Source organism: Phyllobates terribilis, unplaced genomic scaffold, assembly GCF_046119375.1.
Source record: "Phyllobates terribilis strain yellow unplaced genomic scaffold, ASM4611937v1 Scaffold_5__5_contigs__length_657084704, whole genome shotgun sequence".
Classification (NCBI taxonomy): domain Eukaryota; kingdom Metazoa; phylum Chordata; class Amphibia; order Anura; family Dendrobatidae; genus Phyllobates; species Phyllobates terribilis.
The window spans coordinates 251,616,028-251,760,206 of NW_027362765.1; the positions used below are offsets into that span (position 1 = coordinate 251,616,028).

General features: G+C 44.8%; 3 protein-coding genes across 3 annotated transcripts; 2 read left to right on the forward strand and 1 right to left on the reverse strand.

Annotated features, from left to right (window-relative positions):
* The first annotated feature begins 10,013 nt into the window (after window positions 1-10,013).
* LOC141271099 (5-hydroxytryptamine receptor 3A-like) lies at window positions 10,014-67,188 on the forward strand. Its single transcript, XM_073681201.1, has 9 exons — window positions 10,014-10,059; window positions 14,310-14,479; window positions 19,679-19,723; window positions 19,812-19,921; window positions 40,173-40,342; window positions 50,818-50,966; window positions 54,764-54,974; window positions 57,274-57,402; window positions 66,768-67,188. The coding sequence occupies exons 1-9, from the start codon at window positions 10,029-10,031 to the stop codon at window positions 67,028-67,030; spliced, it is 1,278 nt and encodes a 425-aa protein (XP_073537302.1). The 5' UTR covers window positions 10,014-10,028; the 3' UTR covers window positions 67,031-67,188.
* Window positions 67,189-68,894: 1,706 nt separating this feature from the next.
* ATP5PD (ATP synthase peripheral stalk subunit d) lies at window positions 68,895-75,989 on the reverse strand. Its single transcript, XM_073684023.1, has 6 exons — window positions 75,833-75,989; window positions 74,562-74,692; window positions 71,229-71,325; window positions 71,075-71,146; window positions 70,403-70,465; window positions 68,895-69,075 (listed from the first exon to the last, which is right to left on the reverse strand). The coding sequence occupies exons 2-6, from the start codon at window positions 74,681-74,683 to the stop codon at window positions 68,944-68,946; spliced, it is 486 nt and encodes a 161-aa protein (XP_073540124.1). The 5' UTR covers window positions 74,684-74,692; window positions 75,833-75,989; the 3' UTR covers window positions 68,895-68,943.
* A 13,296-nt stretch (window positions 75,990-89,285) lies between these two features.
* On the forward strand, window positions 89,286-106,549 carry KCTD2 (potassium channel tetramerization domain containing 2). The gene is made up of 6 exons (XM_073684024.1): window positions 89,286-89,694; window positions 93,420-93,528; window positions 96,677-96,768; window positions 98,551-98,646; window positions 98,881-99,006; window positions 105,597-106,549. The coding sequence occupies exons 1-6, from the start codon at window positions 89,401-89,403 to the stop codon at window positions 105,624-105,626; spliced, it is 747 nt and encodes a 248-aa protein (XP_073540125.1). The 5' UTR covers window positions 89,286-89,400; the 3' UTR covers window positions 105,627-106,549.
* The last annotated feature ends 37,630 nt before the right edge of the window (window positions 106,550-144,179 follow it).

Here is a 144,179-nt window from a genome sequence, read left to right on the forward strand (position 1 = left end):
CCAAGTCTATGTTTGTGCAAAAAAAATCGGTTGCCGTATGGATATGAGTGAGGGGTCGCTCACTGTTATAAAATTATAACTTCAAGGATAGATAAAATCAGTTGCCATACGAAGCCACAGCATAGTCATTATATCATTATATCATTTTTACAGATATATTGCAATTCTGTGACATAGGAAAATGTAAATTGTCCTGTAAATGATTATTAGCTGCAGATGTAAAAAAAAACGGATTGTATATGGACTACACACAGATGACAAGTCATAACAAAATAGTCCACTTTTCTGGATGAAATTCTAAATGATTTTTATATGCTTGTGTGAACCTACCCTAATATAAAAGGGCAATAAAGGCATGACAACAGAGCATGGCATTAAAGATCGTTTGAATGACAGCATAAAATCTGATCCAGAATCTAGGTAATTCAGGGCATGGCCACCAGATGTAAAGCATATCATCCCCGTCTGGACAGCCTGTGAAGCAAGGAGAGAGGTAGTAAGTTACCCAGTGGGCAATCCAAGGAGAAAAAGCTAATGTGAATTGGGCAGAATAAATTCTTCTTTTTCACGCTTTCACAACCTGTCTCTTCTTTTGATACTTTACTGAACCTTGTGACAGCCTGCTGGCAATTCCAATGCACCTAAGCATGCCATGGCCCCTCTCTTGTCATTTCTCTTGGCAAGAATGCCTTGCAGTAGCTGGATATTTGTGTTCTCTTGCAATCTACTTACACTGGCACAGCATCTCAGTCCTCAAACTCAAGCGTCAGACTCCTAACATCTTGGCCATTGGCAGATGAATTTTTCCCTCATACGCCTTCTTTGATCCTTTGTGTAATGACAAGCTTCACCCTTTTATTATTAATGGTGATACTCTCAAGCAGGAGAGCTGATCTTCTTCACCTAGGACAAACTACCGTGACCAAAGCTTAGGCTGGATCTTTGTACATTCTTCTAAATGGCCCTCAATAATCCCTGTAGTAGTGTGCCCTAAGGGCGGTTTCACATGTCCGGATATTCCCGGTACCGGAAAAACCCGTACCGGAGATATTCATGTGGCAGCCATGTGCTGCATCAGAATCACACATACTGGCGCCTGGGAATCAGCGGTACAGATAGTGCTGTTCCCAAGCACCAGCTGCTGAACACTGCCCTCATCATGGTTCTCTGACAGCCCTGCGATCAGCACCAGCAGGGACAATGATGAGAGTATTAGTGTCTGCTCCCGCAGTGTCTGACTGTAAAAATAAGAATAAAATAAAAAATCCTTATACTCACCTGTCCTAAGTGTCCCCCGCAGTAATCCATGCGACCGCTCAGCAGAGGAGTCGGGGAGAATGACTCCTGCAGCGAGCAGGCCCCGAACTTTCGCTGCACTCAGTGAGTGACAGGACACCACTTGCTGAGAGTAGCTCCGGGGCCTGCTCGCTGCAGCAGCTCATTATCCTCGGCTCATAAGTGAACTATGCAAAAAACAGAGTAGAGATATGCACAAATGGGGATCCCACACAATACTAAGTAAAAATACAGGGTGGTCCAAAAGTAGGTGGACAGAAAGTGTAATAAGGTTATTAAGGGGGAGATTAATCAAACACTAAATTGCAGCCGCCTGTCTGGATCATCCTGCAATAAACTATGAATTAGACGTGGACGATAAGCTTTCCACCCAATAGATTTCAAGATTCGCATAATAGAAGCTTGTGAAATTTCCAATTCCAAAGAGGCTCTTCTGGTGGACTTTTTTGGACTCTGAACAAATGTTTCAGCAACAAGTTGTTTATTATCTTCTGTACAGACTGTTTTGCGTCGACCAGTTTTTGGAGCATTAAGGATTGAGCCAGTGGCATTGAATTTGTCACGAATGCGGTAAATGGTTGGTCTCTTTGGGGCTTGAGTACCAAATGTTTCAACCCAATTTGCTCTAACGGTTTCAGCATTTTGAGATTTCCAATACTCTGTTAAAATCCATTTCCTTTGATCTGTATTTAAATTATTTGCCATTATGTGTTATCTCAATTATCTGAAAGCAGATTTGGGGGAGATCTATCTGTGAAAACTAGATCTGTGAAACTGGCTCAGTTGCCCTTAGCAACCAATCAGATTCCACCTTTCATTTTCCAAAGAGTCTGTGAGGAATGAAAAGTGGAATCTGATTGGTTGCTAAGGGCAACTGAGCCAGTTTCACTTTACACTATGTTTGATAAATCTCCCCTTTCATAACCTTATTCCACTTTCTATCCACCTACTTTTGGACCACCCTGTATATACATCTTTATTGACACTTCATGTAAATAGACAAAGAACCATATAAACACACTTAAAACAGCCTAACTGGCCCAGAAAAACAAGCCCGATCTCTGTGTGTGATCGAGGCAATACCAAAACCCACTGGACTCAGCAACTATAATACATGGTATAAAAGAACAATATATAGAAATAAATGTCAACGGGTCCCATCAAAAGATATTCACATGGATTAAATAAACATGATTTGTATGCAAGCCATCATCTGGTGATACATCCAATTGAGGTAAGTATACTGTACAACTAATGCAAATATGCTGAAAATTGGCACTAAAGGAATACCTAATATAACACAAGAGTCACACATGGGTCTGTAAAACACAAGAATGAAGCAAAGGATATAGAAAATACAGATGAAAAAATATTATTACCATGCGAGCCACCTAGAAGATGTATAAACCCTCTAATAACCAAATGTAAAGTTGCTGGTTAAGAGATCCATAATAAGGACAAGAGTAATACCTGCATGGATTACCAAGGGGGAGCATTAAGGACACCATGCCTATCGCTACAAAGACATGTAGCTTCCTCAGGGGAAAGGGAACTCTGTATATAACCCTCTGCCCACCACTGATTGGCAGCTTTCTGCCTATGCACAGTGTACACAGAAATCTGCCAATAAGTAGTGTGGGTGAGGTTATACAGAGCTCAGCATTCTGAAAACTGCTAAAAACTCTGAAGAAAAGAACTCTGAAGAAGTGTTTGGCGATAATGAGCAATAATGCACCCATTATATGAGCTGTTCATGAGGCAGAGGAGCACCTTCAGCAACCGTCTAATCCTACTAAGGTGTAAGAAGGAAAGATACAGGAAATCATTTGTGCCGACTGCTATGGGAATGTACAACAATTATCATACCGATTCGGCATGAGAAAAAAATTGCAGCAGACTGTGAGTGGCTCCGCAAATTGGATGGAACACACACATACAAATCTAGTGCCAGCTGTGGACCGCTCCTTTATTTAGTGACAGACAGTAGAGCAGTATGGTGACCGTTGTGCTCAGGTGAGTTCTGCAGATTACATGCCCCCCACATTCAGGCTGTGGTTAGAGCTGCTCTGAGTCTGAAACAGTTGTCCTATGGCAGCTCCTGTCTCTTTGATCTGCTGCTCCCCTCTCACTCCTCTTATCACTGTCCTGTGATTGTAGAATCTGCACAAGACAGTAGATTTAACCCTTTTGTTGCCTTCCTTCAGCTGACTTACAGAACTGTGTTTTTAGCTAGATAGTGAAAGGGTTAAATCTTGTGCCTTGTGTAAATGGCTTTTACAAACTGAAGATAGTGATAAGATATGAAGAGGTCAGTGCTGTTCAGTGCTGGGCTAGCCCCTGCTCTACTGAGCATGCTTAAGTTGTCAGTTTCGATATAAGCACAGTAGGATCTTGTCACTGTGCAAGATTCTTCTCAGTGCGCAGTGACAGTGCACAACCTCGCCAGCTCTAATGAGAAGTGATGAGCTGGAAAGAGAGTGCACTGTTAATGCGCATTATAAGGAGAGAACAGGGGAGCAGAGACCAGCAATGTGTGGCGCCCTGCTGCGCATTGGTGCCACAGATCCCAGAGGGGTGTATGGACGGATTCCTGCACAAGAGGCCCTCATAGCATTCACACACCTCCATCTTCCACCTCAGACCACCAGAGGGAGCCCGTTAGGGATATAAAAAGGGAAGGTGGAGCTAGGCAGTCGAGTCTGAAGTCTGAAGCCTGGAGTCGCAGTCTAGAGTCAGTCTGCTGCAGCCAGAGAAGTTGTCAGGTCAGTACAGACTCAGCGAGCTCAGTTAGTGAGCCTAGGGCGTGCCGACGCCAAAAGAGCGGTGAAGAGTAGAGAGGCCTACTGCCCGTGTGAAGCCTAGCGAGGGCCCCGAGCGTGGCCGAAGGCAAGTGGAGTAAGCAAGCTACATAGGGGGCAGAGGAGCTTAGCCAGCTCACCCCAAGACCATTTACCGGACACCGGGTCAGCGTCTGCAGGGATCTCTACATCCAGCAGAAAACAACCGGAACCCCTGGCGAACTATATGTCCCAGGAACACCAAAAGCTGACTGCTATACCAGGCCCAAGAGACCGGGGAGTCTGATCTCCAACAAAAGGCCCTACCACCAGGTCAGAAGGTGCAAGACAGAGACCAAGTTAGGCCTAGCTCCAGGCAGGTCATAAACTTATCAGGAAAAGGCAAGAAACAGGAGGCCCCACACCCGCTCACTGGGGAGAGTCCTGATATGCACCCTTCACCCTGAAGTACCCTGGACCGTGCCAGAAACACCACAAGTAAAGGTACTGAAGTGAACTGTCGTGTGTGTGCCTATTCTTCCTCTGACCCGGCTGGGTCCCCTCTGTCCTGCATCCCTTCTCCTACGCTGCCCTGAGGCCCCGCTCCACCTGTGGGGAGCCGCACCAACTAAGCTGCCTGAACACCGGCCTCAGAGGACTGTCGCAGTGCTGGTGATCCTCACCAGACACCACGGGTGGCGTCACGAACAATTTCCCCTTTCCCATACACCTTTCCCCCATTGCTTGCTTTTAAGAGTGACCCCAGGGTATGGGCCCGGGAGCCGGCCACCGCGACATCCCCCAAAACCAACGGCAAGGCCCGGGCGCCGAGTAGTCATCCCTATCCTCTGGGCGCGTCACATGCACCTGATAGTGAGATCACTTTCGTGCTTGCTGCGTTCCTCCCTTGACTGACAGCCGGCTGTGCATCAGTGCACAGCCGGCTGTCAAAGTGCTGGGGCGTGCTTACCACTGCTGCTCTCACTGCTGTGACCAGTGACTGTAATTGCTCCGGGCACGCCTGCATCACTGAAAGTGGTTCCTGGGAGAAATAAAGTTTATTTTGTCCCAGTTGCTGTACTTTCAGTACAGTGGCTAGGCACCTTTCTAATGCTAATAACCTGCAGATTAACCCTCTATCTGCAGGTAAATAGTTATCTGACCTGACAGGTTCCCTTTAAATTTCAGAGTGTTATTCTGGCTTCACAGCAGTTTGTATCGTGTAAGGCCACATTCACACGTCCAGTATTTGGTCAGTATTTTATAGCGGAATTTGTGAACCAATACCAAGAGTGAGTGATAAATGCAGAAGTGGTGACGTGTTTCTATTATACTTTTCCTCTGATTGTTCCTCTCCTTGTTTTGGCTTACAAATACTGATGTAAAATACTGACCAAATACTGAATGTATGAACGTGGCCTAAATGTAATATATATCTCGAGCAATCCACAAAAATTGCCGAACATATATCACATTCACTTCATAGAAAGTGGACCTGTGTGCTCTGAAATGCCAGGGCTGAATTTCAGTCCCAGCCGGACCCTGCCCCCATTATCTGAATGCAAGGAAGTGTGTGAACTTGTACTAATTGTGCAGTAACACTTTGTCATCTCTGCTCCGTCCTGTTTTCCAGCAAAGGGTTAGAAATGTTCCGACTCCATATCTGGCTTCATGGCTTGATCATAAATGCTGGATCCTGATTCCCAAGAAAATCTCATTAACCCAAGATTGTGAAAGAAACGCACAAAACACTTTTATTGGATGTTAAATTGACCGAATTTTATTACAAATCACATTATTATCATTTCATTCAGTGTCTGAAATTTAGCATCAGCCAATTGCTATGAAAAGGACACTGAAAATGGCAAACCTCCGACTCACGAAGAATCATCCTTCAGCACTCAGGAGAGGAAAACCCCCTGTGGAGGAAACCTCTAGGGAACCATGGCTGGAGGACTGCCCTTCCCTTGGGCTTAGAAGGTTAATACCAATAAGTAACAGCAAATTGTATCATATTTACAGTGAGACATAATATACATCCACTATAGATATAATAGCAGTGACGTCACACAGGTTACACATTACATCAGTAGAAAACAGACAGTAATGGAGAAGGTCAAAGCCGGTGCCTGTGCGAACACCATATGGAGAAGCCTAATGCGACGTCTCCAGGCCGTACACATAAAGGTGAAGGCGGCTCGTACCGGATGAGAGGGAGATTTGACTGCAACATCTGTCACCCCATTGATCGCTAGGGCTAGTTTGATCTGGCTGGCTAGGCGGTATGGCTGATCTGGCTGGCTAGGCGGTATCCCCTTCCTCCCTTATAGATTGTGGAGTGATGAAGCTCCAGGTCTCCAGACACATCAAGTACGGCACCTCATACGGCTGAATGACCTGTGGTTCTGGAATCTTCTTTTACATCTATGCTATATGTGTTTATGACTTCAGCACAGTTGCCGTAGTTACCACAGGTGTTTATTACTGGTACTTCATTGGCTAGAAAGTCCCTCTCAGGGTTCCAAAGAATTAACCCTTGAATGACTGGCATTGTGCCTTTCTCCAGAAGCCTGTAAAATAAACTTGTCACATATTTTAAAGTTGCCCTAAGTATAATTAGTGAGCGCATCTACAGATTTGATGTATAACAAACACAATAATTCCCTTAAGCCAGGAGTGGGTAATTATTTTTCCCAAGGGGCCACATGAGAGACCATGACTGTTGTGGATGCCGAACCAATAGGCTGAAACTAATTCTGCTCAATATTAATATAAATATATTAATTCTAATTATTTTATATTAATTGTATCTCTTAATATTGAGCAGAGTTAAGTATACTGACATCCCCTATATACCATATGAGCCCCCATACAGCCTCACTATATAAAGCCTCCCTATATACAGCATCAGCCACCACACAGCCTCCCCATATACAGCGTCAGCCCCCACACAGCCTCCCCATATACAGCGTGGACCCAGATAGCCTCCCTATATACAGAGTGTGAGCCCCACACAGCCTCACTATATACAGTGTGAACCTTCAATGTAGTCAGATAGAGAAGTCGAAAGCCAAACCAGGATGAGTGTTTACCATGACACAATACAGCATACACAGCAGAGGAATGGCATGGATGGGTGTCATCCACAAAGGAAGCCACTCCTAAAGCCGAGGCACAAAAAAGCCATCTTCCAAGTTGCTAGGGCCCATGCTGAAAAATATGGCTACAGGTCTTTTGACCCAAAATTGACAACCCCATAAGCATATATGAGGCTGTAAAGTTCAGGTCAGGAGAGCTGCGGCCGGTTGGTGAATAACTGTCTGTACTCGGCCTGTGACATATAGATGTGCTGCTGCTTTCTGTCTCTCTTCCTCCGGATATATGTGATACGTCCGGTGAGTTGCGTGAAGCCAGCGCTGATTGGCTACAGGGATCTCATGACGTAACACTGGTACACAATCCGAGTGCTGACACCGCTGGAACAGCGCCGGAAATGGAGTAGAATGTAAAAGTTTTATTATTTTTTTAAAAGGGGAAAACATTTGGATTGAGAAGAGGTTGTCCTAAGAGTGGACAACCCCGTTAAAGTGGTTATCCAACACGTTTAAGCAAGTGGTGTAACAAGTAAAGCAAAATTTGACACGATCTGTCAGTGTTTCACGATTTGGATTGAGGACATTTATTGCATGTGGGCTGGTGAATTTTGTGTGCCAGAGCTGCTTTTTTAGTCCCACTCCGGTCTTGTCTATGGGTGTGTGGAAATCATCAGACTGCACTCGGATGACATCTGAGTGCAGTTCGATTTCTGTGGACTCACAGAATGGAGAAGATGAAGAAATTTTGTGTTCCATCTTGTCCTCACAGTGTTCTTCAGTTCTTTCATCCGAGATCATCGGATCACACTAAACTCGCACTTGGATGAAACTCATAGCAGAGTTTGATCCAAGCGTCACTTACATAATCGATCCAATACTCTCTCATGAGACAATTGACGCTCATATGAGTGAGTCCTAGTGGAAGCGATCTTCAGTTAAAGAAAATTTGCAATAAAAAAATCTGCAGCACATATGCAATGTGTGAACATAACCTAAGGAAAAGTAAAGGGATTGCCCTCTTTTAGAAAAGTTTATGCCATATTATACTTTAGTCATTAAAAAGCAGTACTACTAACCCTCACCATGTCCATCATTGACTCTCCATCGTTGCCCCGATCTCCGTTATTTGGCTGCAGTGATGTAATAATAACACAATACAAGGATGCCTAAAGAGATGTGCTTCTGGAGGTGTTAGATAGAAATATATATATATATATATATATATATATATATATATATATATATATATATAAAATATTGTACCAACCAGAATAAAGGACCAGTATAAGCGAAAAGGACAGTCAGAAAAGCATAACGAGAAATAAGGGGAAAAAGAGGAACCGACCATAAAGTCCAAAATACCAGATGTAGTGAATAATATATTTATTGGTAACAGGTGACAATAATGTATAGCAGATCAAATACAATAATTAAAAACATCTAAAAAACAGGGGCGCGTATCCGGATGGTGTGCAAAATTCATGTGGGAGGATATTAATATACATAAAGTGCACAGTATTGCAGTATATATAAATATAATAAATAGTATATGTAAGTGCTAATGCTTTAAAGGTTCCCCTAAATTATGTGTAACATATATAATATAAAGATGAATTTTTTGCAGTTATTGATTATTGCAGGTTTTTTCTTCCCCCTCTTTAACATACTTATGTGCAATACATATTGTGCCATCGCACATATGCGAGGATACTGATATTGATTTACTTTATATTATATATGTTACACATAATTTAGGGGAACCTTTAAAGCATTAGCAATTACATATACTATTTATTATATTTATATATACTGCAATACTGTGCACTTTATGTATATTAATATCCTCCCACATGAATTTTGCACACCATCCGGATACGCGCCCCTGTTTTTTAGATGTTTTTAATTATTGTATTTGATCTGCTATGCATTATTGTCACCTGTTACCAATAAATATATTATTCACTACATCTGGTATTTTGCAGTGATGTAATCAGATTGACATTTGCTGCAATCACTGAGCTTAGCGACTCAGCTTGTGCTGCTGAACACAGTGATTGGCTGCAATGCTGTCAACACTGCAGCCAAACAACAAAGAAAGGGGCAACAACCGACCCTGAACCCGAGAAGGGTAAGTAGTACTCAGTTTGCTTTTTTTATCACTATCACAGCATGTGGCACAATGTTTTTTAAAAGAGGACAACCCCTTTAATTCTCGTGTTAATCTAATGACATCTGGAGCATTCAATGATGTATCTGCACTGGTTTGAGTAGAGTGAATTTTCAACTTTTCATACTACTTTTAAAAACGCCAGATCAATAAATGACAGCAAAATGGAAAAGAAAGAACTTCAAATGTTTACACCATGTAAAAATTTGACAGTTTCTGTAAATCTATAGGAAAACTAGTCACTTCAATGAAACGATGCTCCCGTTATCAGACATACAGAAAATAACGAAAAAGGAGCAAAACGAGTAAAAAAGGAGCAAAAGCTTGACAAATGTCATCCAATCTAAAAAAAAAAAATTATAGTTTTAGTACATCTGCTCCTATATGTCTAACAGTACACCATTCATAGAATAAATAACTTTATGAGAAAAAAAAAATATTAGTCCAGTGTTATCCGTAATAGTAATTTTTTGAAATCTGAAGTGTCTTAAATTACTCTAAACTGTATTAACATCTTAATAGAACAAAACTTTTGCACTTTAAAATCATCACAATGAGCAAAATCAATGCTAGAGAATGTATAGACAGCACACAAGGGACTGGAAATTGATGCAGACTTATCAGAAGCTTCTCGCTGCTAAGTATAAAGGCTCTTTCCTTCTTTAACTGCAGACTGCTAGAATCGCTGGAACAATGTGGCTGCTGGTCTTGTATCTATTGGCCGGTATGTATATTGCTTTTTATGTTCTGTTTAGTTTTAATAGTTGAAATACTTTCTATTTGATAGCATGGATGAGCAAGTGAATGTAAAATAAGCACCTGACAATTTATTTCATTTTTTCCTTGTTATACTCCATCACCTAAACACATTTTTAATTTTTCAATGTAGTCATGTGAGGACTTATTTTGTTGTAATAATGCTGATTTGGAGTATGTAAAGTTTATCGATTTAACTTTCCTTATTGGAGGGGGTGCAAGAATAACAGCAATTCTGGGAGGGGTTTGTTTTTGGGGGAAATACCAAATTTATGATATGTGTGTGTATATCTATATATCTATATTTATATAGATTGCTAGATAGATATTATGCATGTGCATGTATATTATTTTTGCTTAATAAAAATACTAAAAACCTAAAATAAAAAAAGCAATTCGTTTTTTTGGGTCTCCATCTGACAGCCATAACTTTTTCATTTTTCTGCAGACAGAGCTGTGTGTGGGCTTGTTTTTATAGGTTTCATTTTGGCTACATAGAACTTTTTTAGTCCCTTATTAGTTGTTTTTTTTCTTTGACTCTGTTCATTCTATGGAAATGCTGATATCACTTATGTGTCCATCATTCCCATACAATGAATGGGGTAAAAAGAAAACCCCCGAGGCCTCATTCAGACGTCCATGTTGCACATCTCTTTTTTACACAGATAGAACACGTACCCATTATAATCAATGGAGATTCACATGTCGGTATTTTTTCACAGATCGTGTGTCCATGCAAAACTTATGGAGACATATCCATTTTTTTCCGGTATCGCGAATGAAAAGGGCCAATACAAGTCTAAGGGTCCATGAAAAAACACATACAGCACACGGATGGCATCCCTGTACTGTTCATATTTAACATTGCAAAGTATAGAGAAGCTTTGTCATTTATTTATCCATCTGTGAAAATTACTGATGGTAAAAACGGACACATGGATAACACACTGATGGTAAAAACGGAAACATGGAAGACACACTGATGGTAAAAACAGACATACAGATGACACACTAATGGTAAAAACGGACACACGGATGACACACTAATGGTAAAAACGGACACACGGACGACACACTAATGGTAAAAACAGACACACGGACGACACACTAATGGTAAAAACAGACACACGGATGACACACTAATGGTAAAAACGGACACACGGACGACACACTAATGGTAAAAACAGACACACGGACGACACACTAATGGTAAAAACAGACACACGGACGACACACTAATGGTAAAAACAGACACACGGACGACACACTAATGGTAAAAACAGACACACGGATGACACACTAATGGTAAAAACGGACACACGGATGACACACTAATGGTAAAAACGGACACACGGATGACACACTAATGGTAAAAACAGACATACGGATGACACACTAATGGTAAAAAAGGACACACGGATGACACACTAATGGTAAAAACGGAAACACGGATGACACACTAATGGTAAATTGTTACTAGATTTAAGCTTTGACTGAGCACTCCACCCCCATGCCGCAGGTGGTTTTAATTGCATCAGGATCTTACTTTCCCACACATAAGCAGACAGATGTCCCTTAAAGAGGTATTCAATTTGGTAGGTCCTGACATCGAGAAACGCCTTATCGCGGCTGTCAGGTACACATGAATTGGCCAATTTATGCGCTAAGATTTCTCATTTATTTCTAGATTCTGCAGCAATAATGCTATTCATATTTCATACTTCATATTCACATACTTAGCGTTACAGAGTGCTACTTTGTTTTTCACACTAATGGTAAAAACGGACACACGGATGACACACTAATGGTAAAAACAGACATACGGGTGACACACTAAAGGTAAAAATGGACACACGGATGACACACTAATGGTAAAAACAGACACACGGATGACACACTAATGGTAAAAACAGACACACGGATGACACACTAATGGTAAAAACAGACATACGGGTGACACACTAAAGGTAAAAATGGACACACGGATGACACACTAATGGTAAAAACAAACATAGGGGTGACACACTAATGGTAAAAACGGACACACGGATGACACACTAATGGTAAAAACAGACATACGGGTGACACACTAAAGGTAAAAATGGACACACGGATGACACACTAATGGTAAAAACAGACACACGGATGACACACTAAAGGTAAAAATGGAAACACGGATGACACACTCATGGTAAAAACAGACATAGGGGTGACACACTAATGGTAAAAAAGGACACACGGATGACACACTAATGGTAAAAACAGACATACGGGTGACACACTAATGGTAAAAAAGGACACACGGATGACACACTAATGGTAAAAACAGACATACGGGTGACACGCTGTTGGTAAAAACTGACTCAGAGACCAAACATTGATGATACACTGGGCCAAAACACTGATGCCATTTTTTCACATAAGTGTTTAAACATGGATGTGTGAATGAGATCTTATAAAGAGTGGAATAAAAAGCAATCAAAAACTTGCATGTAACCTAATATGATACCAGTATAAAAGTTAACTTCTACTACAAAAAAACAAGCCCACACAAACCTCTGTCTATACAAAAGTATATGACTCTTGGAGACACCCAAAAAAAATTTTTCTAGGTTTATTTTTTTTATTAAGCAAAAATAATAAAATAAAAATATGTCTTTTTTTCCCAGCGGTTTCACACTTTGAGACTTGAGCATGTTTGAATCTGATCTCTCTACAATGCTTCAAGTATCACTTCAGCTGTTTTTGTTTCCTTTTCACCGGCAGAGTGGTATCGCTAATGCATGTTCCCTGCCACTAGTAAAATTCTTATCAATTGCCATCTTCTTCTTCTTGATACCACTCCAGTCAGTCTTCTGCAGGTTGTAACCTGCTCCGGTGCTTGCTGTGTGGACCAGAAATCACTTTTCAAAGTAGGTCTATGTTAGCCAGAATGAGGCCAGAACGAGGCTCTCATGGACTTACACGGAGAGCTTGTGACCCGTACCTCTGGCTTCGCTCAGTCAGGAGATGCGGTCATGAGATGGTGGATTGAGACCGGAGCGGCACTGTGAAGAGCTGAAGACAGCAGCTGGTATTTTACTAAGGGCAGGAAACAGTTATTAGTCATACCACTCCAGGGGTGAAATAAAGAAATGCCAGAGTGATGCTTTCAGTATTGCAGTGTACTGTACCTGTCGTGTGTGCAGAGCAGGATGTCAGTCAAGGAGCAGGGATACTGATTATAGTGTGCTCAGATGAAAGGAAGCAAGTGGCTGCAGGAAGAATATAATGAATTTTCTCCCTGCAGTTGCACTTCTATTAGAATGCTGCACGCGTTTAAAACGGTAATTACCTGCACTATTGCTGCAGGTAAATACAGGGGTTCTCTACAAAGTCCGACACTAAGCACTAATTGGATAGGGTAATATATTTCTAGGATAAATAACACAGGAAAGGCGCAAATTCTTTTTAACACCTCTATGATTTTCATAGCTGTGGTTAAAGGGGTTGTCCAGTACTTAGATATTTATGACACCTGGCACAGATCAGCTGTTTGCAGCTCCCACATTGGCTGGGTGCTGATAGTGTAGGGACTTAGAACAGCACCTCTGTGTAGACTATAGTGCTGCAGCTCAACTCGCATTGAAGGGAATGAGAATAGCTGATTGTTGGGTTGCCAGGTGTAAGACCCCATCGATTTGGATAGTACTCTTTCTTACAACTGGACAACCCGATCTGGTATTGATGACCTATCCTGAGGATAGGTTATCTATATCTAAGTACTATTATTATTTATTATTATAGCGCCATTTATTCCATGGCGCGTTACATGTGAAAAAGGGGGTATACATAGCGAAAACAATTACAATAATCTTGAACAATACAAGTCAGCGACTGGTACAGGAGGAGCGAGGACCCTGCCCGCGAGGGCTAACAATCTACATGGGAAGGGATGGAGTGAAGCACTAGACAATCCCTTTAATATAAATATAATTTTCAGTTATTGTTCTGACTAAGCTGAGCAGCCTGAGAATAGTAGTATTTGTTGCATACATTAGTACTAATTTGTCTGCTCATAAGCATTGCACATTTTTGTGGTAGTAAAAAATGTGGTCCTCTATGTTTAACCTACAGTATTGTCTAAAATGTATGAAAAGTATGGGACAACACACACAACTGTTATGCACTACATTGCTCATGCAATCCATTCTCTCCCTTTTTCATCTGCCCTTCTAGATCACCTCCCTGGTACATTGCTAAATCAGACATGCAAGCATTATGATGTGGTCGAGTATCTCAATATCACAGAACGTGAACATCTGCTTTTAATGACTATGCCAAAAAATGACTGGACAAAGCCATTGATTGTCACAGTGGATACAGTGTTTGTCTCCATCTTGGCTGTGGTGAGAGCATGTTCTAGGGCAGGGTCCTCAACCTGTAGCTCGGGAGCCACTTGGGTCTTGCTGGCTCATGATGTGCAGCTCGCTGCTGTCTGCCAGCTTGGTGCATGAGCACCAGGTCTAGCAGCAGCTATGAAGAAAAGGTCTCCAGATGGTGATTTCTGTGAGTAACCCAGCACAAAAGAGCAGATCTGAATGCACATTTACTGGCCTTGGGGTTGGGGAGATAAATTAAGGAAAGGGGTAATCTAGACATAGGATGAGACGGCCAGATATTTGGGTTGCTTTAAGCTGGATGCGATAACGTGGAGGGAGTGCTTGATTCAAGAATACCGAATAAGGGTTAGGTGGGAACCACTAGATGCAAGTATACTGCCTCAGTGTGATTTCTATGGGGAAGCTTTGGCTGTCATTATACCCATAATGGGGGCTCTGGGTGTCACAGCTGTGGGGGAGGCAGAAACTGGATGTCTCTACTTGGGGGGCTCTGGATGCAACTCACAACCCTCTCTCAGAGCTGCATGTGGCTGTTGAGGTAACAAAGTTTGGGGATCACTGTTCTAGTGAATAACATGAATAGAGGAGCAATTCCCAAGCAGGCTGCAGAGAAGAAATTGTATGATAGTTGTGGGTTTAACCCAAAATCACTGTATTTATATGTCACCGGATTATTGTTTCCTACCAGAGACAAGCATACAAAGCAACATACCGTATATATATTCCAGAAAGACAGCAGCACTGCCTAAATGGGTGCAAATTTCCCCCAAGAAAACTGGCAAAGCTTCCTATCAAAGATATAAAAATCCCCCAAAAAAGGCAGCACTTCCAAAATAGTTAAAAAGTAATGATCCTTTATACACCAGCACCAGTTATGTTTCATCTCTCTCTATGGAGCCTTTCTTAAGCAGTCTTCATTCTTCTCGGAAAGACGTGTGCCGCAGCATGCGCAGTTAGGTTTTAGGCTCTGTCCGCAGTAGGGCAGAGTAGAGTGAGCCGGCGATGTCCCTGTGCAAGCATGAGATTTCGTTCAGCTATGTGGATGACGCAGGACACATCATCCACATCAATCACAGCGAGAGGACGGCGTTTACCAAGAAAGAGGAGGGACAGGCGCCACTGCAATGGCTCCAATCGGATCGGACTGTCTGAACTTGCACACCTCACTGGAGCACTTCAAGAGGCTTTTTGGGGGGATAGTCAGCACATAATATACAACTTGTTGGAATGCAGGACAGGCGCTGAGGGAGGTGGTGGTAATGTTCATACTTAAAAAAAACTGATGACAGGTACCCTTTAAATTAGGACCAAAAACTCTAGCTGTTAACAGTTTCATTAAAATAAATGATATAGCAAAACAAATGCAGAAAAATAGAATGAGAAAAAGGGAATAGGAATAAAGAATTAAGCACGTACATGAAAAATTAATAACGGTATCATCCGTGTTTGGCATCAGTGTGTCATCAGTGTGTCCGTTTTTACCATCGGTGTCATCAATGTTTTTCACAGATGGATAAAGAAAGAAATGACAAAGCTTCTCCTATACTTTGCAATCTTAAACACAGAATAACCTAAATAAATGGGAAGTCAAACACTCATATATAATTCAAAAAACAAACGTTATTAGAATAAAACAGATAAAACCAATAAAATAAAGGGAGAGTAGACATCAGAAATCCCTTTCACTCCAGAACCTCATTATATACAAAATGTCATGATAATAATATTGCTATGCAAAAAAGCATCTACTCTAGCAAAGAGTATCTATCAAAAGCACAAAGGGCACATAAGAAATGTACAGAATCAGTGCAAGTGCATATAAATCCTAATGATCCAAGTGGACCAGGAATTGACCCAATTTTAATGGAAGTTATGCAGTAGGTGTAATGCCCATAAAGTATTACATATATCATAATCAGATCACTATACATTATAAAGTGCAAGTGCATATAAAGATGGTCAAAGTTGCCCAAAAATAACAGATGCATACCAGAAATAATGAAAATAATAGATATACTGGTGCAAAAAGCTTACTGAGTCCAGTGGATGTTTCTCACAAACCAAAGGCCAATCTGTGCAGGCTCAGATTGACCCCCCACAAGGTTCAAAACAGCTTCAAAGTCCAAAGAATTCCAAGGCACCAAAAGAAATTCTTATTGGGATAAAAAATAACTTTTATTCTATCTTTAAAATTATATGATGATTCTGGGTAGAAAAAAAGATAGGGAAGGGAGAGGGGAGCGCTACCTGAGGGCAGTAAATAAAGTAAAATTAGGAGAGTGAAATCTACAACTTGTAAACGCTCAATTGGGGTGGTTGTACTTTTACAGGTACAACACTAGCAAAAATTCTGGGATCATAGGGACCTCCACCAACGGTCTGCCGTGGTTGCGTGTCTGTCCTAGCCTGACAGTGGCCTCCACATGGATAGTAGTAGGAAGATAAACCGGTGGCGCTCCCATGGTAAAAGAGAGATTCCCCGTTGTGAAACACGATAAAGTTCAGTTTGTTTGTGCACAGATCAAAGAGATCAGCCACAAGATATAACAAACAGATTATTTTACTGTAAAATAAAATCCATTGAGATTGCGATAAAAAAGACGCACAATGCGTTTCTGCTATACAAGCCTTCGTCGGGGGCATAAGAGACCCTAATGCAAAAAAATATAATCTGTTTGTTATATCTTGTGGCTGATCTCTTTGATCTGGGCACAAACAAACTGAACTTTATCGTGTTTCACAACGGGGAATCTGTCCTTTTCCATACGGGAGCGCCTCCGGTTCATCTTCCTACTTAAAATTATATGGCAATGGTTACAAAAAGTCATGTTAGGGCATGGACACGCAGCTGTATAACTCATGCGATGGTCACATCGCACTGAACGGACTGGCCGGCACCTCTCCTGACCTGAGCATGACAGCATGATGGATTTCTATGCAGCTGTCAAGCTCAGGTCAGGAGAGGTGCCGGCCAGTACGTGGTTTATGATGCGATCCTCAGCCGTGAAATTCGGCAGTGTGTCCCTGCCCTATGGTTGACTTTTTGTAAACTTGTAATTTTGGCTTGAAAAAGGCCTATCATGGCCGAAACGTTGCTTGATTCATCTACCTCATTTGTAACCATTGCTATATGCTTTTAAAAATAGAATAAGAGTTATTTTTTATTCTAATGAGAATTTTTTCTGGTGCCTGTTTTATGGACTTTGGAGATATGCTGGTGCAAACACAAGAAATAAGTCAGCCACAAACAATGTGGATTAAATGCCCTCTAATGGTCAATATGTAAAAAAACATGCATTGTAAATATAAGATAATAATTGTGACAAAACAGCTTCTAATCTTAATCAGCCAGACGTCTAGATTTGTTAAGCCAAGAGAAATACACTATTGTTTTTGTCTTGACTTGTGAATGTATGTGTATTTCTGTGGCTGGTCAAGAAGGACATACTATTATTTGTATAAACCTGAACGTTGATTTACAAGAGCCCCCTGGTATACCAACTATGTAAATTAATTAAAGGCTCAAACAATGACACCTGAGCCATGTGGAATAATACCCTCCCTAATCCTTGACCTGTGGATGTGTGCTTGACAGAACAATTGTAACTACTGTATTTAAGGGACATATGCCTCTGTAGCAGAGAGAATTGAAAGAGAGAAGCAGAGATTCAGACAGACTCTTCAGGACATCAGCTTGGAAGCATAGCTCGATCCAGAGAGACACAGATTTGGATTTTACATGATCCCGGCCTAAGGGTATACGACTCTGACTGGAAGGATACAGATCTGCTCCATTGACCATCAGAGAACCCATGGATACATTTGGGGAGACCAGGTTGGGACGATGAGGTCACCTGGCCTTATTGATATGTTGTTTGGAGTTGCCAGGTGGGACCCTCCGGTCACCTGGAACCCATAGAGAAATTCAGAGAAGCCAGATTGGGACCAGCCGGTCATCTGGCCCCATGGAAACTCTCGGAGAAACCAGGGTGGGACCCTCGGGTCTCCTGGCCTTGTACCTCAATGGACTGTCAGCTTCCTATGCTTGACGCAACCTCCTCTCTGTGGAGGCCCGCCCAAAGCGGGGGGCCACTGGTTAAGGTAGTTGGCCCTTGAAGTCCCAAAGTCGCAGCTGATCTGTTCTCGGCGTGCCAGCGGAAGAACTGTGTAATGTTGTACCATCTTGGGTATTTGCTGGGACTGTTCTATCTGTTTATTGTCCATTTGGTGGTTCAATAAAGTATTGCCACACTGTTTTACCCTCACCCTGTGTTGTCTGAGTGGTATTACGCCCACGGAAGACCTTCACAGTAACCTGCAATGTGGTCTGGAGATTGGAGACAGGAAACCCAATGCGCAGCGCATTTCGCGTATGCTTCTTCCTGGGGGTAAAACACATTTGATCCACATTGTTTGTGGCTACCTTATTTCTTGTGTTTGCACCAGGATATCTATTATTACCATTATTTTTGATATTTATCTGTTCATTTTTGGTCTACTTTGACCATCTGTACATGCATTTGCACTTTATAATGTATAGTGATCTGATTATGATATATGTAATACTTTATGGGCATTACACCTACTGCATAACTTCCATTAAAATTGGGTCAATTCCTGTTCCACTTGGATCATCAGGATTTATATGCACTTGCACTTATATTGATTCTATACATTTCTTATGTCTTTTGATAGGTTTACAATGTTAAACATAGACAGCACATGGTTGGAACACGGATGTCACATAGATAGCGATGCCATCTGTGCGCTGTATGTGTTTTTCACGTTCCCATAGACTTATATTGGCCTTTGTCATCTGTGCTGCCGGAAAAAAACAAACATGTCTCCGTGTGTGTTTTGTACGGACACATGATCCATGAAAAACTCGGACATGTGAACAGTACCATAGGTTATAATGGGTATGCACTGTATCTGTGAAAAAAATGGACACCATACGGACGTGCAACACGGACATGTGAATGAGGCCTTAGGCTGAGTTCAGACAGCTGTATTGCATGGTTTGTATGCCTACAGTTTACAGCATATTATGTGCTTATAAGGCTGTAAATTCAGGTTAGGAGACCAGTGGTCAGTTTGGGCATGAAATACAGCTTTGTGAACCTGGCCTAAGCTGAAGAGATTTCTAGCAATAGTAGTAAGCTATCAACTATGTGTTTTCTTGGCACGTCCATCTTATTTTTACAGGTTGAGAAGACACAGACCATAACAACGTATTTTTGGATACATGCGGTAAGAGGACATTTTTTATATTTCTTAGATGTTTGTTAAAAACACATTTGTACTATTGCTCTCTGAAAATAAATATTTCTGTTTGCAGATGTGGAAGAATGATTTCTTATCATGGGATCCTCAACAATTCTGCAATATAAGCCATATAACGATTCCATTTTCCTACTTCTGGGTGCCGGATCTCTATCTGCTCGAACAGTAAGAAAATATTCACTGAATAGTGTATGGGCATGTCGTGTTATATAAGCAGTGCAATTCTGTAAATGTGTGACGCCTCTTACTCGAAAAAGCCCTTTAGTTTACCCTGGGAGATGGGGGACTCGGAGTCTGGTCCTGTGATGGAGAGATGGGGTGCAGCCGTGGCCCGGACCCGACCCGTGCTCAGGGCCGTCACATTAAAAAGGATGGTGTGGGCTTGTCCTGGTTGAGTGGCTGATTTACGACTACGCCACCTGTGGCACCTGATGAAGGCCACCAGCGCCGCTGCAGTCCGCTGAGGCATGGTGTTATGGTGGCTAAAGTTATTACTACTCCCCACAGGCGGAGCAGGGCATCAGGGCAGAGGGACAGGATGGAGGGGGTAGTAGTAGAGGAGAACGGGCGCCGCGTCGTGCGGTGTAGCGCAGAATAAACAGTCCGGAGGCCATAGGGGTGAACTTCCAAGGCTTTACTCACTTTAGCACTTTAGAGATGGCAGAAGGAAGGCGACTCCCTGCTCCCCGCGGAGTTCTGCGGTCACCAGGGACTGGGGTCCGACAACCTCCGAGTAAGTCCAGCATTCAGTCGGGACCCTACACCAGAGTGTTCCTGAACTACAGACCGAATCCTTTCCTGTCCGTGTGTGTGCAAATAGGCCGAGTCTCCCTCTGAGCTCCTCTCAGAACAAGGGCACGGGTGGCAGCTCCGCTCCGCCCGATACCCGGTGGGATCCTCTGGGCCTACCAGGCTTTCCCGACCAGGACATGGAGTAGCAAGGTCGGGTGTGGTACCCCTCTTGCAGCCGGACTCCCTCTGAATATATCAGCATGGCGAGGACAGGTGGCGTACACCGCTCCGTCTGCATCCTGCCTGGGATCCATTTGCTGTGCAGCCACACTCTTAAGCTCCGGGCCTTCTTGGTCGTGGTCCTTGACCGGGTCGAGACATTCCTTGTCTACGACCTACCCCTCGTTCCAAGGTCGGGGCACGAGGGCTGTGTCTCCATCCGATGCGGGCCCACACAGGATCCGCGTTAGGGTGGGAGATCACAGTGCCAGACTTGACTACCACTGTCAGTCAGAGAACGATCAAAGAACCAAGACCCAAGATGGCTTTTTATTAAATATGAAATTTAAAGTGTAACTAACTTGTAAGTCCTCCACTACACTCCATTAGAGAAGTGCAGCATCCCTGTGGCGGTTGAACCCTCAGGGGCGCCACATTCCCCCCTGGTAAAACACAGCACGTCCGCGGGCTGCAAAAGAAGTAACACCCAAGAAATTTTCTTTTTAATATAAACATGAACTATCTTCCCTTTATGGGAGGCACATCTTCTTAAACGTTGCATAACACAATATATTATAAAAATACAAAAATACAAAAGTATAAAATTATAAAAGTGCTAGCATTTTCCAGAGACATTTTGTGCAAACAGATGGGTTAAGGTGCAAAGACGCAGAGTCAGTTCAGAAGTGTGAGGGACCTGTCTCAAACCCTCAACTTGGGCCCTGGGGTGGCTGCAGGGCATGAAGATCCTGAGTTGGACCTCCCAGAGAGCCACCCTGACAGGTTTTCCTTCTGAGGTCTTGAGGTAGAAATATCCACGGTTTTTGTATAAAACCAATATGGAGCACCTAAAGAGATGCAAACTATTTATAAGGGAAAGAGTCTGTCTGCTGCCAGTCCGCAGGGACACATGTCTCTAGAAACCGGGATTATGAAGCAAAATAGAAATGTCAACACACATAACTTGTAAACAAAAGAACTGCAATAGCTGGGGCTGCTTTAAACCTCGGGCTCCCTCCTGGGAAAAGGCTCGTTCCTCCCGACGGAGGCTTATCGGTCCCCTGAGGCCGAGCGCGAGGGGGCGTCGCTCCCGGACACTTTGTGTACATCCAGGGGGTACCACCATCGCACCCCCTGGTGGCGAGAAAAGGTTACTGTATCGCCCGGGAAGAGGTTCCGGCCAGGGTGTCCCTTCTTCAGACGCGGCTCGACGTCCCGCCGGCTGACAAACACAGCGTCCTGGTACTGGGGACTTCTAATGAACCCCCACCCCGCCTCATGGTGGAAGCGGACGACTTGCCCTTCCACTCGGGGACTGGGACGGGTGGCCTCTTCCTGAAGAGCCCGGTATTTGGCAGCTTTGGCCCGTACCTCTAGAAGTTCACAGCGGAGCTCCCGTTGACGTTGCTCCCGAGCGAGCTGGAAGATCTGGTCGCTGCACCACTGGCTCCTCCTCCGCGCTTCAGCCCGGGTTTCCCAGGGGAAGCCCATCAGGTCCCCCCCCTGGTTGTCCCAGGCCCACTCCTCAGCCTCGGGCCAGGTTACTGCTGGTGCGGGTAGCGGGGTCAACACAGGTTGCTGCGGGTCCTCTACAGGCGCGGACCAGTCCGGGTTGGAGCCGGTGGATTCCTCCGCAACTTTAGGCACTTCTGTTTCAGGGTTAGGGCGGCATCGCAGGTCCCCACTCATACAGTAGCTGCCGCTTGCAGCTCCGGAGCCAAAGCCTGCTCCCAGGTGGCCGCGTGGGGTATTAAATACTCCGTCATAAGGTCCAGGATCGTTACAGTAGGCTCTGAAGCCGGGGCAGGGGTAGCACACTCACCCACCGCTGGGCCGCTCGCGACCTCTGTCACCGTGTCTCCTTGTCCTGGGACCTCAACTCCTTGGCGGCGGGCCCGGATACGTAGCATCATCTCTTCCCGCCACGCAGCCGTCGCCGCCTCCTGGGCCTCTCTCTGTCTTTGCAAGAGACCCGGAGCTTCCTGCCGGAGAAATTCAAAATCTCTCGATGTGAGGATACTGCTGCCTCGCTCTCTGCCGGGTGAAGGGCCTGAACCGGGTTCAGAAGGTGCGTTGGTTTGCTCTCCAGAAGCGTCCATGTCTGCCTCTGATGAATGCCAAGCACCAACTGCAATGGCCGCACCTTGTTGCTTTTCTTCTTCCTCCTCTTTCGGGGCGGTTCCTGGGCGGCATGCTGACAGGCCCGCCTTAGTTCAGCCCATCCGGTTTGACGGGCATTACCCCACGGACAGTCTCTGATGGAAGGGGCAGTCCACATTTTTGGTGCCATGCGGGAGCCCAGCCCACGATGGGAGGCGCTCAAAGACAGTCTTTTCACAGCATTATGGCGCCTGTTCTTCTTGAGCGGGCGCCATTTTAAGTGTAAAACAACAGTTCAAGGTGTAAGGCACACGGTACCCGGTAGCAATGGGTACTTCCTTCCTTTGCTGCGGGCACGCGATCCTGCCGACTACGCCAGGTTGTGACGCCTCTTACTCGAAAAAGCCCTTTAGTTTACCCTGGGAGATGGGGGACTCGGAGTCGGGTCCTGTGATGGAGAGATGAGGTGCAGCCGTGGCCCGGACCCGATCCGTGCTCAGGGCCATCACATTAAAAAGGATGGTGTGGGCTTGTCCGGGTTGAGTGGCTGATTTACGGCTACGCCACGTGTGGCACCTGGTGAAGGCCACCAGCGCCGCTGCAGTCCGCTGAGGCATGGTGTTATGGCGGCCAAAGTTATTACTACTCCCCACAGGCGGAGCAAGGCCTCAGGGCAGAGGGACAGGATGGAGGGGGTAGTAGTGGAGGAGAACGGGCGCTGCGTCGTGCGGTGTAGCGCAGAATAAACAGTCCGGAGGCCATAGGGGTGAACTTCCAAGGCTTTACTCACTTTAGCACTTTAGAGATGGCAGAAGGAAGGCGACTCCCTGCTCCCCGCGGAGTCCTGCGGTCACCAGCGACGGGGGGTCCGACAACCTCCGAATAAGTCCAGCATTCAGTCGGGACCCTACACCAGAGTGTTCCTGAACTACAGACCGAATCCTTTCCTGTCCGTGTGTGTGCAAATAGGCCAGGTCTCCCTCTGAGCTCCTCTCAGAACAAGGGCACGGGTGGCAGCTCCGCTCTGTCCGATACCCGGTGGGATCCTCTGGGCCTACCGGGCTTTCCTGATCAGGACATGGAGTAGCAAGGTCGGGTGTCGGGGGCCGGTACCCCTCTTGCAGCTGGACTCCCTCTGAATATATCAGCATGGCGAGGACAGGTGGCGTACACCACTCCGTCTGCATCCTGCCTGGGATTCATTTGCTGTGGAGCCACACTCTTAAGCTCCGGGCCTTCTTGGTCCTGGTCCTTGACCGGGTCGAGACATTCCTTGTCTACAACCTGCCCCTCATCCCAAGGCCGCGGTACGAGGGCTGTGTCTCCATCCGATGCAGGCCCACACAGGATCCGCGTTAGGGTGGGAGATCACAGTCCACTCAGCAATTGACAGCATAGAGACAGTCAAAGAGCGATTGGAGGCAGTCAAAGAACCAAGACCCAAGATGGCTTTTTATTAAATATGAAATTTAAAGTGTAACTAACTTGTAAGTCCTCCACCCTCACCCACTAACTGGTTCCCCTAACTCTTGGTTCCCCAGTCTCCCTGCAACCAGGGGAGCAGCACCTAGTGCATACCAGCTCCCTCTGGTGGAGAAATGTGGTGTTGGATGCAAAGGTTGGGTCACGACTATCACACTGTTCTTACCTCAGAGGAGGAACACTACACTTCATTAGAGAAGTGCAGCATCCCTGTGGCGGTCGAACCCTCAGGGGCGCCACAAATGCTGAGCCTGGCCAGCATTGCAAGGATTTTAGCTCCTTAGTGGATAACTGTACATCTGCACGAAGGCCACAAGCGTGGGGAGGGAGATGAGGCACCCACACTCAGAAGATACCGGCTATGATGTATAGCTTAGCTGCTGGAAACCACTTACATACTGCTGTCAATCTCCAATAGCAGCATTTAAATGGAACGCTAGATGGTACAAGTGCACACCAGCTCCCTTCAGTGGTATCATGGCAGCAGGGGGTTTGCTGTGGCTGCCATTTTGGTCTTCCTGCAATGCCCAGCCACATCCTGAGTTTCATAGTAGACCGCGAATCAACTATATACTGATATACTGTTGTATGGCAGTATATAGTACAAACAATCAGACGATCACAGGTTTAAGCTCCCTAACGGTACCAGAAAATAGATTAAAAAAAGTTCTTAAACATGTAATGAATTATATATACAGTATATATATATATATATATATATATATATATATATATATATATATATATATATATATATATATATATATATATATATATATATATATATATACACACACACACAGTACAGACCAAAAGTTTGGACACACCTTCTCATTTAAAGATTTTTCTGTATTTTCATGACTATGAAAATTGTACATTCACACTGAAGGCATCAAAACTATGAATTAACACATGTGGAATTATATACTTAACAAAAAAGTGTGAAACAACTGAAAATATGTTTTATAATCTAGGTTCTTCAAAGTAGCCACCTCTTGCTTTGATGACTGCTTTGCACACTCTTGGCATTCTCTTGATGAGCTTCAAGAGGTAGTCACCGGAAATGGTCTTCCAACAATCTTGAAGGAGTTCCCAGAGATGCTTAGCACCTGTTGGCTCTTTTGCCTTCACTCTGCGGTCCAGCTCACCCCATGAAAATACAGAAAAATCTTTAAATGAGAAGGTGTGTCCAAACTTTTGGTCTGTACTGTATAATATATATATATATATATATATATATATATATATATATATATATATATATATATATATATATATATATATATATATATATATATTAAAATCACCCCCTTTTCCTCACTTAAAAAATAAAGAAATGAAAAAGAAATTTATTAAATAATTAACCAGTAAGGTAAATGCCAGAGAGAAAAAAATAACATGAAATGCCAGAATTACAGTTTTTTGGTCACCACTCGGCTCTATAAAAATACAAAAAATGGCATCAGAAGGGTTTCAAAATCACACAGGAATAAAGGGGTTAAAGGGAGTCGGTCAGCACAAAATGACTGTTCACATCAAGTACAGTACCTTGTAGCGGACATAGCCCTAATAAAAATTGTACTTTCAGGTTACGTTCCCACAATGAGTATTTATTGAGTGTTTGATGTTGCAGGTTCTCTCCAGGTTCTCTCCAGCATTTCTGCACCTGTTAGGTCAATTAGCTTATTTGCAGGGGCAGACATCATTGGTGCAACCTTTACAGCCACACGGGGGCCCAAGAAGGAAAGGAGCCAATTTCCACCTCCAAAACAGATGGAATTGTATATTATGAGGAACCATAGGACTGCAAAGGGCCCATTTACTGTTCTTGCCCTCTTCTGTCTGTATCTGCCAGTGCTTACTTGCGTTTTCTTCATTGCGTTTTTTTCATTGCGTTTTTTTCGGCGTTTTTTTACATGCTTTTTATCACATTTTTGATGCTGCGGTTTTTGTCTCTTGTTGGCATGTCATGTTTTAAATAAAGCTGCTCTGTTTTTGATACTTCCTGGTATTTGGCCTTGACAAAGCTTTATTGATACAGTCATGTGCGGATTACATGCTTTTTAGTGCAATGGAAACGCACTAAATACTCATGCTGTTTTTACCTGTGGATTTTGAACATATAATGCAATTTTATGGGAAAAATCTGGACATAAAACTCAGCGTACTCGCAAGAGAAATTAACATGTTGCGGATTTCTAACATGCACCACAGGTCAGTTTATGTAGCGCAAAAAAAAGCACAATGAGCATGAGATTTCTATAAATCCTATCCACTTCATTGCATTTTCTTTTTGTACAATGAAAATACACAGCGTCAAAAACTCACTGAATGCTCACTGTAGGAACTTAACCTTCCTTTCCAAGTCCATTGTTACGTTTGCAAAAATCATTTATTATTCAAATATACTCATGATGTGTTCAGTCCACTCTTGGTGTCTGATACAAATACTTACAGACGGGGCCGGTTTTAGACAAAGTGGGGCCCCAAATGCTCACATATTGCACCATCACACAGAAACATTTCGGTTGTATTTACATGCCGTTAAACGCGAGTGATCGACAATATTGAAGTCGGTTGACGCTTGTTTTCCGGCTTAAAGCTGCGTGCCCACTATGCGTTTTTCAAGCGTTTTTACCGCGGAGTTTCCGTAGCGAAAACGCTTAAAAACGCTTGGTAATACATGCCCCATGGTCCCCAATGATGATCCGCACATGCTGAGCACATGCTACGGAAATTTCCGCTGCGGATTATCATTGCGGAAAAATATGCAGCATGTACATTAGTTTTGTGGACACGCAGCGTAATTGCCGCCATTGACTTGCTTTGAATCGCATAATATCCGTATGAGCACATGTGCACAAGCGGATATTATGCGATTCAGTGTGCGGATGGTACCTGGGTCTGGAGAAGAGGAGACTCTCCTCCAGACCCAGGTACCATAGAACCTGTTAAAAAAAGAATTTAAAATAAAAAATAAAGATTATACTTACCTTCCGATGGCCCCCGGTCTCCTCAGCGATGCGTCCGGTCTGTTGTATGGGTCGCGGTGGTGTGAAGGACCTGCCATGACGTCATTTAGTCATGTGACAGGTCACGCGACCGCCGACGTCAGCGGTCGCGTGACCTGTCACATGACTAAATGATGTAATGGCAGGTCCTTTCACACCACCGCGATCCATACAACAGACCGGACGCAGCGGAGAAAACATCGGGAGCCATCAGAAGGTAAGTATAATCTTTATTTTTTATTTTTTTACCATTTTTATTCTTTTTTTTTTAACTAACTTGGTCACACTATATAAAATCCATGCCAGTTGCATAGATTTATATAGTGTGACCAAGTTGTCAAGCACTTTCCAAGTGATGCTAAAATCGCTTGGAAAGCGCTTGACAACCCGCATGCGGAAATGCATGCAAAAATGCTTGACAAACGCTTCTACCTGGCGGGAAAAACGCATGTACAATCCGCATGCGTTTTTTCCTGCCAGGGAGATGTGGAAAAAATCTGAAGCATTTCTGCATCGTGGGCTCTTAGCCTTATACCGGCTGAGGAAGAATGATGGGGACAGACCGATCACTAATAGATCAATCTGTCCCCATACAGTAATATGTTATCAGCAGCATATCTGCAGTTTTCTCCAGGGATGTGCTGCTGAGAACAATTATTTTTGTTCCGGCATAAACAATCCAATCACTCGATGACTAGGCAGCATTTTGCTAGTTTAGTATAATGCACACCATAGTCCTCCATATAGTATCATGCACTCCCCATAGTCCTCCATATGGTATCATGCACTCCCCATAGTCCTCCATATAGTATAATGCACTCCTCATAGTCCTCTATATAGTATAATGCACTTCTCATAGTCCTCCATATAGTACAATGTACTCCCTATAGTATAATGCATCCCATAGTCCTCCATATAGTATAATGCATTCCCCATAGTCCTCCATAAAGTATAATGTACACCGCCGCCACTTGGAGGCACCTGGGGAAGTGGTGGCCCTAGGCAAATGCCTAGTTAGCCCCACCCTAACTCTGGCCTTGCGTACAGATGAACAATATATGGGACATTTGTAGCCCAGTAGCTCATCATAATATACAATTCCACCTGAATTCTGGAAAATGACCCCCCTTACATTTTGGGCCCCTGTGCAGCTGCATCAATGGCATGTCTGCTCCTACTTGGCGTTGCCAAGCACTTTTCTAACTACTTGTTTTCCATCTACCTGTGCCCTCCAGTGGCTCCTGTAAAGTCATATTTGTCAATCAAGGAAGGGTAGGGGCAGAGATAGAAAACAAATAGGTTGAAAGGTGCACTGAACAGTAATCAAGGGTGCACCAAGTACATTATTATCATATTTAAATAAAGAACAATAAATAAAGAACGATTTCAGGCAAATGAAGCAAAAAATTTGGGCAGTACAATTTTATTAGGGCTATGTTCCCTACAAGGTGTGTGCTTGGTTTGAACAGTTATTTTGTGCTGACAGACTCCCTTGAAGGAAGTCTCTCTCCAGAAAGCAAATTGCTCATCCCCTGAAGACCCTATAAGGAGACCCAAAGCGTTCCTACTGCAAAGCGCTGTGAGTAAGCTGCCAGTATATGGCTGTTATGTCTGATCCTTAGTTTCTGTAATGCACAGAGAAGTTCTCAGGACTTCAGCTAATATACAGACAGAATTCAGCTCAGCAACCGTAACTACATTTTAGGACTCTGCGGTCAGATGAATAATATATTATCAGTGAAACTAACTAAGCAGCAGAAATGTGCAGATTGTGTATGGCACCAAGGGCTGCAGTGGTCATCAAGATGGGGGTTGTGTAGGTTCTGTGAAAGATGAAAGAAATGTTTTTAATGTCATATTTACATACATGGGATTTACATGTACATGAAATATGTTGTTTTTTTCTGTAAGAATTGCTATAATACATGGTAAATATTTGGATATTGGGTCTTACAAAATTTTGTAAGGAGGTTTTCTCGTTTAATGGCAATATAGGTTGTGTGTGTGATGTTATTATAGTTTTGGGTGGCTCAATAATCGGGGTAATTAATTTTCAGTGAATGTAGTGTGTGGTGTAATTTTTTTTCTTTAACGGGCCAGAGTGTGTAGCATTGGTATATTCAGGGGGTTCAACTGTGTAGTAGTACTAAATTAATGGGGCACAATGTGTGGCGCCATAAGGATTTTGTTTTACTATAGAGCAGTAGCCCAACCTTATTTACCTTGAGAGCCAGATTCAACTTTGAGAATACTGTGACCACATCCAGCGTCCTCCTCCCCAATCTTAGTGTCACCTATAGCCTACCATTAGGATTACAGCCTTAGCCCAACCACCATATAGATTGCATAATTATATCTAAAGGTTCTCACTTTATCTTCATTCTGTATTGTAGCTTCAAGTACTTTCATCACACTATTGCTTCAAGCTCCCCTCTAATTAAAAGTATCGTATTATCTCCACGTTATGATATTTATCTTCCCCACACCACCGGGTAAGTATGTGCACATCCCTATCCGCTTTTCTGCGCAGAACTACCCATTAGGCCACGGCCCCACTATCAGTATTTGGTCAGTATTTTTTCTCAGGAGTGGGAGCCAAAACCAGGAGTGGGTGATAAATGCAGAATTGGTGCACTTGTTTCTATTATACCTTTTCTCTGATTGTTCCTCATCTGGTTTTTGCTCCCACTCCTGAGAAAAAATACTGACCAAATACTGATAGTGGGGCCATGGCCTTAAAGTCACTATCTGGAGACCTACTCTTCATAGCTGCTTTTCTAGACCTGGTACTAAGGTACCAAGCTGGCAGACAGTCACCAGCAACACTTCTTTGGTTAACGAGCCACATGCGGCTCCCAAGCCACAGTTTGAGGACCCCTTCAATGGATGCTGAGTATGTGTTGCAAAAGCAAGATGCCAAACACATCTGAGTGGCAAACTTAACAAAGACAACTTTTGACTGGGAGAAATCATCATGGTGGTCTGAAACGGATGGGGGAAAAATAAAAAGAGAACATCTACAATCAGAGAACATATCACCCTAGAGTAAATGTGTATTCTGCCTCAGACTGCATCTGCTTAATACTGGATTTATTTATGTTCCTGTACTTATGGTATATCTGTGTCACGCAAGGTGTGGGAAAGACTTAGTGCAACACAAAGGGAAGAGGGAAAGGGAGCCCAGACTCTAGGGATAGGGTGGGAGTGGAGACCTCCTTGACTGATCTAATATCACATTGTCTCCACTAACGTCCCTGTATTGGCTCTTCACCAATGTTCACACGTGAACCTCGCCCTGTCTTTCCCTGGCCTTGGGCCCTGGCTAGGGAAGGGAGGGGGATGAGCGCTAGTCGATTCCCACTGACCACTAAAGACAACAAGGGGGAACAAAAAAGGGAAGATAACTTAGCTTTTAGTCGACTTCAGAGAGATGAACACCCGTCCTCATAGCTCCAGAGAGGATGAAGTAATGCATTTGCTCCGAGCCTTCACAAAGGTTAATGTGAGTATTGCTAGCTCTTCCCTCTAGCAGACAGCAGGTATTTATACACCCAGGCCAGGGTGTTAATTAGCCAGAGGAAGGTAGCCACTAGGTTCTAGAGAGACAGCCTCTAAAAAGGTGTCTGCAATGCCAAACGTAAAGATCTCCTGCAACCAACTGCAGTGCGACTGTCTGTCTCTTCTAACACACTCTCCTCTACGAGTGGCCTCCGGACACTCAGTACTGGGTTTCCCAGGATAAGAGGCGTGGAATGAATGAACCAACCGGGGAGTGTTCACCTCTGATGCTGAAACCCACATCCTCGCCTCTGGACCATAACCCTTCCAGTGCACCAAGTATTGTAGAGAACGACGTTGGAGACGAGAATCTACAATCCTCAAAATCTGGAACTCCAGATTACCATCAACCATTACTGGTGGGCAGTGGTAGAGGTGAGGGCTCAAGAGGTTCTATATACTTCTTGAGTAAGGACCTGTAGAACACGTTGTGGACCTTAAGAGCCTGAGGAAATTCAAGACGAAACGCTGGTGGGTTAATGGCGGCAGTTATTTTATAGGGACCAATAAACCTAGGTCCCAGCTTCCAAGAAGGAACTTTCAATCTTATATTCCTGGTTGACAACCACACAAAGTTATTCACATTCAGGTCCGGACCTTGTAAGCGATTTCTGTCAGCCATACGTTTATACCTGTCTCCCATGATCTTTAAATTACTCAGAACATCCTGCCATACCGAGGAGAGCAACGAAGCAAACCATTCCTCCTCAGGAACTCCTGAAGCTCCTTCCCACTAAAGGTACCAAACTGTGGGTGATAACCGTATGCTCCCAAGAACGGTGACCAGCCAGTGCATTCTTGACAATGATTATTAATGGCAAATTCTGCCAGTGGTAAGTAGGATGCCCAATACTCCTGATTTTCGGAGACTAAACACCTGAGGTAGATCTCCAAATTCTGATTGAACAGACTGAGCATGCCATTTGACTGAGGGTGGAAGGCAGAGGAAAAGGACAGCTGCACCCCCAGTGCAGAATGCCTTCCAGAACTTGGAAAGAAACTGGGTTCCCCCGATTTGACACCACATCGGAAGGAACTCCGTGAAGCCTCACGATCTCAGTTTTGAACACCTGAGCAAGTGTCTTGGCATTTAGAAGTGCAGGTAATGCAATGAAGTGAACCATTTTACTGAAACTATGTACTACCACCAGATTTAATGAGCCATTCGCAGTTTCACTGTACCGTCCGTGTGTACTTACACGTGCATGGCTTAATCTTTGAGACAAGCATATGCTACTGGCAGGATCAAGGTAGCCCTTCAACACGACTGGACCGCGGAAACTGTGGACTGCCTGCAGAAACCTGTAATAAAACCTGTAATAAAATCCATTGACAAGTGTGTCCATGGCCTACTTGGGATAGGTAGCAGAAGAAGAGTACCAGACGGACGGGTATGCGAAACCTTAGAACGCGCGCAAATACTACAAGCAGATACATGTTCAATCACATCCCAATGCAACCCCAGGCACCAAAAACGACGAGAGAGGAGGTCCACGGTTGCCTTACCACCTGGATGCCCAGCAAGCACAGAGTTATGATGTTCCTTAATTACTATGCGGTGCAGATTAGATGGTACAAATAACCTTCCTGAAGGGCAGGAGGCAGGGGCGTCCCCCTGAGCCTCCAACACCTCACTCTACAGTTCAGGATACAGTGCTGAAATGACTAACCCTTTCTGTAATATTGGGGCGGGGTTCTCATGGTCACCACCACCAGGGAAGCTCCGGGACAAAGCATCAGCCTTGACATTTTTGACCTCTGGACGGAAAGTGACAACAAAATTGAACCTAGTAAAAAAACAGGGACTGTCTGGCTTGGGGAAGGGTTGGGAAATATCGGGTTGACTGAGTATAGGTGCAGTGGCAAAATGATTCTTTAAGGAAGAAAAAGCCTGGAGGGAGGCATCCGACCATTTGGAAAAATCAGACCCGTTCTTAGTCATGTCAGTAAGGGGTTTCACAATTACAGAGTAATTTTGGATGAATTTCCGGTAAAAATAAATAAAGCCCAGAAAACATTCTAGAGCCTTCAGGTTCTCGGGACGGTCCCAATCAAGGACTGAACGGATCTTCTCCGGATCCATCCGAAAACCCGAAGATGACAACAAGTACCCCAAAAACTGCACCTCCTGAACAGCGAAAACACATTTTTCCAGTTTGGCATAAAGTTTGTTATGCCCTAATATCGGGAGCACCTGCTTAACATGCCCCTGATGTGTCTCCAAATCAGGTGAGTAAACCAAAATATTGTGCAGATAGGACACCACGAACCTCCCCACCAAATGATGGAAAATATAAACTATGAAATGCTGGATTACCGCAGGTGCATTGGTCAAACCGAAAGGCATAACCATACTCTCGAAATGCCCTTCAGGGGTATTTAACGCTGTTTTCCATTTGTCCCCTTCTCTGATTCTAACCAGATTGTAGGCTCCCCTTAAGTCCAACTTGGAGAATACCTTAGCTCCTACAACCTGGCTGAACAAATCAAGAATCAGAGGAAGAGGGTATGGATCACGAAGGGTAATTTGATTTAATTCCCGGAAATCTAAACAGGGAAGTAGACCGGCATCTTTTTTCTTCACAAAGAAGAAACCTGCCTCCATGGGCGAAGATGAGGGTCTGATATGTCCCTTCTCCAGACTTTCCACAATGAAATCCTTCATGGCTTGTCTCTCAGGGCCAGAAAGATTATACAGTCTGGACTTCTGTAGTTTAGCTCCGGCGGTCAGGTTAGTAGGACAGTCATAAGCATGATGAGGAGGCAAATCCTTACACCCCCTCTTAGAAAAAAACGTCCTCAAAACCAGACAGAAAAGCAGGAAATATTTCCGTAGAGACAGTAGCAAGGGAAGTTTCTAAACAGTTCTCATGGCATAAATCTCCCCGGCTTGCCAATCCACCAACGGATTATGTTTAACAAGCCTAGGAATACCCAAAACAATAGGTATGGGAAGACTGTCAAGGACATAGCAAGGGATTATTTCACAATGAACCGACCCCACCCTCAGTTTTACATTATGTACAATCTGAGTAAATGCTTTCTGTGCAAGTGGTGCCAAGTCGATGGCAAAGATGGAAATAGGTTTAACTAAAGTACCGCAAGCAGGACCATGAGTTTTCACAAACTGAGCATCAACCATGTTTACTCCGGCTCCACTGTCAATAAACACAGAAATTTTCTCCGTTTTGCTCTCTAGCACCACCTCTGCTGTCAGGACAAAGCGGGAACTGCAGGTTGGCAACAAATACACCCCTTGTTTATCCAACTCCAGACTACCAAGAGTTAATCGAGTCTCCTTTTGTTTAGAAATTGAAGCACAGATCCCAATAAAATGTCCCTTTTTCCACACAAAAAAAACATACGCCTTTTTTCTTGCGAATCTCCGGGGATATGTATGATGAAGAGACACCCCCCAACTGCATGGATTCCTCCCCCTCCCCCAGTACTGATTCACTCACAGACCACTCCCCCGGCAGAGATACACAACCCCGACAAGAAGGCCCCGGAAAAGGTGGTCTCACCCGTCTATTCCGAAGGCGTCTATGAAGACGTATGGCCAATGACATGGCAGCCTCCAAGGACTGAGGGGTTTCACATACTGCCAAGGCATCTTTCAGTAAGACCCTCACAAAATTAACTTCTAAGGGCTAGGTCATTCCATTTTGAATCCGTTGCCCATCTACGGAATTCAGAACTGTACGTCTCCACTGACCGATTCCCCTGCTGAAAGCGACGTAGCCTAGACTCAGCCAAGGCGACTCGGTCAAGGTCATTATAGATAGAGGCCAAAGCCCCGAAAAATCCCTCCATAGACTGGAGGCAAACCGAGTCCTGCGGTAAAGAAAACACCCACGACTGAGGATCTCCCTGCAGTAGATAGATCACAATTCCAACCCGTTGCTCCTAATTTCCGAAGGAGTAAGGACAAAGTTTAAAATACAGTTTGCAGGCCTCCTTTAATACAAAAAAACTTGTCCCTACCTCCTGAAAACCTGTCTGAGAGGGCAACCTTGGGTTCAGGCTGGACAGGCCTACCTGCAGAGACCCCCACATTGGCGACCTGTAGCCGCTGATGCTGCTGAACCTCACAGCAGAGGTCATTCACCTCCAGAGACAGACTGCGCAGAAGCTCTGCAACTGAACCTATACCAAGGAGAAAGGAAAAATAAAAAACACGCCCCAAAAAATACACACAAAAAAAAAAGAATCCAAATTGTCAGTTTTTTTTTTTCCTTTTCAAAATGTGCTCGGCCGGCGATAATATCACGCAAGGTGTGGGAAAGATTTAGTGCAACACAGAGGGAAGAGGGAAAGGAAGCCCAGACTCTAGGGAAGGTTGGGGGGGGTGGAGACCTCCTAGGCTGATCTAATATCACCCTGTCTCCACTAACGTTCCTGTATTGGCTCTTCACCAATTTTTTCACGCGAACCTCGCCCTGTATTTTCCTGGCCTTTGGCCCTGGCTAGGGAAGGGAGGGGGATGAGCGGTAGACGATCCCCACTGACCACTAAAGACAATGTGGCGCCCCTGGGGGTTCAGTCGCCACAGAGGTACTGCACCTGACCCAGAGGTGTAGTGTCTCCTTCTCTCAGGTAAGGAGGGAGTGCTGCCCGGGACCCCAACACCCGCATTCAACACTACACTACTCCAGGCCGGCTGGAAGGGCATTATCCACTTCTTCTGCTGCCCTGTCCCTGGCTGGAGTGGGGGGAACCAAAGAGAGGGGGAACCAGTAGTGGGTGTGGGTGGAGGACGTAGAACAGGGGAGCACTTAGAGAATAGGTATATATAGGGAAGCCATCTTAGTTAGTGGAGAGAGTTGAGTTCAGTCAGTGAGTAGTAAGGAGAGGAGGGGAGCAGAGTCTCTTCAGAAGCTCTGCTCCAGAAGTGGGGCCTAGTAGGAGAGGCCCAGGAGGGGAGCAGAGGAGAAAGGCTCCGGTAACATAAGGGATCCCAGGGAGTACGGTGAGTGCTGGACGGCACCCGTACACCCGAATCTGCCAAGTGTCAGAGGGATCAGGCCGCAAGAAGGGAACCGGTCCCTGGACCAGCCGTGTTACTCCAGGTCTCGGCTGGAAAACCGGAGGCTTCTGCACTTCTATGGTGCAGTTGCCACAGCCTCACCCTAGTCACCGTGAAGGGCATCAAGTAGACGCAGTGCAACGCGGGAGGCTGACACCCGTACAGTGTACCTGAGGAACTTAAACAGAACTGTGAGTAAACTTGGATGACTGCACTCCCCTGCCTCTGTCAGTTATTTCCGCTGCGCCATCTCTCTTTTGCACTACAAGCCCCAGCATCACCACCATTTCTACTACACTGCCCTGGGGCCCGCTCCACCTGTGGGGAGCCGTTCCAACCCAGCTGCCCTATCAACCGCCTCAGAGGTCTGAAGCAGCGCTGGTACCTATTACCAGAAACCACAGGTGGCGTCACGAACACTTCCTAAGAACTACAAATCCCATATAAATATTTCTTCCACTTTTTTTGTTGACCACCCTGGGCCACGGACCGGGCCGTTGCCACTGTGACATATCCCTCCCCCGGCATCTATAGGCCCAGCACCGAGTACCCCACTGCCCTGGTGGCGCGTCAACAACAAGGTGGAACAAACAAGGGAAGACAGCTTAGATTTTAGTCGACTTCAGAGAGATGAACACCCGTTCTCATAGCTTCAGAGAGGATGAAGTGATGCACTTGCTCCGAGCCTTCACAAACAGTAATGTGAGTATCGCTGGCCCCTCCCTCTAGCAGACAGCAGGTATTTATACACCCAGGCCAGGGTGTTAATTAGCCAGAGGAAGGTAGTGAGACTGCCTCTAAGAAAGTGTCTGCAATGCCAAACGTAGAGATCTCCAGCAACCAACTGCAGGGCGACTGTCTGTCACTTCTGACACACCCGTGACAATCTGACAGGTTAGACAGGATATGCCTGATGGTCACACTGTAAATTCAGGATCAAATATATGATCTGGGCCAATTAACTTCTTAGGCCAAGGCACACTACAAGGCTTAATACACTGCAATGCAGAAAGATTACAGCTTATTACATGAGCCATTGGGTGAAAGATTCAAGTTCTTAAGTGGGACTTAAAAAAAATTATAATAATATTAAAATGTTTAAAAGAAGAAAAAACACCAACATTTTCCTACACCATTAAAGCTTGCTTTATTAAGTGAAACAAAAAATTATATTTACTCTAAGTTAGGTATCAACATAATCATATTGATCTGCAGAACAGAGATAACAACATGTTATGTATACCACATGGGGAACCCAATAAAAAATAACATATCTTCTGTATTTAGTTCATCCCAATTAAAAAAGAAAATAAAAAGCAATCAAAAAGTTATTTATACCCTAAAATGATCCCACATGTCAATTCATCCCACAAAAAGACAAACCCTCAGGTAAATTTGTTGTAACAAAAAAATAATAAATAAATAAAAAATCTTTCATGGCTTTTATTGCATAAAAGTAGTAAAATAAATGAGAGTTGTGCCGAACGATAAGTCATAAAAACTATTGTATCACTGTAATCATAAAAATCTATGGAAAAAAATGGTGATCAGTAACATATGCTGCATGGTGAATGGAACAAAATTTAAAACACAAAAAGCAACTCTCAATTTATTCCACCCTAGAAACAATTAACAAAAATTAAGTTATATACAGTACAGACCAAAAGTTTGGACACATCTCATTTAAAGATTTTTCTGTATTTTCATGACTATGAAAATTGTACATTCACACTGAAGGCATCAAAACTATGAATTAACACATGTGGAATTATATACTTAACAAAAAAGTGTGAAACAACTGAAAATATGTCTTATATTCTAGGTTCTTCAAAGTAGCCACCTTTTGCTTTGATGACTGCTTTGCACACTCTTGGCATTCTCTTGATGAGCTTCAAGAGGTAGTCACCGGAAATGGTCTTCCAACAATCTTGAAGGAGTTCCCAGAGATGCTTAGCACTTGTTGGTCCTTTTGCCTTCACTCTGCGGTCCAGCTCACCCCAAACCATCTCGATTGGGTTCAGGTCTGGTGACTGTGGAGGCCAGGTCATCTGGCGTAGCACCCCATCACTCTCATTCTTGGTCAAATAGCCCTTACACAGCCTGGAGGTGTGTTTGGGGTCATTGTCCTGTTGAAAAATAAATGATGGTCCAACTAAACGCAAACCGGATGGAATAGCATGCCGCTGCAAGATGCTGTGGTAGCCATGCTGGTTCAGTATGCCTTCAATTTTGAATAAATCCCTAACAGTGTCACCAGCAAAGCACCCCCACACCATCACACCTCCTTCTCCATGCTTCACGGTGGGAACCAGGCATGTAGAGTCCATTCCTTCACCTTTTCTGCGTCCCACAAGGACACGGTAGTTGGAACCAAAGATCTCAAATTTGGATTCATCAGACCAAAGCACAGATTTCCACTGGTCTAATGTCCATTCCTTGTGTTCTTTAGCCCAAACAAGTCTCTTCTGCTTGTTGCCTGTCCTTAGCAGTGGTTTCCTAGCAGCTATTTTACCATGAAGGCCTGCTGCACAAAGTTTCCTATTAACAGTTGTTGAAGAGATGTGTCTGCTGCTAGAACTCTGTGTGGCATTGACCTGGTCTCTAATCTGAGCTGCTGTTAACCTGCTATTTCTGAGGCTGGTGACTCGGATAAACTTATCCTCAGAAGCAGATGTGACTCTTGGTCTTCCTTTCCTGGGGCAGTCCTCATGTGAGCCAGTTTCTTTGTAGCGCTTGATGGTTTTTGCAACTGCACTTGGGGACACTTTCAAAGTTTTCCCAATTTTTTGGACTGACTGACCTTCATTTCTTAAAGTAATGATGGCCACTCGTTTTTCTTTACTTAGCTGCTTTTTTCTTGCCTTAATACAAATTCTAACAGTCTATTCAGTAGGACTATCAGCTGTGTATCCACCAGACTTCTGCACAACATAACTGATGGTCCCAACCCCATTTATAAGGCAAGAAATCCCACTTATTAAACCTGACAGGGCTCACCTGTGAAGTGAAAAACATTTCCGCTGACTACCTCTTGAAGCTCATCAAGAGAATGACAAGAGTGTGCAAAGCAGTCATCAAAGCAAAAGGTGGCTACTTTGAAGAACCAAGAATATAAGACATATTTTCAGTTGTTTCACACTTTTTTGTTAAGTATATAATTCCACATGTGTTAATTCATAGTTTTGATGCCTTCAGTGTGAATGTACAATTTTCATAGTCATGAAAATACAGAAAAATCTTTAAATGAGGAGTGTCCAAACTTTTGGTCTGTACTGTATATCCTATCATCTATTGCTGGACTTGGAGCTAGCTATTGCACAGCCAGCAGCTGCCATGTATGTCATATTAGGAAGGGGTTAACTGTGGATTTAAAACCCCTGTTACCAAATCGATAACTCTGCAGTTGTGCGTTGTGAGGATTCGCCGCTTTCTGAGTCACGACTGGAGGGTATGTACGAGTTATACAGAGTGACTGCAGACCGGACAACCCCTTTAAGATCAGGTAGACTGACAGCAGGTATCCTGACCCAAACTTACAGCCTCATAGACACATATGAGGCTGTAAGTTCAGATCGGGTGAGAGACGGTTAGTCTGGGAATCGTGGTCTGTATATTGATCATATACTATACCCGGGTGAACCAGACGTAAGGATCAGCTGCCACTCATGCACCAGGGCTGCGTGCTTGCCCCTTAGGCCGGCTGCAGATGCGTATCCAGAAAACTCAGACGATTTTCATCTAATTTTCTTCCATGTGCCATCTGTGTGTCTTTTTTTATACGTCTATGTGACATCCGTGTGATGTCTGTGGGCAATCCGTTTTCATACATCTACATTAAAAAATATACATGATCAAATACAGTTTCCCAAGTTAATAACAGAAATGTATCTGTAAAAATAGAATGTCACATTGATGTTCTTTGTGGAATCCGATTTTTTATTTTATGCATCCATAGACTTAAAGGGGTGAGTGTCATCAGATATACGCAAGAAAGTAGTGCATGCTGTGATTTTTTTTCTCGCGGACAGTGAAGAATCGTTCATCTGAACAGCCTTAGTGAATAGCCTGGGTCAGTGTGGCATCAAAGATCTGATATCACACGTCCGATTTATACGGTTGTCCGCATGAGCTCTAAGAATTGCAAACCAGTCCCTGATCGGAACCCGTGTCTGTACCCTTTACAGGACCATCTTACAATACGATCTTCAGACATACAAAAAATGCCATCTGATCATTCCAAGACAGTTTGTGGTTTCAGATATTGTAATTATGATTTTTTTTTTCCCAGAGTTCTTGAGGATACGTCCACTTGGATGACGTATGTCAATTTGACCCACGATGGCATGATTAAAGCTATGAAACCAATCCGTTTGACAAGCACATGCGTTTTGGACTTTCACTACTTTCCATTTGATACTCAGAAGTGTTCTGTTTCCCTTGTCAGTGCTATGCATCTAGGTAAGTTTTCCAGTCGGGGCTTTTATTAGCCATTGAGTAACAAATTTTCAGTTTACTCAATGGGTGCCAATAAATATTATGAACTTTATACTCAGCCCCAATTTTTATTACATAATAGGAATGCAGGTGTCTACTCAGGGCCGGCTCCAGGTTTTTCTGGGCCCCGGGCGAAAGAGTCTCAGTGGGCCCCTTTAACACATACCATGATTCATGATGCAGAGATACAGCGGAGAAATATATATATATATATATATATATATAGTACAATGCAAAGATTTCACTTCTTACATTACATGAGTGATATCTATTGTAACTTCCACAATAGCTCAGAAACCGGTGAATCGCTCCACACAGAATACTGGCCCCCATATAAGGCTCCATACGGAATACTGGCCCCCATATAAGGCTCCATACGGAATACTGGCCCCCATGTAAGGCCCCATACGGAATACTGGCCCCCATGTAAGGCTCCATACGGAATACTGGCCCCCATGTAAGGCTCCATACGGAATACTGGCCCCCATATAAGGCTCCATACGGAATACTGGCCCCCATGTAAGGCCCCATACGGAATACTGGCCCCCATATAAGGCCCCATACGGAATACTGGCCTCCATATAAGGCTCCATACGGAATACTGGCCCCCATATAAGGCTCCATACGGAATACTGGCCCCCATATAAGGCTCCATGCGGAATACTGGCCCCCATATAAGGCTCCATACGGAATACTGGCCCCCATATTATGCCCCATACGGAATACTGGCCTCCATATTATGCCCCATACGGAATACTGGCCCCCATATAAGGCTCCATACGGAATACTGGCCCCCATATTATGCCCCATACGGAATACTGGCCCCCATATTATGCCCCATACGGAATACTGGCCCCCATATAAGGCTCCATACGGAATACTGGCCTCCATATAAGGCTCCATACGGAATACTGGCCCCCATATAAGGCTCCATACGGAATACTGGCCCTCATATAACGCTCCATACAGGATACTGGTCCCCTTATAAAGCTCCATACAGGATACTGGCCCCCATATAACATTCCATACAGGATACTGGTCCCCTTATAAAACTCCATACAGGATACTGGCCCCCATATAACGCTCCATACAGGATACCGGTCCCCTTATAACGCTCCATACAGGATACTGGCCCCCATATAATGCTGCATGCAGGCTGTTACCCCCCACATAATGCCCCATACAGGCTGTCCCCCCCTTATAATGCTCCATGCAGGCTGTTACCCCCCACATAATGCCCCATACAGGCTCCCCCCTTTTAATGCTCCATGCAGGCTGTTACCCCCCACATAATGCCCCATACAGGCTGCCCCCCCTTATAATGCTCCATGCAGGCTGTTCCCCCCCACATAATGCACTATGCAGGCTGCCCCCCCCTTTATAATGCCCCATGCAGGATGCCCCCCCCTCTTTATAATGCCCCATGCAGGATGTCCCCACCCTCTTTATAATGCCCCATGCAGGATGTCACCCCCCCTCTTTATAATGCCCCATGCAGGATGTCACCCCCCCTCTTTATAATGCCCCATGCAGGATGTCACCCCCCCCTCTATATAATGCCCCATGCAGGATGCCCCCCCCCCTCTCTTTATAATGCCCCATGCAGGATGCCCCCCCCTCTTTATAATGCCCCATGCAGGATGTCACCCCCCCCTCTATATAATGCCCCATGCAGGATGTCCCCCCACTCTCTTTATAATGCCCCATGCAGGATGCCCCCCCCCCTTCTCTTTATACTGCCCCATGCAGGATGTCACCCCCCCTTCTCTTTATACTGCCCCATGCCTCCATACATTAAAAAAAAAAATCAAATACTCACCTCCCTTCTCCTCACCTGCTACCTGCTGCCCGCTGCTCGGGTCTGAACGCCAGCGTTGTCGGTGTCTTCCCGCTCAGCGCTCCCTGTGACGGCCAGGGGAGGGCGCGGTGAAAAGACGTCACCGCGCCCTCTGACCTGAGACGTCACAGGGAGCGCGCACCAGGAAGACAGCGGATCTGCGGAGGCGCGGGGAGAGGTAAGTATCCAGCTGCCGGGGCCCTGAGCAAGCGGCGGAGAAGGGCGAGTGCTGACACCGCTCTCCTCCGCTCATAGCCCAGCGCGGTGCGCGACCGCCAGTGGGCCCTCCTGCCTGCTCAGGGCCCCGGCATTTGCCCGGGTGCTGACGCCGGCCCTGTGTCTACTAGATGTTAATTCCTACAACATAATGAAAACATTATTGTAATCCTCTACTTGTATGTTAAAGGGAACCCGACAATTGATTCATGCAGCTGAACCACGGGCAGCATGAATCAGACACTTGCTGCATAATTGTAGCCAGGTGTTTTAGGCTATGTTCACACATTGCGTTTTTCAGCTTTTTTTTTCAGCAGCAAAACCAGATCTCTTGCCAGGAAGGTTTGTTCTGGATTTTGCTTGTTTTTTTCCTTGTTTTTGATGCACTTTTTGGTACGTTTTTGCTGTTTTTCAGGATCCCAAAGTTCAGCTTTGTTTCCACCACAGAACCATGAATACAGGTCACCAATGCAATACGTATGTGAAACCATATTAACCAAAATTTCAAATGTAACAGTGGGGGGAGGTGAATTGTTCAGGAATAGTTTAACTAAAGGCCCCGTCACAGCGAGATCGCTAGAGAGATTGCTGCTGAGTCACAAATTCTGTGACGCAACAGTGACCTCAGTAGCGATCTCGCTACGTGTGACACGTAGCAGCGACCAGGCCCCTGTTGTGAGATCACTGGTCGTGTCGGAATGGCCTGGACCTTTTTTTGACTGGCAGTGCATTGAGTTTGTAGGACACTATTTATTTTCACACTATGGGGGTCTGCCATTGAGTTGCTCAGTGATTGTTCAATTTCACATGTCCATGGAACACAGGTATTGTTCAATCTCAGCCAATGTTTTTAGTGTGTACACATAACTAATTGAATTTAACTGTACTATCCAAACTGCCATCTCAGGTGACCAAGACAAGATGGTAAAAATCACAAAAATAAATGTCTTTCACATACTGCTATACTTGCTTATTTTCACCAAAAACATAGCAAAACCTGATGGCTATGTTCACACTAGGTTCACACTTACTTCCAATGGGTGAAAAATGCTGAAGTGACATGCTCTACTCTTCAAAAAAACATGCAAAGCACAAAATACTGATTGAACACAAATTAAGGTATGTGCATGAGATTTCTGGAACCTCATAAACTTTGCTGGTACTGTAAAACGCAGCAGAATTTTTTCTTTAAAAAAAAAAACGCATTAAAAAACGCTGAAAACACGCAATTTGTGAACATTGCCTGAAAACGTTTGTACTCTGTGATATTTAAAAAGAAAATATTTGTAAAAGCTGGCTAGTCCAAGAGGCCAGTCCTCAGTGGATTCTCTCTGCCCACTCCCCTTGACTGACAGGTCTCTCCCTATACACACACATAGGGAAAGACCTATCGGCCTATAGAAATGAGGCATGCAGAAGCTGCCAGGGAACTGCCTCTTGGACTAGTCATCAGAGACACATAGTCCCAAGCTGGCTTTTACAAGTATGTTCTCTCTGAAACAATGCAGCATTTCATGGTAAAAAAAAAAAATGCATAGCTCCAATACTGTAGCCAGTGTCAGATTCATGCAGCCCGTGGTTCTGTCAACATCCTTTTAAGTCCTATTGCAGGACACCTTAATACATATCCTTATTCTTTAACTTTTCTAGACATATCCCAAATTAATAATCATAGCAACGCTAAACCAAAAGGTCAACTACACCGCGTTCCAAATTATTATGCAAAAGCTATTTTTCTGTGATTTTCCTAAATGGTCGATGCAAATGAGTCAATATAATGTTTAACTCCTCAACCATACAAATCTAATTTTATTGGATCAACCTCCCAATGATAACAGTATTTTTTTGCAAAACTAAAAATACTCAAAATACACTGTTCCAAATTATTATGCACGACGGAGTTTCCAAGCATTTCAGAGGTTGAAAAGAGCTGAAAATGGTTATTTGTTGAATTTTCAGCATTATGAGGTCACATTTACTGAAATCAAAAGCTTTTTCAATCAAAAACATCTTCACAGACCAAGTTCTAAGTTAACATAGGACCCCTTGAACTTGCGAGTTTCTGCTTGAATTTTTTTGCAGGATGTCAGAATAGCCTCCCGGAGCTGCTGTTTTGATGTGAACTGCCTCCCACCCTCCGAGATCTTTTGCTTGAGGATACGCCAAAGGTTCTCAATATGGTTGAGGTTAGGGGAGCATGGTGGCCACACTATGAGTATCTCTCCTTTTATGCCCATGGCAGCCAATGACTCAGAGGTATTCTTTTCAGCATGAGATGGTGCACTGTCATGCATGAAGATGGTTTTGCTACATGTTCTTTTTATACTAAGAAAGATAGTGGTCAGTCAGAACTCTATTTACTTTGCTTAGGTCATTTTCACACCTTCAGGGACCCTAAAGAGGCCTACCAGCTCTCTCCCCATGATTCCGGTCCAAAACATGTCTCCGCCACCTCTTTGCTGACTTACTAGCCTTGTTTGGACATGGTGGCCATCCACCAACCATCCACTACTCCTTCCATCTGAACCATCCAGGGTTGCATAGTGCTCATCAGTAAACAAGACTGTTTTGAAATTAGTCTTCATGTACTGTATGTCTGGGCTCACTGCAACTGTTTCTGCTTGTGACTACTGTTTAGGGGTGACCAAATAGTAGTTTTATGCACAACTGTAATACTCTGAAGGATATACTTCTTGAGGTTCACGAGACTCCAAAAGTACCAGCAGCTTCAGATACCCGTTTGAGCTTTGTAATGGTATTTTAGCAGCTGCTCTCTTAATCCGATGAATTTGTCTGGCAGAAACCTTTCTCATTATGCCTTTATCTGCAAAAACCCATCTGTTCTCTGTATCAGCCACAAATCTCTTGACAGTACGATGATCACGCTTACGTTTTCGTGAAATATCTAATGTTTTCATATCTTGTCTAAGGTATTGCACTATGTGATGCTTTTTGACAGCAGAGAGATCCTTTTTCTTTCCCATATTCCTCGAAACCTGTGGCCTGCTTAAAGTGCACGTGTCAGCAGGATTGTGCTTAATAAACTACATACACTGTCAGGTGGGCGCCATTACACTGAGTAAAATGATACCTTTGATGAAATCCGTCCTGTGGTTCTTCTGTCATCTTTATTTTCATTTCTGCTATAATGATATGCATGTGCTCTGGTGCTCTCACTATGTATTCATGTATTCCTATCTGTGCCTTGTGTATGGCGCATGCGCAGTAGCATCTCTCGGTGTTCAAGAAATGCTACTGCGCAAGCACTGGTGGCGGGGGCCATATTGCTGCACCCAAATTATTTTTCCTGAAGCAAAATGGCGCGTGCGCAGTGGCATCTCTCGGCAACCAAAAGATGCTACTGCGCATGCGCGGGCCGCGGCGACCATATTGTGGGATGTAAATTTTCACTTTTGAACAGAAATTACACAAGCAATATTTAAAACAGTAGGCAGGTCACTGAAAGCACAGTCACCTGTCACAAGGCACAGATAGGAATACATGAATACATATTAAGAGCACCAGAGCACAGGCATACCTGACAGGTGCGCTTTAATAATGTGTAGTTTTCATTTAAATGGGCTCACATGGCAAACTAACTGATTTCTGTGATGTAAAGAGCCAGAGACATAATACCATCCATGAGTTTATTTGAAAAACAAAAAAATTACATCTTTATGACACTTAAATACAATTTGCATAATAATTTGGAATGGGGTGTAGTTCACATACATATTTACTGATATCCACAATACAATAGTGTCATGCTGCTATTACTCCTAATAATGGTGCTCACTATCATTACATAGTATAAATTAGGTTCATGTGAAAAAAAAAATTCATTTGAAAAGTCCTATTGATTAATATGTCTTACAGTTATATGAAAAAGTTTGGGCACCCCTATTAATCTTAAGCTTAATGTTTTATAAAAATTGGTGTTTTTGCAACAGCTATTTCAGTTTGATATATGTAATAACTGTTGGACACAGCAATGTTTCTGCCTTGAAATGAGGTTTATTGTACTAACAGAAAATGTGCAATCTGCATTCAAACTAAATTTGACAGGTGCATAAGTATGGGCACCCTTATCATTTTCTTGTTTTAAATACTCCTACCTACTTTTTACTGACTTACTAAAGCACTTTTTTTGGTTTTGTAACCTCATTGAGCTTTGAACTTCATAGCCAGGTGTATGCAATCATGAGAAAAGCTACTTAAAGTGGCCACTTGCAAGTTGTTCTCCTGTTTGAATCTCCTCTGAAGAGTGGCATCATGGGCTCCTCAAAACAACTGTCAAATGATCTGAAAACAAAGATTATTCAACATAGTTGTTCAGGGGAAGGATACAAAAAGCTGTCTCAGAGATTTAACCTGTCAGTTTCCACTGTGAGGAACATAGTAAGGAAATGGAAGAACACAGGGACAGTTCTTGTTAAGGCCAGAAGTGGCAGGCCAAGAAAAACATCAGAAAGGCAGAAGAAGAAGAATAGTGAGATCAGTCAAGGACAATCCTCAGACCACCTCCAGAGAGCTGCAGCATCAACTTGCTGCAGATGGTGTCACTGTGCATCGGTCAACTATACAACGCACTTTGCACAAGGAGAAGCTGTATGGGAGAGTGATGCGAAAGAAGCCGTTTCTGCAAGCACGCCACAAACAGAGTCGGCTGAGGTATGCAAAACACATTTGGAGAAGCCAATTTCTTTTTGGAAGAAGGTCCTGTGGACTGATGAAACCAAGATTGAGTTGTTTGGTCATACAAAAAGGTGTTATGCATGGCAGCAAAAAAACACAGCATTCCAAGAAAAACACTTGCTACCCACAGTAAAATTTGGTGGAGGTTCCATCATGCTTTGGGGCTGTGTGGCCAATGCCGGCACTGGGAATCTTGTTAAAGTTGAGGGACGCATGGATTCCACTCGGTATCAGCAGATTCTTGACAATAATGTTCAAGAATCAGTGATAAAGTTGAAGTTACGCAGGGGATGGATCTTTCAGCAAGACAATGATCCAAAACACCGCTCCAAATCTACTCAGGTATTCATGTAGAGGAACAATTACAATGTTCTGGAATGGCCATCCCAGTCCCCAGACCTGAATATCATTGAACATCTGTGGGATCATTTGAAGAGGGCTGTCCATGCTCGGCGACCATCAAACTTAACTGAACTGGAATTGTTTTGTAAAGAGGAATGGTCAAAAATACCTTCATCCAGGATCCAGGAACTCATTAAAAGCTACAGGAAGCGACTAGAGGCTGTTATTTTTGCAAAAGGAGGATCTACTAAATATTAATGTCACTTTTCTGGTGAGGTGCCCATACTTATGCACCTGTCAAATTTTGTTTGAATGCAGATTACACATTTTCTGTTAGTACAATAAACCTCATTTCAAGGCAGAAACATTACTGTGTCCAACAGTTATTACATATATCAAACTGAAATAGCTGTTGCAAAAACACCAATTTTTATAAAATAATAAGCTTAAGATTAATAGGGGTGCCCAAACTTTTTCATATAACTGTATGTCTTTTTGTTATGCCTTGAGGGTTTGTAACTCTTTTATCCATCTTTTATTGAGCTCTTTTCAGATGATTTAATATCACAGACCACATCAAAGTTGAATTTGCAGGGAGTCAAAAAGCCTTTAAAAGTTAAATGGTGCCACATTTTTAATGAAACCCAATTGCAAAAAAATGATTTTTAACCTCAAGTGCATGCATTTAAGTTAAAATTAAAAAAATGCCAAATGTCTGTGCTCCAGCATGCAAAGCAAAATAACAAATGCAGTTTGAGCATGAAGCTGAGATAACAAAAAGAGAGAAATGCTCTTAAAAGCGGGCAAACAGTGCCAACAAACAAAACTCAACGAGAACACAGCAATGTGTCATTAACATTTTTTTTAAACAAATGGTCTTCTTATATTTGGTACATTGTTATATCAAGCAGCCTCCATTTTCCAGTTCCCCTGTTTTTCATAATAAATACATAATACATCTATGGGGGGATGGGGGGGATATCATAGCAAAGGTAATTTTTTCTCAATCAGGTCAAAAGGGCCCGATTAATTAATGTGTGCATGAAAAACGTAAAACACATTAATATGTCACATTAGTTTTGCGCAATTCAGAGGTTGTGTAAAAATATTGTGACCTTTGGCGCCTACACCCCAGTCCTGGTGGACGGAGGATGGGAGGTATGGGAAGTGGCTACTCCCGCCTGTCAAATTCATGAAACGTTATACCACTTTAGTGGCATAACTTACTTCAAAAATGTATTCCAGTACCTGGACTGGAGTACATTTCTGATGGTGGCGCACAGTAGTTAACTGATGCGCCTAATTCCTTAAGTGGCATGCTTCTCTTAATGATTTAGCCACATCGTATTCCAGCAAACCTGTTCATTAAGACTAGCATGCATGATTCCAGTCTTAAAGGGGTTGTCCACTACTCAGACAATCCCTTTTCAATCGCTGTGTTTATCCAAAGTAAAATAATAACACCTATACTCACCTGTGTTGCTGGCGCTGTTCCAGTGGTGTCGGCAATGGCTTTCCCAGAGCTCGCATGACATAACAATGTCACCGCTTCACTCTCCCCTTTTTTGGACAAATCAGACATCCAAAAGGAAGTGAGAGAGCAGCTGCAGCTCTCGCTCCCTCTGGATGTTAGTTACGTTCGAAGGAGGAGACTGTAAAGCGACTGCTAATTGGCCACAGGGTTCGCGTGATATAACAATGTCACGCAAACAACGGGATAGCCAGTGCCAACACCGCTGGAATGGCGCCAGCAACGCAGGTTAGTGTAAGGCCACGGCCACACTATCTGTATTTGGTCAGTATTCAGTCAGTATTTTTTCTCAGGAGTGGGAGCCAAAATCAGGTGAGGAACAATCAGAGAAAAGGTATAATAGAAACAAGTCACCAATTCTACATTTATCACCCACTCCTCGTTCTGGCTCCCATTCCTGAGAAAAAATACTGACCGAATACTAACCAAATACTGATAGTGGGGCCGTGGCCTAAGTGTTATTATTTTACTTGGAGAAAACAGAGTGATTGAGAAGGCGCTGTCCGAGTACCAGATAATGCCTTTAATGAAGTGTGGGGAGTAGTGAATATTCATGCTCTTTAATAACGGGTACACATGACCGCCGAGTCGCTGCAGGAGCTGGCAGTGGGTACAGGGTGCGCGCTACTAAGGTGAGTGAATGGTCACTGCTCCCCACGCACACAGTCCTGGCGTGGGGAGCAGTGACTATTCCGGCACAGCATCTCACAGTGTGAGGGCACATGCCATGCGCGGCTCACACAGTGAGATCAGGGTCGGCAGCAGAGCAGGACGCAGCGCAGGAACAGAGAGGAGGTGAGTATAATTGTTTATTTTTTTGTGTGCATCGTGATGGGGATCAGGGAGTGCCATGCATATCAGGATGGAGGGGGTGCCAAGCATACCAGTAAGAGGGATGAAGGGTGCCATGCATACCAGGATGAGGGATAAGGGGTGCCATACATACCAAGAAGAGGGATGATGGGTGCCATGCATACCAGGATGAGGGATGAGGGGGTGCCATACATACCAGGAAGAGGGATGAAGGGTACCATGCATACCAGGATGAGGGATAAGGGGTGCCATACATACCAGGAAGAGGGATGAAGGGTGCCATACATACCAGGATGAGGGATGAAGGGTGCCATGCATACCAGGAAGAGGGATGAGGGGTGCCATACATACTAGGATGAGGGGTGTCATGCATACCAGGATGAGGGGTGTCATGCATACCAGGATGAGGGGTGCCTTGCATACCAGGATGAAGGGTGCCTTGCATACCTGGATGGGGATCAGGGGATGCCATGCATACCAGGATGAGTGATTGGGATGTCATGCATACCAGGATGGGGGATTGGGGTGCTATGTATACCAGGATGGGGGATTGGGGTGCCATGCATACCAGGATGGGGGATTGGGGTGCCATGTATACCAGGATGGGGATGAGGGGTGCCATGCAAACCAGGATAGGGATGAGGGGTGCCATGCATATCAGGATGAGGATGAGGGCCACGTATAACAGGAAGGAGGGAGCCATATATACCAAGATGGGGGATATTAACAGAATTGGGGGACATTACCCCTATAACAGTGACAGCAGCAGAACCCCTTCCCCTTAACAGTGCATCGTGACCATGTTTTTTGCTTAAATTTTTTTTCCCTCTTCTAAAACCTAGATGCGTTTTATGGTCCGGTGTGTCTTATAGTCCGAAAAATACGGTAATCATCTTTTCTTATATCCCCCATAATCAGTACCTAATTTCAGTTCTTTCCAATAGGAATACCAGTATACAGTACAGTCTCAGTTCATATGACTATATTGCACTGTTTTCTTTCTAGAGAACAGCATTGTTTTGAAGTCCCTGAGAAATTCTTCAGAAGTAGACAAGGATCGCTTGAAGTACTTTGTTGACAATGGAGAGTGGCATCCATTGGAGTTAGTCATGGAAGAAAAAACAAAGGATGGCCGCTCAACGATCTTATTCTCGGTATTTAGATTGTTTATTCCCATCTATGTGTTTAACTAGGTTTCCTTGATTCAGTAGTAAAACTACAACTTACTGTTTCCTACAACATAATATGTTTTTGATAAACACCTTTAGTCCACCCTAAAATAAATACATAAGAGTTGCAGAAATGAGCGGTATTTCCCACGATACAGATGTTTGTATTGTGGGAAATATAACCTTCCAGGAACATAACTAGGAGGCCCCATAACTAAATTTGGAATGGTACCTGATTTTACGCAAACCATCTGCAGGAGCAAGTGCAGAATATCAAAGCTAATGACTATCTTGCTCTTAAATTTGTATATATGGCCTTTCTTAAGGAACAAACATAAAGCCATATCTCCCAACCATCCTAGATCCAGCGGGACATTCTCAAATTTGGGGAACTGTCCTGCATCAGTTCACACATTGCATAACTTTCTCAGGCTACCTGACTGGGCAGCAGAGACCAGCTCAGTAACAGAGGAGTAGCGATGTGACAACACACACAAGCAAGTAGTGACTTCAAACAGTGTGTGTGTGGGGAGGGCATCATACTGAGTGGGGGGAGGGACTGTAGGGTCATCATACTATCTGTGGGGGGGTTGTGAGGACATCAGCCTGTGTGTGGGGGTTGTGAGGACATCAGACTGTGTGAGGGGATTGTGAGGACATCATACTGTCTGTGGGGGGTTGTGAGGACATCATACTGTCTGTGGGGGGTTGTGAGGACATCATACTGTTTGTGGGGGGTTGTGAGGACATCATACTGTGTGAGGGGATTGTGAGGACATCATACTGTGTAAGGGGATTGTGAGGACATCAGACTGTGTGAGGGGATTGTGAGGACATCAGACTGTGTGAGGGGATTGTGAGGACATCAGACTGTGTGGGGGGTTGTGAGGACATCAGACTGTGTGAGGGGGTTGTGAGGCCATCAGACTGTGTGAGGGGGTTGTAAGAGCCTCAAACAGAAGGGGTGGGAAGTGAAAGGGCATCATACTGTGTAGGAACACTTATGACCTACAGTAGGAGCAATTCCGTGCAGGCACATGGCGAGCTACTGGAAGTGGCCCTCTTTCCTATCTTTTAATGTTGGAAAGTATGCATAATGCACACAGTGATGTCATAGTGTTCAGTAAAGTTACAGCTAATTATAATCAAAAAAGGTGTCCACACTATACATTGCTGTGCATATGAGTATAAGTGAATCAAAAGGTTTGGTTTATAGAATGATAATAATCTTCTAGTCAAACAACCACAGCAATATTAAAAGTTATAAATTTATAAATGGTAAATTAATACTAAATTAATACTAAAGTAACAAGACAGGACAATAATAAAAAAGAGCCTTACACTGTGAGGGACTCCAGCTGATACTTAATTTACAGGCAATATGTATTTTCTCAGAGAGATTTCAAGGTGAGTTATGCTTAGCAAACTGGTAACACAACCTAGTTGTAAACAGACAAAAGGCAAACACTGAAACTGGCAGCTATGTATGAATTATAGGGAATAGTCATTGTAATGCAGTCAATAAAGAGCTTATTTCCAATACATAGTGAATAGTGTTTAAGCATGTGCTGAAAAGGAAAATAGCAATATCAATATGGAGACATTGCCTTAAATAGAGCTGCCAGAAGGCAAGTGTATGCTGAGCCAGCTGTCCCTCTACCCCAACGCACGTTTCGTGTCCATCTTCCTCAGGGGCTGCCTTAGTTTCTCTGCACATTCAACTTTAATATAGTCTGTGGCCATAAATCAGCTGAGAAGATCTCAGAAAAAGACAGAGAACAAAGAGGTATAAACTCTCCTGTTAGAGTATGTTCACACGTTTTATTTTTGCTGCAGAAAAAACTGCAGAGTGTTGGCAGGAAAAACACTGTGTAAAATACCTGCCTTTTTTACACCTTTTCGTTGTTTTTGATGCATTTTTACTTGCATTTTTTCCCAATCCATTAGAATGGGTGAAAAAGGCTGCAAAACACTGAAAGAATTGACATGCTGCAGATTTAAAAAAAAAAAACAAGTGTGTGCACGAGACTTTTAAAATCTCATTCACTTTGCTGGTACTGTAAAATGCAGCGTTTTTGTGGCAGAAGAAAAACAACAAAACACACTGCAAAAAAACTGATAGCCGACTTTACACTGATAAATTAACCTGCAGATTAGCCCCATATCTGAAGTTAATAGCGTTAACTGACATGACAGATTCCCTTTAAAGTTAACTATGCAGGAAACCAAGAGCCTATAAAAGCAAAATGGTGCAAAATGTTTGGGGAAACCCAATTCCAAAAATAATTATTGGCCCAAAATACATGTATTCACTTAAAAAAATGGTCCAGAAAAGTGGACAACTCCTTTAATATCCTTTTCTTGGTCTCCCAGTGATATATATTCAGTATTTCATGGTCATCCATTGTCATTTCGGCACCTCATCTCTAACTACAGGCCGGCTGGGAAAGGTGAGAAAGACTGAGGGTAAGGCTATGTGCCCACGATGCAGAAATGCTCAGGATTTTTTCCTGAGCGTTTCTGCATCTCCCTGGCAGAAAAAACACATGCGGACTGTGCATGCGGATTGTACATGCGGATTGTACATGCGTTTTTCCTGCCAGGGACAAGCGGAAGTGAAGCGTTCTTCACATGCATTTCCACAAGCGCTTTCCAAGCGATTTTAGCATCACTTGGAAAGTGCTTGACAACTTGGTTACACTATATAAATCCATGCAACCGGCATGGATTTATATAGTGTGACCGTAAAGAATGGTAAAAAATAAATCTATACTTACCTTCTGATGGCCCCCGGAGTCTTTATCCGATGCGCCTTGGCTTGCCGGCAGCTCGCGGTACACTGAAGGACCTGCCATCACATGACTAAATGACGTCAGCACAGGTCCTTCAGTCCACCGCGATCTGCCAGCAAGCGAAGACAAGGAGACCGGGGGCCGTCAGAAGGTAAATATAATATTTATTTTTTATTTTATTCTTTTTTTTACAGGTTCTATGGTACCCGGGTCCGGAGGAGAGTCTCCTCTCCTCTAGACCTGGGTACCATCCGCACATTGAAATGCTTGGATTCCGCATGTACAGATCCAGTGATGCGGATTCCATGCGTTCCAATGCAAGTCAATGGCGACGAAAATGCAGCGCTTCTGCAAAATAATTGATAGTGCTGCGTATTTTTCCGCAATGATAATCCGCAGCGGAAATTTCCACAGCATGTGCACAGCACATGCGGATTATCATTGGGGAACATGGCAGACCTTCTACCAAGTGTTTTTTTAAGCGTTTCTGCAGCAAAATTGCCGCTGCAAAAACACTTAAAAAACGCATCGTGGGCACACAGCCTAATGCCACACCTGTCTAGTATTTTATAGTATTTTCTAGGTTTCATATATATTCAAAAACATTACAAAGTGTAATAATTGAAAAATAAAAGGCTCACCTCTTAATGAATTCGGTACATCTCAATTCTGCACGCCCAAGATTGGCGTACAAAACTTCAGTGTTATGTAATTGGGGCTATATTGTTATTACGTTGTACTAAGCGCAGAAAACCTTCTTTTTTCATTAACAGGCTCCATCAGTCTCTATGGGTCTCAGGTGTTTGCTAAACTACAATAACTTTTGTAGTGGTGTGATGACATGTTATGTGGCAGTGTCTTTAAATTGCCATGGACCATAGTTTTACTCACATTATGCAGCAGCCACTGGATGACATATTCTAAGGACAGTATAGAGATTCGAGCACTGGTTAGTGCGGATTTAGACTTTTTATTTTTGTAATTCCTCAGGTGGTCATAGAGAGGGAATCAAGTCTTTATGTACTTGCCTTAATCTTACCATCATTGTCTCTGATGCTTCTGGACCTGTTAAGTCACTACGTTCCCAAATCATACAATGAAAAAATCAACTTCAAGATCACTTTGCTCTTGGGAATATCTGTCCTCATGCTCCTACTGAATGAATTCTTGCCTGCATCCTCTGATGATCCCCCTATTATTGGTAAGACAAGAACTAATAACACACTTTATGTATTTTTACACAATGTTTTGTATGTTCTCAAGTAAAGCTTTGGAGCTTTTGGATATATAAATCTTGGCCCTGATTCATGATTTGCATTATTTTTTAGTCACTTTCCTTTTCTGTCTTTGTATTGTGGTGTTATTAACCAAACTGAGTAGGCAAACAATGTGAGTCTTTAAATATCAGAAGAAATTCTATATAGAACAGGACTCAAACACAAAGACTTCTTATACTCATTGTAGAGCATTTAGATATGTATTAATTTGCATCCTTGAAGCACGTTTCACATTTGGCTTCCTCACAAGTGGCACCTTCTAAGGAAGTCAAATGCAAAACCACTTCAAGGATGTCTTAATGTCCCTGCATGGTAATAGGATTTGTTCCTTTGTTTGCTCCACAGCCTTGTTTTATATGCCTATCAGATATGTATGCCTTACACTGTTATGCTGTGTTTAGAAGTGCTGGTCTTCACACCACTCTGATATGGTGATTTACTTTGTATTTTCTCTTATATTATGAGACAATACTGTTTATAACCTTGCTGAGGGGTGTGAAACACATTTGCACATTAGCTTGAGGTTTCGTTATTCTCTTAGCATTGACAGAAAACATTTTTTGACCTATTATGCATATATCTGTATTATGGTATTGCAGCACACCTTTCTTCATTCTGTTTCTGTATCATGCAAATTACACCTGGATTTTTTATATGGTAAATGAATAAATATTTCAATTATGATCTACAATGAGTATTCTAAGTCTTTGTGTTTGAGTCTTGTTCTACATAGGATTTATTTTGACTTGTAGTATTAGTTGTCGTTTTTGTTGCCAAATTCTTCTTAATAGTGAATTCATGAATTTGGAGCAGAAGTCAAAAATAGTCTTTTTTTCCTGCCTTGAACTGAATTGCAACTTTTTGTTTTACAAAATGGTGCAAAAAATGTGCCAAAATACTGGCACACTCAAAAATAAACCAGAGGGGGATAGGAGTTGCACCAAATTTTGTGACTCTTTAAAAAGTCACAATAGATGAGGCTTCAGAACACTATCAACCTGCAGATTAACCCCATATCTGCAAGTTATTAGCGTTTTTTTACATGACAGGTTCCCTTTAAATCTGTAGCATGTCCACAAGGTATTTTGGTGTCTTTGCAGATTAGTTACATTTTAGAAGCATATTTATTTAAAAAGAAAACAATAAATTAACATAATATATATTAACAGAAATGAATAATATTTATATCCAATGCAAAAATTATATATATATTTTTTATTGTTATTCATATAGCTATTCTATTAGTTGACAAGAAAATATTAACAAATGTATTTATTTGGCAAACATTCCTTTGTGTGATCACTTCCATCGACACTTCTTTAACCCCTTAACAATGGACCTCTTTATGAGATTAAAAGGAGTTATCTCCTGTTTGTATCTTCAGGAGCGCACCACTCTCCCACCTCTCAACTTCCTGCTTGCCAGGAGGCAATGCGCTCCTGAAGATTGACAGTTTGGGCCGGTGGCAAAGCTGAGCGGACACGTTTGCTTCTGCAGAATGAGCGAAGCACAGGGTCACAGAGTCTGGCAGGATGATGATGTCTGTAGTGCGCTGTGGCACTATATAAATCAGTAAAATAAGTAATTAAAATCTAGCCATCTGGCCAACTTCGGAGCACTGCTTGTAAGCTGTATAGCAAAAAGCTTGGAAGCTCGCTCCATGTGCCTAGGAGACTGGCCACTTCTGAGATGGCTTGTAACCTTGGCAACAACTGTACCCTACATAATTAAAAAAAGGCTTTCCATTCTAGAGGTACATTGCAAATCTGCTTGTTTTTCTGCAGCTTATTAAGCCCTGTTCATGGCAGAGGTAAGGGCATTTTTAGCCCCATACTGCTGTTGGCATCTTATCAGCACATGTTATGGAAGTGCCAGAAGGCTTCCCTTTTGTAAACTAATTAGATGCTGCTTTTGTTATTGACAGCAGCATCCAAAGTGTTAAACAGGCAGGAATGGAGGAACCTTCATCAGTAGACTATGTTCATGTAGCGTTTTAACCTACAGTCAGTGGCTCCATCGGAGCTTACATCAGAAGCCTTGGAAAAGGGTATTAGGACATTCGCACTGACGGGGCCTTTGATTGTAATGAATTGGTTATTGGTGATCTCATAAATCTGCATGAATCTGACTACAGAACTTTTATATGTCTGGGCAGCTTAAATCCCAATGTTATTCTGATATATGTTGACTGCATTTATAGGGTTCCCCTCTGTTTTGTTGCAGTAATATTTTTTATTGGTACAATGACTCTCATGGCTATTGGGATTATAGAAACCATCTTCGTTATGTACATTGGAAGTAAAATTCTAAAGTCAGATAAAACGCCTGGAGGGACATTGCCATTATATCAAGGTAATGTAATCATACTTTATATGGATATGGAAGATGATGTTCCAAGGGTGTCCTGGGGTTAATTTGCATCTTTTTTCAAAGGGGTAGTTTGAGATTTTTAAGAAACATACAATACAAAAAACATGTTAAATTAAAATAATGAAATATAAATGCCTGGTAATAGTCAGATGTCCCCAAGTATTATTATTCCACTTTTTTCTTAATTATGTGTTTAATTTTACAATATTCAAGAAAAAAAAAAACTATGATTAACCTACTGAACCTCTGGCACACCAGAGCTGACGTTCCAGTGATCCCTACAAGTCCAGCAGCAGCAATGGCCTCACATCCATCATTCATGTATCTGCAGACAATCACTGGCCTAAAAAGGACTCTGTCACCTCAGAAAATTCTATGTATCTGCAGCTAAAGGGTTAATCTGCAGGTAAATAGTGTTACAGTGGTGCCTGGCTGCTTTAATGTAAATGCACCTGCCAGGAGAAAATGAAATCTCGGTCCGATTTATATGGTCGTTTGACTGCACTCTAAGGGTATGTTCACACTAGGCGTTTTTTTTATGCAAATTTTCAGTTGCGTTTTACAGTACCAGCAAAGTCTATGAGATTTCAGAAATCTCATGCACACACCTTGGTTTCTGTGTCCTCAGTATTTTGTGCTTTGCATTTTTTTTGCACAATAGAACAATGTCACTTCTTTCAGCGTTTTTCACCCACTAAAATCAATGGGTGGCGAAAAACCCCTAGTGTGAACGTTTTGCTGTGTTTTTAATGAAAAAAAGCAAGCACAGTAGTATGTGAAACCCATTGATTATTAGGATTTTTTCTTCAAATTTACCATCTTGTCTTGGTCACCTGAGATGGCAGTTTGGATTAGCACAGTTTAATTAAATTAGGAAGGAGTACAAAGTAAATATTGGCCAACAAGGGGTGAGATTGAACAATGCCTAAGCAACTCAATGGCAGACCAAAGTGTGAAAGTAAACCGTGTCCTACAAGCTCAATGCTATGCCAGTGTCTTAGGTGAACATTTCACCTCCCCACTGTTAAATTTGTAATTCTGGTTAATATGGTTTCATATATGTCTTGCATTGGTGACCTGTGTTCAGGCTTCTGTGGTGGAAGCAAAGCTGAACTTTGGAATCTAGAAAAACGCAGCAAAAACACTGCAAAAATACGCACCAAAATCTGCATTTTTGACACTGCTTCTTTCCTGCCAAGAGATCAGGTTTTGCTGCAGAAAAAAAAATGCTTATTGTGGACATACCCTAAGTGAGAGAAGACAGTCTAGTCTGTCTTACAAATGTCCAAATATCAAGATAAAATAAAACAAAGGGTTTTGAGCCCTCGCTGCCACTGTGAAGTAATAGTATGCCGAAGTGTGGAAGTAATCTGAGAAACTTCAAGGTTAAGGTGCAGAAAAGGGTTCAAATTTATACCCACAATTCTTTTTTAGGTCCAGAATTATTGACTGATAAATTAAATGTTTTCCTCTCTAAAAAGTCTCTCGGTAATGATGACTTTATAAATTATACAATACCAGTCAAAAGTTTGCACACACCTGTTCATGCAAATGATTTTCCTTGTTCTTATTGAAATGTGCACAGTCTGTCCACGGCGACTTTTCAACTATGTATTTCAGAAATATATTGGTGAAATCATACATCTAGTGTCTGTTAAATGCTGCCAGTGGATCAGGTAGCATGTATCAGCTGTCATGTTCCCTTTAAGCATTTATTTGTGGAATCACATGCCTTCAGAAAGCATTTGCAACCATCTGTGTTTTGAAGAGACAGTGTTGGTACACAGGTCCATACAGTGCTGAGCCCCATCCTATTCCACAACTGTTCTAATAACAATATGTCAAGAGCCACTCAACTAAGTAAAGAAAAATGACAGTCCAGCATTACTTTAAGACAAGGTCAGTCAAAATTGCTAGGACCTTGAAGGTATCAAGTGCAATCTTGGGAACCATCAGGACTGTCCCAGGAAAGGAAGACCAAGACTTACCGTATTTTTCGGACTATAAGATGCACCGGACCATAAGACGCACACAGGTTTTAGAGGTGGAAAATAGGGGAAAAGTTGTAGGCCCTGAGAACTATAACTCCCAGCATGTCCTTCAGCTCTTATGCCATGCTGGAAGTTATAGTTCACCACACATTTGTCATGTGGTTGCTCTGATGAGAACTATAACTCTCAGCATGTCCTTCAGCTCTTATGTCATGCTGGGAGTTATAGTTCAGCACAGGAGAGGTACAGTGTTTAATGACATGTGCTTTTTCACTTTATACTTTACTTCTACCTTATAATGCTTGCCTCTCATTCTGGATAGGCCGGGAGCGGGGTCACATTGGCTGGGGGCTGCGGCTGTGGCTGCGGAGGGGGCTGTGGCAGCAGGGGCGTTACCCAGTGAGTGCAGCCATGAATTCACTATGGCAGCGCTAGACATCAGGAGGTGGGCGGTCTCCCATCCAGATCACGTGCTGCAGTGATGTTACTAAGAGGCAGGGCCGGGGCAACACAGAACAGCACAACACACAGTCATCCCCGACCCTGCCTCTTAGTAACGTCACTGCAGTGCGCGATCTGGACGGGAGACCACCCACCTCCTGATGTCTAGCGCGGCCATAGTGAATTCATGGCGGCGCCCACTGGGTAACACTGCTCCATCGCCGCCACAGCCTCCCCCCACATCACAAAAACAGTACATTTGGACCATAAGACGCACCTCCCTTTTCCCCCAAAATTTTTTGGGAAAAGATCCTAGTTACTTACCGGTAACGGGATTTTACAGAGCCCATGACAGCACCACCTGAGAGAGGGTATCCGCCCACCAAGGACAGGAACCTACTGAATAAAAAGGCGGTACCTCTCCTCCGCATCAGTTTTTTGTTTCAGAGCATGAGAGGGCCTCCGAAGACAGGTTAATACATAACCACCACCTCAACATATGTACTAAACACCTTAAAAAAAGTGCACACCACAGTGATAAAGGGGAGGGAATTAATAGGGTGCTGTCATGGGCTCTGTAAAATCCCGTTACCGGTAAGTAACTAGGATCTTTTCCCCTTCTCCCATGACAGCACCACCTGAGAGATTTATAGAGATTAAATACCAGAGGGAGGGATCACCGCTTGCAACACCCTTCTACCAAAGGACAGATCAGTAGAAGAGGAAAGGTCAAGACGGTAATGTTTGTAAAATGTAGCAGGGGATGACCAAGTTGCCGCCTTACATATAATGTCGATGGGCACATCCGCCTTCTCAGCCCAGGAAGCAGCTACCGCTCTGGTGGAATGGGCCTTCAGGTTCTCAGGAACCGGCAGATTGCTAGAAGAGTAGGCTAAGGTAATAGTATCCCTGACCCATCTAGCTATGGTCCCCCTTGTAACCTTAAGTCCTTTCCTAGCCCCCTGAAAGGATATAAATAAAGCGTCACTCTTTCTCCAGGCTTTTGTCACTTCCAAATACTGGACTAACACCCTCCTAACATCTAAGGTGTGAAGCTTATATTCCTCAGAATCCCTAGGATTAGGATAGAAGGAAGGGAGAGTGATTACTTGCGACCTATGGAACTTGGAGGCTACCTTTGGAAGATAGGCCGGGTCTGGTCTTAAGATTACTCTATCCATACATACTTGAGTGAATGGATGGTTAATGGATAGTGCGTGTAAGTCACTGACTCTACGAGCTGATGTCAGGGCCACCAATAGCGCAGTCTTTAAAGTTAAGATTTTTTCTGAAACCTTCTCTAAGGGCTCGAAGGGAGATTTGGTTAATGCTTCCAGAACTAAATTAAGGTCCCAAGGAGGCATTCTTGGAACAGGAATAGGTCTGGATCTATGACAGGCTTTAATAAATCTAATGATCCATCTATTTGCTGCCAAGTCATAATTATACAGTGCCCCCAGAGCAGATACCTGTACCTTAAGAGTACTGGTGGCTAGTCCCATGTTTAACCCCTTCTGGAGGAATTCTAGTATGGCCTCAATAGGAACCCTCCCTTTGGCAGACTGACCCGAGGTAGACAAGAACTTAGCCCAGGTTCTACCATAGATTCTAGTTGTTATCGGCTTTCTACTTGCTAGAAGGGTAGTAACAAGATCTGGAGAAAACCCCCTTTGCGTCAATAGCGACCTCTCAAAATCCAAGCCGTCAAATGCAGGCCCGCTCTTTGGGGATGACAGACTGGGCCCTGCCTGAGGAGATCCGGGATGTCCGGAAGAACCCATGGATCTGCTTGGGACATTCTCTTCATCCAAGTGAACCATGGTCTCTTGGGCCAGAACGGGGCGATCAATATAACCCTCGCCCGTTCCTCTCGGATCTTCCTCAGGATAGTAGGGATCAGTACTAAAGGGGGAAAGGCATAAGCTAGAGTGAAATCCCACTGAATCTGCAGCGCGTCCACCGCAAACGCCCCCTCTTTTGGATTCAGGGAGCAAAAGGTTTCGGTCTTCCGATTGTGTCTGTTTGCAAACAGATCTATCTGGGGCTGTCCCCACCGATCCACAATCTGCTGAAAAACGGCTGGATTCAACTCCCACTCTCCTTGTTTCAAGATGTGACGACTCAAGAAATCGGCCTTTATGTTCTCTTCCCCTTTTATATGCAGTGCCGAGAGCGTAACCAGCCGACTCTCGGCAAACCTGAAGATCTGATCCGCTATTAACATCAGAGGGAGAGACCTGGTACCCCCCTGATGATTGATGTAGGCGACTGTTGATCTGTTGTCTGACATTATCCTGACGTGAGGACCCTGAAGAACAGAACTGAATTCTTTTAGCGCGTTTCTGGCTGCCAACAGCTCTTTCATGTTGGAAGAGAGGCTTGTCTCGCTGTCCGACCAGACGCCTTGTACAGAACGATCCCTTAGGTGAGCTCCCCAACCTTCCGCACTTGCGTCTGTTGTAATTGTATCCGACACCTGGAAGGTCCAAGGAACCCCCAAAGATAGGTTGACCGGAGATGTCCACCAGTCCAGGGAGTTGATCACAACATCTGGAAGAGATATTTTCCCATTCAGGCGACCTTTGAGCCGCCTGTCCGCTGCCAGAATCTCCTGTTGAAGACATCTGGAATGGTGCTGGGCCCACTGAACCGCCGGAATGCAAGACGTCATTGTACCCAACAGAGACATTGCACTCCTCAGGGTGATGGTCGGATTGCTGACAATCTGAGATGTTAGGGATCTGATCTTCAGTTTCTTTTCCTCTGGCAGCAGACAGGTTTGGTTTTCCGAGTCCAGAATGAGACCCAGGAAAGACTGAACCCTCTTTGGTTCCAGCCTTGACTTCTCCAGATTTAACAGCCAACCTAGGCGTCTTAGACTGGCCATGACGTCCGCCAGGGCTAGAGCACAGAGTTGACTTGATCTGCCCACTACTAAGAAGTCGTCCAGATAAGGGATGACTAAAATATCTCTTTCCCTCAAGTGCGCTGTGACCTCCAGAATGATTTTTGTGAAGACTCTCGGCGCCATGGAAATGCCAAAGGGAAGAGCTGCGAACTGAAAATGCCTTACGTGCCTGCCGAATTGTACAGCTACTCTTAGAAACTGTTGATGATCTGGCAAAATCGGGACGTGGTAGTAGGCGTCCTTCAGATCGAGGACGCACATAAAACAGTCCGGAAATAACATCTTTATGGCTGATTTTATTGTTTCCATCTTGAAAGGCCTGTAGATTAAATGGTCGTTCAGTCTCTTTAAGTTCGCAATGGTCCTGAAGGAGCCGTCCGGCTTCTTTATTAGGAAGAGGGTCGAATAGAATCCTCTTCCTTGCTCAGGTGCAGGTGTTTCCACCAGAACTCCTTTCCTGAGCAGAGAGAGAACTTCCTGCTGTAAGGCTATCTGTTCCACTAAACCTCTGGGGGCTGATATTTTGACAGTGTTCTTGGGCCTGCTCTTGAACTCTAGTGTGAGCCCCCTCCTGATTATCCCTAAGATCCAAGAATTGGATGAAATTTTCTTCCAGGCAGGCAGGAAGTGGGACAATCTTCCTCCCACCTGGGGGGAACTGTCACTTAGGGGCTTTCTTATTCTCGGAGGAGGGACCCCCAAACATGAAGCCTCTGCTATACGGCTTTCGGTCTTTCCAGCTACCTTGGTCTCTGGGAGCTTTACTGCGGCTGTATTTTCTCTTCCGAAAGGAACTGTTAAATCGGGAACCAGACACCGTGGGAAATCCATGTTTTTTGTCTGCGGCTTTATCTAGGATGTCATCTAGACCTTTGCCGAACAAGAAGTCCCCCTCACAAGGGATTGAGCACAGTTTAGACTTTGACTGCACATCTCCTGGCCAGCTCTTGAGCCATAGCGCCCTACGGGCTGCATTAGAGAGGTTTGCAGACCGGGCAGCCAGCCTAACTGAATCTGCCGATGCATCTGCCAGGAATGCAGCCGCTCCCTGCACAAGAGGAAGGTCTGATAGAATTTTCTCCCTGGACACATTCCCCCTGATCTGGTCTTCCAATTGTTGAAGCCAGATCATCATAGATCTAGCAGTGCAGGTCGCTGCTACTGCCGGATTAAGGGCCCCTGCTGACGACTCCCAGGTTTGCTTAAGGAAGGACTCCGCTTTTTTATCCAGCGGGTCTTTTAAGGCTCCTAAATCCTCAAAGGGCAGAGTGGATTTTTTTGAAGATTTTGAAATGGCCACGTCAATCTTAGGGGTTTTGTCCCATTTAGCCGCATCCTCATCCTCAAAGGGGTACCTCCGCTTGGAGGATGACGGCAGCTGACCCTTCCATTCCCTTTCTATCAGAGATTTAATCCTGTCATTGACCGGGAATGAGCGTCTCCTCCTTTGGTCTAAGCCCCCGAACATAACATCCTGGACGGTTCTGGGCACTTTGGTATCGGTAATACCCATAGTCCCTCTGACGGCTTTAACTAGTCTCTCAGTATTATCAACCGAAAAACAAGGTCTGCCCCCCCCATTATCCTCCGAAGACTCCGATGACGATGAGGAGTGATTAGAGGAGGAAGGCAGTTCTCTCGTAAAACGGGACTCCACTGATTCCTCTGATTCTGAAGAAACTAGTTTTCGCTTCTTCTTTTTGAGTGAGGTTAAGCCTCTTAAAGACTCTCTGACCTCTGTCTGGATTAGATCCTTTAATTCTAAAGAAAACCTGGGGGACTCCTCTGCAATGGTTTTCTGAATACAGTCTGAGCATAGGTTTTTGGCATAGGAGGTGGGAAGACCGATTTTGCATAAAGCACACTCCCTGTTTTTATTTTTAGCACTACACTTCTTCGCCTCCTGCCCCAAGAAATAAAAGGAGAAGGAGGAAGAGAGAGAGAGAGAGAGACGTTATTCAAGGTGAGACTTTCACGAAGATCACTCACCACACTGCCGTTCAGACTAGGGTACCGGAGGCGGTGGTTGCCGTTCACATGAGGGCTCCCATCTGGCGGAGGTGGACTGACGAAGTCTTTTCTGACCAGTCTTGCCGGAACTCGTACGCCCCTCACTGCTGTGATTTTGTCGATGGGAAGATTCCCGTTCCATTTGTTTGAGCTGCTTGCGCTGCTTTGATGGCTGTGGCTGCTGCTGTACTTCCTGTGGCGGTGACAGCTGCTGCCCAGGTGACTGCGGTTCCTCATTCATCATGGCGGGGATGCAGACACCGCCATCCTGATTGCTCCCCATCCTTAAAAGCAGTAGGGCTCCACCTCCTTTAGGCTCCTCCCCTTCCGGCAGCGTGCTCATCTCTTTTTCTTTTTTTTTTTTAATTTTAGCCAGCTGGCGCGCTACCCGCAGATCCACCTGCCTCTGCGCGTGCGCAGCCCAGCGGCACCCGGCGCGCTTGCAGCGGGATGACAGCTTCCCACCCGCGCATGCGCAGACCCGGTTTCCGGCGCACTCCGTGATAGGGCGCGTCAGCAGCCCGGACTTCCGGCGCGCTCCGTCAGAGGGTGCGACGCGACCCCCACGTGCGCAGCCCGGAAGACCTGCCGGCGCGCTCAGTTCATCTTTGCGAGGCGCAGACCCGGCCGCAGGCCCCGGCGCACGCGGGGAGGCATCCAAAGGAAAACAGCACCTCCTCCCCACACGCAGACCCGGGCAGCAGCCAGACGGGCTGGGAACAGGGACCATCTGCTGCTTCCACGGCCTCCAGGCCGCACCGTCCATAATCCAGGTACGTGAGGTACCACCTGGTGAGGCTCCCATCAGGGACAGGAATCAAAAACTGATGCGGAGGAGAGGTACCGCCTTTTTATTCAGTAGGTTCCTGTCCTTGGTGGGCGGATACCCTCTCTCAGGTGGTGCTGTCATGGGAGAAGGGGAAAAAAATGTGTCTTATGGTCCGAAAAATACGGTACTCCGCTGCAGGGGATAAGTTCATCAGAGATACCAGCTTCAGAAAATGCAAATTGACAGCGCCTCAGAAAATAACCCTCGTAAATGATATACAGACATCCTGTAGCAAACACAGCTCAACATGAACTGTCCAGAATAGATTGCAAAAAGCTGGTCTCTATGGTTGAACTGCTGCAAAGAAGCTACTGCTGAGAAGACTTATTTGGATCAAGCAACACAAGGACTAGTCATTTGATCAGTGGAAATCTGTACTGTCATTGAGGAGTCCAGCAGCAAAAGGAAAGCGAATGGTTTCTACACATGTGGTGCCCACTGTGAATCATGGAGGGAGAGGGGTGTGGGGTTGCTTTGCTGATGACACTTTTGGCAATTTATTCCATATTCACGGCACAGTTACCCAGATTGGCTAAAACAGCATTCTATAATGACATGCCATTCCATCTGGTTTACACTTAGTGGGAATATCATTTGTGTTGCATCACCACGATGCCCTAAAGAACACCTCCAGGCTATGTAACCATGGGGAGGGATGGAGTACTGATTCAGATGACATGGCTCCACAATCACTCGACCTCAACCGAAATTAGTTGTTTTCAGTACCTCTGATATCTTCAAGACTGTTGGAAGGCCATTTCAAACAATACCTGAAGAAGCTGCTTGAGAACGTGCCAAGGGGGGAATAAAGCGGTCATTGGAATAAAAGGGGGTACATTGAGGATTCTAAGGTGTAACACATATTCTGGTTTGTTTCACGTGTTTCTTTACTCAATTCCATATCTGATGTTTCATGGTTCTGCAGCTCTGGCACTGGAGGACAGTGTAACTTCTGAGAAGCAAGTAATTGGTTACTAACAATTGCTGGAGGAACGACGTTGGAACAGGGCAATAACAGAAGATTTAGGCATTAGGTCACCTGTAATGTTGTATATAATTGTCTCACTTGTAAACCTCCAACAAAAGTTTTGAGGTAATATGACATTATTTATAATAGTGTTACGTGTAAGGCAATTTGTTGCTTTTTTTCCCCCCTTCTCCTCTTAAGGGCTATTACTGGAGTCTTGTTCCAAGGAAGTTCAATTGAAGGAAGAGGAGCCAGTACTGGAAGATGGAGTGGTCTCAATACTAGAAAGGATTTCCAGAGACATGCACTTGGTAAGGGAACAGATCCTGTCTCTGCAAAGCACGGAAAAGATGGAAACCAAACGTGAAAAGCTGCAGGAAAAGATAGAGAAAATGGTGTTCTACTGCCATCTTGTGCTTTGTTCTGCTTTTTATATCATTATTTTTAGCAAATGGAAATGGTGACATACGTGTAAGTTAAGGATGTGGTCTGCCGCATCAGGGTTTTATTGCATGTATATATACACCAATGTCTGCTCCACAACTATAGATCATGTCTAGATTAATTGCACATAAATCTGTGATGCTCACTTGGTGTTTAAAACACTAAATAAAATTCTCCAGTAGCAAGGAATACTGAGCACATTGGATAATTGATGTTATATACTGCAAACCTGGTAGGTCAACATTTTAAGGGTTTTTTCCAAGAGATAAAATTATATATATATATATAATTTTATGTATCCACTGGTAAATATAAAATGTAGTCATACTCACACAACACAGATCAAGTGCTGCCTCTACCCCACTGCCTCTGGTCTTTATTGACTGGCAGCAGCGGTGGCATAATGACTATAGTGGACATGACTGCTGCAGCCAATCACTGAGCATAATGGTGATAGCAATGTGGTTTGCGCAATGCCATTGAGCCCAGTGATGGGTGGCAGCGCTTATTTTATTATAGGTTTTTTTTTCTTCATCTCCCCATTTTGAAAGCCATAACTTCTATTTCTGCATTTTTTATTACCTTTGTGTTGTAGTATTCCAAGACAATGACATTTATCTCTTTTGATTGAGAAAATCTCTTTAAATTTCCACCGTCAAGAACCGTAATATGCTTAAAATAACTGTCTTTATGAAGACTGAACAAAATTTTACATGAAAACCAAAGATTGGACAAACTGAAGTCCAGCCTTTTAGACGTTAGCTTACCCCATGGGAGGACAATTTGATTATCTATTGGAATGTATGGGATCAGCTGGCATTTATGCAAGTTTAATGCAATGCTAGAAGTGTTTTATATCAGAATAATATACAGTGCAAATCAACAGAATTGGCACTGAGCCAGCATGGGTCTATTTTAGTTAAATACTATTACAGAATTCACATTTCAAAAAAAAAAAATGATCAGATAATGGTCTTATGAACCGCGCTCATCTAGGTTCTGCTTAAAACTGCATAAGACGCTTCATAAGGAGCAACAGACACCAGTTGTGCCATATAAGTCAACTGAATCCCAATTATACAGCACAGTAGTACTGTCTAAAAAAGCTTGCAATCATCGGACAAAGAAGCAAAGCGTGTCTACATTAGGTGAGATGATTTTTAAGCAAGTGAAGAAATGGTCTCTTGCCAGCACATAAGTCTATAAAAGTAACACAGAATGATCATATTAACAATCTTTCTGCATGTATGGAACGTTCAGCCAGTCTAAAACAGGCCAATGAATGGCCGCCGGTCACCTTGCATGCTGCTGCTCAGCAGTGGCTTAAAGGGAATCTGTCACCAGGTTTTCGCTACCCCATTTGACAGCAGTATGACTGAGGAGCAGAGAAAACAGATTCCAGCGATGTATCTCTTACTGGGCTGCTTGCTGCAGTTTTGATAAAATCCCTGTTTTCTCTGCTGTAGATCTATCGGTTCCCTGAATGCTGAGCTCTGTATAAGTCTGCACTCACCACTGATTGGCAGCTTTCTGTGCACACTGTGCATAGGCAGAAAGCTGCCAATCAGTTGTAGGGAAGTTATACAGAGCACATAAATATGGAGGACTACATGGCAGCAGGTTACCAAGTCCACTGTTTTATCAGCAGAAGACTGACCACTACAGCAAGCAGCCAAGTGACACATCGTTGGAATCGAGGTCTCTGTTGCTATATTATTCTGCTTTCAGATTAAGTGACAAAAACCTGGTGATAGATTCTCTTTAACGTAACGTGCCCTCGGACAGAAATGTGACAGGTTGCATACAGTAGGTTCTGTTTTCTTCTGGATGATTGATGAACAACGAGCAATAAGTTTAATAATCAATACAAATGGTGAAACGGAGTACATTACAATGTGATTTATTGACTTCTAGTATGGATTAACAGTACAGTTTATAACTCAGAGATGGGCTTGTGTGGCCAGTAGACATATTTCTCTTTATCCAACTTGGTCTCAGGGAAAGCCTCATTTACATCTTCAATGGTCATCTGGTCAAATGGAATCATGCTCCTCAACTTGGCCAGCTGCAGAATGAGATAAATGGTCAGGCTTCATAATGAAAAGAACCAAGAACGTTCAGTAAGGAAAATTTATACTTGGGCTATGAATGCAACGTTCACAACAAACACAATGGCTGCAACAGTTAGTGAACATATCTTCACCTTGGCTTTACAATTAAGATTTCTATTGCGCCTGGCATCCAGATGAAGAGGGTATTTGTGAAAAGCATTGTCCGCAGCTCATAGCTATGACTATGCTCATAATATATTTAGTGATTCGGGGGAGCAGGGGATTGACAGACAGAAACTCACTTTTGCCTACAAAAATAAGCGCTGTCCACCTAAACCGTAAAGAATCCATAATGGCGTAATAATAGCACAAATTGGTCACAGTTACTTCTTGTGAAATATAAATCAAGATGCATCCATGCTTGTAGCCCCAAAGAGTGGACATTACCTCTAACAATTGCCCTAAACAGAGGCAGTATCTGAAAGGCGATGAGCAAATGCACATAAAAGGCTTCAACCAGTAGGGGCCAAAAGTTCTCCCAACCATCTCAAACCTCTGCAAAAGTCCTCGTTCCAACGTCTGTTTTTTCTCATACGTAAAAACACGGATCATTGTTAAATCAGTGTTTAGGATCAGAATTTCATCAGTAACACAGTTTTTTACCATCAGTAATTTTCACAAATTATGAAAACATAAAAGAAAAACTGCAAAACCGCTCCTATACATTGCAATGTTAATAACGAACAACACAAACATTGCACACTGATGCTATCATCCATGAGCGGTCCATCATTTTCACAGACTTGTATGGGTAATTTTGATCCATGACTAGGATTAAAAACATACATGTTCCCGTCACTTTTTTGCTTACGACTTGGTCCCCGCAAAAAAACAAACAAACAAAAAAACAGACATGTGAACAACCTCAGATTATAATGGGTGCGTGTTCTATCAAGGAAAAACAGCAACAGAACACGTATGTGACTCACGGATGTCTGAATGAGGCCTTAAAGACCCATTCTGACCTCATATAGAGCAACTTTTTACCATCTTTTACGTTTTTAAAACCTGAACTTACTCTATTTTTTTTTGTCACGTGAAAGTTTCATTCACACATTGACTCAACATTTCTCCCAGGCAGATATTAGCAAAGCTTTTTCACTAGTGTCTATCATTGCACCGCAAAATAAATGAAAAACTAGGACAACCAAAATTGAACACTAAAACGATAAAGAAAAATTAAAACTTTTCCCATTTTTTGTTACTTAAAGAAGCAGAATCTCTTGCTGCGCCTATACAATGTACCAGCAGATAGACAGAAATTCTACAAATACTACTCACCTCTTTCTCATACTGTGCCACTCTGGCTTTGGATTCATCAATATAGGAAAGAGCGGATTTATTCTTTGAAATAAAATAGGACACATAAGTATACTCTTACACAGTAAGATAAAATAAAACAATTACATTGGAAATTTTAAACATGAGATAGATAATTATTATAGCGCCATTTATTCCATGGCGCTTTATATGTGAAAAAGGAGGTATACATAAACAATTACAATAATCTTTAACAAAACGTGACGTCAACTGGTACAGGAGGAGAGAAGACCCTGCCCGCGAGGGCTCACAATAGACAAGTATCGCCATATCTATATAAAACATGCTGGTCTGTGCTTCTAGGTCCCATCCTAGACACATCCGATAAAGGACAGCTAAATGGCCACCATGCCAATTATTGGCTGTAGTCAAGTCGCGCCTCAGCCAAGATTGGCTGAGTTGGCATTTCTGTGTGCTGAAGAAGGAACCAAGAAGTAGAGCCTAATGGGGGTTGGGTAGTCATCTGAACGTGGTGTGCGGTGGATCCGAAAAGTGCGAGTATCATTTTTTAACCTTTTTAAACATAATTTTAATCGCCTGGAAAGCCCCTGGGTACCTGCAAATGTATTCTATAGAATTGAGATGGCCACAGCAGGTTTACAGTGGAGAAGGTATACAATGGGGATTACTTACAGATTCCTGCTCCTGTGCACTGATCTTCTCAGTCTGGGTGTCCTTTGGCTCTGGGATAGTGGTAGCATTGAACTGGAAGAACATGAACATTTTATTAAACAAAACGTCTACAATTGTAAAACAATTGTACTCCAGGGCGGCTCGTCTACGTTACCTTAGTCTCAAACTCATTCACTAAGCCGGCCTTGGCTACTGCAGTGCGGTAGAATGCCCAATCAATGGTAGGAGGCTTGGCTGGGAGAGAAGTCAACCTATAAAAATAAATAAGAGTTACCCAATATTAGGTACTGATAGAGACTGCAGAGTTAGCCGTAAGTTCATGACACACCAAATAGTATAGTTTAGTCTAAGTACCATAGTTGCACTCCTAGAAGTGTAATAGGTGCCATTGGAGGTATCAGAACCCAGCAAACAGAGAATAGAGAGAAATAAGGAAGAAAACATAGGCGAGCTTGTGGTTAATATTTCATCTAAGATTCTTACCAAAAATGAACATTGGCATTTATTAAAAGAGGATCCATTTCTACCAATGCGAAGTGCAGAATTTTTTTTTTTTTTTTATGGTTATCGCAATATTTCCCTCTTAACACAGCCTTGGGCTGGGAGGACATGTGCTTGAGAAAGACATGAACCGAAAAGTAGCAGGACCAGCTCTCTGTTGCCTACACCTCTCCTCCACATAACGTGGATTGAATTAAGTCCATACAGTCAGTGTATCTGGCTATATTCTATGTCTGGTGAAAATGCTCTTAACTATTTATAGGAAAACCTAATATTTAATTGTAAAGAAATGGGAGGGTCTGTGCTTTTCTTACATAAACGTCTAACACTGATATAATAGAAGATGGTGCATATGAGAGAAATCTATGCATATATAATTAAGACCTTTCAAATTGTGCTTTAACAGTAAAAGTAAATCTACCTAAGGGAGGAAAGTTTCTCCTCGTGGAGAGCACCAAGCTGGTGTAAGGAGACTTCTAGGCCATGCAATGCTCCCCTGGAAATGTAAATATGCAAACAAATAGCCTCATAGGGGAGCATTGCATGGCCTATAACTCTCCGTAAATAGCTTTGACGCTCTCCACCAGAAGAAACTTTACCCTTTAAATCCACTGTCAGATGACTCTCAACCAGCCAAGTCAGGTCTCCTGCTTGGCACTGATGAGGGGTAAACATTCCATAACACCTGTCTCCAAATGCAGTTTCTGATTTGGTTTGTTATCCCAAGTCAAATGCAAAGGATCATTAAAGGGAATCTGCCACCAGGTTTTTTTCACCTAATCTGAGAGAAGTAAAATGTAGAGGCAGAAACCCTGATTCCAGGAATATGTCACTTATTGGGCAGCTTAGTGTAATTTTGATAATCTCCTGCTGATAAAACTGTGATTTTATCACTGGAGGACTAGTAAACGGGCCTGCCATGTAGTCCTCCATATTCATGAGCTCTGTATAACCCCGCCCCCACCACTGACTGCTTTTCTGCTCATGTACAGTACAAAGAAACCTGCCAATCAGAGGTGTGGGCGGGGTTATACAGAGCGCAGCAATCAGAGAATTGGCAGATATGCAGAAAATAAAACCAGGATTTTATAAAAACTAAAACAAGCAGCCAAGTAAGTGACATATCATTATAATCAGGGTCTCTGGCACTACATCATGCGGATCTCAGATGGGGTAGCAAACACATGGTTCCTTTAAAGGATTGATACTTCAAGTAGGTGGCACTAGAGGTCCAGTCACTTCCTGTCTTAAGAGGCTGTTGAATACAACAAGTCTATGACACACTAAAAACATGAACACATACAATGTAACATAATGTGCACATGACGACTCTTATATCAAAGCTTTCTGCCCTCCCATAAGGTGTGACATCAAGGATATGTGCACACGGTGCGGATTTACTGCGGTTTTGAAGCTGCATTTTTTATGCAGCGTCGAAACCGCAGCAGCCAGATGTTACATCATAGTGGATGGGATTTCTAGAAATCCCATGCCCACTATGCGTTTTTGTGCACCTGAGGATCACCTTCGGAAATTGCCATGAGGTGGGTTTTTCAGATCCGCAGCATGTCTATTTCTCTTGCGGAAAAGCATGTGGATTTTCCCCATAGACTTGCATTAGAGGAGAAAAATCCGCATGTGTGTTTTGTGTGCATTTCCGCAGCGGAAACGCACACAAAGCAGCTACATGATCAATAAAGTTTGTTTTAAAAAAACTATTCTCTAATTTCAACATGAAAAATGCATGCATAAAAACCGCATCAAAAAACACATGCAGCAAATCCGTATGTAAAAACCGCACCAAAAACCGCAAGTAACCAAATTTGATTATTAGGTGCGGAAATGGTGCAGAAATTTTGCAGCGTCAAAACCGCAGCAAATCCGCACCGTATGCACATACCCTAAGGGAAGTAGAGTACTGGTGCAGTCGCATCTGTTGAATGTAGGTTTTAGGTGGAGTAATGCAACCTCTACATTTGTGTGCTTTCAGCATTTTGCATCAGTATTTGTAAGCCAAAACCAGGAGTGGAATGTACAGAAAAAAAAAAAGGTATGATGGAAAGAGGCTACCTACGAATAAGTGCTACCAGCAATGAGCATCTGCTTGCATTATGCAAAATATTGTAGGTCTGCATTGTTCCACATGAATGATGACCTTGCACAGCAAAACAAAGTGGGCAGGCAAGCGCTGCTGCTCCGTAGAGGCCAGCACAACATTTCATAAGCCTCCAACTGAAGGTCACTTCATATTAACCTACTACTCACATCCCTTTTAAAGATAGATTGACACATTTCACATCAAAAATTCCAGAGCAATCTACACAGAAATTCCACAACCATGTTAATTGGTGGGGTTTTCAAGGGGTTGTTCACTACTTTATGCGTGGCCTTGCTCAATGAAAATTAATTAACACGTCTAGTCGGAATGTGGCCAGAAGTACACAAATTGCATACTTGTGCTCACACGACCGTCCACTGTTGCCACCGGCAAAGGAGAATCCTAAAAGTGTGCAGTGCATGTGCTGTGAGAATTCAGAAGCATGCAGTCACATATGGTGACTGCAGACTTTCATCTCAAGCCTGGACAAACTCTTTAATTATAAAAATGAAGCCCTGTAGCATGTTGATCCTAACAGTGTGTAATATATTCACTGTCAGGATTCAGCTCTGCTTGCTGGTTCCAGCAGTCATCACATGGCCACTTCACTCATATGTGATTGTAATACTTATACTTACGGTCACATTATAACGAGCTTCTCTTCCAGCTTCTCTCAGTTTTTCACTGAACAATGAGAGAATTAGGGAGAGCAGCTTGTTGGCATGAGACTAAGTGTACAATTCGCATATGAATGATTAGTCAAGTGACAACTAATCAAACCGGTTGGGGGGGTGAGGGGGGCAAACTAAATTCTTTCCCCGGGTGCTGGAGAACCTAGATACACCTCTGGCTACATATAGATGTTCAGGAAGTTAATCTTGTTCTCACTTTGCGGCTATGGCATCACTGCGAGTCTTCAGTGCATTGAACATTGCCTTCTGGTTGGGGGGTACTCTTTCTGCAAATGCCATCCAGTCCACAGCCTTGATTGCAGCTCTTCGACCCGCCATGATTAGGAACTGAAAAACCAAAAGCACAAAATGTCACGAAAAAAGAAAGTCTAGGATGTCATCAATTTTTGTCTAAGGGCTCATTCAGACATCTGTGCAAATAGGTCCAAGATTGAACTGCAATACATGGACTGGCCGCAGCTCTCCTGACCCAAGCGCAACAGCCTCAGGGAAAAACATAAAGCTCCTGTGCTCGGGGTCGCGAGACCTGCAGCCAATCAACACATTGCAGTCCGATCTTGGACCGATTTGCACAGACGCCTGCTTGAGCCCTAAGCCTTTGTTCACACTTGTGCCATACAATCATATCTACGACATGTTTTAGATCAGATCTCACTGACTTGGAATAGGGTCACCCAACTGCTAGGTGTTCCCTTTTACTTCCTCCCTTCTTTACTGGGAAAAGATAGTACATCAGACAATGTTATCTTACAATTAATGAGAAAAAAAATGACACCAGTGTGAACAATGCTTAAAGTCCTGTAACCACTCAAGATCTACAAACACCAGTTGAGTATTGTAGCCTCACAAAGATGGAGGCCGGTAACTGATGTTTCAGAACCAGTATAAGTCACCTCCAAGCTCCTGCACGCCGGTCAGCAGACTGCAATGACATTTATAGTAGTTTGTATTCTGCTTACAGTATAACTGACGCATCAGATCATGAAACCTCTCGCTGCGGACGACAGAGCCATGTCAGATACTAGTTTCCCTGCTCCAGATGTTCAGTTGCTCTCATCCAGGAACAATGCCATAAAAGATGACATCTTGGCACACACAATGTCAGTGATCTGGCCATGAGATGTCAGGCAGGTGCGGCACATGGAGTTATACAACTCCAATCACAGATGGAGGGCAGTGGATTAACCATGCTGGGGTGGAGGAGCTGGAGAAACAGACTGAAGCCAGGGCCGACCAGGAAGAAGAGGGACCTCAGAGAGGCAGGTGGTGCCCGGCATCACCAAGCTAATGCCGGACAGAGGTCAGCACCCTCCAGGGCCAGAACTGCACACTGGAATGTGCTGACATACAGGCACCCGGGGCCGAGGACTTCACCATCATTCTCCTGCACGCCCATATCTACTCTACAGCCGCCTGCGTTACCGGACAACGGAAGGGACACAATGAGGGCGCCACCCGCCGTCTCACCTGCCTGTTCTCCGACCTCCAACCTCACTAGCCGGGACACTGCAATGGCCACCACCGAGAGTGACGTGCAGCAGCTCCTCCGATGACCCAATCACGTTCACCTGTACAAAACGCCACAGCCAATGACTGAAAGGCTGCCAGAGTAAGAGAACAATGATTGGCCGATTCGTTCCATGTGACTCATAGAAGGACGTGCGATGCCGTCATGACCTTGAAGAACGACGTCATGACGTCAGGATAAGCAGTATAACTACAGCGAGGGCAGGATTTAGTAGTTGTTGGACAGTATGTAGGAGCTGGCGGTTCAGTGCATCTTATGGAGACGCCTGTAGTAGCGGTAGTAAGCGTGTATGGGCTTCTAAAACCTTACAGGTTTTAAGGGGCTTTACACTTTCAGACAAGTGAACTGATTAGTTAATAAAATAAAAAAATGACAGCACTTAGTCCAGTGCTATCTGCCTGCCGCAGCCCTGTAGTCTGGGTTATGGCTGCTGTGGCTCTGCTTTCGTGGACGGTAGGAGCCGCTGAGCTCAGTGTCGCCACAGCCAGAACACACGATGCAGATAGTGCTGCGCCGAGGGATGGGGACTACTCCCTAGTGACCAATGGGCCAGAGGATGTGGTCGCCCCAGGCTCTTATATTGAGGGAGGGGGCCACCCAGAATGATCACCACCCTTATAGTTAAAGGAGTTGTCTGGTCAAAACCGATAAGTCTGCAGTTATTCACAGGTTTCTGACCTGGACCGCAGGGTATGTATGAGTTATACATACTCCTGGGCAGAGCCTGTCTAGTGGGCGTGGCCTATTTCCATACACTTTTATTGAGCCCACTGGCCTGGGCATATGCATAACTCAAATACCCTCCGGTCCCGGGTCAGAAACTGGTGAATTCCCACAGTGCAGTGTGTGCGCCGGGGGGATTCATAAGTCAATATGCACACAAAGTGACTACTGCAGACTTACCGGTTTTGACCGGACAACCCCTTTAATCACTGCAGTAGAGCAGTGAGACATGGTTTCCCAGCTCTAATGCTCTCCGTCAGCGTAGGTACCATCATACAGTGTGGGGGCTACTAATGGGGCCATTATGTAGCATGGCGGTCGTAAGGGGTTATTTACCAGGTCACAGAAACTAATGCACAAATTATTTTTATCAATGGTGACCTTGGAAACTAGGGGCCTGTCCAAATGTGATGTACTTGTAGAGTGCCAGGCTGCCCGCCTGATTTAATAGTATGGGCATTTAATAGGCTGTTAGCTAGGCACTGTGCTATAAATGTGTGTCTTGTGCCATATGCAAGCCTCAGCTGTGTGCAGTTTTAAAGAGAACCTGTCAGCAGGATTTAGCACTATACAGTAAAGCCATGGCCATGATGGCGCTGTGATACCGATTAATCTGATACCTGCTGTGAAGGAATCTGATCAGTGGTTGTTGAATAATCATCACCTAAAGTTTTCATTTAATGACGTCTTCTGTGCATGGGGTAGGGTCTTCATCTGCTTCTCCGCCCCTCCACCAGCCTCCTCTGTTTCTTTTACAGGTCACTGATTATTCAGTGTCCTGCCTCTTTTTTAAAATTCCGTGTCGCCATCATCGGTGAAGGCAAAGCGTCGCAGTATGATTTTATGGCTGGTCTTCAACAAGATAGTGGCAGCGCATGCGCAGATTGAGGCTTAATGAAGAAGTCCTTGAGCTGACATCTCGATCTGCACATGTGCCGCCACTGGCGCCATTTTATTGAAGACTGCGCACGCGTTGCCCTCCCCAATGATGGCGGCGGAGAATTTCAAAAAAGAGGCAGGTAACTGAATAATCAGTGACCTGTAAAAGAAACTAAGGTGGAGGTGCGGAGCAGATGAAAAGCCGTACCCCCTAGTCCCGCCCCGATGCACAGATGTCATTAGATGAAAACTTTAGATGATGCTTATTCAACCACTGATCGGATTCCTTCACAGCGAGTATCAGATTAATCAGCATCACAGCATCATTACGGCCATCACTTTTCTTTATAGTGCTAATGTAGCACCCTGAGGATTCGGCTGCTACAGGGGTATTGCACCTCAACCCAGAGGTGTGATATTCCACTCCCGGGTAAGGATGGAGTGTGGAGCTGAGCTCAGAAAGCTGCATGCACTACACACATCCCATTTCCGAGGAACAGACCAACGGTACTCCCACTTAGAAATGTGCAGGTACGACCGAGTCTGTTCCTGGCTGGAGTGGGAGGGGGGTGGTACATCCCAGTAGTGTAGGGGCAGATAGGGGGAGCAGCCTGGGTAAAGTTAGGAGCTCATTGGGTGCTGGTCACCTGAGCTCACACATAGAGGGAGTATATAAGGTGGGCACCATCTTAGATCAGGGTCAGTCAGTCAGCCACGGTCAGTCTGTGAGAAGTCAGCCTGTTATAGTGAAGACTTTGCAGAGCAGTGGAAGAAAGCAGAGGAGCAGAGCAGCCCCAGGCCCAGAGTGAGAGAGGAGAGTTTGAAAGACCCAGAGGGGGAGAAAGAAGGAACTCTGAGAGCCCAAATACAACCACAGGGTGAAGAGTTGGCAACAGGGTACCGGATCCCAAACTGGTGGGGGCTACAGCATACCTCAGCCAGAGACCGGAGGCCGTGGGCAGCATCTGCCACGGCCACCCACCATATCCACCCGGAAGGCAGACCACGCGTAGGGTCAGGGAACCCAGAGTCAAGGGTTGCCAACAAGAGGCCCGAGGGAGCCGGACATAGGTGGATCCCTGGTGGGGAAGGCCAGAGACGAGGACAGGTCAGAACGGGAGCTCAGAACCACGCTCCAGAACTACTTGGGGGTTGGCCGAGTCCAGGACCTGGTGGACGCAGCACGGCTCGGGTGGTCACTCAAGGCCGGAGTGACCGGAACATCTGCAGTAAGTAAAGAACCCTGAACTGCACAACCCGACTCTGACTCTCATTACCATCATCCCTGCACTTCCACAACCACCATCCTCTGCACCTGACCCCCTGAGGCTATACCCTTCCCGTTGGGGGTTATACCACCTAAGCTGCACAAACACCATCAGCCTCAGCGGACCCTGCTGCAGCGGCGGCCGTAGTGACCGCAATTCAACGGGTGGCGTAGTCGACATAAAGAACTTTAGTAACATCAGTAAGGACTGCCACACACTGAGCTTGACACCCTGGGCACGGACCGGGTCACCGCCACTCGGAGACTACAACCCCCATCTGATCCGGCTCCGGGTATTCCCCTAAAGAATATGGCCCAGGGGGCGCGTCAACTTTGGCGTAGTCGGCAGGATTACGTGCCCGCAACAACCGGGTACTGCGTGCCTGAAGAAAAGTTCACCGTTACCTTAAAAAGAAGTCTCCTGCCGGTTCCGGAGGGTCCCCGCCATCGGGCCCCATCACAGGTCGTTTCCCGCCGGTTGTCCGCCATTTGCAGCTTTTTCCCGCCATCCATGGAGTTTCCCGCCACTGGGAGACGATTCCCGCCATTTCTGAAGATTTCCCGCATTGGGGGAGCGGACGCCATTATGGGCGTGCCAGAGGGTGGCAAGAGGCCACCTCCCATCGTGGGCCAGGTCGAAGAATGGCGCCAAAAGCGGAAACCGCGCCCACCAACAGAGACTGTGATGCTGGAAGTGTCCATCAGCGTAAGAGAACTGCCCCTGGAACTGACAATCACAAAGTTGCCCCGGGACCACCCTCGATGTGGGCGGAGACAGAAGAAGAGAACAAAGATGGGTGTCGCCTGGAGCAGTCTGGAGAGAGCGCACCCGGAGACAAGACGTCTGGAAGAGAGTCCAGAAAGAGCCTACCCGGAGATGGAGGGAGAGCCAGGCAGCACCGACCCAGCGGTCAGGAGCCTGATGCGGGCCGCCACTCCAGGCAGCACCGACCCAGTGGTCAGGAGCCTGTTGCCGGTCGCCACTCCAGAAGGCCTGCTGGAGACAACGAGAGGAGAGCAGAGCAGCACCGACCCGTTGGTCAGGAGCCTGCTAGAAGCAACGACCCCACTAGGCTTAGTGGAGGTCCTGGCACAGCTCCCCCGAGATCGGGAGTGTGCACAGACTGCGCTGGAGGGCCTCGCACGGAGGATGGCCCGGGTGCAGCGAGAGACGTTAGCGGAGTGGAGCCGAGAGATGGCCCAGCAGACAAGAACTCGTCAGCGGAGCACGCCACCCGAGACGAGGAGACAGACCGCCTCTGAGGATGGCGCAGGAGGACTGAAGGCCGGAGACGGCGCCGAGAAGGGAGCCGAACGAAAGGAGGCAGGTAAAGGGGACGTCTCTACCCCAAACCGGGAAACCGCGAACCTGCCCCAGCTCCCCGTCGCAGAGCCCGAAGTACCCCCTGCCGTGCCCGTAACCGCAACGTCACCGCCACAGACTAGGCCTCAACCGGAAGCCGCAGCCGCGACCCCTGTGACGTCACACGCCTCGACCCCAAGCGTGACCAAGCAGGAAGTACCACCAGCCTGGTCGCAGGGCCTAGTACCCCCGGGCGCCGCAATATCAACAGCGCCCCCTACCTCCGCGGAGCCACCGGCCTGGTCGCAGGGCCAAGTAGCCCAGGGCGCCGCCGTCCTTACGGTGCCCTTCACTTTCCAGGTGCCCCAGGCCTGGCCGCAAGGCCTGGGCAACCCGGGCGCCACCACCACCGTGCCCATAAAACCAAGAGTGCCGCATCTGGGAGAAGATCTGTTCGCCCAACATACGTGCCCGGATGGGCAGCCCTTCATATGGCCACCGGAGTTTCACCATCCTCGACTCCGGAAAGAGAGACCCCTAGACGAACCCCTGATCCCGGTTCCAAAGCCCATAAAGAGGATCTCGCCCCCGCTAGAGGAGGCACAGTTTGAGTGGGACCCCACCGGAGAAGATCTCATGGGGTTCACTCAGGAGACTCGGGCAGCCGCAGCGGAGCGTGCAGAGTGCTGCCGCCAGCAGCTCGAGGTCTTTGAGAGGGAGCGGAGAGAGAGGCGGGTCCGAGAACAACAAGCCCAAATAAAGAGCGCGGAGCAGAAGAGCCGGGCCAGGAGGAGTCCCCGTGCAGCTCATGGTCCCCCTTCCACCGGGACTGTGATCAAGTTTAATATGCAGCACGGGTGGGGCTTCATCCGAGATCATCGCACCCCAGGTGACGTCTTCGTGACCAGAAGAGACGTTGAGTCCCACCTACCGGAGGGACACAGAGGTCGTGACCTGTACGTAGGGGACGAGGTCACCTTCACCCGGCACAAGTGTGCCAAAGGACCCTACGCCCTCCATGTGCATCGCCTGACGGAGGAGGAGCTGCGGTGTGAGGAGGAGCAAGAGGACCCGGACGGGTCTGAAACTGAAACTGTCCACAAAGAAAGAGCAGGAGGACGCCGTCGTTGAGTACGGTAGAGAGAGACTGTATAAAGTTACCCGTCAGGGTATAAGAACTGTTCTAGTTAAAATATAGTCCCCGTTGGGACCAGCCAAGAGTGAACTGTTAACCCCGTGTGTCCCTAGTTCCTAATACCTGGCCGAGGACTGAGAGCGGTCAATCCTCCCTAATACCTGGCCGAGGACTGAGAGCGGCCATATCCCCTTGTATATAGTTGCGCTTCCTAAAGCGCCCCCTACCGGTTTTATAGGAAACCGTGTTTCTTCAAGAGACTGTCGCACTTTACCCGGTCACAAGTTGCACCGTGGCCGGAGGAACAAGAGTGTTATTTATGATAAGTTTTATATGAAAAGTTTATTGCTGCTGATGATGTTTTATATGTTTATGTTTATGAAAAAAAAAAAAAAAGTATGTTTTTGGATGTTTATATCTTACAGCCCGAGGACGTGCTGTGATTTACCAGGGGGGAATGTAGCACCCTGAGGATTCGGCTGCTACAGGGTTATTGCACCTCAACCCAGAGGTGTGATATTCCACTCCCGGGTAAGGATGGAGTGTGGAGCTGAGCTCAGAAAGCTGCATGCACTACACACATCCCATTTCCGAGGAACAGACCAACGGTACTCCCACTTAGAAATGTGCAGGTACGACCGAGTCTGTTCCTGGCTGGAGTGGGAGGGGGGTGGTACATCCCAGTAGTGTAGGGGCAGATAGGGGGAGCAGCCTGGGTAAAGTTAGGAGCTCATTGGGTGCTGGTCACCTGAGCTCACACATAGAGGGAGTATATAAGGTGGGCACCATCTTAGATCAGGGTCAGTCAGTCAGCCACGGTCAGTCTGTGAGAAGTCAGCCTGTTATAGTGAAGACTTTGCAGAGCAGTGGAAGAAAGCAGAGGAGCAGAGCAGCCCCAGGCCCAGAGTGAGAGAGGAGAGTTTGAAAGACCCAGAGGGGGAGAAAGAAGGAACTCTGAGAGCCCAAATACAACCACAGGGTGAAGAGTTGGCAACAGGGTACCGGATCCCAAACTGGTGGGGGCTACAGCATACCTCAGCCAGAGACCGGAGGCCGTGGGCAGCATCTGCCACGGCCACCCACCATATCCACCCGGAAGGCAGACCACGCGTAGGGTCAGGGAACCCAGAGTCAAGGGTTGCCAACAAGAGGCCCGAGGGAGCCGGACATAGGTGGATCCCTGGTGGGGAAGGCCAGAGACGAGGACAGGTCAGAACGGGAGCTCAGAACCACGCTCCAGAACTACTTGGGGGTTGGCCGAGTCCAGGACCTGGTGGACGCAGCACGGCTCGGGTGGTCACTCAAGGCCGGAGTGACCGGAACATCTGCAGCAAGTAAAGAACCCTGAACTGCACAACCCGACTCTGACTCTCATTACCATCATCCCTGCACTTCCACAACCACCATCCTCTGCACCTGACCCCCTGAGGCTATACCCTTCCCGTTGGGGGTTATACCACCTAAGCTGCACAAACACCATCAGCCTCAGCGGACCCTGCTGCAGCGGCGGCCGTAGTGACCGCAATTCAACGGGTGGCGTAGTCGACATAAAGAACTTTAGTAACATCAGTAAGGACTGCCACACACTGAGCTTGACACCCTGGGCACGGACCGGGTCACCGCCACTCGGAGACTACAACCCCCATCTGATCCGGCTCCGGGTATTCCCCTAAAGAATATGGCCCAGGGGGCGCGTAACTAAATGCCGCTGACAGGTTCTCTTTAATACTGGGCAATCACCCCCTTCATGAACTGGTAGATTATGGGCAGATGTTTGATCACTATTTTGCACCTGTTACCTCCACCTTTATTAAGGGCCTCTGCTGCATCCTGCTTGTGCATTAGTTTCCGTGAGCTTGGCTGGTACACACCATTGCCTTTTTGCAATGTTTAGAATCTGATTCAGACACATGTAACATGGCACATGTATGGACCCCAATGCACACACTGGCGGTGGGTTTCCTGACCTGAAGTTGACCGCCTCATGTATTCTTACTGGGAGTGTGGCTAAGCATGAACCATGAGATTCATTAAACTTTGTCCAGAAATTGGCGTAATTAATGGTGGAAATCTACTCCAACTCATAACTGGTGATTTGTATTTGATACATAGACACAGCGTCAGTATTTTGCATCAGTACTTATCAAGGCCAAAACTAGGAATGGAACATAGAGAAAGTGTAAGGCCACGGCCCCACTATCAGTATTCGGTCAGTATTTTTTCTCAGGAGTGGGAGCCAAAACCAGAAGTGGGTGATAAATGCAGAATTGGTGACTTGTTTCTATTATACCTTTTCACTGATTGTTCCTCATCTGGTTTGGCTCCCACTCCTGAGAAAAAATACTGACTGAATACTGATAATGGGGCCATGGCCTAATGGAAAGATTTGCACCCTTTCTCATTTTAGACTCCCTTTCTTCAGTCACCTGACTGGTGCGGCCTGTGACTGCAGCAGACAGGTATGGAATGGCGCGTCATCAGACCCATTTGTTGATGCACTGCCCCAGTTACCTGACCACTGCAGGCACAGGTCTCAGCATTCAGGTGACCAATGAACGAGATACCGTCACAGCACTGGCCACCAGTGACCCACATGATCATCCTGCAACACCTGACAGCCTTCGCTTTCTAGCAAGGTTACTACTAAATGACTAGAATGAATGGGCTCTGGGGAAGTGTTTGTCTGCAGTTGTAGTCTGTTTAATGGATTTTACAATAAAATGGGAAATCTGAAACTATTTTATTTCTAATGTGTAATAAAAAAAATATTGAACATGTAAAATGTATAGTTTTTAAGGGGTTGGCCACTTTAGGAAATATTTTTTTTTGTCCTTTGCGACCTTCCCAGAGCCATAACTTTTTTATTTTTCGGTCAATATGGCCATGTGAGGGCTTGTTTTTTGCAGGACGAGTTGTACTTTGTAACAGTACCATAGGTTTTTCCATATCGTGTACTGGAAAACGTGAAAAAAATTCAAAGTGCAGTAAAATTGTAAAAAAGGTGCAATTCTACAATCGTGTTTTTTTTTTTTTTTTTTTTTTACCATGTTCATTAGATGCTAAAACTGACATGCCATTATGATCTCCAGGTCATTACGAGTTCGTAGATACCAAATATGTATAGGTTCTTTTTTATTTAAGTGGTGAAAAAAAAAGGGCGCCATTTTCCGAGACCCGTAGAGTCTCCATTTTCGGGATCTGGGGCCGGGTGAGGGCTTATTTTTTGCATGCCGAGCATTTTTATTTATACCATTTTGGGGTAGATCCGATGTTTTGATCGCCTGTCACTGCATCTTATTGCAATGTTGGGGCAACCAAAAAAACATAATTCTGCCGCTTTGATTTTTTTTCTTGTTACGCCGTTTACCGATCCTATTCATTCTTTTTATAGATTGATTGGGCAATTCTGAACACAGCGATACCAAATGTGTATTTTTGATTTTTTTTTTCTTTGAGGCAAAAGGGGGGCGATTTAAACATTTATATATATTTTTTTATATTTTTACAACCTTTTTTTTTTTTTTTTTTTACTTGCTGCAATTGTCTAATCGCCTGTGCTACATACATCAGATCGTCTGTGTGTAGCAGAAATGCTCACTTGCGATGAGCGCCGACCGGCAATGACAACCGCAGGGGTCTCCTGCAGACCCTGGGTTGTCATGCCAACCCATCGGCGACCCGCGGTCATGTGACACAGGCAGGTCCGGCGTCAGCACCCGGGCAAATGCCGGGGCCCTCACCGTCGGGCACCCCGTGAGCGGAGGAGAGCGGTGTCAGCGCCCACTCCCCCCCCCCCGCTTGCTCAGGGCCCCGGAACAATACTTACCCCTCCCCGTGCCCTCCGCAGCAGCTGCACTGTGACGTCTCAGGTCAGAGGGCGCGGTGACGTCTTTACACCGCGCTCTCTTCTGAGCAGTCACAGCGCAGAGCGGGATGAGGCCGGCGACGCTGGAGTCCGGAGCAGCGGCAGCAGGTGAGACGTGAGGTACTTGATTTTTTTCTTTTTTATTGTATGGAGGCCTGTGGTAGTATAAGGGAGGGGGTGAGCTGGGGGTGTGTGACATACTGCATGGGGCATTATATGGGGTGGTTGTGTGACATCCTGCATGGAGCATTATAAGAGGGGGGGTGACATCCTGCATGGGGCATTATAAGGGAGGGGGGGTGTGTGACATCCTGCATGGGGCATTATAAGGGAGGGGGGGTGTGTGACAGCCTGCATGGGGCATTATAAGGGAGGGTGTGTGTGTGACATCCTGCATGGGGCATTATAAGGGAGGGGGGTGTGTGTGACATCCTGCATGGGGCATTATAAGGGAAGGGGGGGTGTGACATCCTGCATGGGGCATTATAAGGGAGGGGTGTGTGTGCGACATCCTGCATGGGGCATTATAAGGGAGGGGGGTGTGTGTGACATCCTGCATGGGGCATTATAAGGGAGGGGGGTGTGTGTGACATCCTGCATGGGGCATTATAAGGGAGGGGGGTGTGTGTGACATCCTGCATGGGGCATTATAAGGGAGGGGGGTGTGTGTGACATCCTGCATGGGGCATTATAAGGGAGGGGAGTGTGTGTGACATCCTGCATGGGGCATTATAAGGGAGGGGGGTGTGTGTGACATCCTGCATGGGGCATTATAAGGGAGGGGGGGTGTCATCCTGCATGGGGCATTATAAGGGGGGGTGACATCCTACATGGGGCGCGTGACCCGTCACATGACTGACGTCAGCGCAGGTCCTTCAGTCCATCGCGAACTGCCGGCATGCAAGGAGGAGCGCACCGCGGGCCGCCAGAAGGTAAGTATATATTTATTTTTTATTGTATTCCTTTTTTTACCGTTTCTATGGTACCCGTGTCCGGAGGAGAGTCTCCTCTTCTCTACACCCGGGTACCATCCGCACATTAGAACGCATGGAATGCGCATCTACATATACAGTGATGAGTAATCCATGCGATCTAATGCAAGTCAATGGTGGCGAAAACGCAGCACTTCCGCAAAATAATTGGTAGTGCTGCGTTTTTTTCCGCAATGATAATCCGCAGCGGAAATTTCCGCAGCATGTGCACAGCACATGCGGATTATCATTGGGGAACATGTCAGGCCTTCTACCATGCGTTTTTTAAGCGTTTCTGCAGCGATTTTGCCGCTGCGGAAACGCTTAAAAAACGCATCGTGGGCACACAGCCTTAGAGTTACAAACTCTCCAGTTAGGCCACAATGAGTATTTGATGGTGCAGATTTTCTGCACCTATTAGGCAAATTAGGTTACTTGCGTTTTTCTCATGTGTTTTTGCCACTGTAGTTTTTGTTTTTTATGTTTTATTTTTATACTTCCTGTTATTTGGCGTTGCAAAATGTTATTGATATCGTCATGTGTAGATAATGTAGTTTTTTTACCTACTGATTTTTCGCATCTAATGCAATTGTACGGGGAGTTATCAGTACATAAAACTTAGTGTACCTGCAAGAGGTCAGTTTTCAGTGTTTAAAAAAAAAAAAAGTAGGCATGAGATTTCAATAAATCCCACCCACTTTGCTGGATCTGTAAATCTCTTTGTTTTTTTGCACAGTGAAATTATGCGGCGTAAAAAACTCATTGTTGAAACTTAACCTTAGACTGAGAATGAGATCAATTACGGATTCTCACGGGTTGGACACTTGCTCTTGTTAGTGCAGCTTTCCTCACACACTGACCAGCACTTCTGTCCATGCAATGGCTGCTGGTGGGGGAACATATGACCAGATCAGAGCATCAGCTCCTCCAATAGAAAATATGTTAAAAGTGATGGAGCCTCACTGACTAATTTGAAAATCCCTCATGCATATTAAGGTAATCTGAAACTACCCATATCAGCAGACCATCTAATATGTACAGTGGCCCCCGACTCTACCCCAACAGTTGAATTCAATTCTCCAGAAGATGGACTGCTGCCAGAGGTGTCTGTCAGTGCTTACTCCCATCTCCTTCATTGGGGGGTGAGTCAGAGATAACTGTTGTTATTGCATGTTTTTATGTTATCCCCTTTCTGAAAATCTTCTTGTCTCACTGAAATTTTTTATAAAAAAAAACAAACAAAAACCACCCTTTACTCACCAGGTTCAGCACTGAGTCTCTGGTGCTGATCTCAGTGTTTTGCATTGGCTGTGGAACTGATGTCATGTCAACAGTGAGCTCAACGGCTCTGACCGTGTCCCCTTCAAAACCACCGATTGGCTGCTTTGCTGTCGAAGTGATGACCGCACCGTAACCAATCCCCGACACTGACTTCTCAGTGCTGGACTCAGGAATGGGGAGTATAGAATGGTTTATTTATTTTGGCTATATTACAGAACACAAAATTGTTGTTCTCAAGACCTGGGCCCAGAGGTAAGACCCACACTAGACATATATGGCACATCTGTAATTTTTAGGGTTTGAGTACTTTATCATAAACCTGGGGAGCATGAAAATGATATGAAAATGATAACAAAGATGGGAAGAATGAGTGTTGAGTGGAGTCTTCTCTTCGTGGCATCTTCTCCTGCTAAATCACATTTCTTCTGTACACACAAGCTACAGAGGAAACAGGAAATAAATATAGGGGATTTCAATTACTTTCAAAATCACAACAGATTTCCCCCCATGGCCCTCCTCTGTCCTACACGCAGATTTCCCCCGTGGCCCTCCTCTGTCCTACACGCAGATTTCCCCCGTGGCCCTCCTCTGTCCTACACGCAGATTTCCCCCGTGGCCCTCCTCTGTCCTACACGCAGATTTCCCCCGTGGCCCTCCTCTGTCCTACACGCAGATTTCCCCCGTGGCCCTCCTCTGTCCTACACGCAGATTTCCCCCGTGGCCCTCCTCTGTCCTACACGCAGATTTCCCCCGTGGCCCTCCTCTGTCCTACACGCAGATTTCCCCCGTGGCCCTCCTCTGTCCTACACGCAGATTTCCCCCGTGGCCCTCCTCTGTCCTACACGCAGATTTCCCCCGTGGCCCTCCTCTGTCCTACACGCAGATTTCCCCCGTGGCCCTCCTCTGTCCTACACGCAGATTTCCCCCGTGGCCCTCCTCTGTCCTACACGCAGATTTCCCCCGTGGCCCTCCTCTGTCATACACGCAGATTTCCCCCGTGGTCCTCCTCTGTCATACACGCAGATTTCCCCCGTGGCCCTCCTCTGTCCTACACGCAGATTTCCCCCGTGGCCCTCCTCTGTCCTACACGCAGATTTCCCCCGTGGCCCTCCTCTGTCCTACACGCAGATTTCCCCCGTGGCCCTCCTCTGTCCTACACGCAGATTTCCCCCGTGGCCCTCCTCTGTCCTACACGCAGATTTCCCCCGTGGCCCTCCTCTGTCCTACACGCAGATTTCCCCCGTGGCCCTCCTCTGTCCTACACGCAGGTTTCCCCCCGTGGCCCTCCTCTGTCCTACACGCAGATTTCCCCCGTGGCCCTCCTCTGTCCTACACGCAGATTTCCCCCGTGGCCCTCCTCTGTCCTACACGCAGATTTCCCCCGTGGCCCTCCTCTGTCCTACACGCAGATTTCCCCCGTGGCCCTCCTCTGTCCTACACGCAGATTTCCCCCGTGGCCCTCCTCTGTCCTACACGCAGATTTCCCCCGTGGCCCTCCTCTGTCATACACGCAGATTTCCCCCGTGGTCCTCCTCTGTCATACACGCAGATTTCCCCCGTGGCCCTCCTCTGTCATACACGCAGATTTCCCCCGTGGCCCTCCTCTGTCCTACACCCAGATTTCCCCAGTGGCCCTCCTCTGTCCTACACGCAGATTTCCCCCGTGGCCCTCCTCTGTCCTACACGCAGATTTCCCCCGTGGCCCTCCTCTGTCCTACACGCAGATTTCCCCCGTGGCCCTCCTCTGTCCTACACGCAGATTTCCCCCGTGGCCCTCCTCTGTCATACACGCAGATTTCCCCCGTGGCCCTCCTCTGTCCTACACGCAGATTTCCCCAGTGGCCCTCCTCTGTCACATGCAGGTTCGCCGCCGCCGCCGCCGCTGAGATGCACGCCCCGCCCTTTCCGGTACCACCACGTGACCGCCAACCATTCTACCTGTCACCCGCTGGCTGTGGGTGTACCAACATGACGGTGTTGGTGCCCTCGGAAGTGACGGCACAGCGCCCCGGAAGCCTCTCCAGCTCCGAGCCTGGGTGTTATGGCTCCGCCGTTCTCCCGGTTCTCTTCGGTGTGAGCCATTATGGCAGAACCACAGAGGGAAGCAGCGGAGCTGGTGGGAGCACGGGTGACCCCGCACAGCCTGAGCATCCCCAGCCCCCGCAGCGGACCCCCGAGCCCCGGCCTCTCCTGCTCCGCACCCCGGAGTCCCCGCAGTCCTAGTCAGCAGGAGGGCGCCGGCAGAGCGGGAGGAAAATGGGTCCGACTGAACGTAGGCGGCACGTACTTCCTGAGCACCAAACAGACGCTGTGCCGAGAGCCCAAGTCCTTCCTGTACCGCCTGTGCCAGGAGGAGCCGGACCTGGACTCTGACAAGGTGCTAGTGGCGGGCAGCACGGCCTGTGTGACCAGGGGGGCAGTGCCAGCCACATCACTGCTGGGAGAAGAGTGCCAGTAGGGGGGCAGCAGGTCCTGTGTGACCAGGGGGCAGTGCCAGCCACATCACTGCTGGGAGAAGAGTGCCAGTAGGGGGGCAGCAGGTCCTGTGTGACCAGGGGGCAGTGCCAGCCACATCACTGCTGGGAGAAGAGTGCCAGTAGGGGGGCAGCAGGTCCTGTGTGACCAGGGGGCAGTGCCAGCCACATCACTGCTGGGAGAAGAGTGCCAGTAGGGGGGCAGCAGGTCCTGTGTGACCAGGGGGCAGTGCCAGCCACATCACTGCTGGGAGAAGAGTGCCAGTAGGGGGGCAGCAGGTCCTGTGTGACCAGGGGGCAGTGCCAGCCACATCACTGCTGGGAGAAGAGTGCCAGTGGGGGGGCAGCAGGTCCTGTGTGACCAGGGGGCAGTGCCAGCCACATCACTGCTGGGAGAAGGGTGCCAGTGGGGGGCAGCAGGTCCTGTGTGACCAGGGGGCAGTGCCAGCCACATCACTGCTGGGAGAAGGGTGCCAGTGGGGGGCAGCAGGTCCTGTGTGACCAGGGGGCAGTGCCTGCCACATCACTGCTTGGAGAAGGGTGCCAGTGGGGGGGCAGCAGGTCCTGTGTGACCAGGGGGCAGTGACAGCCACATCACTGCTGGGAGAAGGGTGCCAGTGGCGGGCAGCAGGTCCTGTGTGACCAGGGGGCAGTGACAGCCACATCACTGCTTGGAGAAGGGTGCCAGTGGGGGGCAGCAGGTCCTGTGTGACCAGGGGGCAGTGCCAGCCACATCACTGCTTGGAGAAGGGTGCCAGTGGGGGGCAGCAAGTCCTGTGTGACCAGGGGGCAGTGCCAGCCACATCACTGCTTGGAGAAGGGTGCCAGTGGGGGGCAGCAGGTCCTGTGTGACCAGGGGGCAGTGCCAGCCACATCACTGCTGGGAGAAGGGTGCCAGTGGGGGGCAGCAGGTCCTGTGTGACCAGGGGGCAGTGACAGCCACATCACTGCTGGGAGAAGGGTGCCAGTGGGGGGCAGCAGGTCCTGTGTGACCAGGGGGCAGTGACAGCCACATCACTGCTGGGAGAAGGGTGCCAGTGGGGGGCAGCAGGTCCTGTGTGACCAGGGGGCAGTGACAGCCACATCACTGCTGGGAGAAGGGTGCCAGTGGGGGGCAGCAGGTCCTGTGTGACCAGGGGGCAGTGACAGCCACATCACTGCTGGGAGAAGGATGCCAGTGGGGGGCAGCAGGTCCTGTGTGACCAGGGGGCAGTGTCAGCCACATCATCAGTGCAGGGAGAAGGGTGCCAGTGGCGGGCAGCAGGTCCTGTGTGACCAGGGGGCAGTGCCAGCCACATCACTGCTGGGAGAAGGGTGCCAGTGGGGGGCAGCAGGTCCTGTGTGACCAGGGGGCAGTGACAGCCACATCACTGCTGGGAGAAGGATGCCAGTGGGGGGCAGCAGGTCCTGTGTGACCAGGGGGCAGTGTCAGCCACATCATGAGTGCAGGGAGAAGGGTGCCAGTGGCGGGCAGCAGGTCCTGTGTGACCAGGGGGCAGTGCCAGCCACATCACTGCTGGGAGAAGGGTGCCAGTGGGGGGCAGCAGGTCCTGTGTGATCAGGGGGCAGTGCCAGCCACATCACTGCTGGGAGAAGGGTGCCAGTGGCGGGCAGCAGGTCCTGTGTGACCAGGGGGCAGTGTCAGCCACATCATCAGTTCAGGGAGAAGGGTGCCAGTGGCGGGCTGCAGGTCCTGTGTGACCAGGGGGCAGTGCCAGCTACATCACTGCTGAGAGAAGGGTGCCAGTGGCGGGCAGCAGGTCCTGTGTGACCAGGGGGCAGTGCCAGCCGCATCATCAGTGCTTGGGAGAGGTTGCCAGTGGCAGGCAGCAGGTCCTGTGTGACCAGGGGGCAGTGTCAGCCACATCATCAGTGCAGGGAGAAGGGTGCCAGTGGCGGGCAGCAGGTCCTGTGTGACCAGGGGGCAGTGCCAGCCGCATCAGTAGTGGCGGGCAGCAGGTCCTGTGTGACCAAGGAGCAGTGCCAGCCGCATCATGAGTGCAGGGAGAAGCGTGCCCACACTTCGATCATCTGTGTGAGAGGGCATGAGCAGAATCTGACACATGATGGTTGCTGTCATAGTGGGACCTGGGCTGTTCTCCATGGGGGCCACCATGTTACTGAATAAGCCAATCCGTGCGCTGCTGTTGTCTCTGCCCGTCTGTGCCGGATGTGCTCTGAGCCTCATTCACACGTCCGGTTTTCAAGGATAGAACATGCACCCATTATAGTCTATGGCGCTGTTCACACGTCTGTGTATTTTTGCGGACTGAGCGTCTGCTAAAAACACGGAGACGTGTCAGTTTGTGATCGGGTCTTCCATCAGACTCGTGGTGTATACAAATCTACAGGTCTGTGAAAAATAACCTGACAGCACATGGGCGCCGTAGTATTTAATGGGTAGGAGGAACTTGGACATTTTTATTGTTTTCTATAGAAGAAAAACTGCCAGTGACCAACAATGGCTAAAAATCAGGAAAAAAAAACCCACATCAAAATAGATACGCTTTTCTCTTACACAAAAAAGAACGGATGTGTGAATGAGGCCTTTCAGTGCAGTAATGTAATGCTCACCCTGCAGTGGTTGTCCTGTAAAGCAGCACCGTTCTCGGGTAGATTATTGCTGTACTAGAGAATCCATTGGCAACGGGCACCATTCTGTTTGATTCATAAATGATCAAATATAGAAGCTGCTATTAAACCACCAATCCAGCATTTTTATTTCAGTGCTGGAGTGGTGCCATTAACATAAGTCCCTGCCCCTAGTATTATACACACCTGCCGCTGTCTTCAGCTGCTCCCAGCGCCGCTCCAGCAACTTCTGACTGACCAGAAGTAGCAGTCACAAGCTCTCAATGTTAGTCCAAGAGAGCCTCGTTCTGGACTCTTTCTGGCTCTCATAGACTTACATTACGTTGTGACTTCCGGATCAACCAGCAAATGCTGGACCGAAGCAGTAGGTGACAAACCGCTGAAGACCAACTAGAGCGGCGCCAATAACAGAAGAAGACAGCGTCGGGTAAGTATAATAATAGGGGCAGGGAATTTAGATTAGTAGCACTGCAATAAAAAAAATACCCTGAAGTGATGCTTAAACTGGAAGCTTGGAGAACAGTTTGATCCCATGGATGTCTGAGTGTCATATTATGGCTATATACAATCCAGAGTTTATATGTAGTCTTAATACAACCTTCATGAGAATCCTGGTGCTGATTAACATTAATGTGCAAACTCCCAGCCATCCTGACACTGAGCATGGCAAGATGCTAATGCATGCTTGGCAGTAGAGTTGCCGTGGCCGTAGTACAACACCTTGCCAGTATGTTGCACCTAGATAGAACATATGCATGGTACTGTCGTGTGGTCACCATTCTGCTACGCACCATGCCATGGTGTCACCTCACCGTAAATGCTCAGTGTCTCATCCGTGTATCATGCCAGCAGGTACAGATGTAAATCCAGGTGATGCATTTGGGTATTTATCCAAGTTTAGTGATCACAATGTTTATTCAGTAAAGGAGCCACATATGATGTACACTAATGTATTTCACCACGAGAAAAAAAAGTCCAGCACTGTTATCTGTGTGCATTGTGGAGAGCAAATGATGATTTTCTTTCTGGTTCCTAGGATGAGACGGGCGCCTATCTTATTGATCGGGACCCTACGTACTTTGGCCCTATTCTGAATTATCTACGACATGGAAAGTTGATCCTTAATAAAGAGCTAGCTGAAGAAGGTAAGGTTCCCCTGTTTAATAAAGGCAATAAGGGGATATTGGGAGAAGGCTTTTCTAGCATTCCTCTGTGTGCAGATGAGTCAGTAGTGATATCGTCCCTGCTTTATCCTGGGGTAATAAGACCAGTTTCCACATGTAAAGGATGTGCCAACATTTGCAATCATACAAAGTGTGCCGCAGTATTGTCCGGCTAAAAATGTTTTTTTTTATAACTTGTACAATTAGGCACAAAAAATCCTACTAATAACTAAAGGTTAAGGTCTATAACTATATTATATGTAATGTGATTTAAAGTGGACCTCTGCACAACGTGCTTTATAAGCTTGAGATAGTGTGTGCTTGTAGAGAAGTGCATCTGCATTTATTCTAGTGGTATAATTACACCCCCTTCCTGTGCCTATATATCCTTGCTTGGATTTATATAGTCATTTCTTCTGTTAGTTGGAATATCTCTCAAGAAGTAATAGCGATATACACTGCTCAAAAAAATACAGGGAACACTCAAATAACACATCCTAGATCTGAATGAATGAAATATTCTCATTGAATACTTTGTTCTGTACAAAGTTGAATGTGCTGACAACAAAATCACACAAAAATCATCAATGGAAATCAAATTTATTAACCGATGGAGGCCTGGATTTGGAGTCACACCCAAAAGTAAAGTGGAAAAACACACTACAGGCTGATCCAACTTTGATGTAATGTCCTTAAAACAAGTCAAAATGAGGCTCAGTATTGTGTGTGGCCTCCACGTGCCTGTATGACCTCCCTACAATGCCTGGGCATGCTCCTGATGAGGTTGCGGATGGTCTCCTGTGAGATCTCCTCCCAGACCTGGACTAAAGCATCCGCCAACTCCTGGACAGTCTGTGGTGCAACGTGACGTTGGTGGATGGAGCGAGACATGATGTCCCAGATGTGCTCAATCTGATTCAGGTCTGGGGAACAGGCGGGCCAGTCCATAGCTTCAATGCCTTCATCTTGCAGGAACTGCTGACATACTCCAGCCACATGAGGTCTGGCATTGTCCTGCATTAGGAGGAACCCAGGGCCAACCGCACCAGCATATGGTCTCACAAGGGGTCTGAGGATCTCATCTCGGTACCTAATGGCAGTCAGGCTATCTCTGGTGAGCACATGGAGGGCTATGCGGCCCTCCAAAGAAATGCCACCCCACACCATTACTGACCCACTGCCAAACCGGTCATGCTGAAGGATGTTGCAGGCAGCAGATCGCTCTCCACGGCGTCTACAGACTGTCACGTCTGTCACATGTGCTCAGTGTGAACCTGCTTTCATCTGTGAAGAGCACAGGGCGCCAGTGGCGACTTTGCCAATCCTGGTGTTCTGTGGCACATGCCAAGCGTCCTGCATGGTGTTGGGCTGTGACCACAACCCCCATCTGTGGACGTCCGGCCCTCATACCACCCTCATGGAGTTTGTTTCTAACAGTTTGTGCAGACACATGCACATTTGTGGCCTGCTGGAGGTCATTTTGCAGGGCTCTGGCAGTGCTCATCCTGTTCCTCCTTGCACAAAGGAGGAGGTAGCGGTCCTGCTATTGGGTTGTTGCCCTCCTACGGCCCCCTCCTTGTCTCCTGGTGTACTGGCCTGTCTCCTGGTAGTGCCTCCAGCATCTGGACACTACGCTGACAGACACAGCAAACCTTCTTGCCACAGCTCGCATTGATGTGCCATCCTGGATGAGCTGCACTACCTGAGCAACTTCTGTGGGTTGTAGAGTCCATCTCATGCTACCACGAGTGTGAAAGCACAACCAACATTCAAAAGTGGCCAAAACATCAGCCAGAAAGCATTGGTACTGAGATGTGCAGAACCACTCCTTTATTGAGTGTGTCTTGATAATTGCCAATAATTTCCATCTATTGTCTATTCCATTTGCACAACAGCATGTGAAATTGATTGTCAATCAGTGTTGCTTCCTAACTGGACAGTTTGATTTCACAGAAGTTTGATTTACTTGGAGTTATGTTCTGTTTAAGTGTTCCCTTTATTTTTTTGAGCAGTGTAGTAATACTGACCATAATATATTATTAGGGTATCTGGAAATCGTGTGTTCAGACATTTTTTTTTTCTCTGTAACCTTTGTAGGACAGACACATGGAATAAAAAGGTTTTAGGAAACCTGTCATCCAGCTGTAGTGTTTTTTTTTAAAAACCTTATGTTTTGCTCACCCTTCCCAGGTCCAGAGCTGAGTTTCCGCAGCTGTTTTCGGTGTCTTATTTTACGCTGCACTGCAGCCAATAACTGAGGTCGGCAGCTCAGCTCAAATTGATGAAATAGGCCATTGAGCTTACTGATTGGCTGCAGTGCTGTCGACATGATATCAACTCTCAAGAAAATAACAGACATGGAGAGCAGAGGCAGAGACTGTGCGCTGGCCCTGGGAAGGATGAGTAAAGTGCAGTTTTTTTTTTAAATAAACTGTAGCCGTAAAACAGCAGTTTTTCAAAGCCAAGAAACCTCTTTAATGTCTAAAATGGATCTGTTGCATAACTGATGTAAACCCAAACAGAGGAACTATTTTTTAGAGCTGAAAGAAGTTCTGCATTTCCTTCCCTTCTAAAACGAACAAGTAATGGAAGTCAGACTTGCCTCATCAACAATGGGTACCCTCTGCTTCCGTTTGTATCAGTTATGTAATGAATCTGTCACCAGGTTTTTGCTACCTCTTTTGAGAGCAGCTTAATGCGGGGGCACAGACACTGATTCCAGCAATGTGTCACTTACTGGGCTACTTGCTGTAGTATTGATACAATAACTGTTTCCTCTGCTGCAGATCTACCAGTGCTCAGAATGTACACTATACATTGACAGAAAGCTGCTGATCAGTGGATTCTGTCACTGTGTCCAGTCCATTTTCTGGAATAAATATTACTATATGCAACACTTTTAACAGAAAAAAAAAGAGATGGAGCCAGTTAAATTCAATTCTCCAGAAGATGGGCTGCTGCCAGAGGTGTCTGTCAGCGGCTTACTCCCCTCTCCTTCAGAAATCAGTATCAAATTGACATACGGACAATATACTTTACATACTTTGGTGTGGATGTCCCTTTCATCAGAGAGTAGATGAATTCTACATTAATAAAAGTTTGGTATATTGGTTGTATCTTCTGTACCCAGGGGTCTTGGAAGAAGCAGAGTTTTATAACATCGCTTCCCTCGTGCGACTAGTGAAGGAACGGATTCGAGACAATGAAAATAGAACTTCACAGGTAATTCATACACAACCGGCCCTTCACATGGTGCTGGGCACAGCATAAGGTACCGAATTACTTTCCATATACTTCAGGTTTCACCCAGAAACTGTAATTTAATAATCTAATATTAGTGAGATTGGATAATTTTCCGAAAGAAACCCATATTACGCCAGTTTCTGGGTAACCGATGTGCTGGATCTCTTCATTATGTTTTAAAGAGAACCTGTCATCACAATTTAACCTGTTAAAGTAAAAGTATGGCCATAATGGTCCTGAAATACTGATTTAATGGATACCTGTAGTGAAAATATCTGAAGGCTGGTTTTAGTTTAATTCACTTTAGAAGCTTTGGTGCAATAGCTTCTTTGTGCATTGGGGCGGTACTGTGGGGAGGGTCTTTGGCTCTCCCATGGCATCTCCGCATTTGTATTAGGGTGCGTGCACACGGTCAGTAAACACTGCGGATTGTGCGCTGCGTGCAATCTGCAGCGGCCAGATGGTAGAGCATAGTGGATGGGATTTCAAGAAATCCCATGCCCACTATGCGTCTCCCTGCTCCTGCGGCTCACCCGCGAAGACGGACATGCGGCACATCTTTACAGACCGCTGCATGTTAAGTTCTCTTGCGGAGTCGCTAGTCTCCGCAAGAGAAATTCTGTCAGTGCAATGTATAGGGTGCGGTGAATACGCATGGTTCAATGAACACATGCTTATTTACCTGCGTGCAGCGCTTTGGACACAGCATAAAGTATACTGCGCTGCCAGAAAGGATCGTGTGCACATACCCTGAGACTTTTTTTTTTTTTTTTTTTTTTTTATATTTTGCATTAGAGGTGCCGGCGTTCTACAGGAAAAGGGAGCACGCAGCTGCGCATGCTCAGATTGGGATCTCACTGTCGAGCCAATATCTCGATATTCTCATGTGTCGCCATTTTGCTGGACACCGTAAAGTTAATCTGAGCTTGCGCCGTCTTTGGCACCATTTTTCTGAAGAACGCCAGGACATGAATTTTTGCAAGCGACTCTGGCAGGACATCAGTGTTTGGAAGGGTGACGCTAGCATGACATTTAAAAAAGGAGGCTCATAAACATTCAGAGGGGCCATGCATGGCCGAAAACCATACCCACAGTCCCACCCTGATGCACAAAGAGGCTATTGCACCAAAACGTCCAAGGTGAATTAAACAAGAACCAGGCTACGGAACTTTTGACTACAGATATCCATTAAATTAGTATAACAGGGCCATTATGACTATACCTTTACTTTAATAGGTTTAATCTTGATGACAGGTTCTCTTTAAAAGGGTTGTCTCTTTTTAAATGAAGTAGTCACCTTTACCTTTGTAAAATAATAATAAAATACCGATCTACTCTCTTCCTGCTTTGGGTCTCTTCTTGCATTGTTAGGCCACGTGTGAGCGCCGCAGCCCAATAGTAGCAGGTGAGTGGCTGCAGAGCTCACGTGGCATGAGCGGCACGATGTCATGCGAATCCCGGCAGAACCAGTGTCGCTGGAATTGCTCCGGTGTTCTTTTTTTATTTTTTTATTTTAGAAAGGGGACTACTTCATCTAAATAGGGATTATCCTGGTAGTGAATAACCCCTTTAAACACATGTGATTATGTTTTCCAGACATTCGATTTGTGTTTTTTTAGGAGGCTGGGGGTAGGGCATTTGTCCTTTAATGATCTTAGGAATTGACAGCCATTTACCATATTCTTCTGTTAATTCACCTGCTGTATATTTATAGCAGAACATAGAAGGTTCTTAATACTCTGATCATCTTTATATTTGCAGGGTCCAGTGAAGCATGTCTACAGAGTGTTACAGTGTCAAGAAGAAGAGCTGACACAGATGGTGTCCACCATGTCTGATGGTTGGAAGTTTGAGCAGGTGAGTCTTGTAACATGCATGAAACAAGAGGGTAGACATTGTATAGGACTAGGCCTACACAAGGCCCAGTAGTCTCTCTCCCTCTCTCAACAGTATGTCCATCATTCAAAAGAAAGAGACACTTGCACATTTACATTTTTTAATAACAGGTCCGCTTTAGTAGAATTCAATTAAAGGGGTATTCTCAACTAGTGCAATAAAGAGTGTGATGACTTGTACGTCATTATCTTTCAGCTTATCAGTATTGGATCTTCTTATAACTATGGCAATGAAGACCAAGCAGAATTCCTGTGTGTTGTGTCCAGGGAGCTGAATAACTCTACCAATGGACTGGTCATTGAGCCCAGTGAAAAGGCAAAGGTAAGCTTAGCTGCTGTCTCATGGACATCGTATTTTTTTCCCCTTACAAAGAGAGGGTATAGTCAGAAATGACTTATTATTTAAGACCGTATTTTATCATTTTTTAACCCTTTCCCATATGAGCCAATTTCATTTTTTGCCGCTTTGTTTCCTCAACCTTCTTCCAAGAACCAAAACTTTTTTTTTTTTTTCTTTCGACATAGTCAAAATGAGGGCTTGTTTTTTCGCAGGAGGTGTTGTCGTTTAAAACTACATCATTCAATATCCCATCTTATGTACTGAAAAAACGGGTGGGACAAAATGGGGAGGGAAACCCACAATTCTACCATTTTACATGTGTGGTAAAAATTATTTGGCAGTGTGATTTTGCAGGTCTATACAATGATGGCCATACAAAACTTGTGTAATTTTTTTTTTTTTAATTTGGTGTTGAAAAAAATTCTGAACTTTGTAAAGAATTCGGTCTGTCACTACTCTGCGAGCCACAAATGGTTTTGTTGACAGAGCTATATGAGGACTCATATTTTGCTCAGTGAGCTGTAATTCTTATTTTAGTATCATTTCAGGATACATGCAATATGTTAATCACTTTAAGAGTTGGTCTAACCAAAAATATGGCAACTTTGCCATTTAGATTTTTTTTCTTTACACCATTAAAGGCATGAGTTAAAACATGTTTATATTTTGATAGATCTACGGTAACTTTTATGGATGTGGTGATACCAAATATGCTTTTATTTTTAGAATTGGAAAAGAGGGTGATATAAACTTTTTTAATTTTTGTTTATTTACTTCTTGTTCTTTAAGTCCCCTAGTGGACTTGAACCTGTGATCACTTGCACAATGGTGACATTCCCAATCTTCTATGAAGCTCAGGCAGTAGGTGGCTTATTAAATTCCCCCTTAGCCCAGAATCTAATTAAATTCCACTGTCAGACATTCACAGCAAGATCTGCCTGGTTAACCAGCAGCGATCTGAGCTCTGTCTTATTGTTGGTGTTACAGGAAAGTTATGTACAAAGGCTGTACCTGCTGCTGTGTATATGGTGTGGCCTGGCAACTAATGGCTATCTCTCAACTGAGAGATCAAGCTGTAAGAGCTGTGTATCTCTGCAGTGTACATTCCCAACTCTCTTTTTAACCTGAATCTTCGCTTTTGACCACCAAAAAGTTCATCCAGAAAACTCGGATGATTTTTTTCTAAATTACATTCTTGTTTCCATTTTTACGTCCGTGTGACATCCACGTGTTTGTTTATTTTTTGTACATCTACACTAAGAATGTGCATGTTCAAATACAGTTTCCTAGGCTTATAATATAAATGTATCCATAAAAGTTGGATGCCATTCAGATGTTCTATGTGGGATCCGTTTTTTTTTTTTTATTTATTTAACGCACCCATCCAAGCCAAGATTCGGAAGAAAGTGGTGCATGCTACAATTTTCCTCTCAAGGACAGTTGGACCAAGGAAAATATCAATGATCTGAATAGTTGTATTGAATAACATTGATCAGTGTGCTGTCTGTGTGTGATCTGATCAAAAATCAAATGGCACACATCCCATTTATGCGCTTGTCTGCAGGAGTCTTAAAAATGTGGAGAAAAGGAAGGTACATCCAGCACTGGGTCCTCATAAAAAATTCTTCTTTTATTGCAAATCCATAAAAACTCCAGACAGAGTAATCGCATACGCGTTTCAGACGGTTACTTCCTTAGTCATTGCATATATGATTTGCAATAAAAGAATAATTTTGTATGAGGACCCAGTGCTGGATGTACCTTCCTTTTCTCTTCATTGTTCCTTTCTATACTACAAGACCGTCCGTGCAGAGGGGATTCTCGGTCCATGGCTGAGCTGAATACCAGGTTACCGCAAGGTTTCCTATAACTTTCTTAAAAATGTGCCCCTTATTGCTGCCTTAGCTGCAATCCAGGCTGAGATACAGTAAGAGAGGGGGACATTGGGGGTACTGAAAGGCTGCATTGAGAGAGGAATTGTGATTCTCCTCTTGTCCCTTTGTAACATTAGCATCACAGCAGCAAAAAAGTAAATTTGTCTTTTGTGTTTGTTTTTTAAATGGTATTTTGTTGAGAGAAAGTAATAATTTCACTTAAAGGGAACCTGTCACGCCTCCATACACTATTAACCTGCAGGTTTCGGTCATAGAGGTGCGGCCGTTGCGTCTTCTGTCAACGCTTCTGTACACAGTGAGCGATGGCTGTAACCATGCCCTATTACTGCCAGCTGAATTACCAGTGCATCAGTGCTGAGCCAGCTGTCAGTCAGTGCTGGGGTATTGTATGCGTAGTGGTGTCTCGCGGTGGTGTGAAGGACCTGCGATGACGTCAGTTAGTCAGCGGACGTCGGCGGTCGCGTGACCATCACATGACTAAATGACAGCGCAGGTCCTTTCAGAACACCGCGGGACGCAGAGGACGCAACTGGAGAAGGAGACGGGGGTCACCGGAGAGGTAAGTATAATGTTGTTTTTTTTATTTTTTTACGTTTTAATTCTTTTTTTTTTTTTTTTTTACTATCTATGCTGCATTTAAAGCTGCATAAGTTAATCACGCAATATAAATCCATGCCGGTTGCATGGATTTATATTGTGTGACCAACTTGTCAAGCACTTTTCCAAGTGATGCTCAAAATCGCTTGGAAAAGCACTTGAAAACACGCATGCAGAAATGCATGTAAAAACGCTGGAAAAACGCTTCTCTCTGGCAGAAAAACACATGTAAAATCCGCATGTGTTTTTTCTGCCAAGGAGTTGCAGAAATGCTCAGGAAAATTTCTGCATCGTGGGCACATTGCCTAAGTCGGTTTTACAGTGTAAGGCTGTGTGCACACGATGCGTTTTTAATGCGTTTCCGCAGCGTTTTTGCAGCTGCGGAAACGCATTAAAAACGCATGGTAGAAGGGCAGCAATGGTCCCCAATGATAATCCGCATGTGCTGTGCCCAAAAATCCACAGCATGTCCATTAATTTTGCGGAAACGCGGCGTTTTCGCCGCCATTGACTTGCATTAGACCGCATGGATTACGCATCACTGTATATGTAGATGCGTAATCCACGCGTTCTAATGTGCGGATGGTACCCATGTGTGGAGGAGAGGAGAGTCTCTTAAAAAATCTGTAAAAAAATAAAAAATAAATGTATACTTGCCTTCTGTCGGCCCGCGCACCGCTCCTGCTTGGTTCCCGGCACTTTGCAGTGAGTTGAAGGACCTGCGCTGACGTCAGAGTCATGTGACGGGTCACATGACGCTGACGTCGGCAGGTCTTTCAATCCAATGTTGCCCGCAAGGGAGAACGGAGTGAGCAGGACAGCGCGGGCCATCAGAGGGTAAAGTTATACATTTATTTTTTATTTTTACCACTCTCTCGGGTCACACTATATAAATCCATGCCGTTTGCATGGATTTACAGTACAGACCAAAAGTTTGGACACACCTTCTCATTTAAATATTTTTCTGTATTTTCATGACTATGAAAATTGTACATTCACATTGAAGGCATCAAAACTATGAATTAACACATGTGGAATTATATACTTAACAAAAAAGTGTGAAACAACTGAAAATATGTCTTATATTCTAGGTTCTTCAAAGTAGCCACCTTTTGCTTTGATGACTGCTTTGCACACTCTTGGCATTCTCTTGATGAGCTTCAAGAGGTAGTCACCGGAAATGGTTTTCACTTCACAGGTGTGCCCTGTCAGGTTTAATAAGTGGGATTTCTTGCCTTATAAATGGGGTTGGGACCATCAGTTGTGTTGTGCAGAAGTCAGGTGGATACACAGCTGATAGTCCTACTGAATAGACTGTTAGCTGCTTTTTTCTTGCCATAGTACAAATTGTAAGTAAAGAAAAATGAGTGGCCATCATTACTTTAAGAAATGAAGGTCAGTCAGTCAGAAAAATTGGGCAAACTTTGAAAGTGTCCCCAAGTGCAGTTGCAAAAACCATCAAGCCCTACAAAGAAACTGGCTCACATGAGGACCGCCCCAGGAAAGGAAGACCAAGAGTCACCTCTGCTTCTGAGGATAAGTTTATCCGAGTCACCAGCCTCAGAAATCGCAGGTTAACAGCAGCTCAGATTAGAGACCAGGTCAATGCCACACAGAGTTCTAGCAGCAGACCCATCTCTTCAACAACTGTTAAGAGGAAACTTTGTGCAGCAGGCCTTCATAGTAAAATAGCTGCTAGGAAACCACTGCTAAAGACAGGCAACAAGCAGAAGAGACTTGTTTGGGCTAAAAAACACAAGGAATGGACATTAGACCAGTGGAAATCTGTGCTTTGGTCTGATGAGTCCAAATTTGAGATCTTTGGTTCCAACCACCGTGTCTTTGTGCGACGCAGAAAAGGTGAACGGATGGACTCTACATGCCTGGTTCCCACCGTGAAGCATGGAGGAGGAGGTGTGATGGTGTGGGGGTGCTTTGCTGGTGACACTGTTGGGGATTTATTCAAAATTGAAGGCATACTGAACCAGCATGGCTACCACAGCATCTTGCAGCGGCACGCTATTCCATCCGGTTTGCGTTTAGTTGGACCATCATTTATTTTTCAACAGGACAATGACCCCAAACACACCTCCAGGCTGTGTAAGGGCTATTTGACCAAGAAGGAGAGTGATGGGGTGCTACGCCAGATGACCTGGCCTCCACAGTCACCAGACCTGAACCCAATCGAGATGGTTTGGGGTGAGCTGGACCGCAGAGTGAAGGCAAAAGGGCCAACAAGTGCTAAGCATCTCTGGGAACTCCTTCAAGATTGTTGGAAGACCATTTCCGGAGACTACCTCTTGAAGCTCATCAAGAGAATGCCAAGAGTGTGCAAAGCAGTCATCAAAGCAAAAGGTGGCTACTTTGAAGAACCTAGAATATAAGACATATTTTCAGTTGTTTCACACTTTTTTGTTAAGTATATAATTCCACATGTGTTAATTCATAGTTTTGATGCCTTCAGTGTGAATGTACAATTTTCATAGTCATGCAAATACAGAAAAATCTTTAAATGAGAAGGTGTGTCCAAACATTTGGTCTGTACTGTATATAGTGTGACCTAGTTGTCAAGCACTTTCCAGGTGATGCTAAAATCGCCTGGAAAGCGCTTGTCAATCCACATGCGGAAACCCATGTGGAAACGCATGTGAATCCGCATATATTCCGCAGGAAAAACGCATGCACAATCTGCATGCGTTTTTTCTGCCAGGGAGATGCAGAAATTTTCTGCTTCATTTCTGCATCGTGTGCACATACCCTAAGTCTATTTAATTGTAAAAGCAACTTCTGGCTCACACAACTGAGTTGTCCAGGTGAGCTGCAGATGGGCAGCAATGTTATTTTTGTCGAGCAAAGCAAACTGGAAAGACAAAAGGCGCAAATAGGGTCTTATCTGATAACCAAGTGGTGTAAAATGTTATAGGTACGCTCACCTGATAGGGTTGTGACAGTCACAACACCTATAGAGGCATATAAAGGCTGCTGCAGGACCACCAAGGAGATATGTTGCAGTAAATGTGGAATATGTTGGTTCAAAATCCGCGCTGCCCAATGGTTCAAATATATGATCACACATGAAGGTGAAGCATGAATACAGTTTATTTTGTTAACGCGTTTCAAGGTTTTCAGACCTCTTCATCAGGACCAAACCACAATGTTCATTGTACACACAGGACTGCTTATTCTGAAAAGTTAATTGAAAATACAATTACCCTTTTAAAAAAGCACTTCCAATCACTTTTTTTTTTAAATTTGCTACACCTGTGTAAAAGTGTGTGTGTGTGTTAACATACTCCCCGATGGCCATCTTCTCTGGTTTCCAGTGCCGCTCTGATCCTCTTGTCACTCATGTAACTTCTATTCCAACTCGCCTCATCACACTGGGGTTTGTGTGACATGGATGTTTTTTTTACCATGTAAACCTATGAATCCTCGTTCTGACGCTCCATAGGCTCACATTATAAAAGCCACTTACAGCTCACACACAGAGTCCAATGTGATCTGACGAGTCGGAATAGAAGTAATGCGAGTGAGGAGTGGAGCAGCACTTGATAGCTGAGAAGACGGCGATTGGTGAACATAGTAACACATACACACTACATATATGTTTACACAGGTTTAGCTAAGAAAAAATGATTTGGGAGTGCTTCTTTAAGAAAACATTCTTGATTTTAGACATTCAATGCCAAAATCAGCGTTTTTTTATGTGTTTTTGCCTGCGGATTTGCCATGCGTTTTTTCCAGTGCATTGTATAGGCAAAAACGCACAAAGAATGGACATGCTGCTCTTTTTTCTGCCCATGAAATCCTGTCAGGAAAATTCCTGATTATGTGCACAGAACTTGCAAAATGTCATGGGATAAGGTATGCAATGCGTTTTTGGTGCAATTCTGCGCTGAAAATACGCACCAAAAACGCACTGTGTGCACATAGTCTAATTGGTGTGCTGCCCTTCTACAGAAAGATCCTTTTTTTTTTTTAGAAAAACTGCTTTTTGTTCTGGTAGGTACAATTCAGTCCCAGGTTGGGCACTCCTTATGAAATCAATGTCTTCACCGGTCCTTTTCTTTCCCCTTTTAGATTCTTCAGGAGCGAGGATCCAGGATGTGACAAAGCGTGGTGACCAAGATCTGTTACTGAGCTCTAGCCAGGCTGTAACCAAAGCGCCCGCTGCCTGCGGAGCTGTTGCGCTGTACTTTCATGTTATCCCCTCTTCCTCAGCCGGCCTTAACACCCCAGCGTTACAGAGGGGGCAATTATGCGCAAACTAAAACTGACAGTATTATGTTTGCCGTCTCCCATCACAGGCCTGTGCTTTATGTTGTCAGGTTATTTAGGAATGATGTCAATTATTGTGGGGTGGACGGGTTGGAGGGGGCAACTCCTACTTTTTTGGGGCTAGTTGTGTTTTCTTGTGTGTCCTCTGACTTTGGCCTACGTTAGGAGTACCTTCTGCAGAGCTCCTTGGACTTCCAGTGACAAAAGACAAACTTATTTGCTGGATGGAAAATATTGGCCTTCCCTTAAATTATCTTCCTTTACAGTTGCCAAAAGTCTTGTTCTGTTTCCTGTCTCAAGTGCTTTTACTGTGCAGTTATGTCTCTTTTTCTTTGTTAATCTATGGGGAAATCAATGCCTGGAGCCTGCTGTGTTGAGCTCAGTCTGTTCTCCACAGGATCTCAGAAGCAAGAGGAGAACTCCAATAAACTGATCACCATTTTGGCACGGAAGTGTCCATCACTCACTGTGGTGGCTGTTCCAGCAGTTGGCAATCTTCCTTTGTCTTTACAATGCATGCATTCCTGTACCAAACAAACTGCCATGTTCCTTTTTCTGTTGGGATGGATTAGTGTGTGCGGGGAGGGGGGTCTGGGTCTGGTCTGCCTGCCTTTGAATCTATGTGTTTCAATAAGCACAAACACTCTTTGGACAACTGTGATACAGAGAAAAGATGAGGCAGAACCAAATTATTTGTCTTGTTTGCGGGTGTATTATTATTTTTTTCTCACGCAAAAATTGTCATTATTGCCAAAGCTTAGTGTGTGCATTTTTCTTTACTGCGTCTCCTTTTTTTCTAACTCACTTAGGCTATGTTCAGACGGTCTTGCATTACTGTAATTCACATGGCACTATTGAAAAAGTTTGCATTTGAAAAAACTACTTACCTTTGCATTTGGATGTTGCAAAAAATTATAGGAAAAACCTCAATACAAGCACTCTTGCACATGGCTATCAATATAGTCTAATTTTGCAGATAGCGCAGGCCTATACCAGACAGTCTTAAACTCCACCAGATTTATCATATTTGTTTATGCTGTTTGAGAAATGTAGGCTTCTTTAGGCTGAGTTCACACGATACGTATTTAATGCGTTTCCGCGGCGTTTTTGCAGTTGCGGAAACGCATGAAAAACGCAGGGTAGAAGGGCAGCAATGTTCCCCAATTGAAATCCGCATGTGCTGTGCCCATGATGCGGATTTTTCCGCAGCGTAAACGCTGCGCTCAAAAATCCGCAGCATGTCAATTAATTTTGCGTAAACGCGGCGTTTTCGCTGCCATTGACTTGCATTAGAACGCGCCAATTCCGCAAGACTGCATCTGTACTTGCGTTATTGGCGCGTTCTAATGTGCGGATGGTACCCGGGTGTAGAGGAGAGGAGAGTCTCATCCACACCCAGGTACCATTAAAAAAGCTGTTAAACAAGAATAAAATAAAAAATAAATGTATACTTACCATCTGTCGGCCCGCGCAGCGCTCCTGCTTGGTTCCCGGCACTTGCAGTGAGTTGAAGGACCTGCTCTGACGTCAGAGTCATGTGACTGGTCACGTGACGCTGACGTCGGCAGGTCTTTCAATTCAAAGTTGCCGGGAGAACGGAGTGTAAAGCAGGACAGCGCGGGCCATCGGAGGTAAGTATATACACTCTCTCGGTTCACACTGTATAAATCCATGCTGTTTGCATGGATTTATATAGTGTGACCTAGTTGTCAAGCACTTTCCAGGTGATGCTAAAATCGCCTGGAAAGCGCTTGTCAATCTGCATGCGGAAACGCATGTGGATCCGCATGTATTCTGCAGGAAAAACGCATGCACAATCTGCATGCGTTTTTTCTGCCAGGGAGATGCAGAAATTTTCTGCTTCATTTTTGCATCGTGTGCACATACCCTTAGACTGTCTTGTCTAAGTTTGCTTACTTTGTGTCAGAAATGTTTCAACAAAACTTTGGCACTATTTTTTTGACTTATAGCTCAGACTTGCCAGACACAAAGCATTTGGTTCTAGCAATGAAAGACAGTGGTGTGTTTTTTTTTTTGGCATAAATTGTGCTAAAATTTTCGTGCATTTAGCTTGATTATTCTCCCCAGTAGTGATGATAGAGCATTAAAATACTCCAAGCACTTGAATCAAGCAGGATGGACACACGCATGGGTTCGACTCAAGTAACAAGTATAATGGAAATTAATGGGAAACATGAGCATTTTTCCAGAAGACCCTAACAGGAGTGCTGGGGGGGCAGGAAAATTGCTGAAATGTATGAAAATAGTGCTCAAGTGAATGAGAACAGCATGGGGAAGAAGCCTGGACGCATTTCTGACTCCCAGGTTCCGGCTGGGAACAATGTTGTCAGAGTATTACTCCACTTTTATGGACTGACTATAAACCATACAAAACTGAAGATGAAATGGATTTTAAACAAAAAAGTTAGGAAACATTCTTTTCTGTATAATGACTTGTATATAAGGCAAAATTAAAGAGAGAGTACGCCGCCTCCTCCACCCCTTAACCCCTTTCTGGCCCAGGGCGTATTAATACGTATCTGTGCCCTGGGCCTTATGGGCCTGATACGTATTAATACGCCCTGCTGATTTCGCCCGCACACAAGTGGTGCGGGCGAGATCGCCGCCGGGTGTCAGCTGATTGTTACAACTGACACCCGGTACTATGCAGGGAGTGGTCCCGCACCGCTCCTGGCACATTAACCCCCGAAATGCTGCAATCGAAATCGATCGCAGCATTCCGGTGGCAAGAGGAGGTAAGCACTATACTTACCTTCTCTGCCGGCGTCTGAGTCTGGTCCCGGATGTTGCCATGGTGACCCGACATCATCATGACAACATCCGGGACACCAGGAGGCAGGAAGTTGCTTTGGTAATGCGCAGTGCACGACCAAAGTAACTTCTCCCTGGGCAGCGCTGACAGGCTGCATGGCATAGGGAGCTGCTGCTCTCTATGCCATGCAGGCGATCAGGCTGCAAAAAGTGAAAGTCCCATAGTGGGATAATGTGAACAAGTAATAAAAATGTCAGAAAGTGAAAAAAAATTGTAAAAATATAAAAAAATAAATAAACTATAACTAAATCCATAACTAAATAATCTTATGAAAAAATAAAAAATAAACCAATAAAAGTACACATATTTGGTATCGCCGCGTCCGGAACGACCTGCCCTATAAAACTGTCCTGCTAGTTAACCCCTTTAGTGAACACGATCAAAAACGAAGCATAAAACTGTTTTATCATCATATCACCAAACAAAAAATGGAATAAAATGCGATCAAAAAGACGAATGTAAATAAAAATGGTACCACTGAAAATGTCATCTTGTCCGCAAAAAACAAGCCGCCATGCAGCTCCAACAGCCGAAAAATAAAAAAGTTACAGCTCTCAGAACAAAGCGATGCAAAAACAATTCTTTTTTCTATGAAATAGTTTTTATTGTGTAAAAGCGCCAAAATATAAAAAAAATATATAAATGTAGTACCGCTATAAACGTACTGACCCAAAGAATAAAGCTGCCTTATCAATTTTACCACACGCAGAACGGCATAAAAAAAAAAAAAAAACAATTCCTGAATTGTTGGTTTTTGTTTATTCTGCCTTCTAAAAATCAGAATAGAAAGCGATCAAAAAATGTCACATGCCTGAAAATGGTACCAATAAAAATGTCAACTTGTCCTGCAAAAAACAAGCCGTCACATGACTATCGGACAAAATATGGAAAAATTATAGCTCTCAAAATATGGCGATGTAAAAACTAGTCTGCAAAAAAATGCGTCTTTTAGTGTGTAACAGCTGTCAGTCATAAAAATCCGATATGAATCTTGCATCGCTGTAATCACACCGACCCGAAGAATAATGTCGTCTAATCACTTATACCGCACGAGGAACGGCGTAAAAAATAAACTTTAGGGTTAGGGTTGTGCTAGGGTTGGGTTGGGCTAGGGTTTGGGTTGTGCTAGGGTTTGGGTTGTGCTAGGGTTTGGGTTGTGCTAGGGTTTGGGCTAGGGTTGGACAAGGGTTGGGCTAGGGTTAGGGTTGGGGTTGGGATTTTTTCAGAAGTAAAGAAAATGACGATATGGCGACTAATGTTGAGCGCAAGTGCTCGCTACTTGAGTTTGCATCGGGTGCTCGGGTATGCACCGAGTATAGTGGGTGCTCGAGTGACATGCTCGAGTCTCCGCCCCAAATGTTTTGCAGCTATTATACAGCCATAAAAACCTTGTGGTGATTGCCTGCCATGCACGAGCGATCTCCGCATGTTTTTTTTGGGGTGTCTAATAACCGTGAAACATGCGGGGCGATACTTGATGCATACCTGAGCACCCAATGCAAACTCAAATAGCGAGCACTTGCACTCAAGACTAATGACAACTTATTCAATATGATGACCTAATGTTATCAAATTCTGTGTCGTACCTCTGGGTTAAAAATGTTCACTATACCCCTTGATAAAATCCTTGAGGGCTGTAGTTTCCAAAATGGGGTCACTTGTGGGGGGTTTCCACAATTTAGGCACACCAGGGGCTCTCCAAAGCCGACATGGCATCCGCTCTCGATTCCAGCCAATTTTGCGTTCAAAAAGTCACACAGTGCTCCTTCCCTTCTGAACTCTGCCGTGCGCCCAAACACTGTATTTTCCCCACATATGGGGTATTGGCGTACTCAGGAGAAATTGCACAAAAGTTTTTGGGGTCCATTTTCTCCTCTTACCCTTGTGAAAATAAAAAAATTGGGGCTAAAATATAATTTTTGTGGAAAAAGTTTGATTTTTTTATTTTCACGGCTCCATGTTATAAACTTTTGTAAAACACTTGGGGGTTCAGGGTGCTCACCACACATCTAGATAAGTTTCCTGAGGGGTCTAGTTTCCAAAATGGTGTCACTTGTGGGTGGTTTCCACTGTTTTGGCACATCAGGGGGCTCTCCAAATGCAACATGGCGTCCGCTAATTATTCAAGCAAATTTTACATTCAAAAAGTCAAATAGCGCTCCTTCCCTTCCGAACCCTGTCGTGCGCACAAAAAGGGGTTTACCCGCACATATGTGACATCGGCTTACTCTGGAGAAATTGCACAACAAATTTCATGGTGCAATTTCTCCAGTTATCCTTATGAAAATGCAAAATTGGGGGCTGAAAAACATTTTTGTTGAAAAAATGTGAAAATTTTATTTTTACGGTTCAATGTCCTAAACTTCTGTGAAGCACCTGGGAGTTCAGGGTGCTCACCACACATCTAGATAAGTTCCCTAAGGTGTCTAGTTTCCAAAATGGGGTCACCTGTGGGGGGTTTCCACTGTTTAGGCACATCAGGGGCTCTCCAAACGCAACATGGCGTCCACTAATTATTCAAGCAAATTTTACATTCAAAAAGTCAAATGGCGCTCCTTCCCTTCCGAGCCCTGCTATGCGCCCAAACAGTGTTTTTTGCTCACATATGGGGTATCTGCGTGCTCAGGGGAAATTGCACAAATTTTGGGGTCCATTTTTTCCTGTTACCCCTGCGAAAATAAAAAAAATTGGGTTTAAAGTAACATTTTTGTGAAAAAAGTTAAATGTTAATTTTTTTCTTCCACATTCCAAAAATTCCTGTGAAGCACCTGAAGGGTTAATAAACTTCTTGAATGTGGTTTTGAGCACCTTGAGGGGTGCAGTTTTTAGAATGGTGTCACTTTTGGGTATTTTCTGTCATAAAGGCCCTTCAAAGTCACTTCAAATGTGATGTGGTCCCTAAAAAAAAAATGGTTTTGTAAATTTTGTTGTAAAAATGAGAAATCGCCGGTCAACTTTTAACCCTTATAGCTCCCTACTAAAAAAAAATTTTGGTTCCAAAATTGTGCTGATGTAAAGTAGACATGTGGGAAATGTTATTTATTAACTATTTTGTGTGACATATCTCTCTGATTTAAGGGCATAAAAATTCAAATTTTGAAAATTGCAAAATTTTCAAAATTTTCGCCAAATTTCCGATTTTTTCACAAATAAACGCAAGTGATATCAAAGAAATTTTACCACTATCATGAAGTACAATATGTCACGAAAAAACAGTCTCAGAATCAGGGGGATCCGTTGAAGCCTTCCAGAGTAATTACCTCATAAAGTGACAGTGGTCAGAATTGTAAAAATTGGCCTGGTCATTAACGTGCAAACCACCCTCGGGGGTAAAGGGGTTAATAGTCGGGTCATCTCTCACTGTATTTCCCCATCACCTATGACTACAGTAGATGACATAGTAGAGGGGACATAAAACACTCACCAGTAAATGTAATTTTAACACTTTACTACCTTATCTGGTCAGGTGGTGTGTGTGTGACATGGTCAGACACATCCTGTTTCATTTATGAAGGAGGGCTCTGAAACGCACAAAGGCTATGTGGACAATGCAAGAACTGCCAAAAATTAGAAGGAAGAGGGACTCAGATACACCCTGTATTAGACATAAAGGAGGGTCTTATACACATTCTGTTAACATTGTTAGGTAGTGGGACTCCTAGACTCAAAGCCTATGCACCAAGTGCAAGGGCTGCCAAAAATTGAGAGACGGCAATACACCCCGGATGATACTTAGAAGAGGGCCTCAGAAAATATGTTTTGCCCATTTTTAAGGAGTGGTACTTCTAGACTGGTAAATCCTATGCACTAAGTGCAGGGGCTGAAAAACATTTACCCCTAGGACATATACATATACCGTTTTTTTCGGATTATAAGATGCACTTTTTTCACCCAAATTTGGGAGGGTGACATTTTATAATCCGAATGTAGCTTATCGGGCGGCTGCAGTGGATCAGGGGGTCGTGCTGCAGGATACCAGTGGCAGGAGTGGGGTGAAGTTGTGGGTCCCGTGCTGGGAGGAGGGGGTGTCCCGGCGGTGAGTGGCTGTCGGTCTTGGGCTTTCATAAAATGTCTTCGGTGAGCAGAGTCCCCATCCCATCAATTTTCCTGCTGTGGGCTTCTGGCTGCTGAAGGCGGCGCATGCACAGATTGAGATCTCAGGAGCCGCAGAGAAATTAAGGGGATTCCGTTCACTGCCGCCATTTTATGAAAGCCCAAGGCCCATAGCTTTGCACCGCTGGGACACCCCCTCGCACCGCTGGGACACCCCCTCGCACAGGGCCCCCCTAGCATCGCCCCACCGCTGCCGCCGGCCTCCTGCATTTTAAGTTGACAGATGCACCTGTCACCGCCATATAATATGTTCTGAGACGTTGTGTCTGTTCCAAATTAAATTGTAAATTCAAATACGTGCACAGAAGAACTACGACTGATACATTTGAGCATCAGGCTGGATCTGTTTATTACATCATTGTTCAAGATTTATATAGGTTATTAGTATTCATACTTTAAAACAATATAATTGGCTCAGCCTATCTCTAAATATGTGCTGGCATTAGTATACATACATCTCATTGACTAAAGGTAATTCTATCTACATCAAGCGTTTGGATTTTAGGAATCTCTCACTTTCTACTTTTGTTTCTGTTTTCTCTGAGTTTTGAGGCTGTGTGCCCATGATGCGTTTTTTAAGCGTTTCTGCAGCGGCAGAAACGCTGCAGAAACGCTTAAAAAACGCATGGTAGAAGGCCTGCCATGTTCCCCAATGATAATCCGCATGTGCTGTGCACATGCTGCAGAAATTTCCGCTGCGGATTATCATTGCGGAAAAAAATGCAGCACTACCAATTATTTTGCGGAAGTGCTGCGTTTTCGCCACCATTGACTTGCATTAGAACGCATGTATTCCGCTTCACCAGATAAGCACATGCGGAATACATGCGTTCAATGTGCGGATGGTACCCAGGTCTAGAGGAGAGGAGACTCTCCTCCGGACCTGGGTACCATAGAAACTGTAAAAAAAAAAAAAAAAGAATAAAATAAATATATACTTACCTTCTGACGGCCCCCGGTGCGCTCGTCCTCCCTTGCCGGCAGATCGCCATGGACTGAAGGACCTGCGCTGACGTCATAGTCATGTGACTGGTCACGCGACACGTCGGCAGGTCCTCCAGTGTACCGCGATCTGCCGGCAGTCAGCACCGAGCGAAGCAAGACTGCGGGGGCCATCGGAAGGTAAGTATGTATTTATTTTTTTAACATTCTCTCAGGTCATACTATATAAATCCATGCTGTTTGCATGGATTTATATACTGTGACCAAGTTGTCAAGCACTTTCCAAGTGATGCTAAAATCGATTGGAAAACGCTTAACACGCATGCGGAAATGCATGTGAAGAACACTTCACATCCGCATGTCCCTGGAAGAAAAACGCATGTACAATCCGCATGTACAATCCGCATGCATTTTTTTCTGCCAGTGAGATGCAGAAACGCTCAGGAAAAATCCGGAGCATTTCTGCATCGTGGGCCCATAGCCTTAGACAAAGACATTCCTGAGGGAACCCTTATCTCTCTCACACACACACACACTGATTCAAACTCCATTCTAAAAAGCAGAAGATGTACGTGCAAAAATCAAAATGGAGTCAGGCTAGATAAAGTATAAGGCTATGTGCCCATGATGCAGAAATGCTTAGGATTTTTTCCTGAGCGTTTCTGCATCTCCCTGGCAGAAAAAAACGCATGCGGATTGTACATGCGTTTTCCTGCCAGGGACATGCGGATGTGAAGCGTTCTTCCCTTGCATTTCTGCATGCGGGTTGACAAGCGCTTTCCAAGCGATTTTAGCATCACTTGGAAAGTGACTGACAACTAAGTCACACTATATAAATCCATGCAACCGGCATGGATTTAAATAGTGTGACCCGAGGAAATGGTTAAAAATAAAAAAAATAAACCTATACTTACCTTCTGATGGCCCCCGAGACTTGCTGCGCTCCTGTGCTGGCTGCCGGCAGATCGCGGTACGTTGTACTTGAAGACCTGCCATCACATGACTGTGACGTCAGCGCAGGTCCTACAGATCTGCCCGCAAGCACAGGGAAGGAGTCCGGGGGCCGTCAGAAGGTGAATATAATATTTTTTATTTTATTCTTTTTTTTACAGCTTTTAATGTTACCTGGGTGTGGAGGAGAGTCTCCTGTCCTCCACACCCGGGTACCATCCGCACATTAGAATGTGCCAATTACGCAAGTACAGATGCAGTCTTGCGGAATTGGCGCGTTCTAATGCAAGTCAATGGCGGCGAAAATGCAGCGCTTCCGCAAAATTAATGGACATGCTGCGGATTTTTGAGTCATTCTAGTAAGGAGGCTTCTACTCGTGTTGTCTGTCTTTTCTTGGGCTATGGAAGGGTTGTAGGCCCAGTCTTCCCCAGCGTTGCACCCCACCATACTCTAGGACTTACAATCAGACCCACAGCCAGTATTGGCGGTGGTGGCACAAATATACTTTTGGGTGAGTCCATAGGTGATCCCACGTTGCCATTCCTCCCTAGGGCAGGAAACCATATTTCTCAAGTCAAATTTATAACAGACTACAGGGTCTGAGGTATCAAACCAGAAAGTGGTAACTAGCTCCCCATTCTCTCTCTCTTGGGACATAGTCCTTGATGAGCCCCCATTTATCAAGGATAAGGCACAGGGTGTGCATCCACATCATTCGGTGGCTTTCTTGGGCTCAGCTGTCCTGCAGTATAAAGTGTGGATCCAGTTGGGCTTTCTCTCGAGCTTTACAGCCGTCTCAGTTGTCATCAGGACTTGAAAGGGTTCATCAAATCGAGGCTTAAGGGCTCTCCTGACGTCTCTTTTGACCACCACCCAGTCTCGGGACTGCAGGGGGTGGCACCCTTCCACAGAATCTGGATCTAGAAAACTCGAAAATATATGTTAGACAAGCATTTTGTAAGTTCAATAACATAAGAAGACAGCCTATCATGTTGCATCCGGAGCTATTGTGGAAAATACAACCCTAGCCTAAGGGCTGACCGAAATAACACCTCATATGGGCTGAGGACTGTCTTTTTGTTAGTAGTATACCTGACTGAGAAGAGTGTAAGGGGCAAGTATTCTGTCCATGGTCTGCCTGTTTCAGCCATGGCTTTCTGGATTTTCAGTTTCAGGGTCCCATTCAATCTCTCTACTCTACTACTACTTTGTGTATGAGATAGATGCTGGGAAAGGAAGTTGTTTCTGCTCTCTCTGGAGTCACAACAAACCATTAGTATGGATAAATATATAGGTTTATTACGCATTTCAGAGTCCACCGACTCCTTCCTCAGGACAACCATACATAACCTTTGCATTTTTCCATAGCTACTTTGTGGATGGTACGCTGAATGAAGGCCTTTTTCACTCCCAGGGCGGGCTTTATTTCCTGCTTTGATTCTCCGGTAAAGTGGATGCTTCTGTCACTTCATGGTCTCAGGCACCCCGTATCTGCAGACGACTTCTGAGATTAGTCTCTTTGCTGTAGCCTTGGCGGTGGCTTTACACACAGGGTACGCTTCTGTACATCCTGAGAAGAGGTCAACACACACAAGTACATACTCATAGGTTTGCATCTTGAGAAGTTAAATGTAGTCCTTCTGAAGACGCTGGTACGGGTACAGGGGTCTCAGTGTGTGTCTCATAGGCATCTTTGTGGTGCATCTCACATTGCTGAGTGCACAGGTCAGACAGGCTTGAACGTGTTTGTGTCTTTTTGTGTTTTTTCATTGAAGACAAATTAAAAGAAGATAATAATACCAAAGAATTATTAATAATAATACCAAATAATAATAATACCAGATAATAATACCAAAGAATTTGTGATTGCAATCATTTTCAGGAAGAAACTGAGTATTATCTGACAGAATTGCAGGGGTGCCAATACTTTTGGCCACCACTGTATATATAGGCCCACTGACTGATTACAAGATTGTGATGCTAATTAGTGGACACAACTTGATTTAACATGTCCCTTTTGTCACATTATTTTCAGGGGTACCATTATTTCTGTTCAGGCCTATTTCATGAGTTTAATTTTTTTTTTAAATTCTGTGGAAGCAGGGTTGACTGACTTTCATTTGTTCATTTTCATAGATTTTTAATTTATTATTTCTTTTGTCAGATTCAAGTTATTTCTGTGACCATTGTGGGTTTTTCTTTCATTAAACGAGTGGTACCAACAATTTTGACCACGTGTGTATATATGTATATATATTATATGTACTATACTTTTATATATGTACAGTACAGACTAAAAGTTTGGACACACCTTCTCATTTAAAGATTTTCCTGTATTTTCATGACTATGAAAATTGTACATTCACACTGAAGGCATCAAAACTATGAGTTAATACATGTGGAATTATATACTTAACAAAAAAGTGTGAAACAACTGAAAATATGTCTTATATTCTAGGTTCTTCAAAGTAGCCACCTTTTGCTTTGATGACTGCTTTGCACACTCGTGGCATTCTCTTGATGAGCTTCAAGAGGTAGTCACCGGAAATGGTCTTCCAACAATCTTGAAGGAGTTCCCAGAGATGCTTAGCACTTGTTGGCCCTTTTGCCTTCACTCTGCGGTCCAGCTCACCCCAAACCATCTCGATTGGGTTCAGGTCTGGTGCCTGTGGAGGCCAGGTCATCTGGCGTTGCACCCCATCACTCTCCTTCTTGGTCAAATAGCCCTTACACAGCCTGGAGGTGTGTTTGAGGTCATTGTCCTGTTGAAAAATAAATGATGGTCTAACTAAACGCAAACCGGATGGAATAGCATGCCGCTGCAAGATGCTGTGGTAGCCATGCTGGTTCAGTATGCCTTCAATTTTGAATAAATCCCCAACAGTGTCACCAGCAAAGCACCCCCACACCATCACACCTCCTCCTCCATGCTTCACGGTGGGAACCAGGCATGTAGAGTCCATCCGTTCACCTTTTCTGCGTCGCACAAAGACACGGTGGTTGGAACCAAAGATCTCAAATTTGGACTCATCAGACCAAAGCACAGATTTCCACTGGTCTAATGTCCATTCCTTGTGTTCTTTAGCCCAAACAAGTCTCTTCTGCTTGTTGCCTGTCCTTAGCTGTGGTTTCCTAGCGGCTATTTTACCATGAAGGCCAGCTGCACAAAGTCTCCTCTTAACAGTTGTTGTAGAGATGTGTCTGCTGCTAGAAATCTGTGTGGCATTAATCTGAGCTGCTGTTAACCTGTGATTTCTGAGGCTGGTGACTCGGATAAACTTATCCTCAGAAGCAGAGGTGACTCTTGGTCTTCCTTTCCTGGGGCGGTCCTCATGTGAGCCAGTTTCTTTGTAGCGCTTGATGGTTTTTGCAACTGCACTTGGGGACACTTTCAAAGTTTTCCCAATTTTTCGCACTGACTGACCTTCATTTCTTAAAGTAATGATGGCCACTCGTTTTTCTTTACTTAGCTGCTTTTTTCTTGCCATAATACAAATTGTAACAGTCTATTCAGTAAGATTATCAGCTGTGTGTCCTCCTGACTTCTGCACAACACAACTGATGGTCCCAACCCCATTTATAAGGCAAGAAATCCCACTTAAACCTGACAGGGCATACCTGTGAAGTGAAAACCATTTCCGGTGACTACCTCTTGAAGCTCATCAAGAGAATGTCAAGAGTGTGCAAAGCAGTTATCAAAGCAAAAGGTGGCTACTTTGAAGAACCTAGAATATAAGACATATTTTCAGTTGTTTCACACTTTTTTGTTAAGTATATAATTCCACGTGTGTTAATTCATAGTTTTGATGCCTTCAGTGTGAATGTACAATTTTCAAAGTCATGAAAATATAGAAAAAGCTTTAAATGAGAATGTGTGTCCAAACTTTTGGTCTGTACTGTATATATTTTTATTTTTTTATGTTGTATATATTGTCCTGTGTGATGGTAGTCACTACTCACGGACAGACCATGAGGCATAAAAGTCAAACGTTCTGGAGTCAATACCAAGAGAACACGTAGATAACAAAGGGAAAAGACAAAGGTGTAAGTCAGGTCACAGTCCAGGGTCAGTACAAAGAGATAACTGAACAAAGCCAAAGGACAAGACAAAGGGATAGTCAGAACACGGTCCAAAGGGTCAGACAACTGAAGATCAGAACTCAGAGTAACACAATGAGGCAAACACTCACCAGTAAGCACAAACTATGTCTGGCAGGGATCAAGGGCAGACAGCTCAGTTAAACAGCTTGTGCAATCTCCAGAACAGAATACCTGGAGAAAATCCTGCATCTCCCAGTCACAGTTTGGACAGCCGAGTTGTCAATCAAGGCACCAACAGCTCAGCATTCCCATCACAGAATTGGACAGCCAAGCTGTCAGTCAAAACATTGACAGCTCAGCATGGCCCAGCTTCCAAAGGACAGCATAGCAATAACTCACTGAGCGGAGGAATTGTGACATTACATCATTATGTGACCCGTATAAAGATCACGGGCAATTTCCTGTTTTGTTACACCTGATGAAGGGGTATGATTGGCCCCAAAATGTGCAGTTGTAATAAAACTTTCATATACTTACCTCCTTGGAACAATAGGGATATTTTCCTGTCTCTGTAACCCCTCCGGGGGGCTGTGGCGCAAAAGCACCAGAATAACAGATCGCTACACCATGTGTGGTCTCTAAATGAAAGTAAAATCATAATAGAAAGTATGGTATCACTTTTGGGCGTCTGGGATCAACCAGCGATAAGTTATCCCAAAAACCAGATCTCTTAATAAAAATGTGCAGGCTAAAGCCCAGGCCCCGCGATGTCAGCACGGGGAGTGTGTGGGGAGATCTCTCCTTAGGCATAAAAGAGTCCACGGAGTATAGTGGAGCATTCTTTGCCGAGAGTATATATTTGTTATAGCAACGAATCCTGTTTGATAACAGTCAAAGCGGAGTGTCTACCCTCCACCTATATTGAATCGTCTCAGCGACCTTATAGTAAGTTTCAGCTTTAATCCTTATCATTTTTTGTAACTGCATATGTATTGTATTGTCAACTTTTGTAAAATCTTGTATATTTTTCATAACACTGCCTCCCTTTTGGATTAAATATAAAATGTAATAGTTCTGTTTCTTTTGTCCTGTAATCGTTCCCTCCTCCAAAGCCATATATGTTACAAGAACGCAGGTGGCCAACCAGGCCTGAATTATATTTAAAATCTGGATGGTGGTGGCAGCAAATAATAATAATTGGGCTATCGTGAAGCTGACAGTGACCATACAGGGCGTATACACATATTCCATGCGTTGGAATCCGGAGATGTGACGCCATGCGTTCACTGGTCGCTTGCCGATACCTAAGTTGTGAGTAGTATGGGTCATGTGCTCGCGAATCCCTGATGAAATCCTGACAGCGTGACGGCAATGACAAGATATTGCATGATCCCCCCTGTGTCGTTGCTGTGAAACCCTGACAACAACCATCAAAATTGTGAGTGTAGCCCTGGACTAATACAAACTGGTACTCATGATCAGTATTTACTCCACTATTTATGTCGATTACATACAAGATACAAAAAAACAGTAAAATGGTGTTCAAAGGTGAGCATATACTTAAATGTGAATTCTGCTTTTGGAACCTTCTTACTACTTTTATTAGGAAATTGCCTATTTACAATATGTTGGAACGGTAATGATCAATTCTATAGTAAGTAACTCCAAAGATGAAGTGTCTAGAACTTGCATTGTGATTAAAACCATCCACTCAGCACAGTACTTTATGGATGGAATCCTCATTAGTAACAATCTGCCCTATTATGTTGCAGGTGACATTATTGAATATGGCTGTGAACTATTATTTATCCCACGTCTTATTGCCTCAGGTTAACTGTAAGTAGTTAACGTCTTGAAGATTTATTCTTCAGGTGCTTATTACTCATCCTCCTTAACCTTTTTTTCTCCTAGTCAGTGATTATAAGTAGTGTTGAGCGAGTATGTTCTGTTAACCCTTTCGCCGAGTATGCTCAGGCGAGCACCGAGTATTTACAGCTGCTCGTTGTTATGTTTAAATCGCTCCCATGTGCATGATTTGCGACTGTTTGACAGCTTTATTACATGTGAGGAATGCAAAAGAAACAATCATCCCTCACATGTAATAAAGCTGTCAAACTGTCGCAAATCATGCACACTGGAGTGATTTAAACATAACACCGAGCAGCTGTAACTACTCCGTGCTCGCCCGAGCATACTCGGCGAAAGAGTTAACAGAACATACTCGCTCAACACTAATTATAAGCAGTCATTGAATAATATTTTCGCCTATTATATAAGGAAAAACAGTGTGTCCAATCAGATAGTCCAAGATAGAATCAATTCACTAAATTAAATTCAGAAGACTGGACTTTGCTAAAATCTAATTTAAAATGTGCTCAGGTACGAGGATAGAGACCCAACATCACAATGGCTCCACTAATGATGGCCTGCTACTTGTATTCCATCTTCACTAGTGATGAAAAAAGCCTAAAATACCACTAGTTTTTTTTTTTTTTTTTTTTATGCTAGAGAGTATTTTCATCACAAGTGAATCGGGATGTCATTAGTAGAGTCATTAGTGGTGTTAGATCTATATCCTGTGTCTGAGCACATTTTCGGCCCACTTCCTTTTTGTATTTGGACCTTATTTTTTCTAGTTTTTGTATTTTTTTTGCAGTTTTCATCTGTGGCTTATTCTTCTTTTAATTTGAGCCTTTTTTAAACTCTATTTCATGTGTTCTCCTATTTTTTTTAATGTTCATCATTATGGGTGTGGTTTGGAGTCTGCAAATGTTTTTGTCTAATTTAACAATTGCGACTTTTTAAGAAGATGCAAAATATACTCTAGATCCCAGCTGAAATTGTGTTATGTATGCCTATAATTTTTTGTGCAAATTTTGACACATTTAGTGTTCCACTTTTGTACCAAAAAGTTGCAAAAAAAGGTTAAAGGCATTTTTTTATTTTGCACAAAATTCATGAACCATGTATGCAATCCTGAAGAATTTGTGGCACAAAATGCTAACGAATACCACAAGTCAAAAAATAAAAACGGCTTAAGAAAAATTACATTGGGACATTTTATTAAAACCAGTGTTGTTCACGCTTGTCTTGATGAGAGGGTGTTCTGGAGTCACATGCTTCTGATTTATGAAAAGGTGCAGGCCTCTTCATGAATTTGGAGCATTTGTCGAGCGGCATGTGACTGAGTGCATCAAGTCAGAAATTTAACTTCATTCAGGGACCGGAGTTAGATTTCTGGCTTACGGAAAGCCACATCTAATCATGAATTAGATAAGCTGTGGCATCTTGCCCCGCCCCAGTTCCATACATTCTGGCACCCACCCAGCTTTCCATGTGTGTGATATATCTTACCATTCCTATCATCTGCACTAACCTGTTATGTTTGTAAGCTGACCACAGCACGACCCCTGTTCAACACTTTTCTTTTCTTTATGGCCAGCCTGTTTTACTTTGCTTGTGTTACATCTGGGCCAATTTGTAATCATCTTATAAACATGGGTTGAAGCCCTCTGCCCCCTCCTAAACAGCTAAATGCATTTGCAAGCATATATATTGTGAGGACTAAGTCTGGTGACGTAGTCTGGCCAGTGTGATTCATACAAGTGTGGCATATTGAATTAATCCTGAATTGAAACTGGATACCCAGGCAAAGTAAAGAATGTTTCTGTTTGTTTTCACTCTCCCCCTATAATCCTCCACTTTCTATTAACCCTCCTAATCCCTACCTGTACTCTTCATCTCTCCTTCCATCCTCACCATCCATCTCACATCCTCCTCAGAACTATTCCTCAACATACAATCCTGTGTCTCCAAACACAGACAGCCTCCTCATGCCCTCTCCTGCTCCCACCTGCTAACACTTTCCCTGGTCCTTCTGACTCCTGGCGATATCTCTCTAAATCCTGGCCCTCCTCAACACATCCCCACAGTCATTTCCGCGTCCTATCCACGATCTGTCACAAACTCTTGCAACCCTTCGAATCTTATACCCATCCGCCCAGTCCCTGCTTCCCCAGCCCCCTTAACAGGAGCTCTATGGAACGCTCGCTCCGTCTGCAACAAACTTTCCTACATCCATGAACTTTTCATTACTAACAAACTTTCCTTCCTCGCTATCACGGAAACTTGGCTCACCCCCACTGACACGGCCTCTCCAGCTGCACGCTTGTATGGTGCTTTCATCTTTCTCACCCCCCCCCCGCTCCAATGGCAAGCATGGTGGAGGAGTAAGTTTTCTCCTGTTCGATAACTTCTCCTTCACTCATATCCCACTACCACCCTCCGTTGCTCTTCCCTCTTTTGAGGTGCATTCTGTGCGCATCTATTCCCCCTCCAACCTCCAACTGGTCATCATTTACCGCCCCCCCAGGGTAAGCCACCACTTTCTTCGACCACTTCACCACCTGGCTGCTTCACTTCCTTTCCGCTGACATCCCCACTATCATCATGGGGGACTTCAACATCCCCATTGACACGTCCCACTCATCTGTCTCTAAGCTTCTATCCCTCACTTCTTCCTTTGGCCTTTCTCAATGATCTTCTGCCCCCACGCACAAAGATGGTCACACACTGGACCTCATCTTCACTCGCCTCTGTTCCCTATCTAACTTCTCTAACTCCCCTCTCCCCCTGTCTGACCACAACATACTTACATTACTCTTCCCTCTCCTCTCCAGGTGCACAACTCCCATTCCACAAACTTGCACACCCTCGCAGAAATCTCAAACACCTTGACCTACACTCACTCTCTGAATCCCTCCTCCCTCTTACAGACATAAGTACCTTACATGATGCAGATGCTGATGCCGCGTTATATAACACCACAACAGCTGCAGCTCTCAATTTGGTCGCCCCCTTCGCACATACCAAAGCTCGCACAATCAACAGGCAACCCTGGCACACCAACCTGACTAAAGAACTACGAAGGGCCTCCAGGGTTGCCTGGAGGGTGGCCTTTCAGGCATTCAAACAGTCCCTCACTTCTTTCAAATCAACACAGCAGCAAAACAAACCTACTTCTCATCTCATATCCTCCCTGTCTCACAACCCTAAACAGCCATTCAACACTTTCAATTATCTGCTTCATCCCCCAGCGCCTCCTCCCTCTCCTCTCATCTCAGCCGAAGACTTTGCCTCATTTTTCAAGCAGAAGATTGACACCATCAGACAAAGCTTTTGCCTGAAGTCCCCACAGCCCCTCCTCATATCTACTCAACCTTGCTCCTCCAAAACCAGCTTCTCCACCATTACAGAAGATCAAGTTTCCTCTTTACTCTCAAAATCACACCTCACCAGTTCCGAACTTGACCCAATCCCATCGCACCTCATCCCTAACCTCACCACATTCTTCATCCCAACCCTAACCCACCTCTTCAACCTGTCACTAACAACAGGTTTCTTCCCGTCATGCTTCAAACATGGCTCGATCACACCCATCCTCAAAAATCCCTCCCTTGACCCAACCTTTCTGACTAGATATCGCCCCATATCACTTCTCCCCTATGCCTCAAAACTACTGGAACAGCACTTCCATTCTGAACTGTCCTCCCACCTCTCCTTCTGCTCAATCTCTTTGACCGCTTGCAATCTGGCTTCCGACCGCATCACTCTACTGAAACTGCCCTGACTAAAGTCCCCAACGACCTACTAACCGCCAAATCTAAGCGACACTACTCTGTCCTCCTCCTCCTGGACCTGTCATCCGCCTTTGACACAGTGGACTTGCTACAGACTCTCTCATCTCTCAACACCTCAGACTTGGCCCTATCTTGAATCTCTTCATACCTAACAGACCGGACATTCAGTGTCTTCCTCTCACACACCACCTCCTCATCTCATCCCCTATCTGTCAGTGTCCCCCAAGGTTCAGTCCTAGGGACCCTACTCTTCTCCATCTACACCTTTGGCCTTGGACAGCTCATAGAGTCTCATGGCTTTCAGTATCATCTCTATGCTGATGACACACAGATCTACCTCTCTGGACCTGATATCACCTCCCTACTAACCAGAATCCCACAATGTCTGTCCGCTCTTTCATCCTTCTTCTCTGACAGATTTCTAAAACTTAATATGGTTAAAACTGAATTCATCATCTTTCCACCGTCTCACTCAATCCCCCCATCTGACCCATCCTTCATAGTCAATGGCTGCCCACTCTCCCCAGTCCCACAAGCTCGCTTCCTTGGGGTAACCCTGGACTCTGATCTCTCCTTCAAACCTCATATCCAAGCCCTTTCCACTTCCTGCCGACTCTAACTCAAAAATATCTCCTGGATCCACACATTCCTCAACCACGAATCTGCAAAAACAGTAGTGCACGCCCTCATCATCTCCCTCCTTAACTGTTGCAACCTCCTGTTCTGTGGCCTCCCTTCCAACACTCTCGCACCCCTCTAATCTACCTTCCAACACTCTCGCACCCCTCCAATCTATCCTAAACTCTGCTGCCCGAATAATCCACCTGTCCCCTCGCTATTCCACGGCCTCTCCTCTCTGTCAGTCCCTTCACTGGCTCCCTATTGCTCAGAGATCCCAGTTCAAAACCCTAACCATGGCATACAAAGCCATCCACAACCTGTCTCCTCCATACATCTGTGACCTAGTCTTCTGGTACTCCCCTGCACACAACCTGTGATCCTCACAAGATCTCCTTCTCTACTCACCTCTTATCTCTTCCCACAATCACATACAATATTTCTCCCATGCATCCCCCCTACTCTGGAACTCTCTACTCCAACATATCAGACTCTCGCCTACCGTGGAAACCTTCAAAAGGAACCTGAAGACCCACCTCTTCCGACAAGCATACAACCTGCAGTAACCCTTGCTCCAGCATACCGCTGCATGGCCAGCTCTACCCTCACCTATTGTATCCTCATCTATCCCTTGTAGACTGTGAGCCCTCGGGGCAGGGTCTTCTCTCCTCCTGTACCAGTCGCTGACTTGTATTGTTCAAATTATTGTAACTGTTTGTGCTATGTATACCCCTTTCACATGTAAAGTGCCATGGAATAGATGGCGCTATAATAATAAATAATAATAATTCTGCCAGATTTGGAGAAACTAGTGTGAAGATGCAAAAAGTCACAACATTTTGGCAACTTTTCAAAGCTTTTAAGCTAGAATCCTGGGGTGAAAGCTTTGATGAGTCGGGCCTACTGTCCTTTGTAACTATTTTAATAACTTTAATAAAGGTTGTAATTTAGAGAAGTCCAACCTTCTGCTTAGTGAATTTAATTTACACTAAAAGATTGATTGGTGCCCATGTATTAGTGTAGATAACACAATGATAAATGATGTCTCTTGTGATCATACAGAGATTCTGAACAAGGGTTATCCGCTCCCACTTCTAGACAAAGTGCAGCTAACAGATGTTGTGCTACAGCCGCAACAGGTTTGTCCTAATTTCATGTTCATGGTCAGATATTAATGAGACTCCTATAGTTATGTAAAGGAAAGAGAAATCAAAGTTATAGTTATAGTTAAGAAGAGTGCATAAAAAAATTTACAAAAATACCATGCCATCATTAAGTAAAAATTGGCGTCTTTCTTAAGGGGTTAAATTAATGCTAATATACAGTCTGATGCAGAACTTCTACATTTCCAAAAAATACAAAAAATAATTGTCAAATGGGTTTTGGATCTGAACAGAGAAGAACCAGGGGAAAAACTAGAGAAGGGTTAGAGGTTTGCACCCATGCCCATCAGTAAGAGTTGATCCAGATTTTATCTCTGCCCAGTGGTGTAACTTGAAGTTCATTTGGTTCTCAATGCAAAATCTTCAATTGGGCCCTCAATTATCACCAGTTTTAAACATTTAGTCTTCTCATATAAGGGACCTTTTGAGCTCCCTTAGGTCAAAAAGCCATATGCAACCCTGCACCCACTATTGTTACGCTCCTGCCACTGCCCTACATGAAGAGACTAGTACTATACATTATATATAACTAGCTATTGAACCACCCGTTCTACGCCCGGGTGGCAAGCATTTTTATTGCTATATGGTCTCCCATGCTGGTATGTGCTGCCCCCATCCTGTCCCCACCATCCAATCCCGGTATGCGTGGCTATCCTCATTCCCGATCCCGGAATGCGTGGCTCCCCTCATCCCCGATCCCGGAATGCGTGGCTCCCCTCATCCCCGATCCCGGTATGCGTGGCTCCCCTCATCCCCGATCCTGGTATGTGTGGCTCCCCTCATCCCCGATCCCGGTATGCGTGGCTCCCCTCATCCCCGATCCCAGTATGCGTGGCTCCCCTCATCCCCGATCCCGGTATGCGTGGCTCCCCTCATCCCCATTTCCGGTATGCGTGGCTCCCCTCATCCCCATTTCCGGTATGCGTGGCTCCCCTCATCCCCATTTCCGGTATGCGTGGCTCCCCTCATCCCCATTTCCGGTATGCGTGGCTCCCCTCATCCCCATTTCCGGTATGCGTGGCTCCCCTCATCCCCATTTCCGGTATGCGTGGCTCCCCTCATCCCCATTTCCGGTATGCGTGGCTCCCCTCATCCCCATTTCCGGTATGCGTGGCTCCCCTCATCCCCAATCCTGGTGTGTATGGTATCCCTCATCCTGGTATGCATGGCACCCTATCCCTCACTCCCAATCCCGGTATGCGTGGCACCCCTCACCCCCAATCCCAGTATGCGTGGCACCCCTCACCCCCCAAATCCTGGTATGCGTGGCACCCCTCACCCCCCAATCCTGGTATGTGTGGCCTCCTCAACCCCCCAATCCTGGTATGTGTGACCTCCTCAACCCCCCATTCCTGGTATGTGTGGCCTCCACAATCCCCCATTCCTGGTATGTGTGGCCTCCTCAATCCAAGTATCCTGGTATGTGTGGACTCCTCAATCCCCTAATCCCTGGTATGTGTGGCCTCCACAATCCCCCATCCCTGGTATGTGTGGCCTCCTCAATCCCCCATCCCTGGTATGTGTGGCCCCCTCAATCCCCTAATCCCTGGTATGTGTGGCCTCCTCAATCCCCCATTCCTGGTATGTGTGGCCTCCTCAATCCCCCATCCCTGGTATGTGTGGCCTCCTCAATCCCCCATCCCTGGTATGTGTGGCCTCCTCAATACCCAATCCCTGGTATGTGTTGCCTCCTCAATCCCCTAATCCCTGGTATGTGTGGCTTCCTCATACCCCATTCCTGGTATGTGTGGCCTCCTCAATCCCCCATCCCTGGTATGTGTGGCCTCCTCAATCCCCCATTCCTGGTATGTGTGGTCTCCTCAATCCCCCATCCCTGGTATGTGTGGCCTCCTCAATCCCCAATCCCTGGTATGTGTTGCCTCCTCAATCCCCTAATCCCTGGTATGTGTTGCTTCCTCATCCCCCATCTCTGGTATGTGTGGCCTCCTCAATCCCCCATCCCTGGTATGTGTGGCCTCCTCAATCCCCCATTCCTGGTATGTGTGGCCTCCTCAATCCCTAATTCCTGGTATGTGTGGCCTCCTCAATCCCCCATTCCTGGTATGTGTGGCCTCCTCATCCCCCCAATCACTGCATACATAAAACAATAAACACTTATATTCACCTTCCTTCCTCACCTCTGCTCCAGCGCTGTGTCCTGTCTGCAGCAGCTGCTGCCGGCACATTCACGCTTCTCCATGCGGAGACTATGGGCGTGGAGAAGCGGAATATGCTTTCTCTTTAGCGGCGGCCACTGACAGCAGGAGCTGGGGCTCAGCGCTCCTCCGTGGCCGCTACTAAAGAGAATGAATATTCCGTCTTCTCCACGCCCATGGGAGTGGCCTCTATTCATGTCTCTTTAGCAGCGGGCACACGTGGTAGTGTGCTCTGCTCCTCCCCTGCCGCAACACGCTACTCTGCCGCCGCAACCTCCTACTCACCTATCCTCCTCGTTCCCACGCTGCTTGGGCCGGGCCCCATAGCAGTGGCCGTCTTACCTGTAACGGCTGGATGCGGTCTCTGTCTGGAGCGTCACGCATGCGCAGTCTATCGAGGCTTCGGACAGAGACACGCTTCTGCCGTTATATTATAGATGTGGGAAAATTGTTATGCAAATTGCCTCTACAGAGAGAAAGAGGACTTGTACTTTAGTGCTACCTATTGGAAGAAGCAATCCTAAAAGTCAATTTTGACCCTTTAACGAGCCTTGCCATATTACTTATGGCAAGACTCGTTAAAGGGTCCATATTGACATTTAGAGATGGACATTGTAGAGGCAATTTGCATAATCTCCCAGAGGAACATGCATGGCGTATAAGTCTCCTCACTCTGATATGCCGGGCCTGGCTTGTCACTCTCCACAAGGAGAAATGTTACCCTGGAGAAGTGTTAGTGATTTTACACTGTGTCCTTTCAGCTTCATGTTACACCTAAATTCTGCTTTGGCTATACAATGATCCTGATTGTAGTATTTAAACATTTTACCTGCTGTAATAGCCATCAGTATCCCGTGTATTGACTTCTTGGCGAGCAAGTGAGCTTGTTCTAATGAACAGCAACCAAGCAGAGCTGCACTTTTCTAGTATGGAAGCAAAGCTAACTTGTGTGGTATTTGTAACAATGTTGTTCTCTTTTTAGGATTTTCTGCTTTTGGGGGCAAAAGTTCATTATGGAAAAGCTGAAAACAGCACCTGGCTTGATGGATTTGAACTCTTCATGTGATGCAAAGTAGTAGCAGATTGGGTACTGTAACTCAGAATCATTTAGAGAGCATTTTACATAACTAAAGTCAAAGTCTCTTATCAAATGACTGTAAATAGATCAATATTCAACTGGATATGTCAACTGTATATCCAGGTGCTCCTCACCAAATTAGAATATCATCAAAAAATTAATTTATTTCAGTTCTTCGATACAAAAAGTGAAACTCTATATCAAGTGTTTATTTCTGTTAATGTTGATGATTATAGATTACAGCCAATGAAAACACAAAAGTCATTATCTCAGTAAATTAGAATAATTAACAAAAAACACCTGCACAGGCTTCCTAAGCGTTTAAAAAGGTCCATTAGTCTCTTTCAGTAGGCTCCACAATCATGGGGAAGACTGCTGACTTGATAGATGTCCAGAAGGCAGCCATTGACACACTCCGCAAGGAGGATAAGTCATAAAAGGTCATTGCCAAAGAAACTGGCTGTTCACAGATTGCTGTATCCAAGTATATTAATGGAAAGTTTAGAGGAAGGAAAAAGTGGTAAAAAAGGTGCACAAGCAATTGGGATAACCACAGCCTTGAAAGGATTGTTAAGAAAAGGCCATTCAAAATTTTGGGGAAGATTCACTAAAAGTGGACTGCTGCTTGAGTCATTGCTTCAAGAGCCACCACTCACAGACGTATCCAGGACATGGGCTACAAGTGTCGCATTCCTTGTGTCAAGCCACTCATGACTAGTGTTGAGCCACCCCCGTAGTGTTCGGGTTCGGTTCGGTTCGTCGAACACCGGGATGTTCGAGGAACTGTTCGTCGAACTGTTCGTCGAACACCTTAGAACACCGTCGAACACCGTTAAAACCAATGGCAGGCAAACAAAAACACATAGAAACACATAGAAAACACCTTCAAAGGTGTCCAAAAGCTGACAAACTGCTCAGAAGACGCTTTCTTTAAAAAAGCCGGCCGGCAATTCAGCAGCGGCATACACCGGTACCCGACAATTTAGACAAGAAGGAATAGAGCATCACACATAGATTAGATAGATATAAACATGTCAGCCACATATATATGAAGTACAGTGACAATGTTGCTTACTGTACTTGTCATTTAGTGTAAAGGATTTATTAAAAAATATAATAGTGTTTTCATGCACTGTCTCTTTAAAAAAGCCGGCCGGCAATTCAGCATCTGTACCCGACAATTTATAACAGACAGAATAAAGCTTCACACATAGATTAGATAGATAGAAACATGTCAGTCACATATATATGAAGTACAGTGACAATGTTGCTTACTGTACTTGTCATTTAGTGTAAAGGATTTATTAAAAAAAATAATAGTGTTTTCATGCACTGTCTCTTTAAAAAAGCCGGCCGGCAATTCAGCATCTGTACCCGACAATTTATAACAGACAGAATAGAGCTTCACACATAGATTAGATAGATAGAAACATGTCAGTCACATATATATGAAGTACAGTGATAGTGTTGGTTACTGTACTTGTCATTTAGTATTAAAATAAAGGATTTATTATTAAAAAAAATTGGCGTGGGGTTCCCCTTAATTCTAGTCTCTAGCAGAGGTTAAGCAGACGGCTGGGGCAGATGTTTGAAGCCTGGGAAGGGGGTAATACCCACGGAGCTTCCCAGGCTACTAATATGAGCCCCCAGCTGAATACATAGCCTTTACTAGCTATTAAAATGGGGGACCCCCCAAAAAAAATGACGTGGGGTCCCCCCTAATTTAATAGCTAGCAAAGGCTAAGCAGACAGCTGGGGGCTGATATTAATAGCCCAGGAAGGGAGCCATGAATATTGGCCCCCTCCCAGGCTAGAAACACCAGCCGTCAGCCGCCCCAGAAATGGCGCATTCATAGGATGCGCCAATTCTGGCACTCAGCCTCGCTCTTCCACGCTGCCCTGGTGCGGTGGCAGGGGGTAATAGGGCTGGGGTTGATGTCAGCTTATGCTTGCGCTCTGCAGTGTCTGGCTGTGACGGCATAAAGATGAGACGAGTTCATGTCCAATGAACTCGGCGCACCTCATGCACGTCACTGACAGCGTGGGAAAATTCTCACGCTGAAGCGCTGAGTGCAGGAGAATTCTCCCACGCTGTCAGTGACGTGCATAAGGTGAGCTCATGTCCAATGAACTCAGCTCACCTCCTGCACGTCACTGACAGCGTGGGAGAATTCTCCTGCACTCAGCGCTTCAGCGTGAGAATTCTCCCACGCTGAAGCGCTGAGTGCAGGAGAATTTTCCCACGCTGTCAGTGACGTGCATAAGGTGAGCTCATGTCCAATGAACTCAGCTCACCTCCTGCACGTCACTGACAGCGTGGGAGAATTCTCCTGCACTCAGCGCTTCAGTGTGAGAATTCTCCCACGCTGAAGCGCTGAGTGCAGGAGAATTTTCCCACGCTGTCAGTGACGTGCATGAGGTGAGCCGAGTTCATTGGACATTAACTCGGCTCATCTGGATGCCCTCACAGAGAGACACTGTGGAGCGCAAGCAAGCCTGCGCTTCTCAGTGTCTGCGGGATGACAGGCTGGATGGCAGCGTTCTGCTGCGGTCCAGCCTGTCATCTCGATGTAGCAGAGCTGAAGCTGTCATGGGAACCATGGAAAGGTAAGGATGATGTTGCTTTATTATTTTTCTTTTATTTCAGGAGATCGTTGGCTTCAGCTGGAATGGGCGTGACGGTAAGTATGGTTTAATTTAGAACAATAAAGAATTGTGTGTTTATTTCAATTAAAGGACTTTTTTCTGGGTGTTGTGTTTTTTTTTAAATACTTTACTAGAAATTCATGGTGGTCATGTCTAATATTGGCGTGACCCCATGAATTTTGGGCTTAGGGCCAGCTGATAATGCCAAGCTGGCCCTAACCCCTTTATTACTCAGTGAGCCACCGCATCAGGGCCCTGGATGAGTTGGGTACAGCGCCAGAAGATGGCGCTTCTATGAACGCGCCATTTTCCGGGGTGGCTGCGGACTGCAATTTGCAGCGGGGGTGGCCCAGAAAGCTTGGGCCTCCCTGCGCTGCGGATTCCAGCCCCCAGCTGCATAGTTGTACCTGGCTGGACACAAAAACAGGGCGAAGCCCCACGTCAATTTTCTTTAAATTATTTCATGAAATAATTAAGAAAAAAAGGGCTTCCCTATATTGTTGTGTCCGGCCAGGTACAAATAGGCAGCTGGTGGTTGGGGGCAGCCCGTTCCTGCCTCCTGCACCTGACTGGACACAAATATAGTGCGAAGCCCCACGTCAATTTTTTTTAATTATTTCATGAATTTCCTGAAATAATTAAAAAAAATTGAAGTGGGGCTTCGCACTATATTTGTGTCCAGCCAGGTACAGCAGGCAGGAACGGGCTGCCCCCAACCACCAGCTGACTATTTGTACCTGGCCGGACACAACAATATAGGGAAGGCCTTTTTTTCTTAATTATTTCATGAATTTCATGAAATAATTAAAAAAAAAATACGTGGGGCTTCGCCCTATTTTTGTGTCCAGCCAGGTACAACTAGGCAGCTGGGGGCTGGAATCTGCAGCGCAGGGAGGCCCAAGCTTTCTGGGCCACCCCCGCTGCAAATTGCAGTCCGCAGCCACCCCGGAAAATGGCGCGTTCATAGAAGCGCCATCTTCTGGCGCTGTACCCAACTCATCCAGGGCCCTGGTGCGGTGGCTCACTGGGTAATAAAGGGGTTAGGGCCAGCTTGGTATTATCAGCTGGCCCCAAGCCCAAAATTCATGGGGTCACGCCAGTATTAGACATGACCGCCATGAATTTCTAGTAAAGTATTTAAAAAAAACACAACACCCAGAATAAAGTCCTTTAATTGAAATAAACACACAATTCTTTATTGTTCTAAATTAAATTATACTTACCATCACGCCCATTCCAGCTGAAGCCAACGATCTCCTGCAATAAAAGAAAAATAATAAACCAACCTCATCCTTACCTTTCCATGGTTCCCACGACAGCTTCAGCTCTGCTACATCGAGATGACAGGCTGGACCGCAGCAGAACGCTGCCATCCAGCCTGTCATGCCGCAGACACTGAGAAGAGCAGGCATGCTTGCGCTCCTCAGTGTCTCGCTGTGACGGCATCCAGATGAGCCGAGGTCATGTCCAATGAACTCGGCTCACCTCATGCACGTCACTGACAGCGTGGGAAAATTCTCACACTGAAGTGCTGAGTGCAGGAGAATTCTCCCACGCTGTCAGTGACGTGCATGAGGTGAGCTCATGTCCAATGAACTCAGCTCACCTCATGCACCTCACTGACAGCGTGGGAAAATTCTCCTGCACTCAGCGCTTCAGCGTGAGAATTCTCCCACGCTGTAAGTGACGTGCATGAGGTGAGCCGAGTTCATTGGACATGACCTCGGCTCATCTTTATGCCGTCACAGAGAGACAATGTGGAGCGCAAGCAAGTCTGCTCTTCTCAGTGTCTGCGGGATGACAGGCTGGATGGCAGCGTTCTGCTGCGGTCCAGCCTGTCATCTCGATGTAGCAGAGCTGAAGCTGTCGTGGGAACCATGGAAAGGTAAGGATGAGGTTGCTTTATTATTTTATTTTTATTACAGGAGATCGTTGGCTTCAGCTGGAATGGGTGTGATGGTAAGTATGGTTTAATTTAGAACAATAAAGAATTGTGTCTATTTCAATTAAAGGACTTTATTCTGGGTGTTTGTGTTTTTTTTAACTTTGACTATGGGGTTAGTAATGGGGGTGTCTTATAGACTCCTCTCCATTACTAACCTGGGCTTGATGTCAGCTGGCATTATAAGCTGACATCAACCCCAGCCCTATTACCCCCTGCCACCGCACCAGGGCAGCGTGGAAGAGCGAGGCTAAGTGCCAGAATTGGCGCATCCTATGAATGCGCCATTTCTGGGGTGGCTGACGGCTGGTGTTTCTAGCCTGGGAGGGGGCCAATATTCATGGCACCCTTCCTGGGCTATTAATATCAGCCCCCAGCTGTCTGCCTAGCCTTTGCTAGCTATTAAATTAGGGGGGACCCCACGTCATTTTTTTGGGGGGGTCCCCCATTTTAATAGCTAGTAAAGGCTATGTATTCAGCTGGGGGCTGATATTAGTAGCCTGGGAAGCTCCGTGGGTATTACCCCCTTCCCAGGCTTCAAACATCTGCCCCAGCTGTCTGCTTAACCTCCGCTAGAGCCTAAAATTAAGGGGAACCCCACGCCAATTTTTTTAATAATAAATCCTTTATTTTAATACTAAATGACAAGTACAGTAACCAACACTATCACTGTACTTCATATATATGTGACTGACATGTTTCTATCTATCTAATCTATGTGAGAAGCTCTATTCTGTCTGTTATAAATTGTCGGGTACAGATGCTGAATTGCCGGCCGGCTTTCTTAAAGAGACGGTGCATTAAAACACTATTATTTTTTTTAATAAATCCTTTACACTAAATGACAAGTACAGTAAGCAACACTGTCACTGTACTTCATATATATGTGACTGACATGTTTCTATCTATCTAATCTATGTGTGATTCTCTACTCCTTCTATTCTAAATTGTTGGGTACAGATGCTGAATTGCCGGCCGGCTTTTTTAAAGAGACGGTGCATGAAAACACTATTATTTTTTTTGATAAATCCTTTACACTAAATGACAAGTACAGTAAGCAACACTGTCACTGTACTTCATATATATGTGACTGACATGTTTCTATCTATCTAATCTATGTGTGATTCTCTATTCCTTCTATTCTAAATTGTTGGGTACAGATGCTGAATTGCCGGCCGGCTTTTTTAAAGAGACGGTGCATGAAAACACTATTATTTTTTTTGATAAATCCTTTACGCTAAATGACAAGTACAGTAAGCAGCACTTTCACTGTACTTCGTATATATGTGGCTGACATGTTTATATCTATCTAATCTATGTGTGAAGCTCTATTCTTTCGGTTCTAAATTGTCGGGTACCGGTGTATGCCGCTGCTGAATTGCCGGCTTTTCGTGTTTCACTGTGAGCACTGTTCCCATCGATTTGGGCAATCACTGTAATGCCACAACCACCATGGCTGTGGCATTACAGTGAGTGGCAGACAATCCCTGCATGATTGGTGCTCTAAATAGCGCCAGACATGCAGGACACGCTTTTGGTGCACGAACAGTTATCGAACATAACCTCGAACAGCCGAATTTTTTGCAAATCGTTCGGGTTCGTCGAACAACTCGAACACCGCCCAAAACAGCTCGAATTTGAGATTGGCGAACAGTTCTAGTCGAACACCGCTCATCTCTACTCATGACCAATAGACAACACCAGAAGCGTCCTACCTGGGCCTAGGAGAAAAAGACCTGCACTGTTGCTCAGCTGTCCAAGTTGTTGTTTTCAGATGAAAGTAAATTTTGCATTTCTTTTGGAAATCAAGGTCCCAGAATCTGGAGGAAGAGTGGAGAGGCCACAATCCAAGCTGCTTGCGGTCTAGTGTGAAGTTTCCACAATCAGTGATGGTTTGGGGAGCCATGTCATCTGCTGGTGTAGGTCCACTGTGTTTTATCAAGACCAAAGTCATCGCAGCCGTCTACCAGGAAATGTTAGAGCACTTCATGCTTCCCTCTGCCGACAAGCTTTTTGGAGATGGAAATTTCATTCTCCAGCAGGACTTGGCACCTGTCCACACTGCCAAAAGTACCAATACCTGGTTTAAAAACAACAGTATCACTGTGCTTGATTGGCCAGCAAACTCGCCTGACCTTAACCCCATAGAGAATCTATGGGGTATTGTCAAGAGGAAGATGAGACACCAGACCCAACAATGCAGACGAGCTGATGGCTGCTATCAAAGCAACCTGGGCTTCCATAACACCTCAGCAGTGCCACAGGCTGATCACCTCCATGCCACACCGCATTGATGCAGTAATTGATGCAAAAGGAGCCCCGACCAGGTATTGAATGCATTTACTGAATATACCTTTCAATTTTTAAAAACATTTTTCAAGCTGTTGTTATAAAGTATTCTAATTTACTGAGATAATGACTTTTGTGTTTTCATTGGCTGTAAGCCATAATCATCAACATTAACAGAAATAAACACTTGAAATAGATCACTCCATTTGTAATGACTCTATATAATATATGAGTTTCACTTTTTGTATTGAAGAACTGAAATAAATTTAATTTTTGATGATATTCTAATTTTGTGAGAAGCATCTGTATATATACAGTTGCGCTCAAAAGTTTACATACCCCGGCAGAATTTTTCCTTTCTTGGCCTCATTTCAGAGAATATGAATGATAACAAAAAAAACTTTTTCTCTACTCATGGTTATTGGTTGGATGAAGCCATTTATTGTCAAACTACTGTGTTTTCTCTTTTTAAATCTTAATGACAACCAAAAATATCCAAATGACCCTGATCAAAAGTTCACATACCCCAGTTCTTAATACCGTGTATTGCCTCCTCTAGCATCAATGACAGCTTGAAGTCTTTTGTGGTAGTTGTGTATGAGGTTCTTTATTTTCTCAGATGGTAAAGCTGCCCATTCTTCTTGGCAAAAAGCCTCCAGTTCCTGTAAATTCCTGGGCTATCTAGCATGAACTACGCGCTTGAGATCTCCCCAGAGTGGCTTAATGATTTTGAGGTCAGGAGACTGAGATGTCAAATCCAGAACCTTAACTTTGTTCTGCTGTAGCCAATGACAGATCGACTTGGCCTTGTGTTTTGGATCGTTGTCATATTGGAACGTCCAAATACGTCCCATGCCTAGCTTCTGGGCTGATGAGTGCAAATTTGAATCCAATATTTGCTGATAACGTGCTGCATTAATCTTTCCTTCAACTTTTACCAAGTTTCCTGTGCCTTTGTAGGTCACACATCCCCAAAACATCAGCGATCCACCTCCGTGCTTTACTGTAGGAATGTTGTTCCTTTCATCATAGGCCTTGTTGACCTCTCTCCAAATGTAACGTTTATAGTTGTGGCCAAAACATTCAATTTTGGTCTGATCACTCCAAATTACCTTGTTCCTGAAGTTTTGAGGCTTGTCTCTGTGCTATTTGGCGTATTGTAGGCGTGATACTTTGTGGCATTTGCACAGTAATGACTTTCTTCTGGCAACTCGACCATGCAGACCATTTTTCTTCAAGTGCCTCCTTATTGTGCATCTTGAAACAGCCACACCGCTAGTTTTCAGAGAGTCCTGAATTTCAGCTGATGTTATTTGTGTGTTTTTCTTTGCATCCCGAACAATTTTCCTGGCAGATGTGGCCGAAGTTTTTGTTGGTCTACCAGACCGTGGTTTGGTTTTTACAGAGCCCCTGATTTTCCATTTGTTAATCACAGTTTGAACGCTGCTGACTGGCATTATCAATTCCTTGGATATTTTTTTGCATCCCTTTCCTGTGTTATACAGTTCAACTACCTTTTTCTGTAGCTGCATTGACAATTATTTTGCATTCCCCATGACTCACAATCCAGATACATCAGTGGCTGGATGAAAGATGCAAGAGTCTGTCTCGATCCCAGAAACTCATTCAGCTTTTATGCACACACACTGATTACAAGCAAACAGGTCACAGGTGAGGATGTTAACTTTAGTAGCCATTCAAACCCATTTGTGTCAAATTCTGTGCATGTTATCAGGGTCATTTGGATGTTTTTGGTTGTCATTAAGATTTCAAAAGAAAAGACAGTAGTTTGACAATAAATGGCTTCACCCAACCAATAACCATGAGTGGAGGAAATTTTTTTTTGTTATCATTCATATTCTCTGAAACAAGGCCAAAAAAGCAAAAATTCTGCCGGGGTATGTAAACTTTTGAGCACAACTGTATATATCAACTGTAATGTGAAGCATTGTACTAAAAAGAAAGGAAAAATATGAGCAGCAGTTTACCTTCTAATGTCACGCAAGGTGCGGGAAAGACTAAGTGCAACACAAAGGGATGAGGGGAAAGAAGCCCAGACACTAGGGAAAGGAGAAGTGGAGACCTCCTAGACTGATCTGCTATCACCCTATTGTCCCTATATTGGTTCCTCACCAATCACTGCACGGGAACCTAAAACCCTGATTTTCCCTAGAGCTTGGCCCTGGATAGGGAAGGGGGAGTGAGCACTAGTCAGTCCCCACTAACAACTAAAGACAACAAGGGGGACAAACACGGAGAAAAGTAACTTAGCTTGAGCCGACTTAAGAGAGATTACTCCACATGTCCTCTTACCACCAGAGAGGAAGTAAGCCAACTGCGAGCTCCAAGCCTTCACAAGGAAACAAGTGAATATCACCGGCGCCTACCTATAGCAAGCTGAAAGTATTTAAATATCCAGACCAGGGTGTTAATTCGAGCAGGAGGGAGGTAGCCCTGGGTCCTAGAGTGAAACAGCTTCCAAGAAAGTGCCTGTAATGGCAAAAGAAGAGATCTCCAGCATTCAACTGCAGGGTGACTGTCTGTCACATCTGACACACCCGTGCCATCTAAAGGCCGAGACAACATTCATACACTGAAGAAGAGATTTGCCAAATCTCAAAACAGTCTCAAGAACTTGTCTCCCATTGAGCACATCTAGGATGTCATTAGTCAACAGTTGCAAAGGGAGCTGCCAGCAGCAGATCTTGATGATTTTTGGCACCCAAGTGTATTCAGAGTGGCAGAACATTCTGCAAACAACCACTAATAACCTCACTGATCAAATTACAAGGTGTGTAAGTGCGTGTATATCAGAACGTGGAGCTTATATTTGCTACTGAATAAATTGACATGTTTTGAAAATTTTGTTTCTATTTATTCACCATTTGCATTACATTAACATTTATTGATGTTATGCTTTCTATAACTCCATGACTTTTCATTCTTGATTTTGCAATTTCGATGTTGAGGAGTGTGAGTGCATATACCTGACCATATAGAAGCTACACACAAGTTGAACCAAATACATGACTCTCTTGTATGAAAAAATACTTTAGCCATTTGCATTAATGGGTATTCCCATTGCAGGCATTTATGAAATATGTAACATAAATGCTTAATAGGTAGAGGTCTGCGAGCTTGATTCTCCCACCTTTCAGACAAGTGGGTACTCCCCATCTGGCAGTTGTCATAATTCCATAGACTTAAGTGGAGAGAACTACTTATACATTGAAGACCCTCACTCTTCTTTTATGTGAGATTCCAAAAGTCATATCAGGAACTATGTGGCATAAATGCTTTAAATGGCACAACTATTTTAAGGCTCACGTGCCATATATTTCAATAATATATAAATATCTTAATGTTTTTGTTTCCATGCATTCTAGAGCTGTGTTTGTTTTGTAGGGTTTTCTATATGCATTTATTCTGCTATTTTTTAAATCTGTGTTATATCAAGTACATATGGCATTTTGAGAAAAAAACAAACGACAAACATAGACCCCAGTAATGCTACAAAAGTTCAAACTACTGTACATTATTTTACTATTGAGTAAAATACTCTATTGTTTGACCGCACCATTTTTAATACATTTTTCCTTAAAATATCAATGAAAACTTAACAAAAATTGATTTAAACAGTATATGAGAATTCAGCCTTAAAGGGCTATTCCTATTGCATAGAAAATATGCCATAAATGTATATTATATGTGAATTCCACCAATGGGACTTATAGAGGTGATTGGAATTCCCATACAAATCAATAGACACTCCGACCACCTCTCCCCGACAGCGACATAAAATCAGGCCCCCTGTATTTAGTATAAAATGATGGAATTTCTGTGGATGTGCCATACATTTTTGAGTTTGTATTACACCTTTAATACAGCATGAAATTCATTAGGGTGGTTGCATAGAATCAAAATGATCCTCCTGCAGAATGTACAAATTATATGTACAGTATATGTCTTAAAATTAAAAATGTGTGTTCTTTTGCAATATTGATGTTGATTTTTGTGTCATTTTACTGATAAATGAATAAATAAATCTATACTAAAGCATTTTTCTTTTCACTTTTTTTTCATATTTTAAGTATATTTTATTTAAATAAATATAGGATCTGTCATCTTGTTTAAGAATTGAACAGAGGTTCGTTGCAGAAGGTCTCTGTGCAGGGAGGGGGAGAAGGTGGGCTGTGACCATTATCTTTTATCATTAGTGGATCATGTGTTTTTTGCTCTTGCTTTATAAAGGTTTATATAAAAAAAACACCACTGCTAAGTATACAGTCATTTTTAAACAGAGCCAGACGTAAATCTTTAAGAAAAGAAAGAGTTTGTCAGCTCACCTATTCTGAAGACCTGTTCAATTGCATGGACTCCCACGGTGCTGCAGGAATTTATAAAATGGAAAAGCATAGTCCAGCATAATAAAAGTCTTCTAAAAAGTCCATTTATTGGTAAAGCGATTAAAAAAAGGATGTGTAATTCATAACCAAGTGCAAAGTTAAAATTAGCAAGTAGAATGCGACACGTTTTGATCACAGCAGATCTTATTCTTTGCTGATATGTTAGAAAAAAGAATCTTTCTGTGTGACATCACATTCTTTCTGCTATTTAAATTGTTCCTTTGACTGAACACTCATGTATACAGTTGTTGTCAATCAAGATAAATAAGCATCAAGCTACTCAAAGTCAGTGTGCTGCAACTGAGACACCTATAGAACATGTTCAGAGAGAAACACAATGTCTAAGGCAGTGGTTCTTAACTGGGGTTCTATCGAACCCTAGGGGTTTGGTGAGTCAGTCTCAGTGGTTCGGCAGAGCCTCCACCACGGAGGTCAAGACACACCCGACTCATTAAGTAAATTCGTGATGACACGCCCCGCTTGGCTTCAGATGATCACGTTACATTAATTGGCCAATCAGTGCTGCGGGGAATTTAGTGTGCTCAGTAATCCATACTAACTATGTCGAGCAAAAAAAAGAAAGTGGTCGGACGAATATGTACAACATGGATTCACATGCATCACGTAACGTGATGGGAGTCAGCGTCCTATCTGCATGATTTGCAATGCCAAGTTGAGCAACTCTAGTCTCACACCGGCAAAACTGAAGGAACACTTCTTGAAGCTGCATGGAGATGGGGAGTACAAGAACACAACGCTTGCTGAATTCAAGGTGAAAAGAGCCAGATTCGATGAAAGGGCTACTCTGCCTGCTCTTGGATTTGTACCCGTGAACAAACCGATCCTCACCGCATCGTACAAAGTTGCTTACCTGATCTCAAAGCAGGGCAAGCCGCACACCATCGGTGAAACACTCATAAAACCAGCAGCGTTAAAGATGGCGAATCTGATACTCGGAACAGCAGCCGAAGGTAAATTATCCCAAATTCCTCTTTCAAATGACACCATCAGTGACAGAATAGAGTGCATGAGTAAAGACATCTTGGCTCAAGTAGTCGCAGATCTAATTTCAAGTCCGGCAAAATTCAGCCTTCAACTCGACGAGACCACAGACATTTCTAATCTAAGCCAGCTTGCTGTTTTCGTGTGCTATGTGAAAGACAACATTATAAAAGAAGAGTTTTTATTTTGTAAGCCTCTTACAACAACAACTAAGGCAGCCGATGTGAAGAAGCTTGTGGATGACTTCCTCAGAGACAACAATCTTTCATGGGATATGGTTTCTGCAGTTTGTACGGACGGAGCTCCAGTCATGCTGGGAAGAAAGTCTGGTTTTGGTGTGCTAGTAAAAGCCGATGCACCACACATCATTGTTACGCATTGTATTCTGCACAGGCATGCGTTGGCAACAAAAATCTTGCCTCCAAAGATGGCAGAAGTATTAAAAACTGTAGTGGAATGTGTGAACTATGTGCGAAATAGTGCTCTGAGGCACCGCATCTTCAGTGAGCTGTGTAAAGAAATAGGCTCTGAATTCGAGGTACTCCTGTACCATTCTAATGTTCGGTGGTTATCCCAGGGACAGGTGCGGAATCGTGTTTTTGCCATGCGTGTGGAATTAGCCCTGTTGTTGCAGGGCACCAACATTGTCATGCAGATTGCTTCAAAAATCCTGAGTTCATTCTCATTTTAGCGTACATGGCTGATATATTTGCAGCTCTAAATCATCTCAATCAGCAGATGCAGGGTGTTGGAGTCAACATCATGGAAGCAGAAGAAAACCTGAAGGCTTTTAAAAAAAAACTACCATTATGGAAACGACGAACAGAAAACAATAACTTCGCAAACTTTCCCCTTCTGGACGACTGTGTAAGTAAGATCGAAGATGTGTCTGGAATCGGAGACATTTCTGTATCCATGGAACTGAAGCAAACAATTGCCACGCACTTAGATGAGCTTGCAAAGTCTCTCGACGGATATTTCCCTACAAGAGAGTCATATCCAGCATGGGTGAGACAGCCGTTCACGTTTGCTGTTAAGACAGCAGATGTCAATTATGAATACCTCGACGAAATCATTGAAATTCAGCAGAGCCAGGTTCAACAGCAACTCTTCAGAACAACAACACTCTCAACGTTTTGGTGTCGACAGTTGGAAAAGTACCCAATTATTGCTAAGAAAGCCCTGGAATTTTTTATACCATTTGTTACAACATATCTCTGCGAACAATCCTTTTCGAGGATGCTGGACATAAAAACAAAGAAAATGAACAGACTTTGCTGTGAAAATGACATGAGAGTAGCACTTGCCAAGGTGAAGCCACGCATATCTGAACTGGTCTCTCGAAAAGATCTAGGATGGGTAACCGTTTTTTTCAAGTGTATTTACTATATCATGATATTGATGACTAAAAGTAGTGGATAAAGTCACCACATTATGTTTATTGTTGTTTTTTCGTTTTGTATGAATGTCCAGAAGCAATCCTTGTCTTTGTTATTAACAATATCTTTAGCCCTGTTCAACATTCATTCCGGATATTCCCTATTTCTCATTCTACTACATACAATGTCTGATTCCACTGCATAATTTGCTTGTAATGTTTTATTCCTTTTATGTCTATAAAGCTCCCCCATGGGAATATTTTTAATAACATGTTTTGGATGACAAGAGGTGGCACACAGAATAGAATTGGTGGCACTACTTTTACGATAGGGAGAGACCACCTCTCCATTTACAAAATCCATAGTCAAGTTAATACTTAATTCTTCTACATTAATAGTGAATCTCAAGTTCATGGTGTTATTATTAATGTATTGAAAGAACCCCTGCGTCGAATCCCTTGGTCCATCTCACAACAGGAGGAGGTCATCTATGAAACGTCCATACCACCTGATGTGGGAGGAGAAGAGATTCGCGCAGGAGAAAATGTGAATTTTTTCCCATGCTGAAACGAAAATATTTGCTATCACTGGTGAGAAACTCGCCCCCATAGGGGCTCCCCTTTTTTGAAGATAGAACTGATTATGAGTGATGAGCGAGCATGCTCGCTACTGCTCGTTGCTAGCTCGAACATCTCACTACTCGAGATGCTCGGCGCTCGCCGAGTATTTCCGGTGTTGCTCGGCGGGAGCTCAGGTCCCCTCCCTTCATGTTTGGCACTCTTTAGAGAGCCAATCAACATGCAGGGATTGCCTGCCACTCACTGTAATGCCGTAGCCATGTTGGTTGTGGTATTACAGTGATTGGCTGGCCGCACATTTTCATCAGGTCTATATCAGACCTGGTGCCGCCATGCTCGTCACAGTCACTCCGGAATTAGGCAGAGTAGGGAGAGGTGCTGCTGCATCAGGGAGAGATTTGCTTGTGTATTAGGTAGTGTAGAGAGAAAAACCGTACATTACACATATCCATCTTAACAAACAGTCCTTTTGAGGACTAACTAATCCATCTGCAGAGATATCAGGCAGGCAGTGTATATAGGCAGGCAGGGTATATAGCAGACTGCAGTGCAGATAGCACAAGAGGCTCCATTCCAATTCTGCCTTCTGCTGCAGTTAGATATTTCTA

What these genes read in the sequence shown, in the direction of transcription:
- LOC141271099 (XM_073681201.1), top strand. Translation starts at nt 10,029, where the DNA reads ATGTGGCTGCTGGTCTTGTATCTATTGGCCG. An exon ending in GCTCAACGATCTTATTCTCG is followed by an intron (nt 50,967 to 54,763) that starts GTATTTAGATTG and finishes GTAATTCCTCAG; the next exon opens with GTGGTCATAGAGAGGGAATC. An exon ending in TGATGATCCCCCTATTATTG is followed by an intron (nt 54,975 to 57,273) that starts GTAAGACAAGAA and finishes GTTTTGTTGCAG; the next exon opens with TAATATTTTTTATTGGTACA.
- ATP5PD (XM_073684023.1), bottom strand. Translation starts at nt 74,683, where the DNA reads ATGGCGGGTCGAAGAGCTGCAATCAAGGCTGTGGACTGGATGGCATTT. An exon ending in AGTGATGCCATAGCCGCAAA is followed by an intron (nt 71,326 to 74,561) that starts GTGAGAACAAGA and finishes TTATTTTTATAG; the next exon opens with GTTGACTTCTCTCCCAGCCA. An exon ending in TGAATGAGTTTGAGACTAAG is followed by an intron (nt 71,147 to 71,228) that starts GTAACGTAGACG and finishes ATGTTCTTCCAG; the next exon opens with TTCAATGCTACCACTATCCC.
- KCTD2 (XM_073684024.1), top strand. Translation starts at nt 89,401, where the DNA reads ATGGCAGAACCACAGAGGGAAGCAGCGGAGCTGGTGGGAGCACGGGTG. An exon ending in CGGACCTGGACTCTGACAAG is followed by an intron (nt 89,695 to 93,419) that starts GTGCTAGTGGCG and finishes TCTGGTTCCTAG; the next exon opens with GATGAGACGGGCGCCTATCT. An exon ending in ATGGTTGGAAGTTTGAGCAG is followed by an intron (nt 98,647 to 98,880) that starts GTGAGTCTTGTA and finishes ATTATCTTTCAG; the next exon opens with CTTATCAGTATTGGATCTTC.